The sequence below is a fragment of the Cibotium barometz genome, chromosome 27 (assembly GCF_041138505.1).
Source record: "Cibotium barometz isolate CiBa-2024 chromosome 27, ASM4113850v1, whole genome shotgun sequence".
Lineage (NCBI taxonomy): Eukaryota > Viridiplantae > Streptophyta > Polypodiopsida > Cyatheales > Cibotiaceae > Cibotium > Cibotium barometz.
In genome coordinates this window covers 28,985,074-29,129,252 of record NC_141072.1, presented here as the reverse complement: position 1 = coordinate 29,129,252, position 144,179 = coordinate 28,985,074, and the positions used below count along the sequence as shown (strand labels likewise).

The 144,179-nt window shown below is 38.8% G+C and overlaps 1 pseudogene; it reads left to right on the top strand.

The window, feature by feature from the left end:
• The first annotated feature begins 48,838 nt into the window (after positions 1-48,838).
• Positions 48,839-123,647, top strand: LOC147623262 (chlorophyll a-b binding protein of LHCII type 1-like; annotated as a pseudogene).
• Positions 123,648-144,179: the final 20,532 nt, after the last annotated feature.

The window sequence follows — 144,179 nt, the reverse complement described above, 5'->3', positions numbered from 1 at the left end:
CCCTTCATTCTTACCTAATATCTTAGAAGAGAAGGTTAAATTTCTATGTTCTTTCGGAGGAAGAGACCAAATCTCCATAGCTTTTCTTTTAGAGAAAGAATAGTATGCCGTAGACCTGCAAGAGCTATTTTGCCATAGACCTTCAAAAGAGAGAAAAGTCACAGTATGAGTAAGAGGAGATAAAGCTTGGGGATGATCGAATGATTTCAATCATAAGAGAAGGTATTAGAAGACTCTATTCTCATGTGTCAAGTTCTAAATCTCTTGTTATAACGAGCAAAGGCAACGATAAACGAAAAATTTCTAGAAGGTCTATACATATTTTGTTTTTCAATTATATATCATTCTTAGGGGTTGAGGTATGGCCCCGGCTTCTCTATTAATTGTGTTAATAGTGATCTATTTGATTGATTTACTAGTTAAAGTTTGTATTCTTTTAAACAACACCATATGCCTTAATAAAGAATGTCTTATCACAATCTCAAGTTGAAATGCTAAAATCTTTGTGAAAATGATTGTTTTCTTAAGAACGTAACATGGATTCTAGTCCTATGGTTTAGTTGAGTAAATGGTTTGTTATCTTAGTTAAATTAAGGTACAGGTACAACTTCTCCCTGCCTTGACGTTGCCCCGTTCTTGTGCTTGTGTAGCCGAACGGGGCGGAGACGTTAGGAAGGCCTGGAGTTGGCCCATGGTATCCCTCACACCATTGGGAGAATGAGGTTCGCTGATTGAGGCGAGTGATTGTGATGCTGCCTAGTTCTGAGAGCCCAGGCTAGTGCGGTGAATTAGCCCCCACCCTAGTGCGTAGACATCCCTTTGAGGGGCGGGAGGATCGAGTGATGGCGCCTGAGAGGGCGACAGGTCGGCTTGAGTCCTCACCAGTGGGGGCCGAGGATGAGGTGTATGGTCCCGTAGGGTTTTGCCCAGCATGTAGAGGCTGGAAGGCCGAATTCTAGATCATCGGCGGTATAAAGGAAAAGAATAAGAGAGCCGATTTGGCTTGTATGAAATTGATTCATGTATAAACTTTTTTTGTAAATCTTGTCTTGGCATTATTGTATTGTGTAAAAAGGCTGTTTTAACAAACCTTGTAAAAAGGGCCTTAATTAAGGAACATGTTTATTTATGTCAAACAATGTGGTAGGATTAATTAGAAAACAAATTGACGCATGAGTAGGGTGGAAAGTGGTAGGATGGAATCCCCGCCGGCCGCGCCGACGGCACCATCCTACGGACGGGTGGACCCGATTAGTCGGGTAGCTTTCCAACAGATTAAGTGAAAGACCTACGTTAGATAAATAGGTTCTTGAACAACTCTATTCTAGAAGACTAGGCCAGCATGCCTTGCATGGATGAGGAAAAAAGCATTGCCTCTAGAAATCAAGTCTAGTAGTTGCCCAATTTATGATCAATTACCCTATGGGTGATTTGATTTTTAGAAGATCATGCTCCCCTTGACTAGGTCTTACCTATGAATCATATCCTTGAATCTCTACATGGTCAAGGTGTCGATAAATAGGAAATTTTCTCCAAGTTAAGACTTAGTGGACTATCTTAAGTGTTTTCCCTATTTTTGGAAGGGGGGAACCTTACACCCTTCTCTTCTTTACATTCCAACCTTTCTTAATCCTAGAAAGATTAACTAAGTGATTAATTAAACTCTTCTTGTTGTTTACTCTCTAGAATTTAGAAAATTATGTAGATTAGAGTTCTATAATTCTAAATTGGGTTAGTTAAGTTAAGTGAAGATATAATTCTAGAGTTCTATAATTCTAAATTGGGTTAGTTAAGTTAAGTGAAGATATATAAAATGAGAAATGGTTAGCCATACAAAGGAGGTTATGGTAAAATTTTCCAGAATTTTGTGGAAAAGAAAGTTTGTTTTTATATTATTTCAAAAGAGTAATTCTCACCATTTTTTGCATCTAAAAGAAATATTCTAATTACTCCATGTACATATTCACCTATGAATATGCATGGATATCACTGATATTAATTATTAAATTTGATTTATATGCATAGAAATATGCATAAAGAAAATGTTTTTATTATAAAAGTGTTATTCTTATTAAATTTGATTTCTATGCATAGAAAGATGCATAAAGGATTTTTTTATTACAAAAGTGTTATTCTTATTAAATTTAATTTATATGCATAGAAAGATGCATTAAGGAAATTTTTTTATTATAAAAGTGTTATTCTTATTAAATTTAATTTCTATGCATAGAAAGATGCATAAAGGAATTTTTTATTACAAAAGTGTTATTCTTATTAAATTTGATTTATATGCATAGAAAGATGCATAAAGGAAATTTTTTGATTATAAAAGTGTTATTCTTTTTAAATTTAATTTCTATGCCTAGAAAGATGCATAAAGAAATTTTTTTTATTACAAAAGTATTATTCTTATTAAATTTGATTTATATGCATAGAAAGATGCATAAAGGAAATTTTTTTATTATAAAAGTGTGATTCTTATTAAATTTGATTTCTATGCATAGAAAGATGCATAAAGGAATTTTTTTAATTACAAAAGTGTTATTCTTATTAAATTTGATTTATATGCATAGAAAGATGCATAAAGGAAATTTTTTTAATAAAAGTGTTATTTTTACTAAATTTGATTTCTATGCATAGAAAGATGCATAAAGAAATTTTTTTAATTATAAAAGTGTTATTCTTATTAAATTTGATTTCTATGCATAGAAAGATGTTTAAAGGAAAATTTTTTATTATAAAAGTGTTATTCTTATTTAAATTGATGCATAGAAAGATGCATAAAGGAAAAAAAATTTATTACAAAGGTGTTATTCCTATTAAATTTGCTTTTATGCATAAATAGATGCATAAAAGGATGTTTTTTTTATAAAAGTGTTATTCCCATTGAAGTTGACTTTTATGCATAAATAGATGCATAAAGAATTTTTATATCAAAATTAGAATTCTCTTAAATTCTATGTTTAAATTCTATGAGTATTTGATAAATGAATAATTAAATACTCTAAGAGAGAAGTTTCTATCGTTTTATATTCACACGGATTGTAAAAAGAAAATTTAGGAAATCTATCGACATCAAAAGATTCAGATAAATGATTAATTTATTTCTCATTAGAATTCGTAATTTAGAAATAAGTTAAGTGAATATTCAAAGAAAGAAATTTAGTAAAATAGTAACTGAATTATCAAACCTTTTCGAGAAAGATAGTTCAGGAAAAATCTTATCCGACACTCGAACCTTGAATCAGACTATGACCAAGACCAAACTCTTTCGTCAGTTTCGAGAAAGAAGGTGTGACCAGTTTAGAAAAACACACTCCAAACTCCCGCCAAATCTAAAACTAAGTTTGAGACCCTTCAAATTGATCTGTGGATCAAGGTTATAGAATTCAAGAAATTCTAGTATGAAATTCAGAATTCCAATCAAGAAGTTTTGGGGATACTGATTCATGAAATACTCCTTGTATTCAAAAGAAAATCAAACTGAAAACTTGCATAGAAGCCCTGTTTTCTTAAAGGACTGTCTTACGCCAGAATGCTGGAGGGAGCATTTAGTATATGTTTTTCTAAGGAAAGTTTGGTTGCAATCAACTGGTGGGGAGTGTTCAAAGGACGGCTCACGCGGCAAAGCCTGCCCAGGTCTTGACCAACCTCGGTATGGTTGAAAAATGATGAGCTTCCGGTACGATGGTAGGCGAGGGTCGACGAAGCGAGTGAATAGATGTGATGTGAATCAGATAGATGTGATGTGAATCAGATAGATGTAAATGAATGGATGAGATGTAATGTGATGTGAATGAATGAGATGTAATGTGATGTGAATGAATGAGATGTGATGACATGTGAATCCGATAGATGTGAATGAATGGATGGATGGGATGTGATGTGAATGAATGAGACCTGAGGGTGATGACATGTGAATCCGATAGATGTGAATGAATGGATGGATGGGATGTGATGTGAATAGATGTGATAATATTTTATGTGAATACATGTGAATAGATGTGATAAGATTTGATGTGAAGTGATGAGATGTCATGTGAATTAGATAGATGTGAATGAATGGGTGGATGGGATGTGAATGAATGGGTGGATGGGATGTGATGTGAATAGATGTGATGAGATGTCATGTGAATCAGATAGATGTGAATGAATGGATGGATGGGATGTGATGCGAATAGATGTGATGAGATGTCATGTGAATCAGATAGATGTAAATGAATGGATGGATGGGATGTGATGTGAATCAGATAGATGTAAATGAATGGATGGATGGGATGTGATGTGAATAGATATGATGAGATGTGATGTGAATAGAATCAGATAGATGTGAATGAATGGATAAGATGTAATGTGATGTGAAGCGGGATGTGAATGAATGAGATGTGATGTCATGTGAATTGGGATGTAAATGAATGATATGGGATATGAATGGATGATATATGATGTGAATAATTATGATGTGATGTGAAACAGGATAGATGTGAATGAATGAGATGTGATGTGAATGGATGAGGTGTGATGAGATTCGAATATGGGTAGATGCGAGTGGATGAGATGTGAATATGGGTAGATGCGAGTGGATGAGATGTGATGAGGATAAATGAGGAAAGATGTGATGAGATGGGAAATGTTGTGTTAGATGAGAATGGGAAATTTTGTGATTAGATGAGAATGGGAAATGATGTGATTAGATGAGAATGGAAATACATATGAATTGGATGTGGATTGGGTAATGTGGATTGATGTGGAAAGACGAGAGTTTGTTATAGAAACTGTATTTATGACCTATTTTTTTTAAATGACTATTTATGTCAATAATTCTGGGGAAGCATTTTGAACGTCTTGTGAAGGAGGTCGTGAAGACCTATCTATTAAATTTGCAAGAGCTGACGGAGAGTCAACGGAGGACATCTCGCGTAGCAAGGTCAGTCCAAGTCTTCACCAGCCTCGGTTCGATTTAAATACCAAAACATGGTCAAACAAGATCAAGGAGTATCTTTTACTATTAGATTCTAGATATCCAATGTAGAGTTTTCAATTTATGTAAAGAATACAGATAGAGGGATCATAAGATTAGTCATCTATGTGGATGACTTGATTATAATCGGTGATAGTGATGTTGACATACATGATGTCAGGAGGCTTTTGAAGCAAACGTTTGAGAAGAAGGATTTGGGTGAGCTGCTGCGATATTTTTTGGGCATAGAGGTGGTGAGATCACCTCATGGCATTTTGTTATTTCAGAGGAAATATGGCTTGGACATGTTGTCCAAGTATGGTATGATAGGCTATAAGCCTATTTCAGTGCCATTGGTGCAGAACGCAAAGCTTTCTGCAAACATAGGTGAGCTTGATCTACATGACCATTACTAGGCCAGACTTGAGTTATGCTATTGGACTTGTGAGCCAGTTTATGTAGGCCCTTAGGAAGCCACACTTGGATGCAAAGCTAGACGGATTCTTAGGTACATAAAGTCCACAATTGATCATGGACTTTTCTATGAGGCTGTAGCTACATGGGTACATAGATGTTGATTGGGTTGGTAGTGTTGCAGATAGGAAATCTACCAGTGGTTTTATCTTCTCATTTGGGAGTATTGTTGTGAGTTGGAGTAGTAAGAAGCAACCAACTATTGCCATGTCGAGTACAGAGGTAGAGTACAAGGGTGCTGCTATGGCAGCTTGAGAGGTAGCTTGGTTTCATAAGCTACTTGGTGATATGGGTGAGCCTGTGGTGGATAGGGCATTTGTCATTTATTGTGACAACGTGAGTAGCATACAGTTGGCTAGTAACCTAGTATACCATGCTAGAATGAAGCACATTGAGGTGAACTATCACTTTGTGAGGGAGAAGGTTCTAGCGGTGATGTAGATCTAGTATATGTTAGCACAGAGGATCAGGTGGCTGACATCTTCACAAAGGCATTGGGCACAGAGAAGCTCCATAGGTTTAGGAGCTTACTTGGAGTGTAGTGTATGGAGTTGATCTTGAGGGGGAGTGTTGAGATATCGAGCTCAACTAGTGCTATGGCGGACATTGATGATCCGCCTGGGTGATAATCTCCGCACTTATGCCATTGGCATGGTTGGTGAGATTATGGTCGATATGCTGCCGGTGGATGACAGGCTATGTGACAACCACTTTTGAGTACTAGAATTATGGCATAGTTACAGCGCCAGCTCATATAGTCAGGTTCATACCATTTTGTATGTTGTTAGCCATAAAGGAAATGGTTCACAAGGAAAAGCTGGTAAAAGGAAAGGAGATGGTGTAGTCTCTGCAAAGACCACAGTGCTTGAAACTGCGGAAGATGAATACGTTTCTGGAAAGGGATCAAGAGGAAAGAAGAAGGGTGGAAAAGCTAAAGGTGGAAGTCATCCTTCAATTGCAAGAGTTGGATCTTCCAACAAAGGAGGCAAGGGAAATATAGAAAGACCAGTTTCACGCGAGAATGAACTGCTATCGGAAGAGTATATTGCAACCCGGGTTCTCGAACTTTTTCCAGAACTTGAAGGTGCTGGTACAGATGAGGAGGGTGTTGGCATGCTATCTAATTCCATTGCTACTCACTTAAAGCCTGCAGCAGTCATTTCCACCTGGGAAAAGGTTAAGCAAGCTTCCTTCACTGCAGCCGCCCGCTGAAGAGAGGCGTCATCGTGTAGACACTTTGCAGAGAAAAACCGATGAGTTGTATGCAAGCTTGCAGCTTTTACAAAAGCTCTGGATCTGTTTGATGATGATCATGTGACTTTGGCTGCCCTTCTTAGGCATTTGATGTGGACAACTGCATCTGAACTTGCTGACGCCTACCCACGGCGAACAGTGCCATCATCATCATGATCAACATCACAAGCCCAACACCAAGCTCAAGCCAAGCTTTCATCCATGGCGGGTACCACAGAGCAGCCCACAGCACAGCCACCGAATCAGGCAGCATAACCAGGGGCAGCAGTGCAGACGCAAGGTGGTGGCTTGCATGGCAAAATGCGAAGGATTTTTCTAAAAAGGAATATCCGAGTATTAAGCTGGAAAAAAAAAAGAGGAAGCGCAGCGTATTTTTTAAATTGGGAAATCTGATTTTTTGGCTGCAAAAAAGAATGGAGCCCGATTCTCTTGCGGGAAAGAAATGGGAAAAAACCAGAAAAACAGAGAAGAGGGGGAGAAATATGCAGAAACGGGAGAAAAGAGAGAACCAGTGTTGAATTCGACCAGAGATTCTGAAATTGTGAGGAAGGCTACTGTTTGGGGCATCCTGGGGTTTGAATTAAAGGGAAAATGAAGCGCTATCGAATGACATGAACTTCAAAAATCCCACAATACATGATGAATACTGATTTTGGCGCATACTGCAGTGAAGCAAAATATGGGAAAAGCAAAAATTCAAGAATTCGCTTCTTTTTTTAAACTCAGAGATAAGTATTTTTGTTGTTTTTGTTACTTACGATTTTCTAAAATCGTATAGCCTTTGGACAAATACACTACCCCTTTAAGGCTTTTGGGTAAGGCTTTTTGGGTAAGGCTTTGGGTAAGTTTTTTTTTGTTTTGGAGAGTCTTGGAATAAGAAAGCATCAAAAATACAAAGAGATTCCTGGGATTTGGATTTTATTTTCTACTTGGTTGGATTTTGGATTGCTAGACATGGAGTTTTCTAAAATCACATGAATATGTTGTACATATGCCATATGTCATCTTTTGCTTTGTGAGTTGTTGGATTCTGAAAGCAGGTTTTCACGAGATCAAGAGACATCTTGAAATGATGGAATTGGCAATATATGATATATGTGATGTGAATGGTCACATGTATATGGAAATCTTTTGTAGATTGTGTTATGCCTACATGTGATATGTTTGAAGCATTTGGAAATCTTTTGTAGATTGTGTTATGCCTACATGTGATATGTTTGAAGCATTTAGAAAAAGAATCAGGAGATCTATGCTTGAAACTGGTCATGCTCTTGACACAGAATTTATGTGCAATCATCAAGCTAAATTTGGGAATGTATTGAAGTGAATTGGCACATGTACATGTCAATAAAAAGGGAGATGTCTTATGCTCCTTGAAGAGTTATGTGTTTTTGTTTTCCTTGCTGGGATTTGAAGCTACTCTCATAGCCAAAAGTCTCGCACTTGCCCAGCAATACGGCCCACGTCACGATAGCTTATTTGGTTAACCCGACATGAAACTGCTGGGGTGAGAGTGTGGTGAAATACATAGGGAAGCTATGGCTGAGAATCCTGAGGGACAGGGGGTTCGTTTTGACCCTGGGGTTATGCAAATGTTTCAAATGTTTACTATGTATATGCAACAGCAGCAAGCAGCTGAGAGGGGACAAAGTTCCACAACTAAAGCACTGCAGTCAATCGTGAAGAAGGTGGATCAATTTGATGGTAAAGACATCACAAAGTACCTGCGCAATTACACAAAGGAAATGGAGCTAAACAGGGTGACTGAGGAGGATATGGTTCGAAGCTTTGAGCTGGTATGTGTTTCTGAAATAAGAGAGCGCATAAGAGGATTACAGGCAGTACATGGTGGCAGAAATTGGGAGGAGTTCAAGCTTGCTTTGAAGGATGATTATTTCATGGAGGATTCTGAGCGGGTGACCAAGCAAACTTTCTTGGAATGGGTCACAAAACCCAAAATGGGAATTTCTACCCCACAGAGTTGCTAAGAGAGTTTGAGAAGCGCTATGCCCAGCTATCAAGGATTGAGCGCACAACCTTGGATAGGGAAAAACAGAGCTCTTCTTACAAGCAGCTAGGAAATATCTCCAAGAAAAACTGGAAATTCTCCTTGAGGATAAGAATACAGAGCAGGGGCTAAAGAATGATTGGAATGATGTCGATCACCATGCTAGCAAAGCGACAGCGAAGGAGGGATAAAATGGTGATGAGCTTGGCAACTCCTATAACTGCTGTTACCCCTGAGAATCTACCAAAACCAGCTGCTGCAATCCCAAAGGTAGAAGGGCCGATGGATGAGCTTATTAAGGGCATGCGAGACCTAAAACTGAAGATGTCCAGGAATGAGGAAAAAGGGCTACCATTAGGGCAGGCTTCTATGCAAAGGCCTCAAAGCAAAGAAGGGTTTACATTCAGATGTATATGGTGTGATGACCCAGAACATGCAAAGAAAGACTGTGCTAGCTATAAAGAAGCCCTCAGAAATCAACTTGTGTTTTTCAAAGATGGAAAAATCCACCTTACAGAGACTAGTCTTCCATTAAGCATAAACTTTGGAAAAGGAGGGATGAAAAAGCTGGTTGAAGATATGGTTGCTGGACATGCCATCTCTATGGTTGAGGCAGCGACCTATGGGTTAAAGGTTGGTCAATCAAAGCAGGAATCTGAGAATGATGAAGATTATGAGAATGAAGATTTTTGGCCATCAACAATGGAGCTAATTGCGTCAAAGAAGGTGTCTAAACAGGCTTTGCATGAGGCAGGTGACTGTATATGTCTTGAGACTGCTGGGAAGAGCCTGTGGATTCTTTATCTGTTCATGCCTACATTGCAAAATGCCAGAATAATGAGGCACAGGTAGAGGAAAAGCGTAAAAGGGAAAATGAGGAAGGAGGGCCATCAAAAAGGGTTACCCGTGGTAGTGAAAAGAAGGATCCTGGGCCATCACATATGCCTCTGCCGCATAGCAGACCTCCATAGGAAGTATCAATGGAAGAAGTGCCAGCAAAAATGAAGCATGAGAAGGAGAAGGGTAAAGGGAAAAGTCCACTCTACAAGCTTCAATCTGATATTAAAGCCACAACAGACCTCGAAAAGGTGCTTGAAGAGAGGATTCTAAACAGTAGAGTGGAATTTACACTAGGGGAAGTCTTGGGAATTGCAAAGAAAGAATTCCATGATGAGATAATTGAAATTATACGAAGGAAAAGGCAGTCCATAATTGATATTATACGAAGGAAAAGGCAGTCCATAATTGAATCTATTCCATCACAAGGGGAGGCAAGCACTTCCAAGACTCATGGAGTACAGGTACAGCAAAAGGAAGAGAGAGAGAATGTGGTGGAATGTAATCACTCTGCTGAAGGGGCACGACAAGTGCGCTTTGTGGATGAGGATGATGAAAAAGAAGTTCTTACAAAGAGTCATTACTCCAGGAGCCATTGGGCAAGGGCCACCACTGAAACCCTTGTCAAGATAGGTGACTTGGAAGAGCCGTATGTCGCTCTAATTGATCATGGGTCTCAAATAAATCTTATGGCTAAAAATCTCTACAACAAGTGTAAGTAGCCAATGGATGTAGATCATGGGTGGATGATTAAAGCAGCTAATAACTCATCTGGAGAGCTCTATGTAGCCTGTCCAAATGTAAGGGTAACTATAGGGGATGTGAAAGATGATCAGAACTTCTTTGTTTAGGAGATGTCATCGTATCCCCTCATCCTTAGGCAACCCTACATTACAGCTGTGAGTATGGAAACAAAAGTTTTGGATGATGGCTCGGCATATGCGAGAATAAGGAGTAAAGATGGCAAGAAAGCTGTTCAATTCTTGACAGTTTGCATTAACCATGAAAGGAACCGTGAGTCTCTTCGAGCACAGTCACTCCCAAAGATAAACAGAGAATTCATGAACTACAGGGAGATGAGGGATTTTGGCCAGGTGCCATTGTAAGGCGGGATTCCAATGGTACAAGGGAAAATGAGTTCTCGCAGGACTCAATCAATGTAAATAACTTTTCAGCAAATTTTCAGGGATTTTCTAGCCATGGGTCACTGGTCTTTGTAAAAAGCAAGGATTTGAAGCGTGGCATGCGTCGACATGTACAAAATCAATGTAAATAACTTTTCAGCAAATTTTCAGGGATTTTCTAGCCATGGGTCACTGGTCTTTGTAAAAAGCAAGGATTTGAAGCGTGGCATGCGTCGACATGTACAAAATGCGTTGATTTTCTAGCCATGGGTCACTGGTCTTTGTAAAAAGCAAGGATTTGAAGCGTGGCATGCGTTGACATGTACAAAATGAACAAAAAAGTCTTGAGCAGTGTGGTCTTTTGGAGAAGAATGAGTTTATTTCAGGGGTGCTTGATGAGGTGTCATTTGTAGATACTATGGGTGTGCTTTTTGCTATGGAAAGAGCATGCTTACAGGGTGGGAATGAGATGATAGAGGTGTCATCTGTGGGGATGTATGATATAATCCGAGAATTTGAGGGGATGGAATGTAAAAATATGAATTGTGAGATGGATGCTCATGTTGATACAAAGTATAAAACGGTTGCAAAGAAGGTGAAACCAGTTGCCTTGCCCTTGCCACCAGGAAGCAAGGAGAAAATAGATGAAGCCTCTATGCAACCGAATCTCAGAGATCCAAAGAAAATTGGGCATAAGTTTACACAGGAAACCCTAAAAGAGCTGAAGATTGGTGAAAAGGATTTTCTGTTTTGCCAGTCAAAAAGGAATGCTTTGAGGAGATGCTTGTAAAACATGGAAAAGCCTTTGCTTTTCAGCCGTATGAGATAGGCTGTGTTGATCCAAGCGTAACAGCGCCAATGGTGATCTTCACTGTTCCACATGTGCCCTGGAACCTGTGGGCCGATTCCAGTACCAAAGGCTCTCTTGCCAAAGCTGATGGAATTACTAAAAGAAAAGATCAAGATGGGAATTTTGGAGCCATCATGCGCTCCATATTCCAACAGATGGTTTACCGTGCCAAAGAAAAATGGAACATTGCGCTTCATTCAAGACATGCAACCTGTAAACAAGGTCACAATTAGGAATGTGGGAGCAGGTGTGATTGTAGACGAGTTTGTAGAAGCATTTGCAGAGAAAGCTATATACTCTATGGGTGATTTGTATTCGGGATATGATTAGTTCCAGCTGGATATACAAAGCAGGGACTTAACCACAATGAGAACTCCTTTGGGATTGGTAAGGATGTGTACCTTACCACAGGGAGCCACCAACTCAGTGGCGCATATGATGAATAGAATGAATAAAGTCTTGCGAGACTTCATACCACAAATAACTATGCCTTTTCTGGATGATGTGCCAATAAAAGGTTGTGATGAGAAAGATAAAGATGGGGATTTGGATTCGAAGGGGTGCCGCAAGTTTGTGGCAAATCATATAAAAGATTGTGATATGATTCTATCCAAGCTTGAAGAGGTGAATCTTACTTTGTTTGGATTGAAATCACTGTTTGGGGTTGGTGAAGTGCTAATCGTGGGGTATCTTTGTAGTACTAATGGACGCTGACCTTGTCCAGCCAAGATAGATGCAATACAAAGAATGAAAGAGATATGCATTAATGTTACAGAGCTGAGGAGATTTCTTGGTGCATGTGTCTTTTATGTTATATGGATCCCACATTATGCACATGTAGCAGATCCTCTTTATCAACTTTTGAGGAAAAATCAAAAATTTTTGTGGAGTGCAGTACATATTAAAGCTATGCGAAAGCTGAAATGTCTGCTCCAATCATCACCTACTCTAAGGAAGGCAGATTATGAGTGTGGCAGGCCTGTGATTGTTACAGTTGATACTAGTCCTACTGGGATAGGATGGGCAATAGGGCAAGATGATGAGGATGATCATAGGTATGTAATCAGATTTGGAGCAAAGGTATTAAGCATTCGTCATCAGCGAAATTATCCGCAGATCAAGAGGGAGTTATGGGGAATAGTCACTACTCTAAAATGTGAAAAAGAATATCTTATTGGGGCATCTGTACTTGTGGAAACTGATTGCTTGCCACTCCTTGGGATGATTGTAAGCTGCACCACTCCAGATATCGCTATGCTTAGGTGGATTGCCTATATCAAGTCACTAAATCCTGAGTTTGAGCATATTGCAGGAAAAGATAACCCAGTTGAGCTAGGTATGAAGATGAAGAAGGGATGATTAGTGACATTGATGATGTAGGTACAAAGTTCTATACTACTGCATATGCAAAAGGGGACCATACTTGCCTATCAAATGCACTTGAGTCTTTTACTGAGGAAATGTATGAAGGAGATTGGTTGCTTATTGGTCAATACTTAAGTACTCTGACAAAACAGGAAAATTGGTCTGATTCAGAATTTAAGAGGATCCACAGAAAAGCATATGGGTATTTTCTAAAGGATGGGTACCTGTGGAAGCATCCTAAGCAAAGGAATGCTATCCGCACAGAGAGTCATATGTGATAAAGAGACTCAAGGGAAGCTCATGAAAGAATTCCATGAGAGTCTCTGGGCTGGACATCGAAGTGTGTGGGCCACCTTTACCAAAATAAAGGAAAGATATTGGTGGAAAGGAATGTACAAGGATATTTTCCCAATATGTGGAAACATGCATGGTATGTCAAATGTACTCAAATGTGCGACATCGTGATGGCTTGCAACCAACCTACCCACCTGCCATGCACTACAAATGGGTAGTGGATCTAGTTAAAATGCCTTTGGGAATTTGGCAGATGCGATACATAGCACTTGCAAGAGAAGATTTGACAAAGCAGGTGGAAGGGCGTGCTCTTAGAACAAAGAGTACGGAAACAGTATGCAAATTTCTCTTGGAAGATGTGATTTGCCAGTATGGTTGTGTTGGGAAAATAACAGCTGATAGGGGTGAGCTAGATGTTGAAGAAGCAAGGGAATTCTTCTCTAGGATTGGCATCAAATTGGTCCTAACATGTTCCTACAACCCTAAGGGCAATGTTGAAGAAGCAAGGGAATTCTTCTCTAGGATTGGCATCAAATTGGTCCTAACATGTGCCTACAACCCTGAGGGCAATGGTAAAAGTGAGCGAGGACATCCTCCAATCATTAAAGCTTTGGCTAAGGCATGCAGAGGAAGAATGCGAGAGTGGCCAAGGCTGCTACCATATGCTTTGTGGGCTGACCGTACAACTCATAGCTCAGTGATAGGATACATGCCTGCAGAATTAATGTATGGTCAGAAGCCAGTAATGCCAGTTGAAGAAGTAGTTCCAACTTGGAATGTATTACCCTGGGTGGAAGAATTGAATAGGGAAGACCTCCTTGCATTGCGAATAAGACAGCTGGAGAGGAGGCCTGAAGATGTAGAGCTTGCTAAAGCTCGTTTGAAAGATGCAAGGTTGAAAAATAAAGAAAGATTTGATAGAAGACACAGACTCCGGCCAAAATCTATTGAAGAAGGTGATTGGTTTCTAATGTATGATAGTAGTCTTGACAACCAGTTTACTGTTCAAAGAAAGTTTGCAAAAAGAAAGTTTGCCAAAATCTATTGAAGAAGGTGATTGGGTTCTAATGTATGATAGTAGTCTTGACAACGAGTTTACTGTTCAAAGAAAGTTTGCAAAAAGATGGTTTGGCCCTTACATTGTCAAGCATGTGCATGGAAATGCCACATATACCCTGTGTGAGCTTTGATGGAACAGAGATAAAGAATCTTGTAGCAGGCAAAAGGATCAAGATGTTTAAAAGAAGGCATGACAGTGATCCTTTTGATTCACAGGAGACTCAAGATGAGAGGCTTGACAGTGATAGTATGGATATGGTTGAGAGGATGATCTTCCTGGTAATGTGGAAGATGAAGACGACATCCAGATATATGTGGATCTTGATGATGATTTGGCACATACTAGAGGATGTGCAGGTTTAGAGGGGGTGGATGTCATGCCATGGCACGTCTATGGTGTGAAACCATGCATATGAGGCCATCAAATGCAGATCCAGATGCATGAGATTAAGTCACATGACTTGAGTCATTATATGATGCCTAAGTACATATGTCCATATTGTAAATAGGGTTCAATAAGACGAGCTGAGGCTGAGCCAGGTCTCAAAGCCTCTGTACATAAGTGTGGTGTGAATCATGGAATTTTTATGCTTATGGTAGACCTTATAGTAGGGAACACCCCTCTCAACATGTATGGGAAATGTGAGAGCATGTATGATGCAAGGATTGGTTTTGAAAGAATGCCTTTTCAAGATATCGTGTCTTGGAATGCCATGATTTTTGTTCTTACTCCGAATGAGCAGAACAAGGAGGCTCTGGGTTTGTATGATGAGATGCAGCTGTAGAGGAGGCGATTGATGGTGGTGAATGGATTGACTGTGTTTCAATTGTTCCCCCCATATTTTTGTCTGTCTCGACAGGGCTAAGTTGGTGTCCCTTTGTCCATGTGTTCAGAAAGCGGAAAAAGAATCTAAAGCTATAAGTCTGGCAGAGACGTGTGTGATCAGTGTTGATTTCCTCAAGGTTTTGTCAGAGAAACTGGAGACTGAAGTCAAAGAGCTAGCCAAGATATCCACAGTTGTAGATACAGTGACACGTGCGAGTCAGCTTGCTTCAAAGGGGAATAGTTCTGATCCTAGGAGTGGTATCTCCACTGCAGTAGCTTCTGTAGATGATAAGGAAGTAAGCCATAAAGGAAATGGTTCACAAGGAACAGCTAGTAAAAGGAAAGGAGATGGTGTAGTCTTTGCAAAGACCATAGTGCTTGAAACTGCGGAAGATGAATACGTTTCTGGAAAGGGATCAAGAGGAAAGAAGAAGGGTGGAAAAGCTAAAGGTGGAAGTCATCCTTCAATTGCAGGAGTTGGATCTTCCAACAAAGGAGGCAAGGGAAATATAGAAAGACCAGTTTCACGCGAGAATGAACTGCTATCGGAAGAGTATATTGCAACCCGGGTTCTCAAACTTTTTCCAGAACTTGAAGGTGCTGGTACAGATGAGGAGGGTGTTGGCGTGCTATCTAAAGCCATTGCTGCTCACTTAAAGCCTGCAGTCATTTCCACCTGGGAAAAGGTTAAGCAAGCTTCCTTCACTGCAGCCGCTGAAGAGAGGCGTCATCGTGCGTGCAAACACTTTGCAGAGGAAAATCGATGAGTTGTATGCAAGCTTGCAGCTTTTACAAAAGCTCTGGATCTGTTTTGATGATGATCATGTGACTTTGGCTGCCCTTCTTAGGCATTTGCTGCGGACAACTGCATCTAAACTTGCTGACGCCTACCCACGGCGAACAGTGCCATCATCATCATGATCAACATCACAAGCCCAACACCAAGCTCAAGCCAAGCTTTCATCCATGGCGGGTACCACAGAGCAGCCACAGCACAGCCACCGAATCGGGCAGCATAACTAGGGGCAGCAGCGCAGACGCAAGCCTAACACCAAGCTCAAGCCAAGCTTTCATCCATGGCGGGTACCACAGAGCAGCCACAGCACAGCCACCGAATCGGGCAGCATAACTAGGGGCAGCAGCGCAGACGCAAGGTGGTGGCTTGCGTGGCAAAATGTGAAGGATTTTTCTAAAAAGGAATATCCGAGTCTTAAGCTGGAAAAAAAAAAGAGGAAGCGCAGCGTATTTTTTAAATTAGGAAATCCGATTTTTTGGCTGCAAAAGTGAATGGAGCCCGATTCTCTTGCGGGAAAGAAATGGGAAAAAACCAGAAACGCAGAGAAGAGGGGGGGAAATATGTAGAAACGGGAGAAAAGAGAGAACCAGTGTTGAATTCGACCAGAGATTCTGAAATTGTGAGGAAGGCTACTGTTTAGGGCATCCTGGGGTTTGAATTAAAGGGGAAATGAAGCGCTATCGAATGACATGAACTTCAAAAATCCCACAATACATGATGAATACTGATTTGGCGCATACTGCAGTGAAGCAAAATATGGATAAAGCAAAAATTCAAGAATTCGCTTCTTTTTTTTGACTCAGAGATAAGTATTTTTGTTGTTTTTGTTACTTACGATTTTCTAAAATCGTATAGCCTTTGGACAAATACACTACCCCTTTAAGGCTTTTGGGTAAGGCTTTGGGTAAGTTTTTTTTTGTTTTGGAGAGTCTTGGAAGAAGAAAGCATCAAAAATACAAAGAGATTCCTGGGATTTGGATTTTATTTTCTACTTGGTTGGATTTTGGATTGCTAGACATGGAGTTTTCTAAAATCACATGAATATGTTGTACATATGCCATATGTCATCTTTTGCTTTGTGAGTTGTTGGAATCTGAAAGCAGGTTTTCATGAGATCAAGAGACATCTTGAAATGATGGAATTGGCGATATATGATATATGTGATGTGAATGGTCACATGTATATGGAAATCTTTTGTAGATTGTGTTATGCCTACATGTGATATGTTTGAAGCATTTGGAAAAAGAATCAGGAGATCTATGCTTGGAACTGGTCATGCTCTTGACACACAATTTATGTGCAATCATCAAGCTGAATTTGGGAATGTATTGAAGTGAACTGGCACATGTACATGTCAATACAAAGGGAGATGTCTTATGCTCCTTGAAGAGTTATGTGTTTTTGTTTTCCTTGCTGGGATTTGAAGGTACTCTCACAGCCAGAAGTCTCACACTTGCCCAGCAATACGGCCCATGTCACGACAACACACGATCAGGTCGCTGACATCTTCACGAAGGCCTTGGGAGCTGAGAAGCTCTGTAGATTTCACGATATGCTTTGAGTTCACAAGTTGGAGTTGACCTTGAGGGGGAGTGTTGAGATGTCAAGCTCAACATGATCTGACACTCATGAGGTGCTTGCATGACCGTTCGACATTTACATCACTGGTGGGTTTGGCAGCTAGCATCAATATATTTGCATCATAGATTCTATAGCTAGACTACACCGACTAGTCCACACCTATCCACTCCACTTGGCGTGTTCACAATATGGACCGCTTGTATATACTCTAGTATGTGTGTTCTCTTCTAGGGTTTGTGTGAGTGTGTGTATGTGTGCTTTGCAAGAGCTCAAGCTCTCTTCTCCCTTGAATCTTTTCACCTACATCATCTCAAACTGTGCAAAAGAAGTGCTAGCACCATGGTTCTACTCACATCATGAGCCCACTTGCATCTAGAAGAAGATGCAAGTGGGTGAGCTTAACTTGTAAGTCTAATATATGTTCTAGAGCAAGGTATTCGAGTCTAGGGTAGGCCCAACATGGAGGGGAAATGTGGCTACATCATCTCAACTATGAAAAAGAAGTGCAAGCACCATGGTTCTACTCATCAAGAACACATCATCAAGGGAGGGTTCACATCAGGTGGTGTGGACAATGTGCATTGAGGAGATGGAAGGGTAGAATGTATATGAACAATAAATGTCATTTTTTATGGTATCTCTACTACATGATAATGCATGCATCTACCATTGCATATAATAATTCATACATGATCATTTATGCATCGCCCTCTATATATAATAATTCATGCATTGACGATTGGCTTTTCTTATAATCTCTTTTTTGAGTTAAATTTTGAGTCAATGCTCTCTCTCTCTCTCTCTCTCTCTATATATATATATATATATATATAATTAAATACTAAAAGATATTATATATATATATATATATAATTAAATACTAAAAGATATTATTGGAGTGGATAACTATTCTATCACTCACACCTAGCTTATGATTGAGATGATATAGCAAGTACAAAGAATCTAGCTTACGCATGAAGAATGTAGATCACACAAACTAGCATGTGACTTCAACATATACATAGTAGCCATGATTAGCCATGATGCTTAATGTATTATGGCTAATGCAATAAATTACATATCCTTAATGCATATGTATTTTAATAGAGGAAAAATGAAATAAAATCCCTTGCAACACCAAGTTAAGCAAATACTATGTGGTATATGTATTAAAATGCATATGCTTAATGCTTATGTATTTTAGTACAAGGAAAATGAAATAGAAACCCTTATAAAATAGGTGCAACACCAAGTTAAGTAAATATTGTGTGACACTTTAATGTGCACTTGAAAAAAAAAGTTAAACAAGAAATGATTGCCATGTAGATGGGTTGGTGCAAAGTCAATACAATGACTCATCAATTTGAAATCCAAGAAATAGGTTATCATACCATGGAGTAGACTTCTTCCACCGACTTGGAAGATGTGAGGCTATAATGCTTATCAGTTTTGTAGTTCTTTCACTAATGGGTGACTAGCTTGTACTATTTACTCACATCATGAAGCAACCTGCTATAGTTATCCAATTGAAGAACAATGGCAAGCTGATTGGTGTTGAGAAATGTGGTGCCATGAAGCACAAATTAAGGTTCGGGAGTGAGTGAGAAAGCATAAATTGAAGGGGTTGCAAATCATCCTAGTAAAAGGGCATGTGAAAGTAAGAGTGGGTGAAGCCAAGAGCATATCTAAGAGATCACATGGATTGTCATAGGTGGGGTAGTCTTGTCTCCTTGGAATCATATAAGAACTAGAAATTTGGGAAACCATGTTCACACTGCCAAAGGTATTTTGAAGAAGCCTCCACTGAAAATGTTGAAACCCTTATCCTCTTAAAAGTGCGTTCACACCACAACCCCAAGGATTCATCGTTCTTTAAAATCCCAAGTCTAAAACTATTTCTTGTTTACACAAGAGCACTTGTCTTGCAAAATAATGTTCACATCAAGCTTCCAAACCATCACAAACCAAATTTCATTGTACTTTGTCATTGTGACCATGCAAAAAATAATGTGTATGTGTCAAAATGCCACAACACATGAGTATGCAAGCATGTGTGTTCAAAAGTTTTCAAATACATCAAAATGAGCACACAAAAATTCCCTCACTACCCAAGCCAACATTGTAATGGGGCCACCAAATGAGTAGGCCAAAAATCATTTGAAATGTTGTATGTACCGACCACTTGAGAGTAGCTAGTTGAGCACCCAACAGGTAATGATTGTTGTAACCCTAATCTTAGAAGAGACCTCTAGACCTCTAAGATAGGTCAAGTCTTTATCAAAGGGGGACCTCACTCTCAGAGAAGATGACCTCTAGGGCCTCAAAGATAGGTCAAGTCACCATCAAGGGGGGTGAAAATATGTTATAAAACTTCGCATCCGACCACCTTGAGTAGCCCAAAGATTTGGCACCAAGGGGGATTATTGATAAATGTGGTGCCATGAAGCACAAATTAAGGTTCGGGAGTGAGTGAGAGAAGCATAAATTGAAGGGTTACAAATCATCCTAGCAAAAGGACATGTGAAAGTAAGAGTGGGTGAAGCTAAGAGAATATCTAAGAGATCACATGGATTGTCATAGGTGGGGTAGTCTTGTCTCCTTGGAATCATATAGAAACTAGACATTTGGCAAACCATATTCACACTACCAAAGATTGTATGCACTTGCCTATATATAAGAGGCATGAATTGTTGTATTTCATGAAAACCTTTTTATGAATCAAGTTTCTACACTTTCTCATTTCTTATCTTGATTCCATTTTATCATATTAATATTTGATTTAGTTTAGTTGCCATTATGTTTGTCATTTACTTTGATCCACCATAGCCTAGTACGGTCCATGAATCTTATCAATTGGCTTGCCTAGTGATATGGCAGGCTCTACATGATTAAGAATCTTGGTAGATTATTTATATGAGTATTTGTTTTACTCCACGGACTCATGGTTTACGTGACTTATTCGCGTGGGCGTGAAAATCAAGATACTTTCACGGTGATATCACATGGTTAGATATTGATCTCATCACCTCAATGGGCATGTCATATGTGAAAAGATGCAGGGGAGAAGAGAGCTTGATCTCTTGCAAGCACACACACACTCACAAAACCCTAAAAGAGAAAACACAAGGTGAGAGGCTGAAAATCTTCTTCTTCTTCACCCAACACTTAACACACCATATACAAATATAAGAGTACACCAAATATAAAAAGGTACTCAACCAAATACATACTAGGGTTCTCTATAGTGTGAACCCAACTAAATGAGCTGGCGCTATAACTATGTCAGTCTCTAGAATGGCTCACACAGCATGTCATCCCACTGGCCGCATATCACCCATGATCTCACCAACCATGCCAGTGGTGTAAGTGTGGGGCCTATCCCCCAGGCGGGTCATCAATGTTCACCGCCTCACTAGATGAGCTCGATATCTCAACACTCCCCCTCGAGCTCAACTCCATCTCATGTACACCAAACGAAGCCCTGAATCTACGGAGCTTCACTGTACCCAATGCTTTGGTGAAGATGTCAGTGACTTGATCCTGTGTGGTGCTGACTTGATCTTGTGTGGTGCTGACATAAACAAGGTCAATGTCTCCTGCCAAAACCTTCTCTTTGACAAAATGATAGTGGACCTCTAAATGCTTCGTGCGAGCATGAAAAACTAGGTTCCTAGCCAACTATATACTGCTAATGTTGTCACAGAAAATGACAACTTGTCTATCCCATTGATAGACCCAAATCTGCAAGTAGCTTTCTCAACCAAGCTATTTCACATGCTGCCATAGTAGCACCTCTGTACTCGGCCTCTGTACTCGATAGAGCAATGATAGAGCAACCGTAGGCTGCTTCTAGCTACTCCAAGTCACAGTAGCACTCCCCAAAGAAAACATGAAGCCACTAGTAGATCTTCTATCTGAGATACTACCAGCCCAATCAGCATCTGTGTACCCAATCAGCATCTATGTACCCATGCACACATATCTCTATCCCAATTTCAAAAAATAGTCCACAATGCAAAGTAGACCTTACATACCTCACTATGCGTCTCAATGCATCCAAATGTGGCTTCCAAGGAACCTACATAAATTGACTCACCAACCCAACAGCATAGCTCAAATCTGGCCTGGTGATCGTCATGTAGATCAAGCTTCCTACTATGCGCCTATACATAGTAGGATCCTCCAAAATCTCTCTTGAATCTACACTCAACTTGCCATTCTGATCCAATGGCACTGAGATAGGCTTACAGCCTGTCATACCATACTTGGACAACATGTCCAAGCCATACTATCTCTACAGTAATCCAATACCATGTGGTGACCTAATCTCCTCAATGCCCAAGAAATATCTGAGCTCCCCTAGATCCTTCATCTCAAACTTCTGTCTAAGCAAGATCTTTACATTAAAGATCGCTGCATCATGGTCCCCCGTAATGATCAGGTCATCTACATAGATGACAACAAGCACAACCCTTCTATCAGTGTGTCTCACATACAACAAGAAATCTGCATTGGTTACATGAAAGCCAATAGTGACAAGATATTCAGAAATCTTGTCAGACCATGCTCTTGGTGCTTGTTTTAAGCCATACAAAGCCTTCTTCAACCTGCAAACATGCTCGGGGTGACTCACATCCTCATAACTAGGTGGCTGCAATATATACACCTCTTCTTGCAAATTCTCTTCTTGCAAATCCCCATGCAAGAATGCATTCTTAACATCCATCTGATGTAAAGACCATTGCTTTGACGCAGCCACTGCTATCACAACTCTCACTCTTGCCATCTTGGCAATTGGGCTGAAAGTTTCCTCATAATCAATCCCATATGTTTGCGCATATCCTTTGGCTACCAATCTAGCCTTGTACCTGCTTATGCTTCCATCACTGTTATGTTTTACTTTGTACACCCACTTGCATCCAATGGCTTTCTTGCCTTTAGGCAATTGTACTAAATCCCAAGTCTCATTTCCATATATAGTGCATCCATCTCCTCATCCATAGCTTTCTCCCAACACACATTTCCAAATGCCTCATCAATGCATGTGGGCTCTACAACTTGCACAACTTTTGCCATGTATGCATAATGATGTGCCACATAACCATCATAGGTAAACCTCTACATAGGATTCTTCACTCTTCCACATCTTCGTAGCTTTGCATTCATGGCTTCCATAGCCTTCTTTACACCAAGTGTTCTCATATAGCTGGTATCCCAAGATCCTCATAAAGGCTCATCTCTAGAGCCACTAGACTCTACATCAACATGAGAATGCCCTGTAGAAATGTCAAGCATACTAAGGGATTCAATCACTTTCTCTTTGCCTTTATGTGGTGATGTACTAATCACATTTGTAGGACTAGTATTATGACGCAGCCTACCACTCCATGCTCTATCAACTGGACCACTAGATGAGGACTCTCCTGGTCCACTCATCAAAGACTATGATTGCTGACTTGCATTCTGTGCAACCACATTTCCACTCACATCAGCCCCAACAGCTTCTTTTTCAGCACCATACCAGCTACTCATCTCATCAAAAACAACATCCCTACTTACTCTCAACTCACGTGTAGCAGGGTTATAACACTTGTATCCCTTTTGCTTAAGGGAATATCCAATAAACACACATTTTTTAGCTTTTGGATCCAACTTAGTTCTCTCAGCTCATCTGGCACATGCACATATGCAATGCATCCAAAGACTTTCAGATGAAACAAATTAGGTTTTCTGCCAGTAAACCTCTCCTCTGGAGTTGCATCATGTATGGCTGCAACAATTGGAGTCCTATTCATGATGTAAACTGCTGTAGAAACAATCTCGGCCCAATAACTATGCGGCATATTCTTCTCTCTCATCAATGCTTAGCAATGTGCCTGTTTTTCTACTCAGCAACTCCATTTTGCTGCGGAGTGTATCTGCATGTAAACTGTCTTCGAATACCATTCTTCTTCAAAAATTCAGAGAACTCATTAGAGAAGTGCTCTCCCCCTCCATCTGACCTTAGGCACTTACATATTTCCCTATTTGCTTTAACCACATTCTTTGTTATGTTTGGAACATGAAGTACATCTGCAAGGTACTTCACTTTGCCATCCTGCATAGACAATGGCACATCTCCAACATGGACAATTGGATGAGCAGTGTCATCCCCTGTTTCCACAAAACCTGGTCTTTCAAGGTTTTTCATCTCCTTGAACCACTCCCCATGACTTGTCATGTGGTTCAAAGCACCTGAATCAACGTACCATACATCATCTTTATGTGCTGGTTCAACATTTTCAGACATGGCATTAATGACATGCTGCGTAACAAACAACCTTTCATTATCCTCATTGTTTTTGCTCGAGGATGCATAGTTGTTTTGCTACAATTTCTCATTTTGCATGTCAGCCTGCTTCTTATAACAATCTGCCTGCACATGTCCAGGCTTACCACAATAAAAGCATCCACGTGTATCATTATACTACCTTTGCCAATTTTTGTGACCTCTTTGACTCTGTAAGATTCCTCCCCCAACCCCTTTTTGATGTCTAGTATCTTCCCCTGTAATCAACCCTCTTCAGAAATATAAAGACCCTGTTGCTAACTATTTTAGCCTAGAGAGAGGAAAATTATTCTAGAGAGAGAATATTCAGATTTTGAATATTTTTGGATAGAAAAATATCTCTTATAATTCAGATGAGTTCCCCTGAAACAGAAATTCAAAAAGAATTTTCCAATGTGCAATTGGAATTAATTGGAAATAGGTATAAAGAACCTTAGTCTAAGGGTCTAGATTTTCAGAAATCTTTAGACTATGGTCCAATTAAGGCTCCTATGGGCCAATAGCATCAATCCATGTGTAGGGAAGAGATAAATCCAAATTTGTAAAAAGAAGATACCCAAAAATGAGTAAATGCTCACATAAGGTGAAGAGTTGAAAATGTACAAGGTTTATTAGTAAAAAACTATGAGCAATATTAAAATGATTCCATTATGACACATATGTAAGGAAGGGGAATTCTTTGAAGGAGGTGCATATTTCACATAAGATGAAGAGTTGAAAATGTACAAGGTTTATTAGTAAAAAATCATGAGCAATATTAAAATGATTCCATTATGACACATATGTAAGGAAGGGGAATTCTTTAAAGGAGGTGCATATTTCACATAAGATGAAGAGTTGAAAATGTACAAGGTTTATTAGTAAAAAAAACTATGAGCAATATTAAAATGATTCCATTATGACACATATGTAAGGAAGGGGAGTTCTTTAAAGGAGGTGCATATTTCACATGCTTGAATGAGTTTTAAACTCATAAAAATTGAGATATTTCATCTCTCCTCTCTCCTCATTCAAGTCTAGTTCCAAAAAGTTAGCTTAACTGACCTAAAAATGGTCAAATATTGACCAAACTGATTTGGAAAATTCTAGAATCAGTTTGTTTGGTTAGGAGCTCAATTTTTCCTATAAATAGAAGCCTCCCCTTGTTGAAAAATAGATAGTGTTTATGCATCGTTACTCTACTCCACCTAAGCCAAGAACTGTGAATTCATTTAATAATTCACTAGTTTTTGGAGCTTCCCTCTTTCTTCAATCCCCATTAGTGGCTCCATCAACATACTTAACCAATTGATTGGTTGGGGGCCTCTACCATGAACAAAGAATCAAGCAAGTTGTAAGGTAATTAGTGAATATTGATCTTTCTATAATTTCTCAATGTTTCTCTCTTCTCAACCCCTCTCAAGCTTGAGAAGTTTAATTGGTATGGTTTTTTAAAATGCTATTGAAGTTTGAATAGTAGTGAAGAGTTACATAATTTAATAAATGCTATTGAAGTTAATTTTCATTTATGTTTAAATTCTAATGATTTTTATGTAAATTCTCTCTCTCACTCAAGAAATGGTCATACTCATGACCCGTTCTCAATCCAAATCAAGCTTTTCATAAAGCTTTTCCTTAACCCAAGATTAAGCTATGCTTCAGGTCAAATTAATGCCTTTTTTCTATGCTTTTAGTTTATGTATATTGATGATTCAATCCATTATGGACTAATAATCCAATTAGAGATCATTTTAATTATTTTCTTAATGATAAGCATTATCCCTTAGAAAAATTGAGATTTATCACTCATAGCAGCGGAGCTATGGCAAAATTTTTATAAAAATTATGCATAAAATAATTTCATTCAAAGCATAAAAAGAGGACTTCCTACCATATTCTAGGAATTATCATCCTAGATTAATTGAAAGAATTTCATTACAATCATGGAGAAATTGAATTTTAATATTATGCATAAAGAAAAATTTTTTATATCAAAAATGTTACTTTTATCATTTTTAATTTTCATGTATAGAAGTATGCATAAAAGAAAATTTTTTTTATATCAAAAGTGTTACTTTTATCATTTTTAATTTTCATGCATAAAAGTATGCATAAAAGTATGCATAAAAGAAAATTTTTATATCAAAAGTGTTACTTTTATCATTTTTAATTTTCATGCATAGAAGTATGCATAAAAGAAAATTTTTATATCAAAAGTGTTAAATTATCATTTTTAATTTTCATGCATAGAAGTATGTATAAAAGAAAATTTTTATATCAAAAGTGTTACTTTTATCATTTTTAATTTTCATGCATAGAAGTATGCATAAAGGAAAAATTTTTATATCAAAAGTGTTACTTTTATCATTTTTAATTTTCATGCATTGAAGTATGCATAAAGGAAAAATTTTTATATCAAAAGTGTTACTTTTATTATTTTTAATTTTCATGCATAGAAGTATGTATAAAAGAAAATTTTTTTTATATCAAAAGTGTTACTTTTATCATTTTTAATTTTCATGCATAAAAGAAAATTTTTATATCAAAAGTGTTACTTTTATCATTTTTAATTTTCATGCATAGAAGTATGCATAAAAGAAAATTTTTATATCAAAAGTGTTACTTTTATCATTTTTAATTTTCATGCATAGAAGTATGCATAAAGGAAAAAATTTTATATCAAAAGTGTTACTTTTATCATTTTTAATTTTCATGCATAGAAGTATGCATAAAGGAAAAATTTTTATATCAAAAGTGTTACTTTTATCATTTTTAATTTTCATGCATAGAAGTATGCATAAAGGAAAATTTTTTATATCAAAAGTGTTACTTTTATCATTTTTAATTTTCATGCATAGAAGTATGCATAAAGGAAAAATTTTTATATCAAAAGTGTTACTTTTATCATTTTTAATTTTCATGCATAGAAGTATGCATAAAAGAAAATTTTTATATCAAAAGTGTTACTTTTATCATTTTTAATTTTCATGCATAGAAGTATGCATGAAGGAAAAATTTTTATATCAAAAGTGTTACTTTTATCATTTTTAATTTTCATGCATAAAAGTATGCATAAAAGATATTCTTTTTATACTAAAAGTGTGATTTTCCTCATAAATGGATTTTATGCTTAACTTAGATGCATAAGAGAAATTCTTTTATTCTAAAAGTGTAATTCTCTACCAAATTGAAATTATGCATAAGAAGATGCATAAAAGATTGATTTTAATTTCGAAAGTGTTAGTCTCCTTAAATGGAATTTATGTATAAATAAATGTGTAGAGAAATCTTATATCAAATATAAGAATTCTCTTTTAAAAAAAAAGATATGAAATGTGATAAGATGTGATAAGAGGTGTATGAGATGTGATAAGAATTGATAAGATGCGTATGGAAAGTGATAGGATGTGATAAGAGGTGTATGAGATGTGATAAGAATTGATAAGATGCGTATGGAAAGTGATAGGATGTGATAAGAGGTGTATGAGATGTTGTAAGAATTGATAAGATGCGTATGGAAAGTGATAGGATGTGATAAGAGGTGTATGAGATGTAAAAAGATGTGATAAGATGTGTATGAGATGTGATAAGATTTGATAAGATGCGTATGGAAAGTGATAGGATGTGATAAGAGGTGTATGAGATGTAAAAAGATGTGATAAGATGTGTATGAGATGTGATAGAATGTGTTAAGATGAGTTAGGATGTGTTAAGATGTATATGGGATGTGTTAGGATGAGAATGGATGTAATATGGTTGTATGAATGTGATGTGGATGTATACATGTAGATGTATATGTATGAATGTGAATGTTGATGTGGATGTGGATGTATGGATGTAGATACGGATGTGTATGTATGTATGTGGATGTGTATGTATGAATGAGGATGTAAAAATGGACGTATGTATATAGATGTGGATGTATGGATGTATGTATGTAGATGTGGATGTATGGATGTGATTGTGAATGAAGAGGTGGATGTGAATGTATGGATGTAGATACAGATGTGGATGTATGTATGTAGATGTGGATGTATGGATGTGATTGTGAATGAAGAGATGGATGTGAATGTATGGATGTAGATACGGATGTGGATGTATGTATGTGAATGTGGATGTATGAATGAGGATGTGAAAATGGATGTATGCATGTGAATGTGGATGTATGAATATGAATGTGGATGTGTGGATGTGGAAATGGAGGTATGGATGTATGAATGTAGATGTGGATGTATGCATGTAGATGCGTATGTATGAATGTGAAATTGGATGTATGATGTGGACGTACGAACATGGATATGTATGTAGAATAATGAATATGAAGATGTATGTGAGATAATGTAGTCTATATGAGTGAATGGATGAGAACGAGTACACACTGAATGGAATGTGGAATAAGTAATGTGGTCCGAGAGTGGATAATATGGAAAGACAAGAGTTCGTTATAGAAACTGTATTTGTGACTGTTTGTAAATGACTGTTTTATGTCAAGAATGCTGGAGAAGCATTTTGACCGTCTTGAGGATTAAGGTCATGAAGACTGAACTGATAAAGTTGCAACTGCTGACGGAGAGTCAATGGAGGACGTCTCGCGTAGCAAGGTCAATCGAGGTCTTGACCAGCCTCGGCTCGATTTAAATGGTGAGCTTCCGGTACGGTGGATGAGGGACCAAGGAAGCGGCCTATGAGTGAAGCGCTAGGTCACCTGCGAAGGATCCTAGAGGGTGCTGACCATACGGTGCTCGGGCTCTGGGTCACCGAAGATACCCACACGTGCGTCGTGGAAGTATTGGAATAAGGAGTAAGAGTTGTTTTCTGAAACCGAGCATGGATCTGGTTGATTGACCTTGCTGGTCCTCAACAGATGAGTCCATGGCTCTTTTATATGCATCTGTGGGTTGATCTTGCTGATCTTCCACGGAGACTCCATTCTATTATATGAATATGTTGCCGGTTACTATGAGCTAGGAACCATGGAAAAGGCCCCTGAGAGAAAAGGTGGTGAGCGTTTTGGTTGCCAATGATGCCATAAGTATACCGATGAAAGAATGACTGGAAATAAGGATTCAACCAGAGACTTTGAGGATTGTCATCAGTGACATAATGGTTTTATTAAAGGATTGTTTTAAAGCTAGTTGATGTTAAGAAAAAGGCAATTTCATATTGGGTGTGTAAGTGGTATGACTAGTTTTATGTTTGCATGAACTTCCGGCTAGGGGGCCTTGGAACTCTTTTCCTTGGTACCCGGGACAAAACCTAACCAAATTCCAAATTGGATCCCATCACTACAGTGGTTGGGCGGTTGGCTAACCCATGGGATCGGATGGGGTTAGGCTGGACTGATGGATCCGTAAATCGAGATTTAATTTCTATTATTACGATAGATGAAGTAAATCCCGGATAGAAATTGTTCTATGGATAGGAATCAACGGCTGCGCCTCTTGATGGGGAAAAAAGCGTTGATCCCAATGATCCAAGTGCAAGTTTTTCCTTGATTTGACCAAGTACCGTTAAAGGTGCAGTCAGATCAGTTTGATCAGTAATGATCTTGACTACGTTAGAGTAAAGAGTTATCCTGGTGGAATCGCCCCGTGCTTTCCGGGTAAAGGAAGTTTTTCCGGTTTCGGTTTTGGACAAACCGACGGATTAGTCTCTTGTCCGGATATCCGTGGTGGGCGAGGCCCCGAGTGTGGGACCCCTGTCCCACGCGAGAAGTGCTACTTCCACTGCTAGTGCCCCGAATCCGTTGCTCGGTGGGAACAGGGATCCCACAGTTGGTATCAGAGCAGCTTTTGAAAGCTAATAAAGATAATTAAATTCTTATCTGAAATTGGTAATAAGAATTCAGAAATAGCATTTTCATAATGTATTTTCATTCCGTAAGCTTCTTTAATGAAGAAATTTTAATCAAAGAAATTGTTTTTATAGATGGAAGTTCCACATTTATCTGGTATTCCCGACCTCACCCAGTCTCAAGATATGATTGCATTTGCCTTCGAGCATCTCATCTCTTCCGCTTCAACTCAAACAAGCCGAGCAAGACTCACACGCCATTTTGCGGATCTATATTTTCCTACCCCAGCGGAGAGAATACAACATAAGTGGTTTGCAGGGCAATATGTCCACGCCCATTGCAACCGCCGTACAATGTTGTGGCAGAATCTCTCATTGACTATGATCCTGTTAAAGCTGAAAATGGTGCGTGGTGTCATTTTATATCATTCGACACCTCGAAATTTCAGAGTTTCATGTCAAATTTATAGACTCCTTAGTCGATTTATCCCTAAGGAGAAAATAATAACTCCCTTCGCAGTTAGAGAACTTATGTAACAGGGCATGACTATGGCCCAGTACCGTCGTCTTATGCGTCTCTCGAAGAGATTTTGAATTTTGGAGCCGAGCCACTCTATGTAATTATTACAACTTGTATATAAATATACAAATGTTTTTTTTTTAAACGGACGATCGGATAAAGAAAAATCTATTTATCAGACTTAAGTCATAGATCTCCAATAAGATCAACTGAGGAGCAAATTATGTCAAAAGTTTATCAAGACGCACAAAAAGGTTGTAATTGTTTGATATAATTCATACAAATTGTTAATTCAAATTGAAATTCGTAAATTAGTAATTGGGTCTTCAATTGGAAGTACCGCAATTGTATGGAACCCTGACTTGCTTGAGACCTAGACATGATGGTATTTACCTTATAGTTTCGAGTATCATGACTATCCGTATATACCGAGGATATAACTGCAGCTCTTTACCGACAGTATATACGAGTAAATCTAAGACTTGAAATTATAAGCGTTAATGCTATCCAGATGATGATTTTGAATGTGGTTGATATGATTTTTAATTCTGTTTGAACTGATGAATTGATTTGGATTCTGATTGAAAAATGATGATCCTTGAAAATGGGTTGAAATGTAATAAGCTGAGCGAAACCACAATGTGGATGATTGGGACGAGTCCCTGTAATGATAAATGATGAAAATGATTCAGCAAATCACTATGAGATTAGTGGATTATGTTGTCAAATTGCTACTGTTAATACTGAGATGGTAGATCAAGTTAAGGAATGACAAATTGAGAACTTGCTTAACTTAAATTCCGTGGAGGAATGTTCAGAAGGAAATTTTCGGTCTAATGGACCATTATCGTGTTAAAGATATGAATGATATGATTTGAATGAATTGTTATTTAATGATGAATTCTATATAAGGGATATTTATTCCCATATTCTGTTGGGTTGACCGGAATATAAGGAACCCCAGAATAAATTGGATCTTAAGCAAAAAAGTTGTCCTCTACTTGCGAGATGAGGACATCTTGCACCTTTTAAGTGGGGTAGAATGTAAGATTCCTCCCCCAGCCTTAGAGTTATACAGGAGTAAGAATCTCCCTTTCTGATCTTATAATTATTCTCTCTCTAAAATAAAAGAAAGATTCTGTTTAAAAAAAAGGAAGAACCTTTTTCCTGAATACTTCTCAAGAGTCCCACCTGTTTTAAGGATTCAGAACAACGAGTTCAGAAGTGAGAATCGATGTTTTGGATATCAAGGTTTTGGTCTCGAGTACGGCCCAAAAGAAGTTCTTTATCTCTTGGGAAGTATAAGAAGTTATCTCCCAGATATTGTGGACCAAAGAAAGTAGGTGATTTAGCTTACGAACTTCTTTTATCTCCTCATCTCAAAGTTATGAATGCCTTCTATAGAAAAATGTGCCAAATCCAAATCATGGAAAGACGGTAAAACTTCAGTGGTGGCAAGTTACCGTTGGCTTCTAAGTTACGCTAGCTCCTTCCTTTATATAAGTCGTAACTTTTACTTGTCGTTCACAGTAATCTTACTTCCATCGATCTCCTTTCTTTCTTAATCTCCTTCATGGCTTGGCAACAAGAATTAGTTTTATCCATAATGATTCCTCACCTTCAAGACGCAAGTGAGTCTGTGAAAAAGGATTTTATAGAACAGTATGAGCGCTCACTTTTTCCTCACCTAGGAACTTCTGTAGCACAGACCAAATGGCGGACCTATCAAGACATAACTAGGGTAACACCCTGGGATCAGCAGCACTTTCGTAACAATGTCCGCTTGGCCATGGTTATCGAAGCCTTGGGTTTGGGTCCTCGATACTACTGCGTTATGAGATCAAGACATCTTGGGTTTTCTGAGCGGGTCTTCTTACTTGCGTGTTTTCTTCCTCATGAGAAGATATGCCTTTACCCCGTTTTTGGCTTACCTCTCAGAGGTCCTTTTGTTAGAACACCTCATACCATTGAGATAGGCGCAGCAATAACCCACAGAATCATTCCCATAGATGAGTTACCTTACACTTGTGCAGCTTGTGAGGACTGCTTTTGTGACCATATGATGGACGGGCTTATGTAAAGAGTTCCTCTATCTTTACTGTATAAGTTCCGAGAATGAATAAAGTTTAAATCTTGTTCGTATTTTGAATCTTGCTCTCTTTAAGACTTATCTTGGTGGTTAATCTTGATTAAAATTTTTCTCTAAGTCTCATATTCGTGAATCTTGCGAAATTATCACAAGTTGCGAGATGAGGACATCTCGCGTTTTTTAAGTGGGGTAGAATGTAAGATTCCTCCCCCAACCCCTTTTTGATGTCTAGTATCTTCCCCTGTAATCAACCCTCTTCAGAAATATAAAGACCCTGTTGCTAACTATTTTAGCCTAGAGAGAGGAAAATTATTCTAGAGAGAGAATATTCAGATTTTGAATATTTTTGGATAGAAAAATATCTCTTATAATTCAGATGAGTTCCCCTGAAACAGAAATTCAAAAAGAATTTTCCAATGTGCAATTGAAATTAATTGGAAATAGGTATAAAGAACCTTAGTCTAAGAGTCTAGATTTTCAGAAATCTTTAGACTATGGTCCAATTAAGGTTCCTATGGGCCAATAGCATCAATCCATGTGTAGGGAAGAGATAAATCCAAATTTGTAAAAAGAAGATACCCAAAAATGAGTAAATGCTCACATAAGGTGAAGAGTTGAAAATGTACAAGGTTTATTAGTAAAAAACTATGAGCAATATTAAAATGATTCCATTATGACACATATGTAAGGAAGGGGAATTCTTAAAAGGAGGTGCATATTTCACATAAGATGAAGAGTTGAAAATGTACAAGGTTTATTAGTAAAAAACCATGAGCAATATTAAAATGATTCCATTATGACACATATGTAAGGAAGGGGAATTCTTTAAAGGAGGTGCATATTTCACATAAGATGAAGAGTTGAAAATGTACAAGGTTTATTAGTAAAAAAAACTATGAGCAATATTAAAATGATTCCATTATGACACATATGTAAGGAAGGGGAGTTCTTTAAAGGAGGTGCATATTTCACATGCTTGAATGAGTTTTAAACTCATAAAAATTGAGATATTTCATCTCTCCTCTCTCCTCTCTCCTCATTCAAGTCTAGTTCCAAAAAGTTAGCTTAACTGACCTAAAAATGGTCAAATATTGACCAAACTGATTTGGAAAATTCTAGAATCAGTTTGTTTGGTTAGGAGCTCAATTTTTCCTATAAATAGAAGCCTCCCCCTTGTTGAAAAATAGATAGTGTTTATGCATCGTTACTCTACTCCACCTAAGCCAAGAACTGTGAATTCATTTAATAATTCACTAGTTTTTGGAGCTTCCCTCTTTCTTCAATCCCCATTAGTGGCTCCATCAACATACTTAACCAATTGATTGGTTGGGGGCCTCTACCGTGAACAAAGAATCAAGCAAGTTGTAAGGTAATTAGTGAATATTGATTTTTCTATAATTTCTCAATGTTTCTCTCTTCTCAACCCCTCTCAAGCTTGAGAAGTTTAATTGGTATAGTTTTTTAAAATGCTATTGAAGTTTGAATAGTAGTGAAGAGTTACATAATTTAATAAATGCTATTGAAGTTAATTTTCATTTATGTTTAAATTCTAATGATTTTTATGTAAATTCTCTCTCTCACTCAAGAAATGGTCATACTCATGACCCGTTCTCAATCCAAATCAAGCTTTTCATAAAGCTTTTCCTTAACCCAAGATTAAGCTATGCTTGAGGTCAAATTAATGGCTTTTTTCTATGCTTTTAGTTTATGTATATTGATGATTCAATCCATTATGGATTAATAATCCAATTAGAGATAATTTTAATTATTTTCTTAATGATAAGCATTATCCCTTAGAAAAATTGAGATTTATCAGTCATAGCAACGGAGCTATGGCAAAATTTTTATAAAAATTATGCATAAAATAATTTCATTCAAAGCATAAAAAGAGGACTTCCTACCATATTCTAGGAATTATCATCCTAGATTAATTGAAAGAATTTCATTACAATCATGGAAAAATTGAATTTTAATATTATGCATAAAGGAAAATTTTTTATATCAAAAGTATTACTTTTATCATTTTTAATTTTCATGCATAGAAGTATGCATAAAAGAAAATTTTTTTTATATCAAAAGTGTTACTTTTATCATTTTTAATTTTCATGCATAAAAGTATGCATAAAAGAAAATTTTTATATCAAAAGTTTTACTTTTATCATTTTTAATTTTCATGCATAGAAGTATGCATAAAAGAAAATTTTTATATCAAAAGTGTTACTTTTATCATTTTTAATTTTCATGCATAGAAGTATGCATAAAAGAAAATTTTTATATCAAAAGTGTTACTTCTATCATTTTTAATTTTCATGCATAGAAGTATGCATAAAGGAAAAATTTTTATATCAAAAGTGTTACTTTTATCATTTTTAATTTTCATGCATTGAAGTATGCATAAAGGAAAAATTTTTATATCAAAAGTGTTACTTTTATCATTTTTAATTTTCATGCATAGAAGTATGCATAAAAGAAAATTTTTTTTATATCAAAAGTGTTACTTTTATCATTTTTAATTTTCATGCATAAAAGTATGCATAAAAGAAAATTTTTATATCAAAAGTGTTACTTTTATCATTTTTAATTTTCATGCATAGAAGTATGCATAAAAGAAAATTTTTATATCAAAAGTGTTACTTTTATCATTTTTAATTTTCATGCATAGAAGTATGCATAAAGGAAAAATTTTTATATCAAAAGTGTTACTTTTATCATTTTTAATTTTCATGCATAGAAGTATGCATAAAGGAAAAATTTTTATATCAAAAGTGTTACTTTTATCATTTTTAATTTTCATGCATAGAAGTATGCATAAAGGAAAATTTTTTATATCAAAAGTGTTACTTTTATCATTTTTAATTTTCATGCATAGAAGTATGCATAAAGGAAAAATTTTTATATCAAAAGTGTTACTTTTATCATTTTTAATTTTCATGCATAGAAGTATGCATAAAAGAAAATTTTTATATCAAAAGTGTTACTTTTATCATTTTTAATTTTCATGCATAGAAGTATGCATAAAGGAAAAATTTTTATATCAAAAGTGTTACTTTTATCATTTTTAATTTTCATGCATAAAAGTATGCATAAAAGATATTCTTTTTATACTAAAAGTGTGATTTTCCTCATAAATGGATTTTATGCTTAACTTAGATGCATAAGAGAAATTCTTTTATTCTAAAAGTGTAATTCTCTACCAAATTGAAATTATGCATAAGAAGATGCATAAAAGATTGATTTTAATTTCGAAAGTGTTAGTCTCCTTAAATGGAATTTATGTATAAATAAATGTGTAGAGAAATCTTATATCAAATATAAGAATTCTCTTTTTTTTTTTAAAAAGATAAGAAATGTGATAAGATGTGATAAGAGGTGTATGAGATGTGATAAGAGGTGTATGAGATGTGATAAGAATTGATAAGATGCGTATGGAAAGTGATAGGATGTGATAAGAGGTGTATGAGATGTGATAAGAATTGATAAGATGCATATGGAAAGTGATAGGATGTGATAAGAGGTGTATGAGATGTTGTAAGAATTGATAAGATGCGTATGGAAAGTGATAGGATGTGATAAGAGGTGTATGAGATGTAAAAAGATGTGATAAGATGTGTATGAGATGTGATAAGATTTGATAAGATGCGTATGGAAAGTGATAGGATGTGATAAGAGGTGTATGAGATGTAAAAAGATGTGATAAGATGTGTATGAGATGTGATAAAATGTGTTAAGATGAGTTAGGATGTGCTAAGATGTATATGGGATGTGTTAGGATGAGAATGGATGTAATATGGTTGTATGAATGTGATGTGGATGTATACATGTAGATGTATATGTATGAATGTGAATGTTGATGTGGATGTGGATGTATGGATGTAGATACGGATGTGTATGTATGTATGTGGATGTGTATGTATGAATGAGGATGTAAAAATGGACGTATGTATATAGATGTGGATGTATGGATGTATGTATGTAGATGTGGATGTATGTATGTAGATGTGGATGTATGGATGTGATTGTGAATGAAGAGGTGGATGTGAATGTATGGATGTAGATACAGATGTGGATGTATGTATGTAGATGTGGATGTATGGATGTGATTGTGAATGAAGAGGTGGATGTGAATGTATGGATGTAGATACGGATGTGGATGTATGTATGTGAATGTGGATGTATGAATGAGGATGTGAAAATGGATGTATGCATGTGAACGTGGATGTATGAATATGAATGTGGATGTGTGGATGTGGAAATGGAGGTATGGATGTACGAATGTAGATGTGGATGTATGCATGTAGATGCGTATGTATGAATGTGAAATTGGATGTATGATGTGGACGTACGAACATGGATATGTATGTAGAATAATGAATATGAAGATGTATGTGAGATAATGTAGTCTATATGAGTGAATGGATAATGTAGTCTATGTGAGATAATGTAGTCTATGTGAGATAATGTAGTCTATATGAGTGAATGGATGAGAACGAGTACACACTGAATGGAATGTGGAATAAGTAATGTGGTCCGAGAGTGGATAATATGGAAAGACAAGAGTTCGTTATAGAAACTGTATTTGTGACTGTTTGTAAATGACTGTTTTATGTCAAGAATGCTGGAGAAGCATTTTGACCGTCTTGAGGATTAAGGTCATGAAGACTGAACTGATAAAGTTGCAACTGCTGACAGAGAGTCAATGGAGGACGTCTCGCATAGCAAGGTCGATCGAGGTCTTGACCAGCCTCGGCTCGATTTAAATGGTGAGCTTCCGGTACGGTGGATGAGGGAGCAAGGAAGCGGCCTATGAGTGAAGCGCTAGGTCACCTGCGAAGGATCCTAGAGGGTGCTGACCATACGGTGCTCGGGCTCTGGGTCACCGAAGATACCCACACGTGCGTCGTGGAAGATATTGGAATAAGGAGTAAGAGTTGTTTTCTGAAACCGGGCATGGATCTGGTTGATTGACCTTGCTGGTCCTCAACAGATGAGTCCATGGCTCTTTTATATGCATCTGTGGGTTGATCTTGCTGATCTTCCACGGAGACTCCATTCTATTATATGAATATGTTGCCGGTTACTATGAGCTAGGAACCATGGAAAAGGTCCCTGAGAGAAAAGGTGGTGAGCGTTTTGGTTTCCAATGATGCCATAAGTATACCGATGAAAGAATGACTGGAAATAAGGATTCAACCAGAGACTTTGAGGATTGTCATCAGTGACATAATGGTTTTATTAAAGGATTGTTTTAAAGCTAGTTGATGTTAAGAAAAAGGCAATTTCATATTGGGTGTGTAAGTGGTATGACTAGTTTTATGTTTGCATGAACTTCCGGCTAGGGGGCCTTGGAACTCTTTTCCTTGGTACCCGGGACAAAACCTAACCAAATTCCAAATTGGATCCCATCACTACAGTGGTTGGGCGGTTGGCTAACCCATGGGATCGGATGGGGTTAGGCTGGACTGATGGATCCGTAAATCGAGATTTAATTTCTATTATTACGATAGATGAAGTAAATCCTGGATAGAAATTGTTCTATGGATAGGAATCAACGGCTGTGCCTCTTGATGGGGAAAAAAGCGTTGATCCCAATGATCCAAGTGCAAGTTCTTCCTTGATTTGACCAAGTACCGTTAAAGGTGCAGTCAGATCAGTTTGATCAGTAATGATCTTGACTACGTTAGAGTAAAGAGTTATCCTGGTGGAATCGCCCATGCTTTCCGGGTAAAGGAAGTTTTTCCGGTTTCGGTTTTGGACAAACCGACGGATTAGTCTCTTGTCCGGATATCCGTGGGCGAGGCCCCGAGTGTGGGACCCCTGTCCCGCGCGAGAAGTGCTACTTCCACTGCTATTACTCCGAATCAGTTGCTCGATGGGAACAGGGATCTTTTATGCATGAAAATTAAAAATGATAAAAGTAACACTTTTGATATAAAAAAAATTTTCTTTTATGCATACTTCTATGCATGAAAATTAAAAATGATAAAAGTAACACTTTTGATATAAAAATTTTTCCTTTATGCATACTTCAATGCATGAAAATTAAAAATGATAAAAGTAACACTTTTGATCTAAAAATTTTTCCTTTATGCATACTTCTATGCATGAAAATTAAAAATGATAAAAGTAACACTTTTGATATAAAAATTTTCTTTTATGCATACTTCTATGCATGAAAATTAAAAATGATAAAAGTAACACTTTTGATATAAAAATTTTCTTTTATGCATACTTCTATGCATGAAAATTAAAAATGATAAAAGTAACACTTTTGATATAAAAATTTTCTTTTATGCATACTTTTATGCATGAAAATTAAAAATTATAAAAGTAACACTTTTGATATAAAAAAAATTTTCTTTTATGCATACTTCTATGCATGAAAATTAAAAATGATAAAAGTAACACTTTTGATATAAAAAATTTTCCTTTATGCATAATATTAAAATTCAATTTCTCCATGATTGTAATGAAATTCTTTCAATTAATCTAGGATGATAATTCCTAGAATATGGTAGGAAGTCCTCTTTTTATGCTTTGAATGAAATTATTTTATGCATAATTTTTATAAAAATTTTGCCATAGCTCCGCTGCTATGACTGATAAATCTCAATTTTTCTAAGGGATAATGCTTATCATTAAGAAAATAATTAAAATTATCTCTAATTGGATTATTAATCCATAATGGATTGAATCATCAATATACATAAACTAAAAGCATAGAAAAAAGCCATTAATTTGACCTCAAGCATAGCTTAATCTTGGGTTAAGGAAAAGCTTTATGAAAAGCTTGATTTGGATTGAGAACGGATCATGAGTATGACCATTTCTTGAGTGAGAGAGAGAATTTACATAAAAATCATTAGAATTTAAACATAAATGAAAATTAACTTCAATAGCATTTATTAAATTATGTAACTCTTCACTACTATTCAAACTTCAATAGCATTTTAAAAAACCATACCAATTAAACTTCTCAAGCTTGAGAGGGGTTGAGAAGAGAGAAACATTGAGAAATTATAGAAAGATCAATATTCACTAATTACCTTACAACTTGCTTGATTCTTTGTTCACGGTAGAGGCCCCCAACCAATCAATTGGTTAAGTATGTTGATGGAGCCACTAATGGGGATTGAAGAAAGAGGGAAGCTCCAAAAACTAGTGAATTATTAAATGAATTCACAGTTCTTGGCTTAGGTGGAGTAGAGTAACGATGCATAAACACTATCTATTTTTCAACAAGGGGGAGGCTTCTATTTATAGGAAAAATTGAGCTCCTAACCAAACAAACTGATTCTAGAATTTTCTAAATCAGTTTGGTCAATATTTGACCATTTTTAGGTCAGTTAAGCTAACTTTTTGGAACTAGACTTGAATGAGGAGAGAGGAGAGATGAAATATCTCAATTTTTATGAGTTTAAAACTCATTCAAGCATGTGAAATATGCACCTCCTTTAAAGAACTCCCCTTCCTTACATATGTGTCATAATGGAATCATTTTAATATTGCTCATAGTTTTTTTTACTAATAAACCTTGTACATTTTCAACTCTTCATCTTATGTGAAATATGCACCTCCTTTAAAGAATTCCCCTTCCTTACATATGTGTCATAATGGAATCATTTTAATATTGCTCATGGTTTTTTACTAATAAGCCTTGTACATTTTCAACTCTTCATCTTATGTGAAATATGCACCTCCTTTAAAGAATTCCCCTTCCTTACATATGTGTCATAATGGAATCATTTTAATATTGCTCATAGTTTTTTACTAATAAACCTTGTACATTTTCAACTCTTCACCTTATGTGAGCATTTACTCATTTTTGGGTATCTTCTTTTTACAAATTTGGATTTATCTCTTCCCTACACATGGATTGATGCTATTGGCCCATAGGAACCTTAATTGGACCATAGTCTAAAGATTTCTGAAAATCTAGACCCTTAGACTAAGGTTCTTTATACCTATTTCCAATTAATTCCAATTGCACATTGAAAAATTCTTTTTGAATTTCTGTTTCAGGGGAACTCATCTGAATTATAAGAGATATTTTTCTATCCAAAAATATTCAAAATCTGAATATTCTCTCTCTACAATAATTTTCCTCTCTCTAGGTTAAAATAGTTAGCAACAGGGTCTTTATATTTCTGAAGAGGGTTGATTACAGGGGAAGATACTAGACATCAAAAAGGGGTTGGGGGAGGAATCTTACATTCTACCCCACTTAAAAAACGCGAGATGTCCTCATCTCGCAACTTGTGATAATTTCGCAAGATTCACGAATATGAGACTTAGAGAAAAATTTTAATCAAGATTAACCACCAAGATAAGTCTTGAAGAGAGCAAGATTCAAAATACGAACAAGATTTAAACTTTATTCATTCTCGGAACTTATACAGTAAAGATAGAGGAACTTATACAGTAAAGATAGAGGAACTCTTTACACTTCCATAAGCCCATCCATCATATGGTCACAAAAGCAGTCCTCACAAGCTGCACAAGTGTAAGGTAACTCATCTGTGGGAATGATTCTGTGGGTTATTGCTGCGCCTATCTCAGTGGTATGAGGTGTTCTAACAAAAGGACCTCTGAGAGGTAAGCCAAAAACGGGGTAAAGGCATATCTTCTCATGAGGAAGAAAACACGCAAGTAAGAAGACCCGCTCAGAAAACCCAAGATGTCTTGATCTCATGACGCAGTAGTATCGAGGACCCAAACCCAAGGCTTCGATAACCATGGCCAAGCGGACATTGTTACGAAAGTGCTGCTGACCCCAGGGTGTTACCCTAGTTATGTCTTGATAGGTCCGCCATTTGGTCTGTGCTACAGAAGTTCCTAGGTGAGGAAAAAGTGAGCGCTCATACTGTTCTATAAAATCCTTCTTCACAGACTCACTTGCATCTTGAAGGTGAGGAATCATTATGGATAAAACTAATTCTTGTTGCCAAGCCATGAAGGAGATTAAGAAAGAAAGGAGATCGATGGAAGTAAGATTACTGTGAACGACAAGTAAAAGTTACGACTTATATAAAGGAAGGAGCTAGCGTAACTTAGAAGCCAACGGTAACTTGCCACTGAAGTTTTACCGTCTTTTCATGATTTGGGTTTGGCACATTTTTCTATAGAAGGCATTCAGAACTTTGAGATGAGGAGATAAAAGAAGTTCGTAAGCTAAATCACCTACTTTCTTTGGTCCACAATATCTGGGAGATAACTTCTTATACTTCCCAAGAGATAAAGAACTTCTTTTGGGCCGTACTCGAGACCAAAACCTTGATATTCAAAACATCGATTCTCACTTCTAAACTCGTTGTTTTGAATCCTTAAAACAGGTGGGACTCTTGAGAAGTATTCAGGAAAAAGGTTCTTCCTTTTTTTTAAAACAGAATCTTTCTTTTATTTTAGAGAGAGAATAATTATAAGATCAGAAAGGGAGATTCTTACTCCTGTATAACTCTAAGGCTGGGGGAGGAATCTTACAGACTCCCCCTGCCTCTAAATTGGCCTCTTCCACCTGCGTGTTGTTGTTGTGAATTCTAGGACTATTGTTGTTGTTGCTTTCTGCTGGCCATAATTCTGATTACCTGTTCGGCCACCTCCTTGGCCACGTCCATGGCCTTCTCTACCTTGTCCTCTTCCTGAGAACTTGTGTAGTGGTTCCCCCTGCCTCTAGAACTGCCTCTAGACTGGCCTCTTCCACTTTTGTATGATTGTTTGCTGTTTGCGAATCATTGGATTTTTGTTGTCCAGAATTTTGATTTCCTTGTCGGCCCACCACCTTGGTCTCGACCATGACCTCTACCTCTTCCTCAACCTGAAGTAGAGTAAAAAGTCTGTTCCGATGTGTTCTTACATTACGAAGAAGAGTCCTCACCTAGCAACGTTTCTTCTATTATCAACATAGATACCAAGTCCCAAAAGTTGGGAATATTCTCCTTGACTGCAATGGAGGTCTTGAATGGCTTGTACTCTAATCCCATTCAAACAGACACTCACCAAATCATCATCTTCCACCGATACATTGATGGACCAAAGGGATTCAACAATGCCCTTAATCTTTAAAGCATACTCATTGATAGAAATGCTTTTCTTTTCCACAATACGCAGCTTTTGCGTTAGCTGCTTCCTTGCCTTTGTGTTGGTCTGGAACATCTGCACCAGATTCTACCACACAACTGCTGGAGTGTTGGCATCATGTATGTGTCCTATCATTGTGTCTGTGTGACACTAATTGAAATCCAATAATGACTTTCCTTGCACCTTGGTTCCAATCCTTGAATGCCTTTATGTCTGCTGGAGTGGCATTCTCTTCAAACAACCCAGGAGGCTCCTCATTTTCTCCTTCAACATAGTCCCAAAATCCTTTACCCACCATAAGGAAATTAGTCATTATAAACTTCCAAGAATGGAAGTTATTTTTGTCCAGCTTCTCGCACTAACAATCTGATTGATTCTGTCAGACATGTTTTCCTGCAACAATCAAAAAACTTCAACAGATAATTTATATATGCAACATGTAACACAGCAGTATCTTCTGTGACTACTGCAACAATGGTACTTCAGCACAACCTGTAGGTCACCAGATCTGACCAAAGTACATGTACATACACCCAATGTCAACAATACATGTGTTAACACTGTTTTCACTCCCAAAATGCACTATTGCACTGCAATAACCAGATTTTGACCAAAGACAGTTCTCAACCACAACTTCCTGAAACTATCGAAAAATACTATGTAGTGACATAACGGAGACCGAGACGCGCCCGAAATGTGATTTTGGCCATAAAACTTTAGTCTAAAGTAATATGTACCACACAGGCACCTCCAAGCCTGCAAAGATAGCTTCGACTTAGTAGCATCATCATATTCATGAATAAACCCTAATTTTTCAAAAAGCCCCAAATATTTTGAGAATTTGATAACTTTTGCCAAACATGATGAGATGGTGTATGGAAGCATTAGATGATGAGATGGTGTATAGAAGCAAGTATGTTGGCATAAGAGAAGCTTCAACTATGCATAAATTTTATCATGAAACCCTAAGAATAATTGGCACAACTTGTTTTGCATGCATTGCAAGAAAATCATAGCAAATTGTGCAAACGCAAGCATTGAGATCTGTGAACAAGTTGCAAATGGCTTACAACATGTGCATTGGCTATTGTGAGCTTCAATGCTTAAAGAAACACATTAGAATAAGGAGGCAGCCAGTAGGGCTGCAAGTCATCAATAGTCACATAGAGCAAATGGCCCTCAGTGTCAAATTGACATCCCCATGGCTACATAGACTTGCCAACAACCTCCCACTACCTCTTCAAGCTCCCATGGCATTGATTAGTTACTCCCAAGCCTCCATTTTCAAACCAAGATGTGAAGGAGAAGTTTGGGGTAGAAGATGTAGGTCCACATCTCTCAAACCTTGTCCATTGTCCATTGCACACCAAAATTTAGCCACACCTTGTTCGCCTATCAAAAATGGAACAAAATTGGTCTATTTTCTCCAAAATGAGACCAAAGCATGTCCTAATGCCATGGCAAAGTTTGGGGTAGAAGATGTAGGTCCACATCTCTCAAACCTTGTCCATTGTCCATTGCACACCAAAATTTAGCCACACCTTGTTCGCCTATAAAAAATGGAACAAAATTGGTCTATTTTCTCCAAAATGAGACCAAAGCATGTCCTAATGCCATGGCAACCACTCAAGATCACCATTGCCATGGCTCTTAGCATCAAGCTTGAAATATTTTCCATGGATGCACCAAAATTTCCAAGAAAATGTTGTTAAAGACTAAGAAAATCAAGAACCATACAAACTTGACTACCATTGATGGATCCTTTCATGCACAATAATGGATGGAAAGATTAGGGAATAGCTTGATTAACCTCATCACTCATCATGAAGAGTATCCTTGGTCCAATATAGAGCGACGCCACAATTAGCCTCATGAGCTTCTTCTTTGATATAATGGATTGCGGGCAGTTGGCTTCTTTGGAGGTGGTAACTTGGAGTAGTAATTTACTACAATGTGGTCTAGTTTTTGACAATGGTGACAAATAACACCACGTCTAGGGGTCGTTGGTGAAGCATTGTGAGTGCTATTGTGACTAGGCTTAGGGCTTGAATTTGCAAGATTTGGCTTTGAAATTGCCCCATTAAATACATTTTTAGGGGGAATTGTGGGCAGGGATTTAATATTCACATGCTCACAAGATTTTTTGTGATGATAACATATGTGAACAAGTTATTCACATGTTCTCATGTTACCGTTCACAAAATAACAGGTCACTTGCCATTTGGGAACCCCTTAAAATCTTGGCTACACATGGGAATAAGCTATTCGTATGTTCTCATGTTACCATCTTCACATAATAGCAGGTCAGTGGCCACCTAAGAAGATTTTTTATGCCCGACAAAGATATTTTTTTTAGGCCCTTGTGAAAGCTTTGTGAATATAACATGTGATCACAAGATTTTTTGTGTTACTAACATATGTTATTAACATGTTCACATGTTCTCGATTACGTCAGTGAAATCCCTGATTGTGGGTGCATGTGAATTTTAAAAATTACTAGTACGATTTGAAGTGAAAGGATTCGGTTGAAAAGATTTCTTGAATGGACGATTATTACCCACAAAAGATGATTGCTGATTGTATGGGAGAGGACCTTGCTTAGGCCGAACAAATTTACTGATAGAGTGAATCTTTTCCTCTGCATCATGAGCTAGAGAAATAGCTTCATAGAGAAAAGGAGGTTTGAACATATTCACCTCTTCTTATATACCTTTTTCGAGAATATCTTTGTCTTTTTGTTACAAAGTATCATTAGGAACATCCTCAAGCATGCAAAGATGTAGTAAAGTTTGCCAAAAACATTCAATATACTGAGATATAATGTCACAAATCATTCCAAGAAAATTTGCTACATGCATGACATGCTTGTAGGATGAAATTAGGGTGGCAAAAGCACTCCTTGACTTTGTCTTAAAAATCGTTGTCAGTAGTATGACGCAATATATTCCCCCATAAATATGCCTTATCCACTATGTGATTAGTAGCACATTTGATCTTATCATTTTCTTAGAAACTTTCATCTGCAAAATAATCATCAAACTAGGTTAACCATGAAAAAATAGAGTGGTCATATTTTTGCTATCAAAATTTGCAAAAGTGAAAGAGCAGACGACTTATCTTGGATTCCTTGTGTGCATGTTGAACATCAAGAGCTGTTTTATGAATTTTGGTGCTGCAGTCATCCTCCTAAGAATCCTCAGCCCAAATGCACTTCTCATGCTTCAAAAAGGATTCTACATGCATATGTGATTATTGCTCTTCTTCCAATTAAGCTTGGATTAAAGAAATCTTTTAATTGGGCGTCGGCTCAATTAGTGGGGAGTTGGTGAAGCCATGAGTGTTGTCGATATGCAAATCATCTTCACTTGAAGAAGGATTCATTGTGAAATTTGTCGATGAAATTGCAGATTTGTTACCTCGTTTGCACAATGCAAATCACAATCAAGTTGATAAAAATGATGTTGTGTGCCGAATGTAGGTAGAGGTTCACTTTGCTTTGTATAAGCCAAAGAAGAAAGATAATACTACCATGACCAAGTTGCTTCGGTGTGTTGACCACTATAAAATAAAGGTTTGTATGCATTGTAAAGGATCCACAAGGATGCCAAAATTGATAATGAAGAGGTTGGCACTCATCACTGATTATGAGCCTTGCAAATAACTTTAGACAATTTGGAGTCGCTTACAACCATTGATTGTTACAGAGGGTGAAATTGAAGCTTTTGATCATGTTTGAGCAGATTTAAAGCCTCTTACACTTGCAAACCACATATATGGTGCCCAATTAAGAAGAGGATTAGTGTAGAGAAAGATGTTCTTGGATTTTTGAGTGGATTCTAAAATCATAAATGGTATTCCACCTCCTATGGACCTTTGGACAATAACCAATGTATAAAATTACCTCTAGCTTTCAAGGCTTGATTTGGCCTTTTGCCCTTCAACCACTTCACCTCCTTGTCCACACTGGTTCTTCATCGCTTCAAGTTTTGGACTTATCCTCCTTGGCTCTGATTACCACTGTTGCAAGTTGGGGATGATCCTCTTACACAAAAATAATTAAAATAATTCCCATCTCTCTCTCTCTCTCTCTCTCTCTCTCTCTCTCTCTCATTGCTTGTTCAAAACCATAGCATAAAAATATCCAACTTGCTAATACATAAAGAAGAAGGATATACATGATACCAAAATGGGTTAAATCTCCCCCACTTACTTGATGGCTCATGCTTTCAAGCAAGTGTATTTAGATATCTTTTTGCATTACTTGTAAGCCAAAAACGGTTTTTACACTCCACTTTGGGCCTTTCTCTTAAAAATAGAAAAGTCTAAGCTTTTATGCATGAACCTTGCTATAACTTTAAATAAATTGGTCCATGAACCTACTAAGGGTAAATAACCCATATGCTTGGCCGTCATTTGGCTACAAAATCATGACGACCATAATAACAGCCATAAATTTTCTACAAAAATACAAAGTCGCATAAATATAGTGTTGCCAAAAATATGCACGCATGGGAAACCCTCAAGAGTCACATGTACTAGCCTTACTTCTCCTGATCTGCTATCAAAAACACATGCCAAATATTATATCTAATGACTATCTACCCAACACAATGCAACCAATACCATCATGTAGTAAGTCACTAACCATGTGGTAAATAATCAAATATAAATATCCATGATAAATAAAACACATCACAAAAATACCATTTCAATAGTTTCAATAATTTCCATTTTTATAATAGTATGTGAGGGAGCCATCATCTTAGCAGGGCAAGGTTTGTAACAATGGCTTGAAGGTTAGAGGGGGGGCTTACTTTTGGGCCCTTACATACCTTACCCCTTTGCTAACTTGATAACCTAATGGCCCCTTACATACCCTACCCCTTTGTTAAATTGATAAAGCCCCCTTACTTATCATGCTTGTTTCTTGCCAATTGGGCAATTCTTTCTCCTTGGTTGTTGAATAAAATCCCCCACCCAAGGGCCCTTGCTTTAGGATCTCTCTCTCTCTCTCTCTCTCTCTCTCTCTCTCACACACACACACACACACACACACACACACACACACACATGCATGCATGCACAATTACACGCATGCACAATTACACACATACACGCGCGTGCACACATACACACACACACACACATGCACATGCACTGTACACACATACATATGCACACACATACACATGCACACACATACACATGCATTGTACACACACACACACACACACACACACACACACACACACACACAAACACATGCACACACACATGCATGCATGCATTTGAACACACACACACACACACACACACACATTGAGGATTTTTACCCATGAGCCGAAACAAAAAAAAACCATCTGGAATTTTTTTTGTGAAGGTGATTGATGCTTGACAATACAAACTTACTAGTTGACTAATAGGATATTTTTGTTCATGTATGTTTTTTTTCCTTTGATGGTGGATCTAGCTCAAGATCAACATGGTCTTTTAGATTTACTAGCTGATTAATAGGATGTTTTTATTCATGCGATGCTACTCAATCTTGACGGTTCCGACAAAGCAAGGATCACACCTCCATTTAATAGTTTGTCTTTGTTTCTCTTCCAAAGAATATATATCATGTTGCTTGCCTTTTTTTCCTCCATTTAATAGTTTATTAGAAACTCCAAGTTACTAGCATACATATAGACATTTATACCTAGTCATACATTTTAGAGTGGTCTTCAAAGGAAGCATGGCAAAGCTGTTTTTTTTTAATGTTATCAATATTCTCTTGCATATTGAAGATTGTAACCATGGATTTTTTCCTTCCATGCATGTCAAATGAATCATCCAAGAGTTTAGTTTGTATAAACATATGAATAGCCATTCTTTGAGAACTGTAGGTGCAACTCCATTGGATTGAATCAAGCACAAAAGATGAAGCTGATGAGAGGTAGTGATTGCGGTTGTGCAATGCTACATTGATATGGGTGATGGGTGAGTTATGGAACACCTCGATTAAGAGGGGATATTGAGATATGTAATCGCAATGTTGTTTGTATGTGAGAAAGCATCCTAGAGGTGCAAGATATTGTGGTAAAATAAGAATGCCACATGTGATATTGTATGGTGTGTGAGTGTTGATGACCAAAAGAGTGGAAAAGAGAGTGCCACTTGGATGAGGCTAGAAGACCTATATCATTGTATAGTTAATTGTGAATGCAATAGAGAACTTGTGTTAAGTATACAATATCTCTCTCTCTAGTCATGGAGTTTTTAGAGTGGTATAACCCACCTTAATCTTGTGTCTATCACTATAATCAATCCCATATTAGGATTGATTATAGTTAATTGTGAATGCAATAGAGAACTTGTGTTAAGTATACAATATCTCTCTCTCTCTAGTCATGGAGTTTTTAGAGTGGTATAACCCACCTTAATCTTGTGTCTATCACTATAATCAATCCCATATTAGGATTGTTAACATGGTATTAGAGCTAGGTAGGCTTTTAGTCATGGTGAATATTTATGTATAGTTTTCTTGGTTATGTGTTCATTTGATTAAGAATTATTTTCATTTTTTTATGAAAAAAATAGCACACTCATTGTCATTAGTATTGAATTTGGAGAGAGATTATGCTCATGGAGATTTGGAGATTATGGTGCTGCCCATGGAAGTTGAAAAATGGAGACTTCAGCTTTGTGGAGATTTCAGCAAAGCTGAAGTCTTGGAAGCTGCCTCATCATCAAGGTACAAATTGTAGTTTTTTGCAACATGAAAGGTTGGTTTGTTGTGGATTTTGCCTCTCGTTATTGGTGTTGAGCATGGAATAAATGCTCATATGGTGAAGGGTTGCTATGGTGGGATTTGTGAATCCTACGGTCCTCGCAATGTAGTGAAGGATGTGAAGTTCTTGCTTAGCTACAATAAAAGCAAGTAATGGGCTACTATGGTAGTCCTTGTTGAACATATCAAAAGGGGTATGGCTTGTAGTTTGCTCAATGAAGGAGAACAAATAAGGGGATGGAAACCTTGGTAGTTTCCACATGTTTTGCACCTTGGTTTCATGGTAATGAAACCTCATAACAAGAAGAACCCTTGAAGATTTGGCATGCTAGGAAGTTGTAACGTACCCATCTTCACTAATAAAGAAATGTCCATGTAATTATGAGTTTTTAAGGTATAAATATCAATGATTTTATTATTTGAGTCATTTCTACTTAGAATCTTCAAATTCTGAGCCCAAATTTGGAATTTGCGCGCGATTTTACCCTAATATAGGATTTTACAGTATCCAAAACGGACACCAGATCAAGCCTATACGCTAATTTCAATCATTTTAGTTAAAAAACGGCGACCTTTAAACCTTAATAAATGCACGACCGCACATCCGATTTGACGAACGGTCTGAACCCCTGCGACCAAGAGAACCTCCCGGACAAAAAAAAAATTTCGCCCCCCGGGCGGTCAGGCACGCAAATCGAGACGCGCGTCCCAAATTTGGGTACCCCGCCCCAAACTTTGGTCCGTACACACTTACTAGGGTGCCCGTACAATGACCGCCCAAGAACCAAAGGATGGCCTCCCACTGTATGGTCCACGCATACCCTTACATGGACATCCATGCTGCCCCAGACCAGATAAGGTACATGCGTACCACTCCTTTCCCAGACAACCGACACCGTACCTTTCCCCTAGACCCATGCAGGCCACTGATCCATAGCCTTTGAAGGTACACCGTCCTTTCGTCCTTGCTTTACGCAGCGCCCGTACCCTCACCCCTCAGCTATATAAACCCCCGCCGGGGTGCCCCTCAGACGGCACGCATTTCTGTGTAGCGTACACCCTACTCGTACCGCCGTCCGTCCCTGTGTAGCGTACTTGCTGCAAGTACAGCCGCCCTTGCAGCCACCCCTCTCACACCCCCTCATTTGCCTTTTTTCAGATAAGCCAATTTTCCTCCATCCCCCTCTTGCTAGGAGCTAGTGTCCTTAACTCTTCTCCCCCCCCGTGTCCTTAACTCTTCTCCCCCCCGTGTGAATAGACTTACAGAGAGGCTTGCAGCCACTCCTCCCAGCCCTCTCCACGTTTTTGCCTTTGCCCTTAAGGACATCTCACAATCCCCCCCCCCCATTTGCGTAGACTTTAGTAAGGGTTTTTTGACTCAAGCGAGGGTTCGTGCGCCATATTCTTTTGCTCATACGGTGATCAAACGAGCTCAGAATTCAGATCCGACTGAAGCGTTTCGATCGCAGCAGCGAGCTCTACAAGGCGACGCCTAAGATGGCCTCATCTCGAAGGCGACAAAATATTGCCTCAAGAGGAGCACGTAACAACGAGATGGGGGAAGATGCGCCCAACGCGGCGGCTCTAGTCCTCCCTTTTCAAGCCCCTCAAGGAAACGGTGGCCAGGTTAGCTTGGTTAATTTTTAAAAAGAAGGGATTTTCCTTAAATTAGTGTTAATGAATGGTGTCTTTTCCTCTTAAAATGATGATATAAAATTATATGAAGTTATGAATTATGTGATGTTGTATTCGATAAATTGCATTGAAATTGTTATCTTCATGAATTATGAATATTTAGTAAATTGCATTGAAGATGTTATCTTTAGAATTCAAGGTTTTTTTTGGCTTCAACGCTAACTCCGTTCCGTGTGTGTGTAGTCGGGCGGCGTCGTTAGCAAAGCTCGGGAATGGCCCAAGGTATCCCTCATACCTTTGGGGGAATAAGGATCACCGATTGAGGCGAGAGATTATGAGGTTGCCTAGTTCTGAGGGCTCACGCTAGTGCGGTAAATAAGCCCACCCTAGTGTGCAGACATCCCTCTGAGGGACGGGAGGATCGAGCGATGGAGCCTGAGAGGGTGGGAGGATCGAGCGATGGAGCCTGAGAGGGCGACAGGCTAGCTTGAGTCCTCGCCAGCGGGGCCGACGATGAGGTGTATGATCCCGTAGGGTTTTGCCCAGCATGTAGAGGCTGGAAGGCCGAGTTTTAGATCATCGGCAGAATAAGAATAAGAGAGCCAGTTTGGCTTGTATTGAATTGGTTCATGTATAAACTTTTTATATAATTTCATCTTGTCTTTGGTATGATTGTATTGTGTAAGAAGGCTGTTTTAACAAACCTTGTGATGAAAAAGAACCTTAATTAAGGAATATGTTTATTTATGTCAAACAGTGTGGTAGGATTAATTAGAAAATAAATTGATGCGTGAGTAGGGTGGAAAGTGGGAGGATGGAATGCCCTGACGGCACCATCCTACGGACCCGATTAGTCAGGTAGCTTTCCAACAGATTAAGTGAAAGCCTACGCTAGATAGTTAGGTTCCTGGGCAACTCTATTCTAGAAGACTAGGTCAGCGGGCGGCTGTGCCTTGCATAAGATGAGGAAAAAAGCGTTGTCCCTAGAAATCAAGTCTAGTAGCTGTCCAATTTATGATCAATTGCCCTATGGGTGATTTGATGTTTAGAAAATCACGCTCTCCCTGCGAGATAGAGCTAAGTCATACCTATAAATCGTATCCTTGAATCTCTACAGGGTCAAGGTGTCGATGAATAGGAAATTTTTTTCCCAAGATAAGACTTAGCGGAATATCTTAAGTGTTCTCCCATTTTAGAAGGGGAGAACCTTACAATTGGTATCAGAGCTTGTTTAGCTCCTAGGAATTACAGTTTAAGGACTGTTTTGTAATAAATGTTTTACCTAACATAATGCTAAAGACATCCTACTAAAACAAATAAGTTAAATTGATGTTTGAATGATTGTAGAAAGAGGAAGATGCCTACTCCAAATTTCTAGTTTTCCAATGCATCTTCGAGACTGCTAGTCACTCCTTGAATTTCGAGTTCCGCGACACCATGGTGCAGATATTAGAGAAGATATCCCTCCCTCATTTCTCTCGTATTCAGAGAGGATGGGGTAGAGATTTCTCGAGTCGTGGGCTGAGATACTTCTTCATCCGAGCAGATCAGACTGGGAACCTCACCACCGACCTTAAGCGGATTCGTTGGATTGAGAAGCTGAAGATGATCCGCTTATTTTGGTTCGTCGGTACCCCCAGGGCCGACACCTCGGTGACTATAGATGGGGTTCGCATACCTCAGGATCGTTGGGTGTATGACAAAGTGATGTAGGTCTTACCTGTATAGCAGTGTTGGGATCTACCCCAATCCAGAGTTTACCACCCTTACCATCAGTTTTTAGAGTCTTAGAAACTACAGCGGAACCCCCATATTTCACCTATGTGGACCGCTCTACCCTTATGTCATAGTCAAGCCTAGGAATTCCCCTTGATGTCAAATAAGACTAATTATATTAGTCTCAGACCTTTGTAATAAAACTTGTCCTTGTAAATATTTGAAAATAAAATAATTTCAATGTTTTACTCTCCAAAAATTAAGCGTTGTGCAAATATGAATCTTGTAATCTTAAAATTGTTTTTACAATGATGGCCAAGACGACTACCCTCCACTTCCCAATGCGCTCTACACCGATACCCAGGAGAAGAAGCTCCTTCTCAAGCAAATGCAACCTCCCTCCTTTAAAGGAGAAGGTTCAAAGGTTGAGAAGGATGCTGAAGTCTGGATTGAGGCGATGGACGATTATTTCTCTGCTTCTGCCGCCGGTACTGGAGTAGCAAATCAGTCTATGCTCGCACAGTTTCGCCTCATTGGAGATGCTAAACGCTGGTGGAAACAGTGGTGCCGTGACAAGGAATTCACCGAGCATTCTCAAACGTGGGAAGACATCAAGCAGGCAGTGAAGGAAAGATATCTTCCTCCATCCCATGAATCCATAAAGACGAATGAGTTTTTTAGTCTTAGACAGTGCAGCTTAACTCTTGAGGACTACTATTCCAAATTTATTACCCTTCGGAAGTATGCCCCAGCTGTGACTACTTCCCAGCAAGTGGCTCGTTTCTGCCAAGGGCTAAATGAACCCCTAGATTCCCTCCTTGAAGCAATGAGGCCAAGCACATTATAGGATGCTCTCATACGAGCAAAGCCCCTTGTGAAAGAAATGAAGGCTAACAAACCGAAGAATCAAAAATGAAGGCTAACAAACCGAAGAATCAAAAGAGATCTTACCCTGAGGCAAACCTTAGAGATCAACCCTACAAGAAACCTCAACAGAATTTCCCCTACTACAACAGAGGGCGACAAGGCAACTCTTTTGCCCCCCGCTCGTATGCTGCTTCTTCCAGAGAAGGCCCTCTGTGTTTTGAATGCAATGAGCCGAGACACTTTAGAGCCAATTGTCCCAAGATGGCAACATCATTTCCCCAAGGTAACAGAGGAAATCAAGGTCGTGGAACCCCTACCCACCAAGGTGCAAGAGGCAGTGGCCGTGTGGCAGAGGCCGTGGAGGAGCAATTGCTAGAACTGCCTGTGTTATAAGTGAAGAACCGACCTTGGAAATGGCTGAGGAAGAGCGCGCCACCGTCCATGCGACAGTAGAACACCAAGGTCCGAATAAACAATTTGGTGTAATCCAAACCCTCGCCACTCATCACGGTAAGCCATTTCAGCTTTTGATTGATTGTGGCAGTACCCATTCATTCCTTTCTCCTAGGTGCTTGCAAAAATTAAACTTGAGTCAAAAATCAGCTAGAAAAATGATTGTAGAGTTAGCCAGTGGGAAAGAAGTAGTATCTCGCCACTCTATAGGGAACCTTGATTTTGAGCTGGGTAATGAGCAAACTCATGGCCACTTTAGAGTCCTGCCACTAGGAATTTATGATGGAATCCTTGGGATGGATTGGTTAATTGCAAACAAAGCTAGCATCCATTGTAACCAGGGGAGTATCACTTTTGAAAATAAGCATGGCCAAGTAATATCTGTTCAGGGGATCACAGGAAAACCTAAGTCTAGGGTAGTCAAGGCAAAACATCTTCTCAAGGGAACACGTAAGGGTCAGCAAGTTTTCTTAGTCAAACTCAACAAAGTCATTGAACCTAGTATGGAGACAGAACCCTCTTGGCTCCAAGAATTCTCTGACATCTTCCTTGACGAGCTTACAGGGTTACCGCCTCCTCGAGAAGTTGACCATGAAATCGAGGTGATCCCTGGAGCTCAACCCGTCTCAAAAACTCCCTATAAAATGTCCCTTCCTGAAGCCATTGAACTTAAGGAGCAACTTTCCCAACTCATTGAACAAGGAGCAACTTTCCCAACTCATTGAACAAGGATTTGTACGCCCCAGTAGCTCTCCTTGGGGAGCACCTGTTCTTTTCCAAAAAAAGAAGGACGGGACTCTCCGCCTCTGCATAGATTATCGAGGGCTCAATCAAGTCACTGTCAAGAATAAGTATCCTATCCCTCGCATTGATGAACTTCTTGACAGGCTTCATGGGGCCAAAGTCTTCTCAAAAATAGATTTAAGGTCTGGTTACTATCAGATCAAAGTCAAGGAAGTAGATATACCCAAAACAGCCTTCAATACCCGTTATGGCCACTATGAGTTTACTATGATGTCATTCGGGTTAACCAATGCTCCTGCAACCTTCAACCGCCTAATGCAAGATATATTCCATTCTTACCTAGATGAATTTGTGCTTGTTTTCTTTGATGACATCTTGATCTACTCCAAATCAATGGAAGAGCATGAGGAGCATGTGCGTAGAGTTCTGCAATTGCTGCGCAGACACAAACTCTATGCCAAGAAGAGCAAATGTACCTTCTTTACTCATCAAATTGAGTATCTTGGATTCATTGCCTCCAAAGATGGCATCTCAGTAGACCCTGCCAAGGTCAAGGATATCCTAGAATGGCCACCCCCTAAATCAGTTCGTGAAGTTCGTGAATTTTTGGGAATCACTGGTTGGTATAGGATTTTTATCAAAGATTATGCCTTGGTAGCTGCACCTTTGACAGACCTTCTTAAGAAGGATTGCAAAATAGTGTGGTTGCCAATCCATCAAAACAGCTTTGATCAGCTGAAAGCCATTATTACTTCTGCCCCAGTCTTAAAGCTTCCTGATTTCTCCAAGGAATTTGAAGTGGTTACCGATGCTAGTAGTCTAGCACTTGGTGGTGTCTTAGGCCAAGAAGGAAGACCAGTCGCTTATACTTCCCGCAAGCTGAAGCAATATGAAGCAAACTATGCCACCCATGATTTGGAGCTCTTAGCAGTTGTTCATTGCCTCAAATTATGGAGACATTATCTCTTGGGAGGCAAATTCCAGCTTGTAACTGACCACAAAAGTCTAAAGTGGATCTTCACCCAGCCTAACCTCAACATGCGGCAAAGGAGATGGATTGAAATTCTACAAGAATATGATTTCGACATCAAATTCTGCCCTGGGAAAGATAATGTGGTAGCAGATGCACTTAGCTGCAAATCTTTCTTGAATTCAATTTCAATGCCAAATAATCCCATATTGGTCAAGGTGAAAGAAGTCTCATCTCATGATCCAGATTATCAGAAAATGAAAAAATTAGTAGAAGATGGGGGACATTCAGAGAAAGAGAAGAATCTAATCAAGGGATACTCCACTCATGAAGAAAGCCTCTACTTCAATCACAGGCTATGTATCCCTAAGGATCCTGCTTTAAAGAAACTAATCCTCCATGAAGCTCATGATAGCCCTGCTCTGCAGGACACCCAGGTTATGCAAAAACATTAAATGCTGTAAGAAGGAGCTTTCATTGGGCAGGCTTGAAAAATGATGTGCTTCGGTACTTGAAGCAATGTCTCTCATGCCAAAGGATCAAAGCTGAAAGGGTCAAGATGCCTGGAAAACTTCAACCCTTAGATATTCCCCAAATGAAGTGGGAGTGCATTAGTATGGATTTTGTCACTCACAAGTCTCCCCACTGTTCAAGGAGGATATGACTCCATTCTAGTAGTAGTGGACTTACTTACCAAAGTAGCTCACCTTATACCAGCAAAGAAGACCTTCAAAGCTTCTGATGTTGCTCGAATATTCATCAAGGAAGTCCTCAAACTTCATGGTCTCCCAAAAAGGATAGTAAGTGATCGGGATTCTGACTTCACTTCAAAATTTTGGCAGTCTTTATTTCAAGCCCTAGGAACTCAACTTTGCTTTAGCACAGCTTACCATCCAGAGACCGATGGCCAGACTGAGAGAGTCAATCAAGTAATTGAAGACATTCTCAGAGCATATTGTGGACGGGAACCAAGAAGGTGGATTCAATACCTTCCTCTGGTAGAATTTGCCTACAATACATCTTATCATCAAAGCATAGGAATGTCACCATTCAAGGCACTCTATGGGCAAGAATGCCTGTCTCCTCTAAATTTCTCTGATCCAACCATAAGAGTTGAGGCATCTAGGAAAATGCTCGAAGAAATGGAGGAACAAACCAAGGCAATCCAAAAAGATATTAAAGCTGCCCAAGATCGACAAAAGCTTTATGCTGACAACAAGAGGTCTGAAAGGATCTTCAAGGAAGGAGACAGGGTTCTTCTATGAGTCCAACCCAAACGAAGTTCTCTATCACTCGGGAAATATAAGAAGCTCAGCCCTAGGTATTGTGGTCCTTATACAGTTATCAAGTGTCTAGGTAAAAGTGCCTATAAACTCCAACTCCCAGCCCATATCAAAGTCCATAATGTATTTCATGTAAGTTTGTTAAAACCATATGTCCCCAGTCTCGATCATATTCTTGATGATGAACAAGTTGTAATCCCTACTCAAGGAGTCCTTGAATTACAGCCTAGTAGCATCATAGATTCTAGGGAAAGGTAACTCCGAAATAGAACTCTTGTAGAACATCTAGTTCAGTGGAAAGATTACCCTGAAGAGGATGCAACTTGGGAAGATGAAGCTACACTCTTAAAGGACTATCCCCAATTCATGACGAGATGAGGACATCTCGATTTCTTTAAGGGAGGAAGGATGTAACATACCCATCTTCACTAATAAAGAAATGTCCATGTAATTATGAGTTTTTATGGTATAAATATCAATGATTTTATTATTTGAGTCATTTCTACTTAGAATCTTCAAATTCTGAGCCCAAATTTGGAATCTGTGTGCAATTTTACCCTGATATTGGATTTTACAGCATCCAAAACGGACACCGGATCAAGCCTATACGCTAATTTCAATCATTTTAGTTAAAAAACGGCGACCTTTAAACCTTAATAAATGCACGACCGCACATCCGATTGACGAACGGTCTGAACCCCTGCGACCAGGAGAACCTCTCGGACAAAAAAAAATTTCGCCCCCCGAGGCGGTCCGGCACGCAAATCAAGGCGGGCGTCCCAAATTTGGGTACCTCGCCCCAAAATTTGGTCCGTACACACTTACTAGGGTGCCCGTGCAATGAGCGCCCAAGAACCAAAGGACGGCCGCCCACTGTATGGTCCACGCGTACCCTTACATAGACACCCATGCTGCCCCAGACCAGATAAGGTACATGCGTACCACTCCTTTCCAAGACAATTGACACCGTACCTTTTCCCTAGACCCATGCAGGCCACTGATCCATAGCCTTTGAAGGTACACCGTCCTTTCGTCCTTGCTTTACGCAGCGCCCGTACCCTCACCCCTCAGCTATATAAACCCCCGGGGTGCCCCTCAGACGGCACGCATTTCTGTGTAGCGTACACCCTGTTCGTACCGCCGTCCGTTCCTGTGTAGCGTACTTGCTGCAAGTACGGCCGCCCTTGCAGCCACCCCTCTCACACCCCCTCATTTGGCTTTTTTCAGATAAGCCAATTTTCCTCCATCCCCCTCTTGCTCTAGGAGCCAGTGTCCTTAACTCTTCTCCCCCCCCCCCCCCTCGTGTGAATAGACTTACAGAGAGGCTTACAGCCACCCCTCCCAACCCTCTCCACATTTTTGCCTTTGCCCTTAAGGACATCTCACAATCCCCCCCCCATTTGCGTAGACTTTAGTAAGGGTTTTTTGACTCAAGCGAGGGTTCGTGCGCCATATTCTTTTGCTCATACGGTGATCAAACGAGCTCGGAATTCAGATCCGACTGAAGAGTTTCGATCGCAGCAGCGAGCTCTACAAGGCGACGCCTAAGATGGCCTCGTCTCAAAGGCGACAAAATATTGCCTCAAGAGGAGCACGTAACAACGAGATGGGGGAAGATGCGCCCAACGCGGCGGCTCTAGTCCTCCCTTTTCAAGCCCCTCAAGGAAACGGTGGCCAGGTTAGCTTGGTTAATTTTTAAAAAGAAGGGATTTTCCTTAAATTAGTGTTAATGAATGGTGTCTTTTCCTCTTAAAATGACGATATAAAATTATATGAAGTTATGAATTATGTGATGTATTCGATAAATTGCGTTGAAATTGTTATCTTCATGAATTATGAATATTTAGTAAATTGCATTGAAGATGTTATCTTTAGAATTCAAGGTTTTTTTTGGCTTCAACGCTAACTCCGTTCCGTGCTTGTGTAGTCGGGCGGCGTCGTTAGCAAAGCTCGGGAATGGCCCAAGGTATCCCTCATACCTTTGGGGGAATAAGGATCGCCGATTGAGGCGAGAGATTATGAGGTTGCCTAGTTCTGAGGGCCCACGCTAGTGCGGTAAATAAGCCCACCCTAGTGTGCAAACATCCCTCTGAGGGGCGGGAGGATCAAGCGATGGAGCCTGAGAGGGCGACAGGCCAGCTTGAGTCCTCGCCAGTGGCCGACGATGAGGTGTATGGTCCCGTAGGGTTTTGCCCAGCATGTAGAGGCTGGAAGACCGAATTCTAGATCATCAGCAGAATAAGAATAAGAGAGCCAGTTTGGCTTGTATTGAATTGGTTCATGTATAAACTTTTTATATAATTTCATCTTGTCTTTGGTATGATTGTATTGTGTAAGAAGGCTGTTTTAACGAACCTTGTAAAAAAGGACCTTAATTAAGGAATATGTCTATTTATGTCAAACAGTGTGGTAGGATTAATTAGAAAATAAATTGATGCGTGAGTAGGGTGGAAAGTGGGAGGATGGAATGCCCTGACGGCACCATCCTACGGACGGGTGGACCCGATTAGTCGGGTAGCTTTCCAACAGATTAAGTGAAAGCCTACGCTAGATAGTTAGGTTCCTGGGCAACTCTATTCTAGAAGACTAGGTCAGCGGGCTGTGCCTTGCATAAGATGAGGAAAAAAGCGTTGTCCCTAGAAATCAAGTCTAGTAGCTGCCCAATTTATGATCAATTGCCCTATGGGTGATTTGATGTTTAGAAAATCACGCTCCCCCTGCGGGATAGAGCTAAGTCATACCTATAAATCGTATCCTTGAATCTCTACAGGGTCAAGGTGTCGATGAATAGGAAATTTTTTTCCCAAGATAAGACTTAGCGGACTATCTTAAGTGTTCTCCCATTGTAGCATGCACATGTGGAGTTCAAATGGGAGCTCAAGGTAGCTGAGATGGAGGCTACATTTACAAGTTCAATGAGGCAAGTGTAGCAGCAAAGGAAGCTACACATGGATCTCATTAGGTAGTTTAAGAGACTCCCGCGTTTGATAGAAACTCCAATGTATCATTGAGGGGGAGTGTTGAGAGGTAGTGATTGTTGCGGTTGTGCAATGCTACATTGATATGGGTGATGGGGTGAGTTATGGAACACCTCGATTAAGAGAGGGTGTTGAGAGATGTAATCGCGATGTTGTGTGCACCCTAGAGGTGCAAGATATTGTGGTAAGATAAGAATGCCACATGTGATATTGTATGCTATGTGAGTGTTGACCAAAAGAGTGGAAAAGGGAGTGCCACATGGATGATGATGTGTAAAGTGGGATAAGGCTAGAAGGTCTATATCATTGTATGGTTCATTGTGAATGCAATAGAGAACTTGTGTTGAGTGTGCAATCTCTCTCTAGTCATCGAGTTTTAAGAGTGGTATAACCCACCTTACTCTTATGCTTAATCTTATGTCTATCACCATGATCAATCCCATATTAGGATTGTTAATAGAAGCATCTTAGGGTGAGTATTCAAGATAGGTGTTTTCTTTAAAGCTAAAGAAAAATTATGAGTTTATTCCAAAGATTATTTGAAAGGAGCATCCATTAACTAAACACCCAATGTATCTTAGAAAGAAGCCTTTCATGATGGAGAGGAAGATGATTTTATGTTTCCTATGGAAAGCTTTATGGGATGCCCTACTAGAGGCAAAGGGAAGGTCACGTTTTAAAAGATATATATTTGATGTACTAGTAATGGAGCATAATACCTATGCAAAATATGTTTTTGGTAATTGAGAGTACATAATGCTTGTGCAAAATATGTTTTTTCTAATTGAGAGTTGTGAGACCTCTGCCCCCCTCTGCACAACAAACTCTGGAGTGCTGGCAGTGGAAGTAGCAACCTTGCGTGCAGGGTAGAGCTTCCCATTCGGGACCTCATCCACGAATGTTCGAACAAGAGACTAATCCAGCGGTTCTTCCAAAACTTCCCTCACCCAGAAAGCATAGGCGATTCCTCTAGGAAAATCTTCTAATGTAGACAAGGGCCTTATCTATCCTTTGTATTCCGATCAAACCTATGGGTCACCTGGCCGAATCAAGGAGGAACTTGCACTTGGTTCATAGAAATCATCGCTTTTTTTCCCTTAAGCGTGGCACATCCGTTTGATTCTTTTCCATAGAATAAGAATCATCCTGGGACTTACTTTAACTACCGTAACTTAATCTTAACTGAATTTTGTTATAGAAATCCACAGAGAAATCCACACCAACCGGCCCATGGGTTAGCCAATCGCCCACCAACCACTGTATTGGTGGGATCCCTTTCTATAAAAATTAGGTTGTGTTTGTCCCGGGTACCACGGAAAAGATTTCCCAGGCTCCCTAGCTGGCACTCATGTAAAATATAAAATAGACACACCACTTATGCACCCAATATGAAATTGCCTTTTCTTAGATTCAACTATCTTCAAAACATATTTGGAATAAACCCACAGTGTTTCCATCATAATTCTCAATGTTCCAGATCCACTATGTAAGATCCCTGTTCCCACCGAGCAACGGATTCGGGGTACTGGCAGCGGAAGTAGCGCTTCTCGCGCGGGACAGGGGTCCCACACTCGGGGCCTCGCCCACGGATATCCGGATAAGAGACTAATCCGTCGGTTGTTCCAAAACCGAACCCGGAAAAACTTCCTTTACCGGAAAGCACGGGCGATTCCACCAGGATAACTTTTTACTCTAACGTAGTCAAGATCATTTCTGATCGAGATGATCCGATTACATCTATAAGATACTTAGTCAGTTCAAGGAAGAACTTGCACTTGGATCATTGGGATCAACGCTTTTTTCCCCATTCAAGAGGCACAGCCGTTGATTCCTATCCATAGAACAGTTTCTGTCCGGGATTTTTTTTTTTTTCTATCGTAAAAACAAAAGTTTGAGTCTCGATTTACGGATCCATCAGTCCAGCCTAACCCCATCCAATCCCATGGGTTAGCCAACCGCCTAACCACTGTAGTGATGGGATCCAATTAAAAATTTGGTTAGGTTTTGTCCCGGGTACCAAGGAAAAGAGTTCCAAGGCCCCCTAGCCGGATGTTCATGCAAAATAAAACTAGTCACACCACTCACACACCCAATATGAAATTGCCTTTTTCAACCAGATTCAACCAATTTAAAACAATCCTTTAATAAAACCATAGTATCATTGATCACCATCTTCCAATTTATCCAATTGATTCTTAATTTCCCATCATTCCTTCATCAGAGTATCTATGGCATCATTGGCAACTAGAACGCTCAGGAGCCGTTTCGATAGTTCCTAGCCCATAATACTTGGCAATATAATCACTTAACAAGATGGACTCTCGTTGAAGATCAGCAAGATCAACCAACAGATCCATATAAGGAGCCATGGACTCATCCATTGAAGACCAGCAAGGTCAATCAACCAGATCCATGCTCGATTTCAGAAAACAACTCCAACTCTGTTCCAATATCTTCCTCGACGCACGCGTGGGTATCCTAGGCAACCCAGAGCCCGAGCACCGTATGGTCAGCACCCTCTAGGATCCTTCGCAGGTAACCTAGCGCTTCACGCATAGGCCGCTTCCTTGGCCCCTCATCCACCGTACCGGAAGCTCACCATTTTAATCGCACCGAGGCTGGTCAAGACCTCGGCCGACCTTGCTACGCGAGACGTCCTTCATTGACTCCCCGTCAGCAGTTGCAACTTTCTCATCACGACCTTAATCACAAGACGGTCAAAATGCTCCCCCCAGCATTCTTGACATAAAACAATCATTTACAGACAGCATTTACAGACAGCATTTACAAACAGTTTACAATACAATTTCTATTTTAACTTTCATTTTTCCACATTATCCTTCATCAATCTACATTACTTATTCCATATTCCATTTATATGTATACTCATCCCATCACATCATTTCTATCTCATCACTTCAGATTCCCTCACATCGCATATCGTATATTCACATCCATACATCCACATCTATATGCGTACATTCACATCTACATGCATACATCTACATCTCTATGCATACATCCACATCCACATTCACATTCACCTCCATACATCTACATCTACATGCATACATCCACATCTCCATTCACATCTACATCTATACATCTACATCTACATGCATCCATCCACCTCCACATCCACATCTACATCTATACATCTACATCTACATGCATACATCCATATCTCCATTCCCATCTACATCTATACATCTACATCTACATGCATCCATCTACCTCCACATCCACATCTACATCTATACATCTACATCTACATGTATACATCCACCTCCACATCCACATCCGTATCTATACATCTACATCTACATGTATACATCCACATCCACATTTATACATCTACATCTACATGCATACATCCACATCTCCATTCACATCTACATCTATACATCTACATCTACATGCATCCATCTACCTCCACATCCACATCTACATCTATACATCTACATCTACATGTATACATCCACCTCCACATCCACATCCGTATCTATACATCTACATCTACATGTATACATCCACATCCACATCCACATCTATACATCTACATCTACATGTATACATCCACATCCACATCTATACATCTACATCTACATGCATACATCCACATCTCCATTCACATCTACATCTACATGCATCCATCCACCTCCACATCCACATCTACATCTATACATCTACATCTACATGCAAACATCCACATCTCCATGCATAATAAAATTCTTTTAATTAATCTAGGATGATAGTTCCTAGAATATGGTAGGAAGTCCTCTTTTTATGCTTTGAATGAATTTATTTTATGCGTAATTTCTATAAAAATTTTGCCATAGCTCCGCTACTATGACTGATAAATCTCAATTTTTTTCTAAGGGATAAAGTTCATTATTAAAGAAATAATTAGAATGGTCTCTAATTGGATCATCAATCCATAATGGTCTCTAATTGGATCATTAAGAAAACAATTAGAATGGTCTCTAATTGGATCATCGATCCATAATGGTCTCTAATTGGATCATTAAGAAAACAATTAGAATGGTCTCTAATTGGATCATCAATCCATAATGGTCTCTAATTGGATCATTAAGAAAACAATTAGAATGGTCTCTAATTGGGTCATCAATCCATAATCATCAATGTGCATAAACTAAAAGCATAGCAAAAGCCATTAATTTGGCCTCAAGCATAGCTTAATCTTGGATTAAGGAAAAGCTTTATGAAAAGCTTCATTTGGATTGAGAATGGGTCATGAGTATGACCATTTCTTGAGTGAGAGAGAGAAATTATAAAAACCATTAGAATTTAAATATAAGTGGAAATTAACTTCTATAGCATTTATTAAATTATGTAACTCTTCACTACTATTCACCAATTTACTTCAATAGCATTTAAAAAAAACCATACCAATTAAACTTCTCAAGCTTGAGAGGGGTTGAGAAGAGAGAATCATTGAGAAATCATAGAAAAGATCAAAATTCAATATACTTACCTTATGATTTGCTTGATTCTTTATTCACGGTAGAGGCCCCCAACCAATCAATTGGTTTAGTGTGTTGATGGAGCCACCAATGGGGATTGAAGAAAGAGAGAAGTATCAAAAACTAGTGAATTATTAAAGAATTCACAGTTCTTGGCTTAGGTAGAGTAGAGTAACAATGCCTAAGACACTCTATATTTTGGCTTAGGTGGAGTAGAGTAATAAAGCATAAGACTCTATCTAATTTGGCTTAGGTGGAGTAGAGTAACAAGCATAAGAGACTATATGTTTTGGCTTAGGTAGAGTAGAGTAACAAGGCATAAGAGACTATATGTTTTTTTTCAACAAGGGGAGGCTTCTATTTATAGGAAAATTTGAGCTCCTAACCAAACAAACTGATTCTAGAATTTTCCAAGTCAGTTTGGTCACTTTTTGACCATTTTTAGGTCAGTTAAGCTAACTTTTTGGAACTAGACTTGAATGAGGAGAGAGGAGAGATGAAATATCTCAATTTTTATGAGTTTAAAACTCATTCAAGCATGTGAAATATGCACCTCCTTTAAAGAATTCCCCTTCCTTACATATGTGTCAAAATTGTATTGCTCATAGTTTTTTACTAATAAACCTTGTACATTTTCAACTCTTCATCTTATGTGAAATATGCACCTCCTTTAAAGAACTCCTCTTCCTTACACATGTGTCATAGTTTTTTTACTAATAAGCCTTGTACATTTTCAACTCTTCATCTTATGTGAAATATGCACCTCCTTTAAAGAACTCCCCTTCCTTACATATGTGTTTATTTACTAATAAACCTTGTACATTTTCAACTCTTCATCTTATGTGAGCATTTACTAATTTTTGGGTATCTTCTTTTACAATTTGGATTTATCTCCTCCCTACACATGGATTGATGCTATTGGCCCATAGGAACCTTAATTGGACCATAGTCTAAAGATTTATGAAAATCCAGACCCTTATGCTAAGGTTCTTTATACCTATTTTCAATTAATTCCAATTGTACATTGGAAATTTTTTTTAAAATTTTTGTTTCAAGGAAACTCATCTGAATTATAAGAGATATTTTTCTATCCAAAAATATTCAAAATCTGAATATTCTCTCTCTAGAATATTTTCTCTCTCTAGGTTAAAACAACCACAAACAAGATCTCTTATATTTCAGAAAAGGGAATTGATTACAGGGGAATATACTAGACATCAAAAAGGGGGTTGGGGGAGGAATCTTACATTCTACCCCACTTAAAAAACGCGAGATGTCCTCATCTCGCAACTTGGAATAATTTCGCAAGATGCACGAATATGAGACTTAGAGAAAAATTTTAATCACGATTAACCACCAAGAAAAGTCTTAAAGAGAGCAAGATTCAAAATAAGAACAAGATTTAAACTTTATTCATTCACGGGACTTATACAGTAAAGATAGAAGAACTCTTTACACTTCCATAAGCCCGTCCATCATATGGTCACAAAAGCAGTCCTCACAAGCTGCACAAGTATAGGGTAACTCATCTATGGGAATGATTCTGCTGGTTATTGCCGCACCTATCTCAGTGGTATGAGGTGATCTAACAAAAGGACCTCTAAGAGACAAGCCAAAAACGGGGTAAAGGCATATCTTCTCATGAGGAAGAAAACATGCCAGTAAGAAGACCCGCTCAGAAAACCCAGGATGCCTTGATCTCATGACGCAGTAGTATCGGGGACCCAAACCCAAAGCTTCAATAACCATGGCCAAGCGGACATTGTTACGAAAGTGCTGCTGACCCCAGGGTGTTACCCTAGTTATGTTTTGATAGGTCCGCCATTTGGTCTGCGCTACAGAAGTTCCTAGGTGAGGAAAAAGTGAGCGCTCATACTGTTCTATAAAGTCTTTCTTCACAGACTCTCTTGCGTCTTGAAGGTGAGAAATCATCAGGGATAAAACTAATTCCTGTTGCCAGGCCGCCATGAAGGAGATTAAGAAAGAAAGGAGATTGATGGGAGTGAGATTACTGTGAGCGGCAAGTAAAAGTTACGACTTATATAAAGGAAGGAGCTAGCGTAACCTAGAAGCCAACGGTAACTTGCCACTGAAGTTTTACCGTCTTTCCATGATTTGGGTTTGGCACATTTTTCTATAGAAGGCATTAAGAATTTTGAGATGAGGAGATAAAAGAAACTTGTAGGCTAAGTCACCTACTTTCATTGAATTCAGATATAAGGATCACAATATCTGGGGGATAACTTCTTATACTCCCCAAGAGATAAAGAACTTCTTTTGGGCCGTACTCGAATGAAAACCAAAACCTTGGTATCCAAAACACCGATTCTCACTTCTAAACTCATTGTTCTAAATCCTTAAAATAGGCGTGACTCTTGAGAAGTATTTTAGGAAAAGGGTATTCCTTTTTTAAACAGAAACTTTCTTTTATTTTAGAGAGGGAATAATTATAAGATCCGAAAGGGAGATTCTTACTCCTATATACCTCGAAGGCTGGGGAAGAATCTTACATTCTACCCCACTTAAAAAGTGCGAGATGTCCTCATCTCGCAAGGTAGAGGACAGCTCTTTTTCTTAAGATCCAAATTTTATTCTGGGGTTCCTTATATTCTGGTCAACCCAACAGAACACTGGGATAATTATCCCTTATATAGAACTCATCATTAAATAACAATTTATTTAACATGATAATGGTCCATTAGACCGAAAAATTTCCTTCGGAACATTCCTCCACGGAAACTTCAGTCAAGCAAGTTCTCAATTTGACATCCCTTAACTTGATCTACCGGTCAAGTATTAATAGCAGCAATCTGACAACACAACCCACTAATCTCATAGTGATTTGCTGAATTCATTATCATCATTCTAGTTATGAATATCATCACAGGGACTCGTCCCATTCCCCCTCATTGTGGTTTCATTATAATTCAACTAATTTTTAAAAATCAACATTTTTCAATCAGCATTTTCAATCAGAATCCAAATCAATTCATTCATTCTCAAACAGAATTAAAAATCATATCAATCACATTCGAAATCATCATCTAGATAGCATTAACGCTTATAATTTCAAGTCTTAGATTTACTCGTATATACTGTCAGTAAAGAGCTGCAGTATACTCTCGGTATATACGGGTAGTCACGGCCCTTGGAATTATAAGGTAAATACTATCATGTCTAGGCCTCAAGCAAGTCAGGGATTCTATATAATTGCGGTTTTTCTAATTGAAGTCCTAATTACTAATTTACGAATTTCAGTTTGAATAACAATTTGTATGAATTATATCACACAATTACAACCTTTTGTGCGTCTTGATAAATTTTAGACATAATTGGCTCCTCAGTTGATCTTATTGGAGATTTATGACATATGTCTGATAAACAGATTTTTTTTTTCTTTTTCCGATCGTCCGTAAACAATCACTTAAATAACAGGAAGTCATTTGTATATTTATATACAAGTTGCAATAAGTACATAGAGTGGCTCGGCTCCAATATTCAAAATCTCCTCGGGAGACGCATAAGACGACGGTACTGGGCCATAGTCATGCCCTGTTACATAATTCTCTAATTGCGAAGGGAGCTCTTATTTTCTCCTTAGGGATAAATCGACTAAAGAGTCTATAAACTCGACAAGCAAGTCTGAAATTTTGAGGCGTTGAATGATATAGAATGATACCACGCACCATTTTCAGCTTTATCAAGATCATGGCCAATGAGAGGTTCTGCCTCAGCATTGCATGTTGGTTGCAAGGGGCGTGGATATATAGCCCTGCAAACCACTTATGCTGCTGTCTCTCCACTAGATTAGGAAAATATAATTCCTCGAAATGGCGTGCGAATCTCGCTCGGCTTGTTCGAGTTGAAGCGGAAGAGATGAGATGCTCGAAGGCAAATGCAATCATATCTTGAGACTGGGTGAGGTCGGGAATACCAGATAAATGGGGAACTTCCATCTATAAAAAAATAATTTCTTTGATTAAAATTTCTTCATTAAAGAAGCTTACGGACTGAAAATACATTATGAAAATGCTGTTTCTGAATTCTTATTACCAATTTCAGATAAGAATTTAATTATCCTTTTTAGCCTTCAATTTGGCTCTGATACCAACTGTAAGATCCCTGTTCCCACCGAGCAACGGATTCGGGGTACTGGCAGCGGAAGTAGCGCTTCTCGCGCGGGACAGGGGTCCCACACTCGGGGCCTCGCCCACGGATATCCGGATAAGAGACTAATCCGTCGGTTGTTCCAAAACCGAACCCGGAAAAACTTCCTTTACCGGAAAGCACGGGCGATTCCACCAGGATAACTTTTTACTCTAACGTAGTCAAGATCATTTCTGATCGAGATGATCCGATTACATCTATAAGATACTTAGTCAGTTCAAGGAAGAACTTGCACTTGGATCATTGGGATCAACGCTTTTTTTCCCCATTCAAGAGGCACAGCCGTTGATTCCTATCCATAGAACAGTTTCTGTCCGGGATTTTTTTTTTTTCTATCGTAAAAACAAAAGTTTGAGTCTCGATTTACGGATCCATCAGTCCAGCCTAACCCCATCCAATCCCATGGGTTAGCCAACCGCCTAACCACTGTAGTGATGGGATCCAATTAAAAATTTGGTTAGGTTTTGTCCCGGGTACCAAGGAAAAGAGTTCCAAGGCCCCCTAGCCGGATGTTCATGCAAAATAAAACTAGTCACACCACTCACACACCCAATATGAAATTGCCTTTTTCAACCAGATTCAACCAATTTAAAACAATCCTTTAATAAAACCATAGTATCATTGATCACCATCTTCCAATTTATCCAATTGATTCTTAATTTCCCATCATTCCTTCATCAGAGTATCTATGGCATCATTGGCAACTAGAACGCTCAGGAGCCGTTTCGATAGTTCCTAGCCCATAATACTTGGCAATATAATCACTTAACAAGATGGACTCTCGTTGAAGATCAGCAAGATCAACCAACAGATCCATATAAGGAGCCATGGACTCATCCATTGAAGACCAGCAAGGTCAATCAACCAGATCCATGCTCGATTTCAGAAAACAACTCCAACTCTGTTCCAATATCTTCCTCGACGCACGCGTGGGTATCCTAGGCAACCCAGAGCCCGAGCACCGTATGGTCAGCACCCTCTAGGATCCTTCGCAGGTAACCTAGCGCTTCACGCATAGGCCGCTTCCTTGGCCCCTCATCCACCGTACCGGAAGCTCACCATTTTAATCGCACCGAGGCTGGTCAAGACCTCGGCCGACCTTGCTACGCGAGACGTCCTTCATTGACTCCCCGTCAGCAGTTGCAACTTTCTCATCACGACCTTAATCACAAGACGGTCAAAATGCTCCCCCCAGCATTCTTGACATAAAACAATCATTTACAGACAGCATTTACAGACAGCATTTACAAACAGTTTACAATACAATTTCTATTTTAACTTTCATTTTTCCACATTATCCTTCATCAATCTACATTACTTATTCCATATTCCATTTATATGTATACTCATCCCATCACATCATTTCTATCTCATCACTTCAGATTCCCTCACATCGCATATCGTATATTCACATCCATACATCCACATCTATATGCGTACATTCACATCTACATGCATACATCTACATCTCTATGCATACATCCACATCCACATTCACATTCACCTCCATACATCTACATCTACATGCATACATCCACATCTCCATTCACATCTACATCTATACATCTACATCTACATGCATCCATCCACCTCCACATCCACATCTACATCTATACATCTACATCTACATGCATACATCCATATCTCCATTCCCATCTACATCTATACATCTACATCTACATGCATCCATCTACCTCCACATCCACATCTACATCTATACATCTACATCTACATGTATACATCCACCTCCACATCCACATCCGTATCTATACATCTACATCTACATGTATACATCCACATCCACATTTATACATCTACATCTACATGCATACATCCACATCTCCATTCACATCTACATCTATACATCTACATCTACATGCATCCATCTACCTCCACATCCACATCTACATCTATACATCTACATCTACATGTATACATCCACCTCCACATCCACATCCGTATCTATACATCTACATCTACATGTATACATCCACATCCACATCCACATCTATACATCTACATCTACATGTATACATCCACATCCACATCTATACATCTACATCTACATGCATACATCCACATCTCCATTCACATCTACATCTACATGCATCCATCCACCTCCACATCCACATCTACATCTATACATCTACATCTACATGCAAACATCCACATCTCCATGCATAATAAAATTCTTTTAATTAATCTAGGATGATAGTTCCTAGAATATGGTAGGAAGTCCTCTTTTTATGCTTTGAATGAATTTATTTTATGCGTAATTTCTATAAAAATTTTGCCATAGCTCCGCTACTATGACTGATAAATCTCAATTTTTTTCTAAGGGATAAAGTTCATTATTAAAGAAATAATTAGAATGGTCTCTAATTGGATCATCAATCCATAATGGTCTCTAATTGGATCATTAAGAAAACAATTAGAATGGTCTCTAATTGGATCATCGATCCATAATGGTCTCTAATTGGATCATTAAGAAAACAATTAGAATGGTCTCTAATTGGATCATCAATCCATAATGGTCTCTAATTGGATCATTAAGAAAACAATTAGAATGGTCTCTAATTGGGTCATCAATCCATAATCATCAATGTGCATAAACTAAAAGCATAGCAAAAGCCATTAATTTGGCCTCAAGCATAGCTTAATCTTGGATTAAGGAAAAGCTTTATGAAAAGCTTCATTTGGATTGAGAATGGGTCATGAGTATGACCATTTCTTGAGTGAGAGAGAGAAATTATAAAAACCATTAGAATTTAAATATAAGTGGAAATTAACTTCTATAGCATTTATTAAATTATGTAACTCTTCACTACTATTCACCAATTTACTTCAATAGCATTTAAAAAAAACCATACCAATTAAACTTCTCAAGCTTGAGAGGGGTTGAGAAGAGAGAATCATTGAGAAATCATAGAAAAGATCAAAATTCAATATACTTACCTTATGATTTGCTTGATTCTTTATTCACGGTAGAGGCCCCCAACCAATCAATTGGTTTAGTGTGTTGATGGAGCCACCAATGGGGATTGAAGAAAGAGAGAAGTATCAAAAACTAGTGAATTATTAAAGAATTCACAGTTCTTGGCTTAGGTAGAGTAGAGTAACAATGCCTAAGACACTCTATATTTTGGCTTAGGTGGAGTAGAGTAATAAAGCATAAGACTCTATCTAATTTGGCTTAGGTGGAGTAGAGTAACAAGCATAAGAGACTATATGTTTTGGCTTAGGTAGAGTAGAGTAACAAGGCATAAGAGACTATATGTTTTTTTTCAACAAGGGGAGGCTTCTATTTATAGGAAAATTTGAGCTCCTAACCAAACAAACTGATTCTAGAATTTTCCAAGTCAGTTTGGTCACTTTTTGACCATTTTTAGGTCAGTTAAGCTAACTTTTTGGAACTAGACTTGAATGAGGAGAGAGGAGAGATGAAATATCTCAATTTTTATGAGTTTAAAACTCATTCAAGCATGTGAAATATGCACCTCCTTTAAAGAATTCCCCTTCCTTACATATGTGTCAAAATTGTATTGCTCATAGTTTTTTACTAATAAACCTTGTACATTTTCAACTCTTCATCTTATGTGAAATATGCACCTCCTTTAAAGAACTCCTCTTCCTTACACATGTGTCATAGTTTTTTTACTAATAAGCCTTGTACATTTTCAACTCTTCATCTTATGTGAAATATGCACCTCCTTTAAAGAACTCCCCTTCCTTACATATGTGTTTATTTACTAATAAACCTTGTACATTTTCAACTCTTCATCTTATGTGAGCATTTACTAATTTTTGGGTATCTTCTTTTACAATTTGGATTTATCTCCTCCCTACACATGGATTGATGCTATTGGCCCATAGGAACCTTAATTGGACCATAGTCTAAAGATTTATGAAAATCCAGACCCTTATGCTAAGGTTCTTTATACCTATTTTCAATTAATTCCAATTGCACATTGGAAATTTTTTTTAAAATTTTTGTTTCAAGGAAACTCATCTGAATTATAAGAGATATTTTTCTATCCAAAAATATTCAAAATCTGAATATTCTCTCTCTAGAATATTTTCTCTCTCTAGGTTAAAACAACCACAAACAAGATCTCTTATATTTCAGAAAAGGGAATTGATTACAGGGGAATATACTAGACATCAAAAAGGGGGTTGGGGGAGGAATCTTACACACTATTTTACAATCAAACTGTCATCCGAACTTTTCTTAGATTCAACTATCTTCAAAACATATTTGGAATAAACCCACAGTGTTTCCATCATAATTCTCAATGTTCCAGATCCACTATTTTACAATCAAAATGTCATCCGAACTCTCCGTTTTGAAAACCAACTAGTCAACCAACGAGATCCAATTTCAATTCCAGTTCACTTAGATAATTTCTCACCAATCCATCAATATCTTTCTCGACATATGTATGGGTGTCCTAGTACATCACTCAAGGACCGCTTCGTCGGCCCTCGCCCATCGTACCGAAAGCGCACCATTTTAAACCAGGCCGAGGTTGGTCAAGACCTTGGCACGCTTTGACCGAGCCCATGCATCGCTTGGTCAGAACCCTCTAGGATCCTCCTTAGGTGTCCTAGTACTTCACTCAGGGACCGCTTCGTCGGCCCTCACCTATCATACCGGAAGTGTACCATTTTCAACCATACCAAGGTTGGTCAAGGCTTTGCCACGCAGGAGACATCCTTTGATGACTCCTCACTGCCAGCCTGTTGCAACATAACTCTCCTTAGATTAAACCATAAGCCAAATGCTTCCTCTAGCATTCTAGCGTAAGATAGTCCTTTAAAAAAAACAGAGTTTCTATACAAGTAAGAATTTCCCATTGAGTTTGGTTTCACGATATTGCCATATATATAGGCAGTGATGTGTGTGAACACACTTAGGACTACCGGGGTACTTTTTCCCTCTTTAGGAGGTTTTTTCCCCCGACTTGTATATATGCCCATCATTATAGGGCTAACTTATCTTTGTACATTGACACAATCTAATACACTGTGTGTTGTGTGCATTCTTGCTTCTTCTTCTCCAAGCTGTGTGCTTTCATACAACCCTAATTCCAATAATTGGTATAAGAGCAGGCATCGGCTCCCAGGGCTACACTGTTAGCACCCTCCGACTCACGTTCTCTGATTGAGGCCCGAGCTTTCACGAGCGCTTGCAGGTACCTATGGCTGAAAATGTATCCAATTGTACTGTGGGCACCCTCCGTTCTAATCGAGGGGGGGAGTACATGTCTAAAGAGTTTGATGCATTTCTGGCTAGTCGTGGGATAAAACACCAATGTACAGTGCCGTATACCCCTCAGCAAAATGGTCTTGCTGAGAGGAAAAATAGGTCACTTATGGAGATGGCACGATGTATGGTCAAGAGCCAAGCTTTGCCACATGCGTTTTGGCTTGAGGCTGTCATGTGTGCTGCATATGTACTCAACAGGTGTCCCACTAAGGCCTTGCAGTCTGTTACTCCATACGAAGCTTGGCATGGCAGGAAGCCTTCTATTGGTCACTTGCGTGTCTTTGGTTGCTTGGCCTATGCTTTAGTGCCTGTGCAACAACGTAGAAAATTGGATGATAAGGCTATTCAAATGCATTTTTGTTGGTTACAGTGCTGAGAGCAAGGGTTACAAATTGTATCATCCGCAGTCAAAGCATATCTTGATTAGTCCAGATGTTGTTTTTGTGGAAGATGCTGTGCATCCTTTGTTATCACATACCAAAGAGACAGGTGTGAGCTCATGGGATGTATTTGATACGTTGTTGCCTCTGTTTACATGTGGGAATTCAAATGTAAGTCCTAATGAGGTAAAATTCAGCCTATGTAGATTTCAAACGACATCATAGATCAGCCTATTTCTGCTGCAGATTTACAGGCTGTAATTTGAGGATAGGGCTGAAAATGAGCAGGCTAGAGGTATGCCTAAATGGCTAGTGCAAACCTTGTGTAATAGTAAAATTGATGCACCTATGTCTAGTCATACTTGTTCAGGTTTTCAGCATGCCTCTTATGCATCAGATTGTTATGCTTTGGCTGTGTCTAGTATGTGTGAAGAGGAAGAACCTCTTTCATTTGATGAGGCACAAAAATCAAAAATTGGTTGGCTGCAATGCAAAGTGAATATGATGCTATAATGAAGAATGTTAAATGGTCTTTGTGTGATTTGCCTATTGGTAAAAAGGTCATTGGATGTAAGTGGGTTTTTAAGTTGAAACAAAAGCCAGGTGGCAGTGTTGATCACTATAATGAAGAATGTTAAATGATCTTTGTGTGATTTGCCTATTGGTAAAAAGGTCATTGGATGTAAGTGGGTTTTTAAGTTGAAACAAAAGCCAGATGGCAGTGTTTGATCACTATAAGGCTAGACTTGTTGCCAAGGGTTATGCTCAAGAAAAGGGCATTGATTTTGATGAGACCTTTGCTCCCACTTGTCGTATGACTACCATTCGTAGCATTTGTGCATTGGTAGCTCATAATGGTTGGAATGTACATCAGTTGGACATAAAGACTGCATTCTTGAATGGAGATTTGCATGAGGAGGTGTATGTATCGCAGCCTCGTGGTTTTGTTCAAAGAGGGCAGGAAAACAAAGTGTGCAGGTTGAAAAAGGCTTTGTATGGTTTAAAGCAAGATCCACGAGCTTGGTATGAAAAGATACATGCATATTTGACTGCACATGGTTTTCAGAATAGTCCAACAGAAAGCACTTTGTATGTTAAATTTGTATGTTAAATGTGTGGATGATGTACATCTAATCATTGCTCTCTATGTCGATGACATGCTGCTCACAGGACCAAATGAGAGTCATATTGCTGATTTTAAGGCTGATTTGAATGCCTCTTTTGTTGAGATGTCGGATTTGGGACATTTACATCATTATTTGGGGATACAATTTAAGCAGTGTGATGGAGGTATTGCTTTGTGTCAGACAAAGTTTATTGAGACATTGTTGCGGAGATTTGGCCTTGAAGACTGCAAGCCTATTGCTACTCCAATGGAGACATGTTTGAAGTTGAGTCTTCATGATGCTGGAGATCACTTTGATGTCACACTCTATCAGACAGTTGTTGGTTGCCTCATTTATGTATGCATTACAAGGCCGAACATTCAATTTGCAGTCTCACAGGTGAGCAAGGTTATGCATAGCTAAGGGTCTCAGCATTGGAAGGTAGTTAAACGCATCTTTCGCTACTTGAGTGGCACCATACATCTTGGGTTGTTTTATCACAAGGGGGGATCGTTGCCGCCAGATTTACATGCTTTTTTGGATTCACATTGGGCTGGTTGCTATGACACAAGAGTTTTCACAAGTGGTTTTTGTTTCATGTTCATCAGGAGCTCATGCATATCTTCGTTGAGTAAGAAGCAACCTACTGTGGCCACTTCTAGTTGTGAAGCTGAGTACAGGAGGGCAGCTTTCAGAGCTACGGTTGAGTGTGTGGCTCAGACGGCTTATGGTGGCTGACTTGGGTGTTGGACACGAGTTTGCCACCTCTATCTATACTGACAGTTAGAGCGCATTGGCAGTTTGCGAGAAACCCAGTTTTTCATGCTCGCACAAAGCACATTGAGGTGCATTATCACTATGTTAGGGAGAGACTCTCAGTAGGAGAGATCAGCTTGGCATATGTGCCAACACAGGACAACCTCGCCAATCTTTTCACAAAGGCGCTTCCTCATGAGAAGTTTGAAGCTTTCCGCAAAGCTTTGGGCTTGCTCCCCTTTGTGGACTGATCTACTTCAGGCATGGCACTTCCCTATACATGAGTGCAAGCTCTCATTCACACCATCACTCCCAGGGGGGATTTGTTGCCATATATATAGGCAGTGATGTGTGTGAACACACTTAGGACCGCCGAGGCACTTTTTCCCTCTTTAGGAGGTTTTTTTCCCCGGCTTGTATATACGCCCATCATTCTAGGGCTAACTTATCTTTGTACATTGACACAATCTAATACACTATGTGTTGTATGCATTCTTACTTCTTCTTCTCCAAGCTTTGTGTGCTTTCTTGCAACCCTAATTCCAACACACGAGACTCTCTTATTTTCAACCTAGGCTTTCTCAATGAAAATCATGAATCATGTATCTCGGTGATCCATCCATCAATTACAATGAATTTCTAACCTATTTCTCGATGATTTTGGGTCTTAGTAGGGAAAACTTCTCTACGTCAGCCAGTTATCCATTCTTCAAAGAAATGGGAATGGTCACAAGACTTGGTTTAAATTCTGATTCAAGAGACGGGTAGGCATCTTACTGACCCACCTTTCTCATTGGTCATGGTCTAACCCTAAATTACTCGGATTTAATCCTAGATTTGTTTCCTAAAGATTTAATCCTAGATTTGTTTCCTAAAGATTTTTCTCCTCTTTACCTGTTAAAATAACTATGATTTCTAATTGTAATGGTAAAAATCCAAAATTATAAAAAATCATTCTTTCTTGGACATAATAGAATTATAAATAATTCTATTTGTAAATAATAGAATTTAACAAGAATATTTCTTTTTCCAATGATTCTTTTTGTATATGTAACATCATTTATTTAAAATGTTCACATAGAATTATACTAAAATTTTCTTTTCTCTATTTGAACCTCGGCATTGACTTGCCCTAAATTATCTACGTAAAATATGGTGAAACCTTCTCTTTTGTTACCAGTTTTAATTTATGCATTTTTCTAAATAGAAGTACGATAAAAAATTACTCTTTTTGATAAATAAATGAAAATACCCATGTATATACATACCATGAATATACTTATTTTGAAATATGACAATTATTCCACTTTTGATATTTAAAATGTTTGTACATAGACTATCGTGAAAATTCCTCTTTTTGCATCTAGATTTTTATTCATTCACATATAAAAATAAATATAACAAAAATTTCACTTTTCACCATTTAAACATTTATGCATAAATACTATAAATACTATAAAAGTATTTAAACATTTATGCATAAATACTATAAAAGTATTTTCAAAAAAATGTAACAAAATACTTCTTTTAGCATTAAAATGCTTATGCATAGAATATGATGAGAATTCCTCTTTTTGCATCTAAATTTTTATGCATAGAATTAAATTTTTTTTAAAATTTTTTTATCATAGCTTCGCTACACTTTCTAAGAATTCTAAGAATTCTACTTCTAAATATTTATATATAATTATGAAATATGGTGAGACTTCCTCTTTTTAAACTAAAAAATTATATATAATTATGAAATATGGTGAGACTTCCTCTTTTTAAACTAAAAATTTATTATGCATACATAAGCATAATTATGTTTAAACCTCTTGTTAATTTTTAAAAAAACATCCATTTGTCATTCCTATATGAAAATTACTTACGAAAATGTTAGCCTAACTCTCTTTCAACTTAAAATGAATTTTCTTAATAATAAACAAGCTTAAAGGAATTAAGCCTCATTTTAATTAGAATAAAAATCATGAAAATGCTTAATCTCTATATCTAGCTTGTTAAGCCTAGAGTTTTGATTAAGAAAAATGAGATTAATACTAAGATCCATCCCTCCAAGAAGGATTCAACCATAAAGATGAGTAATCTTTCTAAAAGAGAGATTTACTAATCAAAAAAATTATATTTATGCATAAAAGATTAGCATTAAACCATTTAAACAATATGAATCACTAGAGCTTGGTTTTAAGAAAAAACCATTGATTAAAATGCTTCCCAAGCATTAGAGAGGTTGGGAAGAAGATTACCATTGAAAAAGGTTGGGAAGAAGATTACCATTGAAAAAGATAGAAAAACACCATTGATTAAAATGCTTCCCAAGCATTAGAGAGGTTGGGAAGAAGATTACCATTGAAAAAGATAGAAAAACACCATTGATTTAGGCTTACCCTTGGTTTTTGGCTTGATTCTTTCTTTAGAGTGAAGTGAAGCCCCCAAGAGAAAGCTTGGCCACCAAGATAGATAGGGTAATCTCCAAGAGAGGATGAAGATTAGTGAAGCTCCAAAGCTTCCTAAGAAGAGGCAAAACAGAGGGATAATAAAATTACACTAATTTGAAAATTATATTGGCATGTAAATACAAAAAGATGAAAATACAAAGGAATAAGGGTCTATTTAAAGGTGAGGGAGGCCACCAATCAAGTCCAACTGGGATCTAGGGGCTTCCAGCTTCAATTTGATCCATTTTGGACCAGTTTAGCTCACTTTTTTGATCCAATTTAAAGGAGGAGAGGAGAGAGGAGAGAGGAGAGATAAAATATCTAATTTTTTGATCCAATTTAAAGGAGGAGAAAGGAGAGATAAAATATCTAATTTTTTGAATTAAAAATGTGGAGTAATGATGTGAAATAGGTGCCTCCTTCATGAGCCCCCTCCCTCCTTACGGAGGTGTCAAAAATTCATTTTTTACTAATAAACCCAGTACTTATTCAACTCTTCATCTTATGTGAGAATTTACTCATTTTTGGGGGATTTCCTTTTATTCTTTGCATTTTTCTTATTGAAATACTTGGATTAATCATATTGGCCCTTTAGAACACTCTTTGGACCTTAATAAAAAGTTTCTGAAAATGTGGACCGTTAGGCTAAGGTCTCTAATACACATATTCAATTAATTTCTAATGCACATTGGAAAATTCTTTTTGAACTTCTATTTCAGGGGAATTCATCTTAAATATAAGGAGAAACTTTGCATCTAAAAATATCTCAAAATTGAATTATCTCTCTCTAGAATATTTTCTCTCTCTCTCTAGGCCAAAAACAAGGGAAAACAATGTTTTCTTGCATTCTGAAATAGGGGATGATTACAGGGGACTAAGAGGAGAGCTTATACATCTTTTAGGGCTGAGGAGGAACCTTACAAGAGTGCATAATGAAGATCTCTCGAATAAGCCAAGAATCTATTCTTGGGAATTGACTATTTCACTAAGTTTTTTTTTTGCTCAAATCACATAAAGAAGTGATAATTTTGTGTGAAGGGAATGTAAAATGGGTATTTAGGAGTTTTTTCTCAAATGGCAAAAAGGGTAAAGACTATTGTTAGAAAAACATGTTCCATTATTCTAGGGGTAGCTTTGGGTTGTTAGGTAATTTGCTAAAAAAGAAAAAGGTTAGTGACAATTTGCATTGAGATTTAGAGTCTTTGTTGGAGATTGGTTTACTACCCTTGGATCAAGACTCATTTTCCACTATTAGATGAGTGCATATCAAACATGTGAAAGCACCTTTTTAGTTAGCTAAATTGATACACACACACATGTGCGCGCGCGTGCACACACACACACACAAACACACAAACACACAAGTACACAAGTACACAAGTACACACATACACACAAACACACAAACACACAAGTACACACACACATGCGCGCGCGTGCACACACACACAGACACACACAAACACACAAACACACAAGTACACAAGTACACACATACACACAAACACACAAACACACAAGTACACACATACACACAAGTACACACACACACACACACACACAAACACACAAGTACACACACACACACACACACACACACACACACACACATGTACACACACAAATACACATGTACACACACAAACACACAAGTACACGCACACACACACACACACACACACACACACACACAAACACATGTACACACCTATGCATGCACGCATGCGCACACACACATATTGAAGATTTTTGCCCACCGAGAGCCAAAACCCAAAAAAAAGAAAACAATCCGGAATAGTTTTTGTGAAGGTGATTGTAATTTATTCTTGACATTTACAGATTTACTAGTTGATTATCTACCCAACACGATGTGACCAGTACCTTACAGTAAGTCACTCACCATGTAGTAAACAATCAAAAACAAATATCCATAATAAATGAAACACATCACAAAAATACTATTTCAATAGTTTTAATAATTCCCATTTTCATAACAATATGTGAGGGGCTATCATCTTAATAGGCTCGAAGGTTAGAGAGGGGCTTGCTTTTAGGCCCTTACATACCTTACCCCTTTGCTGACTTGATAACCTAATCACCCCTTACATACCTTGCCCCTTTTGCTAATTTCCCCCTTACTTATCATGCTTGTTTTTTGCCAAATTCTTCCTCCTTGGTTGTTGAAAAAAATCCCCCACCCAAGGGACCTCGCTTTAGGATTTCTCTCTCCACACACACACCCCTGCACACACATGCATGCATGCTTGCATGCACACACACACACACACATGCATACACATACACACACGCACATGTACACACACACACACAAACACATACACACACATATGCTCACACATACACATGCACTGTACACATGCACTGTACACACACACACACACACACACACACACACACACACACACACACACACATGCACACACATTGTTAAAACCCTAAGATCTCTCTAGATAATTGTTATGCATAAAACATGCATAAATCAGGCATAAACTCAACCACCCAACCACCCCCGAGCCCAAGGGATGCACACATGAATAATGAATGAAATACATCATACCTCTACCTTGATGTCCCATACCATCAAGAGGTATAACACAATCCAATAGCATGTAGCTATAGTGTGAAATGGTAGGTGAGAGGACATGGACCTCTACACAAGAGACCATAGCATAAGCCCAAGCTCCCAAAGCTTCCAAGCCCCCTTGAGTGTGCCCCATGCCCCTATTATATAGGAGGGCCCTCAAGTGACTCTTGACTTTCCATTCCTCATGTGTGACCCTTGGATGCCTGACCCTAACCTTAAACCTTAAGGTTAGTCCTAACCCATGCTCCACTAGAGCTTGTTCCCATGCTCCCATGCTCACAAGCCTAATGTGGGTTAGCCTCCTAGTATATGCACACATAATGTGTATATAACATAGCACACATAGTGTACATATAACATACTTCCCCTCTCTCAAAACATTGCACTCTTGCAATGAAAAGAAGGAGAACTGCGCTGAATAAACTCAACCGACTCCCAAGTCGAATTCTCAATTTCCCTATCTTTCCACCTAAATTTAACCTCAGGGATTAGTCAACTACAAAGTTTCCTTTCCCTGAATTCAAGTACCTTATCAGGTTCATGTGGAACATAAGATAATTCATCGACTTCAACGAGTCCTTGAGGAGTAACTGTGTCATCCTCACCTCCAGTTTCCCTTTCAATCTATCGATATGAAAGACTGGATGAACCCTAACAATTGGAGGTAGTTTTAGTTCATACGCAACTGTGCCAATCCGATATATAACTCGAAATGGACCACAATATCTAGGAGATAAATTCGAGCATTTTCCCATTGCCAAAGTCTGAAAATCTTTAAGAACATTAAAATAAACCAACGCTCCTGGTTTAAAAGACCGAGATGAGCGTCCCCTATCAGCATAAAACCGTGCCCTATCATGAGCACTCCTGATAGAATCCCGAGCTTCGGTCAGAATTTCCTACATATCACGCAAGAAATCCCTCGATGCATCAAGCTCGATGTCCTTAAGACTGACATCAATAGGTGCCCTGAGTTGATACCCATACATAAGTATGCACGGACTAAAATAATAGCCGTAAATTTAGAACTGTCATAGGCAAATTCCATCATTGGAAGATATTTCCCAATATGATGATTTTCTAGAGACATGCACGAAGCATATCCTCTACAAACTGATTCATACACTCTATTTCAGACTACTGCGGATGATCAGAACAATTCACATTCAAAGTAACTTCCTCGTTGTAAACCTTTCGGAATAAAGTAGGAAAACATGGCATTATAACAGCAGAAACCAGGGATTCATCGGCGCCCCGACATACCCACATCTGCATATGGAATAATCGACGTCTCGAGTTACCCATATCAACATAGAAAGTCATCAACGTCTCGATGAGTTACATATGTCCATCCGTAAAGCTATCAGGTTGATTGTGTAAATCACCTAAAGTACGGAACTAAAGAAAGAAATGCCAACAAAGGAAGAATCCAAAATTCCTTATCCGAACACAACAAGATAAACTTGTTTGAACTCTAAAGAAAGTGATTTCAACAAGTGAAAATGCCGATGAGATTGCCCTCATCACAACATGCAGGCTATAGATAAAAGAAGTTTATCTAGATAATGCCCACACTATAACTTCTAGTGAATTTAGAAAATAAGATTGTCTTTGAATGTTGAGGTCAACATGCTAAGTGATGTAAGCAAAGCAACAATCTTGAGCCCAAATTATCCCATAAGATAATATATGTGAGGGATCCCTAGCGTCCCATACCACCATGATACCACCCATATATACCTTAACAATTTGAAACTCCCTAGTATGCCGTCTAGGAAATATGAATAAATCCTTGTATTTAAGGAATAAGATGGCCTTATCCAGACTTTCACATACTAAACCTGTCTCTGTATACTTGAGACTACATCAAGGAATAAATCCTTCTGAGTACATCATTAGAAAAGAAATTGAATTATTGGCGCCTTTCTAATGATAACTACCCAAAACACAATTAAGTTAGGGTAGACAAATAACTCACCTAGATATATAAACAACTAGGTATCCGAGTTGGAATATATATAAGAGTATAAGAAATATACTCCAAAATTACGTGCAAAAAATGAAGGCAAATGCTACCCTCAAAGCACATGTAAATATTCAAAAGATCAAAAGATCCTTATAAAACCATGGATGAAAGCATAGAAGCTCCTTAAATCCATAAATAACATAGTTGATCATAAAAAACAATGCACACCATCTAATGGACATTTAATCATGCCAAAAGAAGCATTAAAAATGGTGGTGGCCAACTCATCAATCCGGACTATATGAACATTGTGTTTGTTCAAATAAAACTCCAAAAGTAAGAAAGTGAAACACATGTGTGTAGCACTCAATAAGAAAAACCCTAGACATAAGTGATCTAGGCAGAACCTGATGAGTCCATATAAAACTTGGAAAACATCCAATAGAAGTCCACCAAAATAAACCGATCAACTAACCCATGATAGAGGCTTAAAAAATTAAGCACAAACCACACTTTAATAAGTGCAAAATAAATTATCATGGAAAAGTGTCAAAGATAAAACACACTTTGAACAAAAATTATAGCCATCAAAAGAAATTAAGGAACATGTCCAAAAAGAATGGCTAAACAATGGTAAAAAATCATGAATAGATCGTTTAGAATTAATCCAAACATAAATATCCATTAATACAAGGTATAATCGTATTAACAATATGCGAATAACCCGCATCTATCTAATGTCAGTACGAGAAAACGTACTTCAACATTAAATAACCCTCGAAAAGATTAAATTTTCGAGAAAAAGAATTATCATGAATTTTTTCTAATTTTTCCCTAATTTATAGGGCCTCAAAATATAATAATTTTGAATTCCACCAAACCTATCTTATGGCATTCCAAACCTATATTTTTCCAGAAAATTTTTAGCAATTTAATTTGCCAAAATACCATTGATATTTTAAAAATATCAATTTTTAGGATTTCTAAATATAATATCTAGAATATTCCTAATTTTCCCTGAGAATCCCATCGTTCACGAAATTTCCAATTCCGCCCGACAATTCTCAAATCCAATGAAAATTTTCAATTTAAATGGATTTTTCTAATTTTCTGTCAAAAAATATATTTTTAAAGGAATTTGAATGGTCACGGGCGCCCGAATGGACACACCACATGCCAAACACCAACCCCACATTTTTCCAAAATTTAAAATAACCTTTGTCTAATTTTCCACTAATTTTCAGGAATTTTTTGAAATTTTTAATCAACCCCGAACGCATTTAGAATACGAACGGTCAAAAAATTTCGGAATTCCAATGGTTTTCCCGGAATACGGAAAGCCAAAAGTTTTGGAAAAATGAAAAGACAAAAAAAATCGGAATGTGAAAGGTCAAAGGTTTCCGGAATACGGAAGGTCAAAAGTTTTTTCGGAATTCGGAAAGCCAAAAGGTTTTGGGAAAACGGAAAGCCAAAGGTTTTCCGGAAGATGAAAAGCCAAAATTTTTCAATAAGAAAATTCCAGGAATTTTTCAGAGATTTTTTTACTCAAATCCAGTAATTTTCAGAAATTTCCAGGCTTTTTTCCCAAGCTTTTTCCTTGAAAAAATATCAAAAAGCTTTTTTTTAATTAAAAAACTCATTTTTTTTAAAAAATGAAAAAAATAAGCTTTTTTTTTAGCTTATTGGGTTTTGATTTTTTAGGGGGGGGGGCGTTTTTTCGCCGGCGGCTGCTGCGCAGCCCCCCCTCCCCCCGTCGCCTGCGTGTAAGAGAGAGAGAGATGAACTTCTCTCTTCTCCCCTCTCTCCTCCCTTTCCTCCTCTCCTCCAATCTGTCCACTCCCATCTCTTCACTCTCTCTGTTAATTACAGAGATTAGCTTAATCTTTGATTAAGCTTTTTAATTAAACTTAATCATAATTATGATTAATTATGATTTATGCTTAAAAAATATCATTTTAAAGAGATTTTTCACAGAAAAATGAAGGAAATATCAGATTTGAGAGGCGGAGAGAACCCCACGCACACGGGAGAGCAATTCATGCATCAACACGCTGTCCCCTACTGAATTTCAGTAGCAAATTGACAGAAATTTGATCGCATTCCCGCGGAAAAATCCGCAAAAAATGTATAAAAATACATTTTTAATCATAAAAATGCTCAAAAAATTCCTAAAAAATTAGGAAAAATTTCTAAAAAATTCTAGAAATTCAGGGAATCCATCCTACAAAAATATCCACCATAAACTTTATGGTATTTTTGTAAAAAATTCCATTAATGCTCGATTTTAACCATAAAAAATAGGAAAAAATAGCATTAACTCACGGTATTCCCCCGCAACGTCGATTCGTCCATTGAATTGAAGTACCACACGTTCCAATCACCATAACGATGATCCATGTGCATTTCATCAACACAAATCAACAAAAGATAACATTTTATTAGTAAATATTAAAATTTACTAAAAAAAAATCAACAATTAAATAGAGATTGCTCTGATACCACTGTTAAAACCCTAAGATCTCTCTAGATAATTGTTATGCATAAAACATGCATAAATCAGGCATAAACTCAACCACCCAACCACCCCCGAGCCCAAGGGATGCACACATGAATAATGAATGAAATACATCATACCTCTACCTTGATGTCCCATACCATCAAGAGGTATAACACAATCCAATAGCATGTAGCTATAGTGTGAAATGGTAGGTGAGAGGACATGGACCTCTACACAAGAGACCATAGCATAAGCCCAAGCTCCCAAAGCTTCCAAGCCCCCTTGAGTGTGCCCCATGCCCCTATTATATAGGAGGGCCCTCAAGTGACTCTTGACTTTCCATTCCTCATGTGTGACCCTTGGATGCCTGACCCTAATCTTAAACCTTAAGGTTAGTCCTAACCCATGCTCCACTAGAGCTTGTTCCCATGCTCCCATGCTCACAAGCCTAATGTGGGTTAGCCTCCTAGTATATGCACACATAATGTGTATATAACATAGCACACATAGTGTACATATAACACACATACACACATACACACACACACAAGCACATGCACACACACACACACACACACACACACACACACACACATGTGCACACACACATTGAGGATTTTTGCCCAAGAGCCAAAACAAAAAACAAGAACAATCCACACTATTTTTTTGTGAGGTGATTGTAATTGATGCTTGACATTGTAGATTTACTAGTTGATTAGTAGGATATTTTTGTTTATGCATGTTTTTTTTCCCCTTGATGGTGGATTTAGCTCAAGATCAACATGATCTTTTAGATTTACTAGTTGATTAGCAGGATGTTTTTGTTCATGTATGTTTTTTCCCCCCCCATGGACCATGGATTCAACTAACATGGTCTTTTAGATTTACTAGTTGATTAGCAGGATGTTTTTTGTTCATGTATGCCTTTTGCCCCCCCATGGACCATGGATTCAATTGAAGATCAACATGGCCTTTTAGATTATGTATTGGGTCTCATAGGTCATTTTGACATCTTGCATAAGTAAATGCTTCTCTCTCTCTCTCTCTCTCTCTCTCTCTCTCTCTCTCTCTCTCTCAATGCCATTTTAAGTTGGGTCTCCATTTCCATTGAGGCAAGCAAGGATTACACCTTAGTTTCTCTTTGTTTCTCTTCCAAAGAATATCTCTCATGTTGCTTGCTTTATTTTCCTCTATTTAATAGTTTATTAGAAACTCTAAAATACTAGCATGCATATAGACATTTATACCTAGTCATACATTTTAGACTGGCCTTCAAAGGAAGCATGGCAAAGCTTCTTTGTTTATGTTATCGATATCTTGTTGCATATTTTTCCTATTGTTTTTAAGATTGTAACCATGGTTTTTTTCCTTCCATGCATGTCAAATGAATCATCTAAGAGTTTAGTTTGTATAAACATATGAATAGCCATTCTTTGAGAATTGTAGGTGCAACTCCATTGGATTGAATCAAGCACAAAAGATGAAGCATCTTAGGGTGACTATTGAAGATAGGTGTTTTCTTTAAAGGCAAAGAACAATTATGAGTTTATTCCAAAGATTGTTTAAAAGGAACATCCATTGACTAAACACCCACCACTAAACACCCAATGTAGCTTAGAAAGAAGCCTTTCATGATGGAGAGGAAGATGCTTTTATGTTGACTATTTCACTAAGTTTTTTTCCACTCAAATCACAATAAAGAAGTGATAATTTTGTGTGAAGGGAATGTAAAATGGGTATTTAGGAGTTTCTCAAATAGCAAAAAGGGTAAAGACTATTGTTAGAAAAACATGTTCCATTATTCTAGGGGTAGCTTTGGGTTGCTCCATTATTCTAGGGGTAGCTTCAGCTTATTACAGGTAATTTGCTAAAAAAGAAAAAGGTTAGTGACAATTCGCATTGAGGATTTAGAGAGCCTTTGTTGGAGATTGGTTTACTACCCTTGGATCAAGACTCATTTCCCACTATTAGATGAGTGTATATTGCCCATGTAAAAGCACCTTTCCAGTTAGCTAAATTCATACTAGCTATATTGTTTTTATTTGTTATTATTGGGTAACATATAGGCTTTTAGGTTAGTTTGTCAAAGAGAGAGAGAGAGAGAGAGAGAGAGAGAGTCACTTAACATTGACTTAGAGGGTTATACACCCAATCGATGGAGAGACTTGAACCCAGGTGGATTCATGTCATCCCAAGGGCAATTCCACTAGCCAATCTACCACACTTGGGTGATAGAAAGGGGAGAGAGAGAGAGAGAGAGAGAGAGAGAGAGAGAGAGAGAGAGAGAGATCCCCCCTTCCAAAAAACTTGAGCCAAGGCCGAAGGCTTTGACTAGAAACACACTTTTTTCTTTTCAAGCCTCTGATCCAAATATTAAAGCATTGTCATTAATTTGCAAATGACTTCTTGCCATAAGAGCAAAAGGGTGGTTCAAGCATGTTCTTCATAAAAAGGCTAACAATAAGTCTTTTAATGTTGTTAAGGACCAGAAATTTAAATATTGAAGAGGTTATGACTAACAAAAAAACTTAAACAAAGGTAACTACTAACCTTCTCCTAAAACAAGTAGATATGTTGTAATGTGAACACTTAGGTTAAAGATCCTTATGCAAAAAAGGCTTCTTGTTAGCCTTTTTGTGAAGAGGTTAGGTGCCACCCTGGACAAGAAAGCTAGAGCCGTGTGAAAAGGCCTTTGGGATCTTGCAAAGTTGGTGTTTGCTTTCTAGAATTTGGAAACAACCCTTGTATCCCCCTACTATTCGAAAAAAAGTATTGTGTATCATTATGCTGCTTTTGTTAATTACCACAACCTCATTGATTCCCTTGTCTCTAAACTGGTTTTTTTCACCTATATGCTGTTGTGAATTGTGGGACTGTTGTTACTGACCATAATTCTGATTACCTATTCGGCCACCACCTTGACCACATCCATGATCTCTACCTCGTCCCCTCTACCTGAACTTGTGTAGAAGGCTTGCTGCTCTGAACTGTTTTTATTTTGTGAAGACTGTTGATCTTCACCCAAGTTCTTCTCTTCAATGATCAGCATTGACACTAAATCTGTGAAGTTGAGAATGTTCTTCCAAGTTTGAATAGACATCTTGAATGAACGCCTTGTATTGTGGCCCGAGACCACGCAGATATACTTCCATCTTATCATCATCATCAATAGAAACACCAATTGATATGCAAGGGATTCCACAATGCCCTTGATCTTCAAAGCATAATCATTCACATACATATTCTTCTTTTCCACAGTATAAAGCTCATTCTTCAACTAAATTTTTTGTGCCTTGGTGTTGGTTTTATACAGCTTCACCAAGGTGTCACATGCCTCCTTAGGTGACTTCGCATCTTGTATATGCCCAATCATAGTGTCCTGTATGCTGATAGAAAGCCAATACATGACTTTCCTTTCTCCTTGATTTCAATCCTTGAACTCTTTTATATCTGCAGCAGCAGCTGGATTAATCTCTGGTATCTCCGGTGCCTCTTCATATCCACCTTCAATGTAGTCCCAGTAATCTTTTCCCATCAGGAAACTTGTCAATGTAAACTTCCAAGCATGGAAGTTGTTCTTGTCAAGCTTCTCTACAACAATCTAGTGTATTCCATCATTCGATATCTTTTCTGTAACAAAAATTTACCAATAACAACACTCTTGCTTGACTTGCACAAACTGTTGTATTCTTAGCGGTACTATGCTGCATCCAAACTGTCACAACCAGTGACCTTGCTTTGCATACATACACCTAATGGCAACTTTGAGACCTCTTTGTAGTATACACAGTGTCTGCACAACCAATCGCCCTTCTTGTAATTCCAAAAACAAAGTTCTACAGAGAATCAAAACTTACCCGCCCCGCAGTGCTGTGGTGAACGTTTTGCGAACTGAAAATTGAAGGTCCAACCGTCGCCTGAAATGCATTTTCGTCCCAAAAAACTTCATCCAATGGATAGTATAGTTGCACTGTAGCTTTGCTTCTACGAAGAAAGCTCCTCAATCGAAGTTTGTTTGTCGGTGCCTCTCGAAGGAAATTTTATATTAGGCATGAAATCATGAGTCTTGTCCTTGCATGCCCCTTCTTCTTCCCCCTTCTTCTTGCAAAAAGTACATTTTAAGTGGGATTTGGACGTACCATGTTTCGTCGCAAAGGCTTATTTTTTTTATGTAGATGTAGATTCATCATTTGCTTTGACCCTTATATCTTCTTTAAGAAGTGCTACAACAATAGGATCAAGGAGGTGCTTCAATGTGGTCACAACTTTATTAAATGACGTGGGCATGCTCTTCAAGAACAATAGGATCATCTTCTTCAAATTTGGCATCAATGCTTGTAAGTTGTCCCATGATGTTATTCATCTTGCTGATGAAATCTCTTTAAGATAAAAAAACTTGACCTTAAGTGCAATCTTTGGTGCTTTTCCTTGGCTCCTTAAAGCTTCTCAAGCTCATCCCATGATGTTATTCATCTTTGTGAGGATTATGTTGTTAATCCCTCATATTGTGTACTAATTACTACTTAAGTAATTAACTTAGAGAACAAGAACCTTCAGGAGAACACTTGAGAGAAGATTGAATTGACTTGAATTGCATTAAACTGATTACAATAGGTCTCTTATATAGGAGATGAAGAGGCATGTCCTTTGACGGAAGGACATGACCATAGACGAAAGGATACAACTTTAGGCTAATGGATGTGTCTATTCGATGTAGAGGCACAACCATTCATGAAGGGATACAACCATTCGTTGAAGGGATGTGGCCATTGAAGAGGTACATCCTTTGGCGAAGAGTCGCAACCAATCGAGGGTAGGGGTTCCCTTGGTTGGTTACTCTTGGCATCTGCAACAACAGGAATCAGCAACAATGAAGAGAGGATCTGATACATACATACGTCACAATTGTGACATTCCCTCCCATTTAAAATAAAACCCATGTGTCAAATGATAGACATCCATTTGTCAAAGAACTCCTAAAGAAGATTAGGGTACTGTTGCATTTCTTCATCTGTTTGCCAAGTGGAATCAGACTCATCCAAATCCATCCACTTCACAAGAAATTCTGTAGTCAACTTTCTTCTTGTTTCCTTCTCTCACACGTCAAGAATTACTTCTACTCGAACAAGGATAATATGGTCATCTTCAATTTTTGGTACATATGAAGATAAGTCTGGAATAGGCAAATCTCCTTGAACATACTGTTTGAGCCAAGAAATGTGAAAAGTCGGATGAACCTTCCCCCATGAAGGTGGAAGTTCCAACTTGTAACTGAGAACTGAATTTTTCTTAAGAATCTTGAAAGGCCCATAGAAGCGAGGTCACAACTTTGGAAAAATTGACTTCACTGTTTTGTAGCAGTGAGGTGCCACATATAACAAGACCAAATCTCCTTCTTGAAAATCTACATGTCGACGATGCTTGTTGGCTTGTTTTTGATATTTTTGTTGCACATGGACAATTTATCTCGAACTTGCACAAGCACATCTTGCATCTCCTGAACCAACTAATCCGCCAATGCCACTTTGTGTTGTAAAACAAAGTTTGTAGGCACAAGAGGAGTATGCCCATATGCTGCTTGAAATGGAGTTAATCCAATTGCTGAACCAAGCAACACTGATTTTTGAAGTCTTCCACAAGACATCCTTGAGGATTAAACCTCAGTTGTTGCAGACCCTATTCAACCATCTGTCCAACAAAAACCATGTTCTTTATAATATTTGGAACATGAATTACATCTACCAAGTACTTCATTTTGTCATCTTGCATAGACAATGGCACTTTACCAACATGCACAATGGGATGCACAGTATCATCACCTGTTTTTACATAACCTTTTTTTTCCATTTTTTGCATGTCTCTAAACCACTCAACATGACTGGTCTGTGGTTAGAGGTGTTGAAATTTGAGTAATGTGATGAGCTATGGTGGATCAAACACTAGAATCAACATCATTAACAAAGTGATTAGTAAATAATTAAGAGTAATTAGTGGATAATTAGCAAATAGATTAATGTAGGCATGGATACTCAAAAACCAGCAAATTCTCATTAGGGCTATGCCTCAATTTATAGAGTTTACATCAAGCATCAAATCCCACTGATTTCTCCATGATTCACTCCTAGATTATCTCCACCTCTTGCTTGATTCTCTCCACCTCTGCTCTTTTCCCTGAATATCTCCCAGAATATCTCCACACTTTCCAGAATATCTCCACACTTCCTGAATCTTCTCATGCTATCCTTTATTCTCTCCTAGTAGATTCTTCTCACCTTTTCATTGGTTCTTTCACATTTACACATCCTCTTTTACAGCCTCTAACCAAGGGCTTGTTCCTGCACACACCCTATTCACTTGTATTTTTCAACGCCTCCCCTCAAGTGAATAATCCTAGCACACCTGGGCCCTATACCAAGTTTCCCTCTTACTTGATAGCCCGCAACCAGTGCCTCAAGTCCCTAAACTCCATAGTCCTTGACACTCTCTCTCTCTATGTGTCCAAGGCTACTATAAGTGCTCGCAACCTTGACTAAAGTGCTCACACATACATCTACCACTTGGCCTACATCATCGGTGGCTCAGAGGTGGTTTTACTTTGTTGGGGCAGGTTACATTGGGTTGTGGGGTCTCTCTCTCTCTCTCTCTCTCTCTCTCTCTCTCTCTCTCTCTCTCTCTCTCTCTCTCTCAAAACAGATGATCCAACTCCACTTCCTTTGGAGCCTCCATGAAGTTTGCCGACGTCGTTCCTTCTCCACCACTGGGTTTGCTATAGCAGTCTCTCGCCATGTGTCCTGGCTTTCCACATTTGTGGCAAGTGAAGGTCCTTCCTCCTTCTCTGCCTCTTCCTCGTCCTCGTCCTCGAGAGAATCCTCCTCGGGTGAAGAATGCTTTTTCCTCTCCTGCAGTTGAGTCGAGCCCTTTCTTCTCTTTGCCTCTGCTCTTTTGCTCTAGTAGAGCTGCTTCTATCTCTTGCTCTAGTAGAGCTGCTTCTATCTCGTGTAGCTTCAATTCACGTACATTCTTTAGTGTTGCTACAATGTTTTCATAATCTCCTTTATCCACACTCTTCAGAAGTACAGCTAATGCTTCATCATCTTCTACCTTTTTGCCAGTAGAGCTGCCAGCTGTTGCTTAATGCTTTTATATTTGTTCAAGTGTGTGATTAAAGGTTCACTTTCCTTCATGTCCAATTTGTAGAATTGCATTAACAGATTTATCTTTGAATTTTTTGCTTGTGTACCAAATAATTTATTGAGTTCATCCCATGCATCTTTTTGCCCATTGTATCCCTGTGATGTGATGAATGATTTCATCATTTAAACTGAGTGCAATAAGTCCCAATGCTTTTTCATTCCTGCTCTTCCACTCATTTTCCCCTCTCTCTGGGCATTCATCCCTCCCTTCAACTAATCCCCACAGATTTTTCCTCATCAGCAACAAATACATGGTTTTTGTCTGCCATGTATAAAATTGTTCCCCATTAAATTTAGCTATTTCCTGTGCTGAACTCATGGTGATGTGAAGGGAGTCTTACCTCTTGATCCAATTTCAAGATTCAAGGGCAGTGTCTACCCTTTTACAACTCAATTTGGTGTTTCATAGATGATTACAACAAATTTATCAGCATAAAATCACCAAAAATTACACTAAATCAAGGGTAACCAATTTGTACGGGATGGTTGGAGTATCAAACCAACTCCGATTTGCAATCTGAAGCTATAGGGATCTGTATCAGATACCTAATGGTTAATTTGAACCCTCAATTGCACCAAAATACAGTGATTAGCACTGATTAATCATTGACTAGCAAATTAATGCTCTGTTTTGTGTGTAGAAAACAGAGTATGTGGAGAGTCCGGATTTGGTGCCTTACACTTTAAATGAGCTCAAATTCTTTCAAAGGCATCAATAGCAATGAGTCTAGTAGAGGATTAAGCCAAGAAACACAAGATTTGACCAAATATTGAAAGCTTAATCTCTGTTTTACCAAAGTCACCTCAAAATTTGATGAAGAGCTTGGATCTCACTATAGACTTGATGAAACTAAATTCTGTCTTCACCAGCTTGTAGAGCATGCTTGAAAACACCTTGGGCTAAGAGGAATTAGAGAGATTTGACTTGATGAAGCTGCAATGTTCATTTTCCTCAGAAAAAAATGTGCCTTCAAATTCGTCGATTTCTCCTCAACGCGTTGGCGGTTTTCGCTTCCGTTTCGATTGGCTGTAGCTCAAAGATGTTGGCTATGTTGGGCTAGAAGAAAAAGACCTAATTTAGAGTGTACAAGAAGCTAGAGCTCCTCCACTGGCTGGGCGTGAAGGGGTGAAGTGAAAAATAACTAAAAATTGGATTATTTCCTAATCTACTAATCTTGATTAATTAAATAATAGGCTCATAAACCTAATTGATTCTAGGCATGGCTCTGATACCATGTTGAAATTTGAGCAATGTGATGAGCTATGGTGGATCAAACACTAGAATCAACATCATTAACAAAGTGATTTAGCAAATAATTAAGACATAATTAGTGGATAATTAGCAAATAGATTAATGTAGGCATGGATACTCAAAAACTAGCAAATTCTCATTAGGGCTATGCCTCAATTTATAGAGTTTACATCAAGCATCAAATCCCACTAATTTTTCCATGATTCACTCCCAGATTATCTCCACCTCTTGCTTGATTCTCTCCACCTCTTCTCTTTTCCCTGAATATCTCCCAGAATATCTCCACACTTCCTAAATCTTCTCATGCTACCCTTTATTCTCTCCTAGTTGATTCTTCTCACCTTTTCACAGGTTCTTTCATATTTACACATCCTCTTTTACAGCCTCTAACCAAGGGCTTGTTCCCGCACACACCCTATTCACTTGTATTTTTCAACAAGAGGCACCAGAATCCATATACCATATATTTTGAGATCCTAACCCATCTCCTTTTATTAAACTAAGCATGTGCTACATCACAAACAAATGCTCACTTTTGTCTATCACCTCTCTGTTTACTAGATGATGCGTAGTTGTCTTGTTTTGTAACTTTCCACTTTTAATGTCATTTTGCTTTTTATAGCAATCCTTTGCCATGTGCCTTGGTTTTTCGCAATAATAGCACTCTATGCTATTTGCATTCTGATTTCTTTGCCAACTGCTTCAGCCTCTTTGGCTCCCCCCTGCCTCTAGACTGGCCTCATTCCACCTATGTATGATTGTTGTTGTGAATCATTGGACTATTGTCTAGAATTCTGATTTCCTTGTTGGCCACCACCTTGGCCTCAACCATAACCTCTACCTCTGCCTCTACTTGAATTGGAGTAGAAGGCCTATTCTGATATGTTCTTGCTTTATGAAGAAGAGTCCTCTTCCAAAGCCTTTTCTTCTATGATAAACATAAACACCAAGTCCCAAAAGTTGAGAATATTCTCCTTGAGTGCAATGGAGGTCTTGAATAGCTTTTATTCTTTGCCAAGCCCATTCAAACAGACACTCACCCAATTGGAGTAGAAGGCCTGTTCTGATATGTTCTTGCTTTGTGAAGAAGAGTCCTCTTCCAAAGCCTTTTCTTCTATGATCAACATAGACACCAAGTCCCAAAAGTTGGGAATATTCTCCTTGAGTGCAATGGAGGTCTTGAATAGCTTTTATTCTTTGCCAAGCCCATTCAAACAGACACTCACCAAATCATCATATTCCATCTACATTGATGAACCCAAGGGATACAACAATGCCCTTGATCTTTAAAACATACTCATTGATAGACATGCTTTTCTTTTCCACACTATGCAGCTCTTGCTTTAGCTGCAATTTCCTTGCCTTTATGTTGGTCTGGAACATCTGCACTAGGTTCTACCATGCAACTACTAGAGTGTTGGCATCCTCTACGTGTTCTATCATCGTGTCCTATGACATTAATTGAAAGCCAATACATGACTTTCCTTGTACCCTAGTTCAAATCCTTGAATGATTTTATGTCTGCTGGAGTGGCATTCTCTTCAAACAACTCAGGGGGCTCCTCATTATCTCCTTTCACATGGTCTAAAATCCTTTACCTACTATAAGAAAATTAGTCATTCTGAAATTCCAGGCATGGAAGTTTTTCTTATCCAAATTCTCACTAACAATCTGATTGATTCCATCTCACCAGACATGATTTCTTGCAACAGTCAGAAAATATGCAACAGATAATTTTTGTATGCAACCTATAACACAATAATATCTTCTATGTCTACTGTAGCGGTACTTCAGCACAACCTCTAGGTCACTAAATCTGACGAGTATATTTACATACACCCAATGTCAATAATACATGTGCAAACACCGTCTGTAGTCCCAAAATACACTGTTGCACTACAGTAACTAGATTTTGACCAGAGACAGTTCTCAACTAGAACTTCCCAAAACTACCAAAATGTAAGGTCCCTCGCTTTCCTAAATAGAGAAAACCTTTGAGATAGTCTACTAAGTCTAACTTAGGGTAGACCATGTAAGATACAAGGATACGATTAGTAAGTATGACCTAGTTCTATCTCGCAAGGGGAGCGTGGTCTTTTAAAGGGTTTCTAAAATCAAACCAATCATAGAGTGATTGACTTTAATTCGGGCAACCTCTATTCTTGACTTCTAGAAATAACGCTTTTTTCCTTATCTATGCAAGGCATAGCCCGCTGACCTAGTTCTCTAGAGTAGGGTTGCCTAGGGATTTATTTATCTAACGTAGCACTTTAATTAATTTATTGAAAAGTTACCCGACTAATCAGGTCCACCCATCCGTAGAATGTTGCCGTTAGGGTGTCCCATCCTCCCACTTTCCACCCAACTCACGTGTCAATTTATTTTCTAATTAATCCTACCACACTGTTTGACATAAATAAACAAGTTCCTTAATTAAAAGCCTTACACATGGTTTATTTAAACAGTCTTTAGCAATAATACCACAATGCTTACACATGGTTCGTTTAAACAGTCTTTAGCAATAATACACAATGTTTACAAAATAAAGTATTAAAAAATTAGGTACAATGTTTAAAATTATTCATAGCCAAATCGAGGCTCTTTACTTTATTCTGCCCCGATGATCTAGAATTCGGCCTTATAGCCTCTACAGAGACAGGGAAATCCCTATGGGACTATACACCTCATCGTCGCTCGAGTCGGCGTGTCGCCCTCTCAAGCTCCATCGCTTGATCCTCCCGCTCCTCATAGGGATGTTTACATGCTAGGAAGGGTTATTCACCGCACTAGCCTAGGCGCGAAGAACTAGGCAGCATCACAATATTCACCTCCATTGGCAAAATCTTATTCTCTCAATGGTATAAGAGATACCTTGGGTCGACTCCGAGTCTCGCTAACGTCGCTGCCCGGCTATACAAGCACGAAAATGGGATTAGCGTTGAGGAGGGAGAAGAATTTACATAAACTTCTTAAACCAATCAAGATAACACTTTACAAAGTTAATTCTAGAACATGACAGACTTTATCAATTTCCTTGAGAAAACAACAATTTCATGAAATTTTGGTATAAAGAAGAATAGCATCTCTTTCTTAATGTTTTTAAAGTTAACATTAAAGATTAATAATGAGCGATTCCTCCAGGATAATTTTACTCTAACGTAGTCAAAAGCCTTAACTAACTGAATTGATCTGACTAAACCCGTAAGTCCCATAGTCAGATCAAGGAAAAGATTGCACTTGGATCATAGAGACCAACGCTTTTTTCTTCATTGAGAGGCACAGTCGTTGATTCTTTTCCATAGAACAATTTTCTATCCGGGATTTACTTCATCTATCGTACCATAACAGAATTGAGTCTCATTTTAGGGACCCATCAATCCACCCCATCCAGTCCCGTGGGTTAGCCAACCGCCCAACCATTGTAGTGATGGGATCCATTTAAGAATTTGGTTAGGTTTTGTCCCGAGTACCAGGGAAAAGAGTTTCCAGCCCCCCTAGCCGGTTATCCATGCAAACTTAAAACTAGTCACACCACTTACACACCCAATATGAAATTGCTTTTTTCACAGAATCAGTTGTCTTTAAAACGATAATTTAATGAAACCATAGTGTCACTGATCATAATCTTCCAAAATATCCGATTGAATTCTAATTTCCAATTTTTCCTCATCGGTGTACCTATGGCATCATTGGCAAACCAGAACGCTCACCACCTTCCACTCAGGGGCCTTTTCGATAGTTCCTAGCTCATAGTAACTAGCAATATTTTCACTCATAAAAATCAAAATGGAATCTCCGTTAAAGATCAGCAAGATCAACCGACACATCCATATAAAAGAGCCATGGACTCATTTGTTGAGGACCAGCAAGGTCAATCAACCAGATCCATGCCCGAATTCAGAAAACAACTCTTACTCCTTGTTCCAATATCTTCCCTGACACACGTGTGGGTATCTTCGGTGACCCAGAGCTCGAGCATCGTATGGTTAGCACCCTCTAGGACCCTTCGCAGGTCATCGAACGCTTCACTCATAGGCCTCTCTCTTAGTTCCTCATCCACCGTACTGGAAGCTCATCATTTGAATCGAATCGAGGCTGGTCAAGACCTCGGCCAGCCTTGCTATGCGAGACGTCCTCCATTGACTCTCCGTCAGCTATTGCAACTTTATCAGATTAGGTCTCCACGACCTTATTCACAAGACGGTCAAAATGCTTCCCCAGTATTCTTGACATAAAATAGTCATTTAAAAACATGTCATAAATACAATTTCTTTAACGAGCTCTCGTCTTTCCATATTGTTTCACATCAATTCTCATTTATTTCATATGTATTCCCATTCTCATCACATTATTTTCCATCTCATCACATCTTTTCTCATTTATCCGCATCAGATCTCATTCAATCACATCTACCATATCACATCTACCATATCCACATCACATCTTTTCTCATTTATCCGCATCAGATCTCATTCAATCACATCTACCATATCCACATCTCATCACATCATATTCATTCACATCACACATCACATCTATCTCCATTTACATCACATCACATTCATTCATATCCATCACATTTATTCGTTCATATCCACCACACATACATTCTCATAACCATCCCATCACATACATTCTATCCACATTATATCACATCACTTCTATCCACATCATATCTCATTCAAACACATCTCATCTCATTCATCCACATCCATCCAATTGTTCACATGTATGACTTCTCACATCTATCTATACATTCATATCTATCACTTCACATCTATCTAAACATTCATATCTATCACTTCACATCCACATATATTCATGTCACATCACATCTCTTTACATCACATCACATTCTTTCACATACATATCTATATCCATTTTTTCATATACATCCACATCCATTCTTTCACATACACCCACATCCATTCTTTCACATACTCATTCACATCCATTCTTCACATACACATTCACATTCATTCTTCACATACACATCCATATCCATTCCTCACATCCATTCTTCACATACACATTCACATTCACTCTCATCACATACATTCACATCCATTCTTTCACATACTCATTCACATCCATTATTCACATACACATTCACATACATCCACTCACATCCCATATCATTCATTTACATCTTGATTCACATGACATCACATCTCATCCATTCATTCACATCTATCTGATTCACATCACATCCATTCATTCACATCTATCTGATTCACATCACATCTCATCCATTCATTCACATCTATCTGATTCACCTCACATCTCATCACCTCTATTCACATCACATCCATCTATCCATTCATTCACATCTATCTGATTCACATCACATCTCATCACATCTATTCACCACACATCTCATCACCTCTATTCAGATCACCTCCATCCATCCATTCATTCTCACATCTATCTGATTCACATCACATCTCATCACATCTATTCACCTCATAGCTCATCACCTCTATTCACATCACATCCATCCATCCATTCATTCACATCTATCTGATTCATATCACATCTATTCACCTCACATATTATCACCTCTATTGTGTCACATCCATTCATTCACATCTATCTGATTCACATCACATCTCATCACATATATTCACCTCACATCTCATCACCTCTATTTACATCACATCCATCCATCCATCCATTCACATCTATCTGATTCACATCACATCTCATCACCACACATCTATTCACCTCGCATCTCATCACCTCTATTCACATCACATCCACCATCCATTCATTCATTTACATCTATCTAATTCACATCACATCTCATCACATCTATTCACCTCACAGCTCATCACCTCTATTCACATCACATCTAATTCTCATCACATCTATTCACCTCACATCTCATCACCTCTATTCACAGCACATCCATCCATCTGTTCATTCACATCTATCATATTCACATCACATCTCATCACATCTATTCACCTCACATCTCATCACCTCTATTCACATCACATCCATCCATCCGTTCATTCACATCCATCTGATTCACATCACATCTCATCACATCTATTCATAGAATTTAAACATAGAACTTAAGAGAATTCTAATTTTGATATAAAAATTCTTTATGTATCTATTTATGCATAAAAATCAATTTTAATGGGAATAACACTTTTGAAATAAAAATAGTTCCTTTATGCATGTTTCTTTTCATAAAAATCAATTTTAATGAGAATAACACTTTTGAAATAAAAATAATTCCTTTATGAATCTTTCTATGCATAAAAATCAATTATAATGAGAATAACACTTTTGAAATAAAAATAATTCCTTTATGCATCTTTCTATGCATAAAAATGAATTTTAATAATTAACATCAGTGATATCCATGCATATTTATAGGTGAATATGTACATGGAGTAATCAAAATATTTCTTTTAGATACAAAAATGGTGGGAATCACTCTTTTGGAATAACATAAAAACAAACTTTCTTTTCCACAAAATTCTGGAAAATTTTGCCATAACCTCCTTTGTATGGATGACCATTTCTCATTTTTATCATTCTTTAATTGACTTAAATTAACCCAAATTAGATTCATAGAACTCTAATCTACACAATTTTCTAAATTGAAGAGAGTAAATAATAAGAAGAGTTTAACCCAAATTAGATTCATAGAACTCTAATCTACACAATTTTCTAAATTGAAGAGAGTAAATAATAAGAAGAGTTTAATTAATCCTTTAGTTAATCTTTCTAGGATTAAGAAAGGCTGGAATGTAAAGAAGAGAAGGGGGTGGCCTTTTTATCAAGGCATAGCATTTGAATTTCAATTTAGCAAAACATAAAAATCAAGAACACCACAAATTTCAAATTAAACAAGTAAGAAAATTAACTTACATAGAGCTTGTAATGTAAGATCCCTGTCCCCACTGCGCAACAATTTTAGGGGTGCTAGCAGTGGAAGTAGCACTTCTTGCACGGGGCAGGGTCCCACACTCGGGGCCTCGCCCCCACCACGGATATCCGAACAAGAGACTAATCCATCAGTTTTTCCAAAACCGAACCCGAAAAAACTTCCTTTGCCCAGAAATCATGGGCGATTCCACCAAGATAACTTTTCCCTAACGTAGTCAAAAGCCTTAACTAATTGAGCTCATCTGACCAAACCCGTAAGTCCCATAGTCAGATCAGGGAAAAAGACTGTACTTGGATCATAGAGACCAACGCTTTTTTCCTCTATGAGAGGCACAGCCGTTGATTCTTTTCCATTGAACAATTTTTGTCTGGGATTTACTTCATCTATCAAACTAAACAGAAATTGAGTCTCGATTTATGGATACATCAGTCCAGCCTAACCCCATCCAGTCCCATGGTGGGTTAGCCAACTGCCCAACCACTGTAGTGATGGGATCCAATTAGGAATTTGGTTAGGTTTTGTCTCGGGTACCAGGGAAAAGAGTTCCCAGGCCCCCTAGCCGGATGTTCATGCAAACATAAAACTAGTCACACCACTTACACACCCAATATGAAATTGCCTTTTTCTCAGCATCAGCTATCTTTAAAATAATCCTTTAATGAAACCATTGTGTCACTGATCACAATCCTCAAAATCTCTGGTTGAATCCTTATTTCCAATTATTCCTTCATCGGTATACTTATGGCATCATTGGCAACCAGAACACTCACCACCTGTTCACACAGGGGCCTTTTCGATAGTAACTGGCAATATATTCACATAACAAAATGGAATCTCCATGGAAGATCAGCAAGATCAACCAACAGATCCATATAAAAGAGTCATGGACTCATTTGTTGAGGACCAACAAGGTCAATCAACCAGATCCATGCCCGGTTTCAGAAAACAACTCTTACTCCTTGATTCAATATCTTTCACGTCACACGTGTGGGTATCTTCGGCGACCCAGAGCCCGAGCACCGTATGGTCAGCACCCTCTAGGATCCTTCGCAAGTCACCTAGCACTTCACTCATAGGCCGCTTCCTTGGTCCCTCATCCACCATACCGGAAGCTCACCATTTAAATCAAACTGAGGCTGGTCAAGACCTCGGCCGACCTTGCTATGCGAGGCATCCTCCATTGACTCTCCGTCACAACAGTTGCAACTTTATCGGTTAGGTCTCCACGACCTTAATCACACGACGGACAGAATGCTTCCCCAGCATTCTTGACATAAAATAGTCATTTACAAACAGGTCACAAATACAGTTTCTATAATGAACTCTCGTCTTTCCACATTATCCCTCATCAATCCACATTACTTATTCCACATTCCATTCATATGTGTACTCATTCTCATCCAATCACATCATTTTCCATCTCATCACATCAGATTCATTCACATCAGATATCATTTATTCACATCCCAATTCACATGTCATCACATCTCATCCATACACATTCGCATTCATTATTCCACATACACATCCACATTTGTGCATCCACATCCATACATCCATTTCCATTTCCACATCCACATCCATACATCCATTTTCACATCCACATCCACATCCATACATCCATTTTCACATCCACATCCACCTTCACATCCACATCCACATCCATATCCACATCCACATTTATACATCCACATCCTCATTCTCATTCATACATCCACATCCACATTCACATTCATACATCCACATCCACATCTACATTCATACATCCACACATCCATTTTCACATCCATACATCCACATCCACATTCGCATTCATACATACACATCCATATCCACATCCATACATCCACATCCACATCCGCATTCATACATACACATCCATATCCACATCCATACATTCACATCCACATTCACATCCACATTCATACATCCACATTCACATCCACATTCATACATCCACATCCACATCCACATTCATACATCCACATCCACATCCACATCAACATCTACATTCATACATCCACACATCCATTTCCATATCCACATTCATACATCCACTTCCACATCGACATTCATACATACACATCCATATCTACATCCATACATCCACATCCACATCCACATCTATATTCATACATCCATTTCATTTATCCAATCATCCATTTTCATTTATCTCATTCATATCACTTCCATCCATCCATCCATTTACATCTATCTGATTCCTATCACATCTATTTGTAGAAAGTAAGAGAATTCTAATTTTTTGATATAAAGATTCTTTACGCATCTAATTAGGCATGAAGACAACTTTAGTGTAGGAATAACACTTTTATTAAAATCCTTTTATGCATCTATTTAGGCATAAATTCAATTTTAATGAAAATAACACTTTCGAATTAAAAATAAACCTTTTATGCATTTTACTATGCATAAATTCCATTTTAATGAGAATAACACTTTCAAAATAAAAATAAATCTTTTATGCGTCTATCTATGCATAATTTTAATTTCAATGAAAATAATACTTTTGAAATAAAATAATTCTTTTATGCATCTTTCTATGCATAAAATCAAAATTGATAAGAATAACTCTTTTGGAGTAAAAGTAAAATTCTTTATGCATCTATTTATGTATAAAATCAAAATTGATGAAAATAACTCTTTTGAATTAAAAATAAAATTCTTTATGCATCTTTCTATGCATAAAATCAAAATTGATAAGAATAACTCTTTTGGAATAAAAATAAAATTCTTTATGTATCTATTTATGCATAAAATCAAAATTGACAAAAATAACTCTTTTGAATTAAAATTAAAATTCTTTATGCATCTCTTTATGCATAAAATCAAAATTGATAAAAATAACTCTTTTGAATTAAAAATAAAATTCTTTATGCATCTATTTATGCATAAAATCAAAATTGATGAGAATAACACTTTTGGATTAAAATAAATTCTTTATGCATCTTTCCATGCATAAATCCAATTTAATAGGAACTACACTTTTAGAATAAAAGATTTCTCTTATGCATCTAATTTATGCATAAAATCCATTTATAATGAAAATCACACTTTTAATATAAAAAAAATCTTTTATGCATATGTTTATGCATACAAATCATTTATAATGAAAATCACTCTTTTAATATAAGAGAATTTCTTTTATGCATCCATTTATGCATAAAAATCATTTATGATGAAAATCACACTTTTAATATAAAAATATATCTTTTATATATATGTTTATGCATACAAATCATTTATGATGAAAATAACTCTTTTAATATAAAAGAATTTCTTTTATGCATCCATTTATGCATAAAAATCATTTATGATGAAAATCACACTTTTAATATAAAAAAATATCTTTTATACATATGTTTATGCATACAAATCATTTATGATAAAAATCACTCTTTTAATATAAAAGAATTTCTTTTATGCATCCATTTATGCATAAAAATCATTTATGATGAAAATCACACTTTTAATATAAAAAATTATCTTTTATGCATATGTTCATGCATACAAATCATTTATGATGAAAATCATTTATGATGAAAATCACACTTTTAATATAAAAAATTATCTTTTATGCATATGTTCATGCATACAAATCATTTATGATGAAAATCACTCTTATAATATAAAAGAATTTCTTTTATGCATCCATTTATGCATAAAAATCATTTATGATTGAAATCACACTTTTAATATAAAAAAACATCTTTTATGCATGTGTTTATGCATACAAATCATTTATGATGGAAAAACACTTTTATAATCAAAATAACAATTTCAATATGCTTCCTTCTATGCATAGAATTTAATTCTAAAGAAAGTAACACTTTTTATTACAATATTTTTAGAATGCATTTTCTTATACCTAGGATGAAAAATAATACTTTAAGAATACATCTACCCTTGTTTGAAACAAGAGTGGCCACCAATCTTTAGAAGAGGGAAGGTCAAAAACTAATGAATTATGAGTAAATTCACAGTTTTTGACTCTTGGGAGAAGCAGGGTAAAAGTGCAAAAAACACTATTAAGCTTCAACAAAGGGGGAGGCTTCTATTTATAAGAAAAAGTGAGCCTCTAACCAAGCAAACTGATTCTAGAATTTTCCAGATCAGTTTGGTTAATTTTTGACCATTTTTAGGTCAGTTTAGTTCACTTTTTGGATCTAGTTGAAACACGAGAGAGGAGAGATAAAAATATCTCATTATTTGGGAGTTTAAAACTCTCTCACACATGTGAAATAGGCGCCTCCTTCATGAGGGGAATTCCCCCATACTGAGGTGTCAAAAATGCATCATTTCTTCTAAATATCTCTCTTTTTTAACTATTAACCTTGTCCTTAGTCAACTCTTCATCTTATGTGAGTATTTACTCATTTTTGGGGGATTTTCCTTTTATTTCTCCATTTATCTCCTCCCTACATTTGGATGAATCTTATTGGTCCATAGGAACCTTAATTTAAAATTTTGAAAAAATCTTGACCCCTAGGATAATACCTCTTGAACAGATTATACTTAATTTCTAATGCACCTTCTGAAAATCTTTTTGAACTTCTGTTTCAAGGGAACTTATTTTAATAAGATGATATATTTTTTCATCTAAAAATATTTAAAAATTGAATTACCATTCTCTACAAGATTTTCTCTCTCTAGGCCAAAACTGGTAGAAACAAGATCTTTTATATTTCAGAAGAGGGATTTGATTACAGGGAAAGATGCTGGACATCTTGAAAGGCTGGGGAGGAATCTTACATTCTACCCCACTTAAAAAATGCGAGATGTTCTCATCTCATAGAGGTGGAGTATGATCTCTTTCATCTTCTTCTTCTTCTTCAATCACTTCCAGCGTTACTGCCTTGGAAGTGGACGACCGATTTTGGAACAACTCTCTTTGACTTCCCCTATTCTGAGTTGGAGGTCTTACATTACTTTGGATTGAAACTGCATGTTGGATAGAGGGTCTACTTCTCGGATTTCCGTGATTTTGGTGGATAGAACCCTGATTACTCTGGAAGGAAGGGACGGGAGTCTGGAATCTTGATCCCTGATTTCCTTGCCGCCCTGAATACCTTGATCCAAAAGGAGTTGGGCAATCCATATTGCGATGTCCAATTCCTTGACAGTTATAGCATTTCACTCTCTTGTTCAAGGGTGGAGCTTCTTAAGTTGAAATCCAGGGGATTGAGTTTTGGGAAAAGGACGTTTCTTCCATTCTGGAACTTCCCATATCCTGGGTTTGACCCAGATGTCTCTTAGTAGGCGGAGGAAGGTTGGAATCATCTTTTGGGAATAAAAACACTTTGAAAGGTGATGGTGCTTGGCGGGACTTTGACATCAAAGGCTTTGGCGAAATCCTTCGCCATCTGAATTGCTTTGGCCATGGAAACTGGCTTGGCATTCTTCACCAAGATATTCAAAGGTTCGTTCAGTCCCCGAATGAACTTGGCCCATCAGTTGTTCTTCATCTAGCGGAGGCGAGTATCTGAGGAGGAGGGCGAATGCTTGGTGATATGCTTCAATAGATCTACTCCCCTGGGTTAACTCTAAGAATTTGTTTATCTTTGTTTCTAAAAAGTCAAGAGGACAGAACCTCGTCCTTAGGTAAATTTTGAGATCAATCTAGGTTTGGGTATCTCAGTCGAGACAGTTTGTCTCGCAGTGGTTTCTCCATGCCACTCTAGCTATCTCTACTTTTTCAGCCTTACAAGAGCCATTTTGCTCTTCTCATTGTACCCGGTGACATCAAAGTATTCTTCCATTGATTCGATCCACTTCTCCACAACCTTGTCCAAGTTTTCCTCTTCACCGTTGAAAGGTCCAGGCTGCGAACTATGAAGAGTTTTACAAACATCCAGGTCGAGCTCTTCTTCATCGAGTTGGGGGTTAACGTTTCTACCACGACGACCTCGATCCATGTTCCTTTCAATACGAAAATTCTTGTTAAGTCTCTTTATTTATGATTCAATCCGATTTTTGATTCAACTGATTTTGGGGTTCTCTAAATAGGTCAGCTCCCCACAGAATCAAGGGATAAAGATACTCATATAGAACGCATTATCAGTTAACAATTAATTCAGAATATCTCATTCATATCTTTAACACAATAATGGTCCATTAGACTAATTTTTTCCATTTGAACAATCCTCCATGGGGACTTCAAATTTTCAGATTTTTAATTTATCATCCCTTAACTTGATCCACTAGACAAAAGTTAACAGTAGCAATCTGCCCACCACCAGCAAAAACCACTAATCTCATAGTGATTTGGCTGAAGTCATTAATCTCATAGTGATTTGGCTGAAGTCATTAACGTCATTCCAGTTAAGAACATTATCACAGGGACTCGTCCCATTCATCCTCATTGCGGTTTCGCTCAGCTTATTACATTTCAACTAGATTTCAAGAATCATCATTTTTCAATCAGAAACCAAATCAACTCATCAGTTCTCAACCAGAATTTAAAAATCATATCAACCACATTCGAATTCATCATCTGGATAGCAGCATTAATGCTTATAATTTCAAGTCTTAGATTTACTCGTATATACTGCCAGTAAAGAGCTGCAGTTATACCCTCGGTATATACGTATAAGTCATGGTTCTTGGAACTATAAGGTAAATACCATCATGTCTAGGCCTCAAGCAAGTCAGGGATTCCATACAATTGAAGTACTTCCATCTGAAGACCCAATTACCAATTTACGAATTTCAGTCGGAATATCAATTTGTATGAATTTCATCACACAATTCCAACCTTTTTTTTTGTTATTTCATAAATTTTTGACATTTTTGGCTTCTCGGTTGATCCTCATTAGCCAAATAGGTCGGCTCCCCACAGAATCAAGGGATAAAGATACTCATATAGAACGCATTATCGGTTAACAATTCATTCAGAATATCTCATTCATATCTTTAACACAATAATGGTCCATCAGACTAATTTTTTCCATCTAAACAGTCCTCCATGGAGATTTCAATTTTTTAGATTTTTAATTTATCATCCCTTAACTTGATCCACTGGACAAAAGCTAATAGTAGCAATCTGCTAGCACAATCCACTAATCTCATAGTGATTGGCTGAAGTCATTAACATCATTCCAGTTAAGAACATCATCACAGGGACTCCTCCCATAGTGATTGGCTGAAGTCATTAACATCATTCCAGTTAAGAACATCATCACAGGGACTCCTCCCATTCATCCTCATTGCAGTTTTGCTCAGCATATTACATTTCAACCAAATTTCAGGGATCATCATTTTTCAATCAGAATCCAAATCAACTCATCAGTTCTCAACCAGAATTTAAAAATCATATCAACCACATTTGAATTCATCATCTGGATAGCATTAATGCTTATAATTTCAAGTCTTAGATTTACTCGTATATACTACCAATAAAGAGCTACAGTTATACCCTCAGTAAATACGGGTAGTCATGGTTCTTGAAACTATAAAGTAAATACCATCATGTCTAGGCCTCAAACAAGTCAAGGATTCCATACAATTGCGGTACTTCCATCTGAAGACCCAATTACCAATTTACGAATTTCAGTTTGAACATCAAATTGTCTGAATTATATCACACAGTTACAACCTTTTCATGCTTCTTGATAAATTTTTGACATATTTGGCTTCTCGGTTAATCCTCATTAGCCAAATGGTTCTGATACCAACTATAAGATCCCTGTCCCCATCGCGTAACAATTTTAGGGGTGCTAGCAGCGGATAGCACTTCTTGCACGAGGCAGGGTCCCACACTTGTGGCCTCGCCCACACCACACGGATATCCAGACAAGAGACTAATCCATCGGTTTTTCCAAAACCGAACCTGAAAAAACTTTCTTTGCCCGGAAAGCATGGGCGATTCCACTAGGATAACTTTTCCCTAATGTAGTCAAAAGCATTAACTAACTGAGCTCATCTGACCGAACCCGTAAGTCCCATAGTAAGATTAGGGAAAAAGACTGTACTTGGATCATAGAGACCAATGCTTTTTTCCTCTATGAGAGGAACAGTTGTTGATTCTTTTCAATAGAAAAATTTTTGTCTCTGGGATTTACTTCATCTATTGAACTAAACAGAAATTGAGTCTCGATTTACGAACCCATCAGTCTAGCCTAACCCCATCCAGTCCCATGGTGGGTTAGCCAACCGCCCAACCACTGTAGTGATGGGATCCAATTAGAAATTTGGTTAGGTTTTGTCCCGGGTACCAGGGAAAAGAGTTCCCACGCCCCCTAGCCGAATGTTCATGCAAACATAAAACTAGTCCCACCACTTACACACCCAATATGAAATTGCCTTTTTCTCAGCATCAACTATCTTTAAAACAATCCTTTAATGAAACCATTGTGTCACTGATCACAATCCTCAAAATCTCTGGTCGAATCCTTATTTCCAATTATTCCTTCATCGGTGTACTTATGGCATCATTGGCAACCAGAATGCTCACCACACAGGGGCCTTTTCGATAGTTCCTAGCTCATAGTAACCGGCAATATATTCAAATAACAAAATGGAATCTCCGTGGAAGATCAGTAAGATCAACCAACAGATCTATTTAAAAGAGTCATGGACTCATCCGTTTGAGGACCATCAAGGTCAATCAACCAGATCCATGCCCGATTTCAAAAAAAAACTCTTACTCCTTGATTCAATATCTTCCACGTCGCACGTGTGGGTATCTTCGGCGACCCAGAGCTTGAGCACTGTATGGTTAGCACCCTCTAGGATCCTTCGCAGGTCACCTAGCACTTCACTCATAGGCCGCTTCCTTAGTCCCTCATCCACCATACCGGAAGCTCACCATTTAAATCAAACCGAGGCTGGTCACCTCGGTCAACCTTGCTACGTGAGACGTCCTCCATTGACTCTCCGTCACAGCAGTTGCAACTTTATCACTTAGGTCTCCACGACCTTAATCACAAGACGGTCAATGGAAAGACCCTGATCTCCCTACGATGCAATATAGGCAAATAGAGGTTATGCCTTACTCCAATGGAATGCAAGCACTCCTTTCGCGCTAGGGACTCAACCCGGTTAGGTGCACGAAAGCTTATCCTCTAAAGGAGAGATGCCTATGGCTACCATCACAAGACACTAGATTAAGCACACACACAAGCTCAACTTGCCTTCATTCCTACACACCCATTTATTCACAAATACAAGCAAGAGGGACATAATCACTATGCACACAAGCAAAGAGAAAAACCTCACTCCACTCCTATCTTCCTACAAGCATTTACAAGCTTCAAATCAGCCCACAAACACAAACACAAAATACTAAAAGCATGCATAAGAGTAAAATGATTAGACAAGAGGATGAGAAAGACTCATGACATTGCTATTGATTCAATGAAGAGATTTATCTCATACAAAGATGTAAATGGGGTGAGAGAAGAGTCTTCACCTCTATGGAGAAGAGGGACAGTAGTTCTCTCAAAGGAGCTCTTGCATGAACTTAGCCCAAAGTGTGTGTGAGCTCTCAAATGAGCCACTATTTATACTAAAACTCCTAAAACCTCCAAAAACTCCCATGTGGGATTATTCTCAATCCCACTCCCACACTCACCTACAACTTAGAACTCTCTACAAGAGCCCTAAATAAGAATATCAAGTCTCTTGTTTTCCTGGTTCCATCTTTGTGTTGCATCTTTGCCTTGATCACCACTCGTCGTCACGCAACATTCCTCCCTTCCTATTTTGCGCACGTCCTCGAGCGTGTAGATGCCAAGGAAGAATCGCATCTCCAGTGTTGTGTACCTCTGCAAGCAAAACGATAGGTGGTTTGTGTGAAAGTAAAAGTATTGACAGACAATAACAAAACAAGTAATTTTACTTAATAAGACATGGCAATAAACGTCCAATTAGCTAGAGCAAGGAAACATTGAAGCAGTGTAGAGATTGACTAGGTTAGTTCAAGCCTTAATAATTACTACCTGGCAGGCAGCAACAAGCAGCAGGCAGCTAACTAAAGTAAAGAATGTTTTATGCCAAATGTATTTTTCTTTTCCTAGAAGGCAAAAGACAACAGTTAATCGAGGGACTATCAAGTAGTATACTAAGCCTATGCTAAGTCAAAGATGTCGGTTCAACATTAATAAATCTAACATAATTATGTAGTGGCAGACTCTTGATATTGCTTAGTGTTCGGTTTAATATTTTAAGCACAACGCTGACCATCCTGGATTAGACAAGCATTTCTCTTGGTGCCTTTCTGTCCTTTCTTTCTTTCTTTCTTTCTTTCTTTCTTTTTTTTGAATAGGGCTCTCTTCAAGAGTATGTTTGCGCACCCGCGGTATGGCTATTCCTTACTACACAAGGCATTGGTTTGGGAAAGGTATAGACCTCCCCTACCATGAATAACAAGGCAATAGGCCACAAACATATACACTTTTCTTTTATTTTTGTCATGCCAATTTTTGTTATCAAAGGTTTATTAGATTGTCCCTAAGCAATGTCCTAGTAAGGGCAAGATATCCACTGACGGTCCTATGATTAATTTAGTCTCTTTGTCCTAGGTCTGGAACTATACCTTTAGCACAAAACACTAATTACTTTGTATTGCTAAACGGGTAAAAACAATTACGGTCAAACTTACACTATCAAGTCGTCTAAAGCCACTAAAATGCTATCCCTACTCTAGACCAAAGGAGATGCATATTGCCATGCTTAGTAAAGTGAAATTTATAAACAATCAAGCAATAAGAAAAATACAAAAAACATTAGAGATTGGCATGAGTTCACCTGTTTCTGTTAAAGCGCTGGTTGGTGAAGAATTGTTTGTACTTGATTATATGACTGTTAGTTGCGGTACTGAAGCAAAAGATGTAGTTTGGTGCTTGTATCTGTTTTATTCCGACAAAACAAACTAAAGAGAAAGAAAATTAAAAAGACAAAAAATAAGAAACATAAGGAAGTGTTCTCCATTTGGTTATTCTACACAACACATAAGGAAGTGTTCAGATTTTTTTATTTAATGCAAGTCGAACGAAGAATGCTAGTATGTATAGGCATGATGGAAATAGAGCTAATAGATTCCATAGATGAATTGCCAAAAAGTAGCTTTTGTAGCATGATAGCTCTTTCAAGAATGAGTTTGCTTTTGGATGTAACATTATGCAAATTGTTTGTGGGGTGTTGATGTATGGCACAGGTTCCTTTTTGTTGGACTCTTTTTGGTACCCATTTTAGAGTACGTGTAAGAGATTGAAGTTTTGTCGGAGGTGAGATTTTAGCGATAGGCATAGGAAATGCATTGGGACAAATAGAAGGAGGTGTGAATGGAGATGTTTGAACACTTTTGAGCTTTGGCAACCATATGGCAGCTGTGTTCTTGCCATCCCATTAGGCTTTCAAAATTTTCTTGGGTCTTCAGAGTGCCCAACTCTAACACCTATGCCTGTAGACTTATGGCTGGTAATGTAATTTGATTAGGGAAAGAGTAGAATACCGACGACATTCCAAATAGTTGGAGTTGTAGGAAGAACACTCTTTCCTTGATAGTCAGGGAGTCTACTTATGTAGGAGCGTGATTGAAAGTTATCGGCTTTGTAAGACAAACTTTGACATTGCTTGTGTTTTGAGGAATAGACTTTGAACTTGATTTGGTTACAATATCCTCCTTCTGATGTGTTGCCTCTGAGATAGAAGTGAGTAAATGTACCCACTTGCCTTTTTCTTCCCACGTCAGTTTGGAGTATCCCTTCCTGTTCGAGACCTTCTGATGATGTCCAATTGACGCGTCAGCTTGTATTTCCACTTGGACTCTTTCAGGCTTGGTAAGGCGTGGTTTCTAGTATTGATTTGGTTTTTGTAAGTGAGGTGGTATTGACTGCTTTTGTTCTTGAGTAGATTCAGGAACATAATTATGTTTTGCTACAGTAGTCCCTGCATTCTTCTTTGGTAGCCAAAAGGTAGTAGCACCCTCGTAGTAGCCTTGTGCTTGCAGAACCTTCTTTGGGATCCACCGTTGTTGAGTGGTCTTGTTGGAGGTGAAACTGTTGGCTCTAGTGAACCTCCTCTTTAGCTTTGTATTTCTTGGATGTTCCTTCGCAGCATTGGGTCTTGCCTTGCAAGCTGCTTTAGGTAACCAGATTTAAATTCTAAGTGCTTCCCCCCTTCCGTAGCCTTGTGCATATAAGAGAGATGTTGGCACATGCCATCCCTGAGTATTGTCATTGTCATTATTCACCCAAATCATTGGATCTTTTGAGGTTGTCTCTATCACAGTAGTGATGGTTTCCACCTTTTGAAAAGATGGGAGTGCCGAAGCACTTGATCCTGTAAGGTGAGTAGAATTTACCAACAAGGTGTATTATCATGAGTTCAAGTCCATACCGCATCTGGTGGTTCTAATCCATGATTTGCCTAAAATAACATCCACCCCACTACTTGGCTCTTATTTTAGCAACATAAAAAGTCACGTGCATAGATTGATCCTGAATGGACATATTAATACAGCACTTGCCTAGGGCTAGGGTTTCATCACCAGAGAAACTCTGGAAGTTCAATGATGCATTGGTGAGCAAAGGTTGGTCTAATGATGTCCACGCTTCATAAGACAAAACATTGCAGTCAGCTCCCGAATCTATAAGTGCAGACGCTACAAAGATTTCTCTTTGAGTAGGGATCCTTACTTCAATATGAAAGGGATCTACAAAGTCTTCATCATCATTCAAGTGGATGGCCATGATAGCTGCCTTGCGGCGCTCTCGTGCTAGTGCTACTCTAGCCTTAGCTTCTTCTTTTGCTTGACTTTGTAACAAAGCTTGAGCTTTTTTACGTGTCTGACTAGCATGTATGCGTATCAGCATATCATCTGTTAGAGGTTCTTCATAGCACTTCAAGCGGCTACCATTGATGAAGTTAGTCATTGGCTCTCCGTCTAAGGTTTCCAACCTTACTGCACCACTCGCACTAAGCTTATTGATCACAAATGGACCAAGTCCTCGCATTTTTAGCTTGCGTTTTTGTTTCTTAAATGTGTAAAGCAACACTACATCACCTCTCCTGAAGCGACCTTTCTTCACATGCATATCATGCCAATGCTTTTGGCGTCGTTTTTCAGCATACATGCCAATGACTGCCAATAGCCTGTCTTCATCTAGCCTCTCCAATTCATCGATCCGTGTAGAGAATTAATGATCCGTCCACTCAAGTTGTTTTGCAACTCGAAGTGTAGGTACAATAAATTCTATCGGAAGGATAGTGTCCAATCCAAAAACTAGATTGAAAGGTGTCGTGCCTATGGATGTTTTGTAAGCAATTCGGTAAGCCCATAGAACTGAGTGAAGTTTCTGTTCCCAATCTGTTCTATGTCCCTCAACAATCTTTGTAAGCGCAGTGCAAAGAGTCTTGTTTGTGCTCTCAGCTTGACCATTTGCTTGCGGGTGATAAGGCGCTGACCTCTTATGGATGACCATAAAGTCTTCCAAAAGAAGGTAATGACTTCATTGATAAAATGCACACCTTGGTCACTCACAATCTCAATAGGTAAACCGTAGCATGTAAACACGTTCGTATAAAAACTTTGTAGTGGTCCTAGCATCGTTTTTTACTGTGCTTTTTGCTTCTACCCACTTCGTAAGATAATTTGTGGCTACAATGATATACTCAGCATGTGTATGGCATGCTGGTGGTTTAATTGGTCCCACAAAATCAATTCCCCATTTGGCAAAAGCTCTGACCCCCATAATTGGTCAATGGCATGTCCTCATACTTGGTAGGAGTTTTGGCTCTTTGACATTGATCACATCATTTGACATACTCTGTTGCATCATGAAAAAGCATAGGCCATCATAGTCCTGACCATAGTATTGTTTCTCCACAGAAATGTCCACCCCCAACTCCTGAATGTGCATGAGTCAATACGCTAAGGTAGTCACTCTTACAAACACAAGTCCGTAGGTTTCCATCTTTGCCCCTTTTGTACAGCTTGCCTTCAATGATCTAAAAACTCACTGCTTCTACCTCTATGGCTCTCTTTCTATGCCTAGGCATCTTATCGTCCGTATGACCCTGCGTCAAATACTTCACAATGTACGAACTCCAATTGGATGTTGTTGAAATATAAAATAGAGTCACATGAGGAATGGGTTTCCTTTGTTGACAAATTTTACAATTCTGTACGTACTCTTCTGTATCAGCATGAAGTGTTGGTCACCAATATCCTTCCCATAAAACTTTTTTAACCGTATCCTTTCCAGAGACATGTCTGCCTCCTAAGCTCACGTAGACATATGAGATAATCTCATCATATTGATTAGGGTCAGGGCATAGATGGAGTATTCCATCTTTTTCCAATTTATACAATCGTCCAGAAAGAAGCTTATATAAGGAGCACAATGCTCTATGGTCATTATCTTTTCATTCGTGGGACTAATGGAGTTAACAAATCCTGTCGTTGTTAAAACTTGAATGATGGGTTCTGCCCATCTTGGTGCTGTCTCAACCAAGAATAGAGTAGCGTCAGGAATATCATCATCTACACTAACGAGTGCTTCTCCTGAAGTTATCCTGGAAAGATGATCAGATCGCTGATGCATTTTTCCCTTCTTTACTCCTACTTCAAATTCAAATTCAAGTAGAATAATAAACCAGCGTACAATCCTTCCGGTTGCACATGGCTTGTTCACAAGGTAAAGCAAAGCTTGATGATCTACGAAGAATGTAAATTTGTTGGCCAAAAGGTAATGCCAAAACTTCTTCACAGCATAGATCATAGCTAAGCCTTCTCTTTCCGTGGTGGTGTAATTCTTTTCAGCACTATTCAACTGGCAGCTAGCATATGAGACTGGAAAGTCCATTTTGTTCTCGCCTGGTTGAGCTAAAATACAGCCAATTGCAAAAGCCGAAGCATCTATATGTACATGGAATAAATTATCCCAATCCGGCGACCTGAGAATAGGTGCCGTCACTAATGCTTTCTTCAGCTTTTCAAAGGCTTCCTCACAATCCTCTGTCCATTCAAATACAACAAAGGAGTGCGTATAATGGCCGTGCTATTTCAACGTACATGTAGATAAATCTACAATAGTAGCCGCAACAATGACCCATGAAAACTTGTACCCCTTTCGCATTCTAAGGTCTAGGTAGCTCAACAATAACAGCTATCTTTTCTGCATCCGTGGATATACCATTCCTAGACACAATGTGGCCTAGAATCTTCCCTTGCCTAACCGTAAACTTGCATTTATCAGGGTTAAGGCATATGCGATACACTCTGCATTTCTCAAAGATTTTTTTGAGATGCTCTATGTGTTCTTCTCTGTCGATGGAATGCACAGACAAGTCATCCATGAATATTTCAAGAAATAATCGCAGGTATTCTTTGAACGCATGGCTCATCAACCCGCTGAAAGGTGGCTGGAGTGTTAGTCAAACCAAAAGGCATGAATCTATATGCAAACACTCCCCATTCTGTAGCAAATGCGGTTTTGTGTTGATCCTTGGGATCAATAAATACCTGGTTGTAGCCCGAAAATCCATCAAGAAAACTATATGCCTTCTTACCAGCTACCCTCTCCAATACATGATCAGTGAGGAAGCGGATAGTGGTCCCGGACAGTAGCAGCATTTACTTTCTTTAGATTGACACATACTCGTAGTTTTCCATTCTTCTTAGGTACTACCACAATCGATGAAACCCATTCTGTATGTTCAATCTCATAAATAAATTCAGCCGCTGCTAACAGCTTGTCAATCTCTTCTTTGATCTTTTTGGCAAAATTATTGTTATACGTATAAGGATGCTGCTTGGACGGCTTGGCATCTTCTCGCATGGGAATCGTATGCTGGCAAATCTTTGGATCTACCCCCTTAAGGTCTTTGTAACTCCAAGAAAATATATCTTGATACTCTCTCAGAGTAGAGATTAGCAATTCTTCCTCCGCTTGGGTTAAGTCTGTGGCAATCCACACGTTACGTGGCTCTTCGCTTGGTTCTGCCAGGTCTATTTTCTTGGCATCCTAAGGGCCATCATAGGAAACTCCCGGATCCTCAGGTTTAGGTTGTTGCAAGACTATTTTCCGATCTTGTATGGTGAATTTCTTGAAGTTTGAGGGGATATTTGTGGTATCCTCTTCTTCCTCTGAGTCATCACTCATGGAAGACCATGCTGCTTTTAGCATTCTCTTCCGTTCTTGCACTAGAGCTTTATGCTCCACTCTCGTCATGGTGCTTTGTTCAGTCTTGACTGAATGCACTAAAGCCTCAAATTTTAGCCTCGATTTCTGTTTCCTCTTCTTCTTTGGGTTGTCACTCTCCTTCTCATTTAGCTTTTGCACTAATTGAAAGCCGTATCTCCATTTCATCTCGTTTTTTATTTTATCATCAGCTCCCAAAGTAGTACAAGTACTCGTTCTTCCCTACAAAGTTGGAGGTGGAATAAAGTCCTCTTTATCCATATCTTCTCTTTCTTTTTGTTGTTGTTGTCTCTTTTCCTTGACTTCCGGTTTGCGAAACTTCCGGTAACACTTGCAAAACTTACGTTTCGGTTTGTCACTAGGAATACTCAGCAAGACCTCTCTGCCCTTTAACAACAATCTTATCTTCTCTAACTCTGATTCAGGGGCTATGGCATCATCATCAGAATCCTTTCCATTAAAGGATTCTAAGCATCTATCCTCATCTCCTTCGTCAGCTGAGTTGTACTCAAGAGGGGATACTTCCTCTACAGATACCATATCTCCTAGCAATAATGATTTGTTTGCTTCATACCTAGGGGCTTCTTGAGGTTCCTCTGCATAGATCGGTCTTAGCATTCTTACAGGAATAATGTCATACCCATGTGGATCACAGAACTGTGTTTGCCTTGGCAATGCACAAGTGTCTATGGTAGCTAAAACATGGTTCCATTCTAAGGGATCTATCAAGTTCTCAAGAAAAGGTATAGGGATATACGCCTCATCCGTCACACTTCTGTCTATGGTAACATTTCTAGGTTGCAAGTCTTGACAAGATGCTCCACAGATCCATAGATCAGCTCTTCCTTCAGACATAGTTGCTCCCAATGCTTCTGAAGAAGCAGAATCAAACACATCCACAGGAGAGTGTGTCACATCCACATAAGCATGGTTTTTCAGATTCACCCTCGTGGTTGGTTACATTCTCATGTCTGAGGTACAAGTAATTGTAACCCCAGTCTTGAATCATTTTGAATTGGCGCATGAATGGCCTTTCTAGGATCACTTCGTAATTTGTGTTCTTGCCAAAGTATACGATAGCAAAGGTATGTCCGTACTCAATGCCACATGACTTGACTATAACGTTCTCAAGCAATCCTATGGGACTCTCTAGATTTTCGTCTGCCAATTGCAAACTCATCCTTGTACTTATAATTGCAGGTTTTTCTCGCATTTCTCATACAGTTTTTGTTGCTATACTCACTCCTGGTCTGCTATCTAGAATAGCTATAGATTCAATCTTGTTGATCTCCACAGGAAGCATAGTATTTCCTTCATCGTCTTCACAATGCTTGCCAACTTTTTTCACACGAACCGGAATTGTTTGCTTAAGCATTAGCTCAGAAGCCTTTGCCTTTAACCTGGATGTTTTGGTTCCACAATCCTAGCTCAGTTAATTGTGTAGCCACTTCTCCCCACAATCATGGCCTAAGCTTAAGAACTCTGCAAGTGGAATGGTACACAGAACTGGTGCCAACATTAAAGCTTGCAAACTCCCTATGTCTCGTTTTCCTGATGAGATTGTCGTGTCATTGATGGTACTCGCATGATTTGGCTATATGTGCTTCGTACAGTCCTAAATATGAGGGCAGTGTCTTGCATGTGAGCTTGTTGCTCCGAGCTGAGACAACAGTCTGGGCATCATCTAGTAGAGATAAAGCATCTAATTCTTGAACCCTTTGATTCGAGAATTCTACTATAGAGAACGGTGGTGACTTGTCAAAAGATGCTAGATCCTCAACCTTGCTCTACTGCTTCCTCTATTTCAAGAATTTCATCTCCAAAATCCGCAAAATCCACGATAATCAATGGTTTTGACTCGTCTGCATTGGTATGAGGTAAATCATCTCCTTCAGGCATTTTTGGGAAATGTAGAGATACAACTTCACTTCCCTTTTCCATGCTTGGCGTGGCTTCTGGTATCGTCTCTAAGTTAGGCTTCAGAGAAGCAGGTCCTCTTGCGTACATAGGTGGTGGGCCATCTATTAGAGATTGAGTATCCCTAATCAACTGCTTATGGATAGCCAAGTTGATTGTCTCTTCACGAGGGTTGGGATATTCTTGTAGCTTCTTAGGCAGCTCGGTCAGAGCTGTGATCCTACTATTATACGCTTGAAGCGCTGCATCTAAAGGCTCGTACACCTTGTCCACAAGGACTGATCCTCCTGAGCTTTCCTCGGACTCAGATGCTTTTCCCTTTTGCTCATTTTGTGTTTTCTCTTTCGTTTTCAACATTCCTTCTAGCTCTTTTGGGATAGCATTTCCTCCACCAGAGCTCTTGTGCTCCTTCGACTTCTTACTCCCCTTGCTGCGTGGTTTACGTCGAGTTGATTTCTTTCTCTCTTTTCCATCTTTGGATAGAACTTCTCAACAACCTCTTTGACATTCTTTTGTGCTTGGGCTCTAGTCACTACTCTTAGTGACACTAGTTCGTTCTCCTCCTCAAATGTCGTGGGTGATGGAATCACTTCAACATAGTTGAGGGACGCTTTAGCTTTTTGTGCTGTCAGATCTGCAGGCTTCAACAAGCAATCCTTTGGTAGATGGTCAATGCTACACCCTTGGCAAAACCTCTCTATAGGTGGATACGTAGATGTTGTGCCTATGTTAGCTAAGAGGGGTTGTTTCTTGTTTGGACATTCTCTCGCCCAATGTGGTCCACCACACTCGTAGCATGGTCTTGTTTGTTGTGTAGGGTATAGTCTCTTTGTAGGATATGGTCCTGGATAACCTTGAGTCTTGGTTGGCTGAGATCCTATAAGCATCAAAGAGCTTGGGTCTCCATTAAAGTCATGAACTACGCTTGGTCCGGTTGGGTTCTCAAAGTAGGGTTCGACAAGAGAATGCTCCACTTCAATGTAGTATGGTTGAGAGCTAACCATCTCCATACCTAATTCAGGATTCTCATATTCCACATATCTAAAGGAAGCTGTGCTAGGTGGAGGAGGTTGAGCTCCTAGCACCGGCCGTGCTTGCTCTTGAGCAACTAAGGTTCTCTCATGGTTCGCAACTTGCTGTCTAGGTGCAGAGTTGGCTGCTTGTTCCCTTTGTATCCTTGCAATGTGATTGCAGTCCGAAGTCACATGTGTGTAGTTCCATTTACAAAGCTGGCACCACTTCTTTGTTGGTTGACTGCCAACCAATGGTGAGAAGGCTGGGCACTGCTCGGTTTTATGGTGGCTACCTCCACATCCTCCACATACGTAGGGGCCTGTATAGGTGGATACGTAGATGTTGTGCCTATGTTAGCTAAGAGGGGTCGTTTCTTGTTTGGACATTCTCTCGCCCAATGTGGTCCACCACACTTGTAGCATGGTCTTGTTTGTTGCGTAGGGTATAGTCTCTTTGTAGGATATGGTCCTGGATAACCTTGAGTCTTGGTTGGCTGAGATCCTATAAGCATCAAAGAGCTTGGGTCTCCATTAAAGTCATGAACTACGCTTGGTCCGGTTGGGTTCTCAAAGTAGGGTTCGACAAGAGAATGCTCCACTTCGATGTAGTATGGTTGAGAGCTAACCATCTCCATACCTAATTTAGGATTCTCATATTCCACATATCTAAAGGAAGTTGTGCCAGGTGGAGGAGGTTGAGCTCCTAGCACCGGCCGTGCTTGCTCTTGAGCAACTAAGGTTCTCTCATGGTTCGCAACTTGCTATCTAGGTGCAGAGTTGGCTGCTTGTTCCCTTTGTATCCTTGCAATGTGATTGCAGTCCGAAGTCACATGTGTGTAGTTCCATTTACAAAGTTGGCACCACTTCTTTGTTGGTTGATTGCCAACCAATGGTGAGAAGGCTGGGCACTGCTCGATTTTATGGTGGCTACCTCCACATCCTCCATAGACGTAGGGGCCTGTAGGTACAGTATGCATGTATGATGGTTGGGGTCGGTAGGAAGGTCTGTAGTATTGCCCCATCTTTTTTAATACTATCTCAGCAATCTGATCTGGATTAACTAATGACACACTAGAGTCAGAGCTCTTCCCAGAGCTACGTTTATCGTCTAGATGACTATCTTGGTTTTCCATGCCAATCATATCAAAGTTGTCATCGTAATCCATGGCATCAATGCAACACTCATTGAAGATGACATGCTTCTTTGCGTACAAGTGAGCGTGAAGTGTCTTGTTTCGTAAGCCTTCTAGGAAGATAGAAATTAATCTTCCTTGGCTTGGCTTCTCATCGTCAGGGCATCGATTGATGTACTGCTTTAGCCTATTTACGCAATCTCGCACAGATTCTTGATCTTTTTGCTTAAAAGCGTAAATTTGAGCTACCGCATTGTGCTTAATTCCCATTTTTGAAAACGCAACTATAAAGCTCTTTTCCAGCCCATCAAAAGATCGCTTTGCCTCAGGCTCTAAAGTCTAAAACCATGATAAATACTTACTCTCTAGCGTCAAGCCAAATCCTTCGATTTGCGTGTGCGTATCCGTGACTTGCTCTGCATGTATAGCTTGCTTAAAAGCTGCTATATGGTCATATGGGTCACCGGATCCGTCATACTTCTTGACAAGCTTTTGCAGCGCAGATGGTCTCACTTTTCTAGAATATTCATTGTCATGTCTCCTATATGAGTCTCGGCCTCTAACTCTAGGCTCTTCAAATGTCAGTTCTCTTGGTCTATGGGGTTCTCTTGGAGGTACATATCCACTTGCTTGTGGTCTTTCTTCTCCCCTAGATTCTCTAATAGCCCCGGGTCTCCTCGTAGGATCAATCGTTGGAAAGACTGGTCCTTTAGCAGTTGTTCGCATGGAAGGTGCTGGTCGAGCCACACTTGAGGTTCTAGCCCATGGTGGTGGTAGTGTTTCTCCTCGAAAGGCAGACTCATCTGGACGTGCCGTGTCTAAGGTAGACACCTCAGTGAAAAGGGGCCTTCCTTTCCATGTCATTTCCCTAACCTCTGGCCATTCAAGGGTTCTAAAGTCGTTCCCCCATCTATCATGAACACGCTTAGTGAAACCTTCTAGATGCTTTATAGTTATTATATGCATGACTGGAAGCTCTAAGCTCCGGTGCTCACAGTGGTTGCATAGTGGGTTTCTACCACATCCCTATACACCTCTTTAATTGGGTCGTCTTGATAGATTTTAACTACTGGAATTTCTTTTACTATGTCCCATGGGTTTTTCTTGGTCTCTTTTTCTTTTCCCGTTCTTTCTCTATCCTCCCAATTCCTGTCAGAAAACAATTCTTCAAGTAAAGAAATGGGCGTACCAGGTCTGCGCGATGTTCCTGGCACATTTGGGTCCAATGGAAGCTCCTTCTTCTGCTTTGCTTGTGCGCTAGGTTGAAGTACACCCAAAGCATCCACTTGTTCAGAATTTTTGGTGACCTCGTAGGGTACCCATGTACATATCATCTTGGTAGTTTACCCATGGTGTTGGTTCAAACGCAGAATGAATGTCTGCAATTTTAACAACAAACCAGCTCATTGGATCTTTGTAGATCTCACCGCCATGTGCATTTGTATACAAGAAATGGAGTCTCATGTTGTCAATCAACTCCCCATCTGGGATTTCAAATGGATTAGCAGAATCTGCCATACTAATGGGTGTGGATGGTCTATTCATGCCAAATGACTCGTTTACGTCCATTGAAATATCACTCGCGGTTCTTGAGAGGCTCTCTGTTTGAGACTCCGAGAAGATGTCTCGAGAATACTCTCCAAGTTGCCAACAACCGATTGAGTGCCGCTCCCTTGAGTAGATGGTGCACTAGTGTTACGTCTCCCTAGTATTGTTCCCGAGCGTAGATGCATACGCTATTTTTAGCACGTTGCAGTCCAGTTTTAAAATTCTTTTACTTTTTATTATTATTATTATTTATTTATTTATTTATTTATTTAACCCTACCTAACCACTAAATGCAACTAACATGAATATGTGTGTAAATACATTTTTTTCTTTTTTTATATTTACACAAAAATACGAATTATGCTAATTATACTAATTATGTAAAAAATTACAAAAATTTAAAATATGCAAAAAATGTGGACTCTAAAGAAAACACATAATTTATAGAATTTTTTTATTTTTATTTATTTTTTTAAAAAATGCAAAAAACATGAAAATTGCCTAGTATGCGGAAAACATTGAAAAAATTAAAGAAAAAAATATATAAAATACTAACCTTGATTTAATCACACGGCACCTTATCGCCTCCGTTTTTTGCGCCAGCACCTTATCGCCCCTCCGCTCTCTCTGCTGCGGCCACCTTATCACCTCCTTCTCCACTGTCTTCAGTGGGGCCAGCTGCTCTGCTATCCAAGCCCGCCAATGAGCTCTCCAAGAAGGTGAGAGCCAGGGAGGCGCGCGTTCAAATGATGGCCATGGCGAGTATGGCTGGGACACCAGCGGACTCTTAGCGAACCCTGAGACCTTCGCCAAGAACCGTGAGCTAGAGGTAATCCACTCCCGCTGGGCAATGCTGGGTGTCCTGGGCTGCGTAACCTCGGAGCTCTTGGCTAAGAACGGCGTCAAGTTTGGTGAGGCAGTGTGGTTTAAGGCGGGATCGCAGATCTTCAGCGATGGGGCAGGTTGGACTATCTGGGCAACCCGAGCTTGGTCCATGCGGCGCAAAGCATATTGGCCATCTGGGCATGCCAGGTGATCTTGATGGGCGCCGTGGAGGGCTACAGGGTGGCGGGCCAGCCGTTAGGTGAGGTGTCAGATCCCATCTACCCAGGCGGCCAGTTCAACCCTTTGGGCTTCGCTTATGACCCTGAGGTGTTTGCTGAGCTGAAGGTGAAGGAGATTAAGAACAGCACTCTTCGCCTGCTAGCGCTTCCCTGTGCAATAGCTTAGAGTCTAATTATCCTACTCCTAATGATGTACGATGTAATACAGGCGAATAGAGGTTATGCCTAGCTCCAATGGAATGCAAGCACTCCTTTCACGCTAGGGACTCAACCCGGTTAGGTGCACGAAAGCTTATCCTCTAAAGGAGAGATGCCTATGGCTACCATCACAAGACACTAGATTAAGCACACACACAAGCTCAACTTGCCTTCATTCCTACACACCCATTCATTCACAAATACAAGCAAGAGGGACACAATCACTATGCACACAAGCAAAGAGAAAGACCTCACTCCACTCCTATCTTCCTACAAGCATGCACACACTCAAGCATCAAGCTTCCATGAAAGCTTCAAATCAGCCCACATACACAAACACGAAATACTAAAAGCATGCATAAGAGTAAAATGATTAGAGAAGAGGATGAGAAAGACTCATGACATTGCTATTGATTCAATGAAGAGATTTATCTCATACAAAGATGTAAATGGGGTGAGAGAAGAGTCTTCACCTCTATGGAGAAGAGGGAAAGTAGTTCTCTCAAAGGAGCTCTTGCATGAACTTAGCCCAAAGTGTGTGTGAGCTCTCAAATGAGCCACTATTTATACTAAAACTCCTAAAACCCCCAAAACCTCCCATGTGGGATTATTCTCAAGCCCACTCCCACACTCACCTACAACTTGGAACTCTTTACAAGAGCCCTAAATAAGAATATCAAGTCTCTTGTTTTCTTGCTTCTATCTTTGTGTTGCATCCTTGCCTTGATCACCACTCGTCATGAAACAATCAAAATGCTTCCCTAGCATTCTTGACATAAAACAGTCATTTACAAACAGGTCACAAATACAGTTTCTATAATGAACTCTCGTCTTTCCACATTATCCCTCATCAATCCACATTCCATTCATATGTGTACTCATTCTCATCCAATCACATCATTTTCCATCTCATCACATCAGATTCATTCACATCACCTATCATTTATTCACATGTCAGCACTCACTCATATCGACGTCACATCATACACATTCGCATTCATTATTCCACATACACATCCACATTTGTACATCCACATCCACATGCACATCCATACATCTATTTCCACATCCACATCCACATCCATACATCCATTTTCACATCCACATCCACATCCATACATCCATTTTCACATCCACATCCATATCCACATCCACCTTCACATCCACATCCATATCCACATCCACATTTATACATCCACATCCCCATTCTCATTCATACATCCACATCCACATCTACATTCATACATCCACACATCCATTTCCATATCCACATTCATACATCCACTTCCACATCCACATTCATACATACACATCCATATCCACATCCACATCCGCATTCATACATACACATCCATATCCACATCCATACATCCACATCCACATTTATACATCCACATCCACATCTACATTTATACATCCACACATTCATTTCCATATCCACATTCATACATCCACTTCCACATCCGCATTCATACATACACATCCATACATCCACATCCACATTCATAGAGTGCACCTCCCAGGGCAAAACCACTTGCATCAGTTACTTTACCTCAAAGGGTAAAGAGAAACCTGGCAGCTTCAGAATGGGACTGGTTACCAAGGCGGTCTTCAGCTTATCAAAAGCACTTTGGCACCTGGCAGACCATTGAAACGGGGTATTCTTCTTGGGAAGATTAGTCAGGGGGAAAGCTATGAGAGCATACTTTGGTATAAAAATTCTATACCAACCAGTCAATCCCAAGAATCCTCTGACTTCTTTCACTATCTTTGGTTCCGGCCAATCTACTGCTTGGACTTTTACGGAATCTAGAGAAATTCCATCTTTGGACACCAGGAAGCCCAAGTATTCAATGTGGTCGGCAGAGAAAGTGCATTTGCTCTTTTTGGCAAAGAGTTGATGCTTCCTTAGAATCTTAAGAACTTTTCGGACATGAGTCTCATGGTCAGCTGCATTCCTTGAGTAAATCAGAATGTCATCAAAGAAAACTAGAACAAAATCATTCAAGTATTCTCTGAGGATGTCCTGCATTAGGCGATTGAATGTAGCTGGGGCATTACTTAATCCAAATGGCATGACAGTAAATTCATAATGCCCATGGCGAGTATTGATGGTTGTTTTCGGTATAACTTTATTATTGATCCTGATCTGGTAATATCTGAATTTGAGATCTATCTTTGTGAAGATCTCGGCTCCATTTAGCCTATCCGAAAGCTCATCAATTCTTAGGATAGGATACTTATTCTTAACTGTCAGCTGATTTAGACCTGTGTAGTCCACAGAGAGTCTAAGCGTTCCATCTTTCTTTTTTTGAAAGAGAACTGGCGCACCCCAAGGTGAAACACTGGGTCTTACAAACCCTTGTTCTAACAGCTGCCTAAGTTGTTCCTTGAGTTTGATGGCTTTAGGAACTGGCATTTTGTATGTGCACAGGGCTACTACGGGGGTCAATTCAATCACATGATCTACTTCCTGAATTGGAGGCATTTTAGTTAGGTCTGCTGGGAATAGATCATCAAATTCTCTTAACCATTCTAGTTCTTTAGCCTTAAGCTTTGAGTCTACTGGGTTCATTTTGACAACATAAATTTGCTGCTTCTTCCTAAGTCCTTTTAGTAACCTAGAAGCTTTTACTAACTGAAGGTCTGGGGTGTTACCATATTATAGTAGTGATGTGTGTGAACACACTTAGGACCGCCGGGGCACTTTTTCCCTCACTAGGAGGTTTTTTCCCCCGTGCATTGTATATACGCCCATTATCTTCTAGGGCTCGCTATCTTTCATTTTTGGCACTCATAATACACTACTGTGTTGTGCTCAAGCTTCCTCATCTTCTTGAAGTTGTGTGTGCATTCCTGCAACCCTAATTCCAACAATTGGTATCAGAGCAGGCTTCCTCCTCCCGGGCAGCATCACCGGCACCTGCCGCTTCATCTCCTCCGATTGCGACGAGGTTTCACGAGCGTCTGCAGGTTAGTATATGCCGTGGGCAAGCCCATAGGGCTTGTTCGTTTCAGAATTTTGATCTGAAGTCATTTCGCCCTCCGTTTTTGCATTCCAAGTACTGCGCAGGCAAAATCGTCCTACTGTGCAGATTTTCTGTCAAGATTAAAATCTGCAGGACAGGTGCCCATTCGTCTGTTTTGGGCTGTGCTACATAGCACAGGTCGATTTTATACAGGTTTACCTCTTACAGACAGCATTTACATCTAGTAGTACAGTCATTGGCCATGGCTGACAACAATGATGTATTCCGCATGTTGGCTACTGAGGATAAGTTGGATGGCACCAACTATCCATTGTGGGCATATATGATGCGACATGTATTGGTAGCAAAGGGGTTATGGAACATTGTGCAGGGTATTGATGCACGTCCTATTGTGGCTGGGAATGCTGCAAACACATCAGAAACAGGTACTGTAGATGATGGTGCAGGCACAAGTGCTGTAGCAGCTGTTCGAGAACCACCACTTTCAGCAGAGCAGATTCGTTGGGATGGTAGAGATGCGCAGGCTCATGCCTTGATTGCGCTGTCTGTCAAACGTACCATTATCCCACATATTCACTCCTGCAGGACTTCTAAGGATGCTTGGGATGTACTTGCCACATTGTATCAGGCAAGAAATGAGGCTCGTGTTGCTTACCTCCGAAAACAGTTGGAGAGTGAGCATATGAACGAAGGTGATTCTATGGATAGCTTTTTGACAAAGATCAAGGATTTCAAAGAGCAGCTCATTTCTGCAGATGAAATCCTGTCAGACAGTTCACTTGTGCAGACTGTTTTGAATGGTCTACCAGATTCTTATCAGGGTTTTGCTTCCACTCTTCGCTTGATGATGAAAGGCAATCCCAATGCCTTATCATTTGAGGAGTTAGTTTCTGTTTTGCTGCAAGAAGACCAGTCAAGGCAAAACAGGAATATTATGCGTGTCGCAGATCAAGCTTTCGTTGCTAGTCAGAGAAGCGGGAAAGGTAAAGCTGGCTTTTCTTCTAGCAAGCAGAAATCTGCAAATGCTGCGCAACCAAAGAAGGAAGACAAAGATGAGAAGAAGGGTGACAAACAGAAGACATTTTGCAAGTACTATAAGGGAAATGATCATGTCATCAAAGCGTGTCCTAAGCTGGCTGCGAAAGAGGCTAAGAAGAAAGAGGCTGGTATGGCTGTTGTTGCAGATGCCTCTCCTTCTAACAATGAATCTGCTAATGTTGTTCAAGATACAGAATGGGCATTCAATGCGCAGTGCAGTTATGACCCATCTTTGCATGACACATGTATGTCTGCAGTAGATTCAGATGTATGGTACTTTGACAGTGGTGCCACTAAGCATATCACCTCGCAGCGCAGTTTATTCACTTTCCTTGAGTCTGCTCCCACAGGGAATACTGTCACTTGTGCCAATAACTCCTCTTATCCCGTTAAAGGAGTTGGACAGATTGTGCTGAATGTTGCAAATTGCAACACCTTTACACTTTTTGATGCATTGTATGTGCCAGGGATCAAAAAGAATCTGCTGTCAGTCTCCGCATTTGCCAAAACAGGTTTGGTTGTAAAATTTGTGGATGACAGATGTACTGTTCATGATCTCTCTTGTGGTGACATCATTGTAGCATCTGGTTCACTATGTCGAGGGCTGTATAAGCTCAATATGGATGGCAAATGTGTATAGGATTCAGCATGTGCTATTATGGATACGCAGGCTATTTCAAATGCAAAACTGTGGCATGCACGTTTTGGTCATCTGAATTTTGCAAGTTTGCTGCGCCTGCAGAAATCTGAAATGGTGTCTTCTTTGCCTAAGCTTGAGGCACCTGTCAAGCATGTTTGTGAGGGCTGCATATTGGGTAAAATGCAGCGTGCTTCCTTTCCCAAAGATGGATCAGTGAGAGCTGAACGCAGATTGCAGCTTGTTCACAGTGATGTTTGTGGTCCCATGCAAACTCCATCATTTGGAAACTACCTTTACTTCGTGACTTTCATTGATGATTTTACCAGGCATGCATGGGTATATCCTTTGAAGGCAAAGTCCAAAGTGTTTTTGTGCTTCAAACAGTTTTTGGTTATGGCTGAAAATGTGTCAGAAAGTAAGATGGGCACCCTCCGTTCAGATCGAGGGGGGGAGTATATGTCTTCAGAATTTAATGCATTTCTGGCTGAGCGTGGGATAAAACACCAATGTACAGTGCCGTATACACCACAGCAAAATGGTGTGGCTGAGAGAAAAAACAGGTCTCTCATGGAAATGGCAAGATGTATGGTTAAGAGTCAAAGTCTACCACATGGTTTTTGGCTTGAGGCTGTCATGTGTGCCACTTATGTACTAAACAGGTGTCCCACCAAAGCATTACAGGTTGTCACTCCATATGAGGCTTGGCATAGCCGCAAGCCATCTGTTGGCCATTTACGTGTTTTTGGTTGCCTGGCATATGCATTAGTGCCTGTGCAACATCGCAGAAAATTGGATGATAAAGCTATCAAATGTATTTTTGTTGGATATAGTGCTGAGAGCAAAGGCTATCGTTTGTATCATCCACAGACAAAGCGCATTTTGGTTAGCCGTGATGTTGTATTTGTGGAAGATGCAGTTCAGCCCTTGGTTTCATGTACTAAGGAGACAGATATCAGCTCACGTGATGTCTATGATACATTGTTGCCTCTTTTCAGTGGTGCACAGTCAAGTGCAATACCTCATGAGGCAGTTTTTCAGCCTATGCAGGTTTTAAATGATGGCACAGATCAGCCTATATCTGATGCAGATGTGCATGATGCACTTGAGGATGAGAGACAAGAGATTGAGGGCTCTAGGAACATGCCTAGATGGCTGGTGCAGACTTTGCGTGACAGCAAGTTGGATGCCCCTTTGTCTAGTCGCACTCGTTCTGGCTCTCATGGTGCCTCTTATGCGTCAGATTGTTATGCATTGGCTGTTTCTAGTATGTGCGATGAAAGTGAGCCTGTTTCATTTGATGAGGCACAAAGTTCAGAAAATTGGATGGCTGCTATGCAAGCAGAATACGATGCTATTATGAAGAATAGTACATGGTCTTTATGTGACTTGCCCCCTGGCAAGAAGGCCATTGGCACTAAGTGGGTATACAAATTGAAGCGTAAGCCTGATGGCACAGTGGATCGCCATAAGGCTAGGCTTGTTGCAAAAGGTTATGCTCAAGAGAAGGGCATTGATTTTGATGAGACTTTTGCTCCCACATGTCGTATGACCACTGTTCGTAGCATCTGTGCATTAGCAGCTCATAATGGTTGGAATGTACATCAGCTGGACATAAAGACTGCGTTCTTAAATGGAGATTTGCATGAGGAGGTGTATGTATCGCAGCCTCGTGGTTTTGTTCAAAGAGGGCAGGAAAACAAAGTGTGCAGGTTAAAAAAGGCTTTATATGGTTTAAAGCAAGCTCCACGAGCTTGGTATGAAAAAATACATGCATATTTGACTGCACACGGGTTTCAGAATAGTCCAACAGAAAGCACTCTGTATGTTAAACGTGTGGATGGTGTACATCTAATCATTGCTCTCTATGTCGATGACATGCTGCTCACAGGACCAAATGAGAGTCATATTGCTGATTTTAAGGCTGATTTGAATGCCTCTTTTGAAATGTCAGATTTAGGGCATTTGCATCATTATTTGGGGATACAATTTAAGCAGTGTGATGGAGGTATTGCTTTGTGTCAAACAAAGTATATTGAAACATTGTTGCGGAGATTTGGCCTTGAAGACTGCAAGCCTATTGCTACTCCAATGGAGACAGGTTTGAAGTTGAGTCTTCATGATGCTGGAGATCACTTTGATGTCACACTCTATCAGACAGCTGTTGGTTGCCTCATTTATGTATGCATTACGAGGCCAGACATTCAGTTTGCAGTCTCACAGGTGAGCAGATTTATGCATAGCCCAGGCATTAAGCATTGGCAGGCAGTGAAGCGTATCTTTCGCTATTTGAGTGGTACTCGGCATCTTGGGTTGTTTTATCCCAAGGGGGGATCATTGTTGAGATATTCAAGCTCGATGTTAGTGTGAGCCAGCTATGCTATGTGCTGGCAGATTAGGTAGGAACATGTGTGAGACATAAATGACCGCGTGTCCAGCTGGTCATAGTGTGTGGACATTAGCTAGGGTTAGTTTAGTGTGGACACAACTCATTGTGTGTTGTGTGGATTATGGAGTAGTGCATTATGCTTTGTGTGAGAGTGGACATGGCTTCCCTCTATGGTTAGGGTTTGCAATATACATTAGGGTTTGCTCCTGTGTGTGTGTCTCCTCCTCCTCTACCGTTCTTTCAACTTGGTATCAGAGCCTTGTGCTGTTTATTAGGGTTTATGAGTGAGTGAGTGAAGAGGGAGAAGAAGAAGCTGTGAAAAGAAGCTGTGAAGCTGCCATTGGAGCTGTGAAGCTTGGAGCACACCAAATACTATCAGATCTGAGAGCTTGGCCTACCGGGTAAGGTCCTCTAAACATCCTTGAGCGGATTGCAGGTGAAGCAGGCAAAAGCAAAGCATTTTAGAGCAAATCAAAGCAAGGCAAAATTCTGGTTTTTGAAGCTTTCCATTAAAGCTTGGGGAACATTGATGTATGGTGGAAATATGTGTGATTCTGGCAAAGCAAACATGTATCTGACAATGAGGGATGTATTGGCAACTCTTATGCAAGCCCTACTGTGATTATGGAGCAATTTACATGCATTTAATTGAGTGGAAAACTCTGGTTTTTGAGCTCTCACAAAACAGTGAAAAAGAAGCTCAAATTTGAAGCATTTGGAGTGAGGTTTTTGCAAAAATCCAACCATTGGTGGGTTGCACAGGTACCTAGGTGTGTTGGGCACCTATATCCATCTTCAATTGACATTATAAACACTCCCAAAGAGCCCTATTGCAGGCGGCGCAGCCAGAACAGAGAAAACAGGGTATTTTTCTGGTTTTTTCATCACGAGGAGGTCAATTACTCACTCGGTACTTGATATCTTCCACAATCTTCTTAGCAATTGGATGCTTTACATCTTGGAGAAGAGGGCTATGTGATTTGTTTGACAAATGATGCTTAATTGAGCTGGGAATGAGCTGATTAAAACAGGCTGTCCACTGGTTGCAGAGAAACAGAGCATTTTAATCGAGCAATTAATCTTTGGTGTTTTACAATTGGAAAAATTCCTCTTACATGGAGTTGAAGGACACTATTGCTAAGCCAATGAATGCCTGGTTGCTCAATTTGGTGGAATATTGAAGGAATTAGAGCCAAATCATTACTGGTTTTTCTGGTTTTTCTGGTTTTTTCAAAAACAGAAAAAGGGGTTTTCAAAAATTGATGATTACACATGTCAGATGGAGTTGATACTCAACATTGAGGTTCATTAGGTGTCAATGCAAGTTGCCTAGACTTGATTGCACCATTACATTGCGATTTGGAGCCTTGGAAGGCGTGTCAGTTCAGGGTATTCCGCACTGCGTGAGTCAGTTCATCTCAGATGATTACAGGTTGATTTTCTACATCAAATTTGGAGTTTGTTGGCTATCTTGGAGTATCTGAAACATTCATTGGAGTGTGGTTGAGCTGAGGAAGGCTCACTTACAGATTTGAAGTGTACGGAAGGTGTATGCATTGAGCGAACATGTCTGACAATCCAGTTCAGATTGTTGGTGAGAAGCTGGATAGGAAGAACTTCCAGGCATGGAAGTACAGGATAAAGAGTTTCTTGAAAGGGAAAGGATTCTGGAATCTCATTACAGGTGCTGAGCCAGAGCCTGAGCTACCTCGGCAACCTACACAGCAGCAGCTTATTGCTCATAAGCAGTGGTCAGAGAGAGCATTCAAAGTGCTGCATTATTTGTCTATATGTATATCTGATGCTATGCTCATACACATTCAGGATGCTGAGAATCCCAAAGATGCATGGGATACTTTGGTCAAAATGTTTGATACAGATACGAGTGCTCGCAAGTCTCAATTGCGACAGCAGATACACAATGTGAAAAGGAATAAAAGGAGCATACATGATTATGTGCAAGAAATCAAGAAGTTTGCAGATGCATTAGCCACAATAAATGCCCCCATGCCTGATGATGATTTGGTGGATATTACCTTGCGTGGTCTTGGCAAGGAATACAAATCCTTTGATACATCTATCTCAGTGAGGAGTACAGGTCTACCCGACTTCGATGAGTTGGTTTCCCTCTTGTTGGTTGAGGAAATCAAGCTCAGTGATTCATTTCTGGATGCATCTACTAGCCATGATGATGGCAGAAATCAGGCATTTTACTCGCAGAGAGGTTTTAGAGGCAGGGGGAGATTTGCATCACGTGGACGTGGTGGTAATGGTCGTGGATGGCAGGATAGACCTCCACAACAGAATTTTCAGCCTTCTTACGGTGCTCGAGGTGGTCGTGGTTATGCACCTCAGCGAGGCAGAGGTACCCCCCGTGGTCGAGGACGTTGGCAAGGCCAACAAAATTCTATGCAAGATGTGGAATGCCATTATTGTGGCAAATATGGTCATATGGCGAGAGATTGCTTTCGCAAACAGAATGATTTGAGAGGGGGAAGAGCACAGCGTGGTGGTCATTATGGTGGGAACTATGCACAACATGGTGGCAACTATGCATCAAGTAGCAATGATGGAGCTGCAAATCATTTGTTTGCCATGAAGCATGTCGTGGGTTCTATGACAACAAATGCTGAGAATGATGATACATGGTATATGGACTCAGGAGCATCAAATCATATGACATGCCATGGTGAATGGTTTGAGCACATGAAGCCAATGGATGTCAAAGGTTATGTGGAAACAGGTGATGATACCCAGCATGTCATTACACATGTTGGAAGTGTACCATTGGTCATGCATAATGGTCAGACAAAGTCTATGTCAGATGTGCTGTATGTGCCTTCAATCACTAAAAGCTTGGCCTCAGTTGGTCAAATGGTGGAACAGGGATTACAGGTTAGATTCAACGAGCATGGATGCTTTGTTGAAGACTTTAAACATGGATGTAGAGTGATTGCTAAAGGCAAGAAAGAAGGAAGACTGTTTAAGCTGGATGCTGGAATTCCTGAGCTAAAATCAGCCATGTTCTCAAAGAGCAGGAATGTGGTACAGGATATTGATATGTGGCACAAGAGGATTGGCCATGTAAATATACAGAGATTAAAGAACATGCAAACAAGAGGCATTGTGAATGGATTGCCTAGGTTCAAATATGATGGACATATGCATGTTTGTGAAGCCTGTCAGTTTGGGAAGCAGGCAAGATTGAGATTTCCTAGAGAAGGAAATATGAGTAACAGGCCACTTGAGATCGTGCACAGTGATGTATGGGGTCCTGCACAAAACCCGTCTATCAAAGGCAGCTTATACTATGTTACATTCATTGATGACTTTAGCAGGATGACATGGATATATTTTCTCAGGGAGAAGAGTGAAGTATTGGAAAAATTCATGGATTTCAAAGCTTTTGCAGAAAAGCAGTATGGCTGTTGGATTAAATGTCTAAGGACAGATGGAGGTGGTGAATACACCTCAAAGGCTTTTGAGCATTTTCTGAGGAAGCATGGTATAAGAAGACAGTTGACATGCAGGTATACACCTCAGCAGAATGGTGTGGCTGAGAGAAAGAATCGTGTCATATGTGAAGTGGCAAGGGCAATGCTTAATGAAAAGAGCATGCCAGATTATTATTGGGCAGAAGCTTGTGCTACTGCAGTATACATATTGAACAAAACACCTACAGCAGCCATTCATGGAAGCACGCCTGAGATGCGGCTCACAGGTTACAGGCCAGATATTGGACATTTGAAAGTTTTTGGATGTGTAGCATATGTTCATGTGCCTGATGAAAGAAGAAGGAAGTTGGATCCTAAAGCTGAGAAATGTGTATTTGTGGGATATGCACAGGATCGAAAGGCCTACAAGTGTTATAATCCACAAACTAGACAAGTGGTCATCTCACGTGATGTGGTGTTTGATGAGCTTGCTAGTTGGTATAAGGCAAAAGATGAGGGTGTTATTGAGACACTTGAGGCTGATGTACATGTGAACTTGCCATCACAAGCAAGTTCAAGTTCTACTACTATGTCTGGGCCAGCAGCAGAAGCTGAGAGTAGCAGTGTTCGTCCATGGTCAGGACGTCTGAGGCATGAGAGTGTAAGCACTGGGAGTAGTGCTTTGGACAAAGGCAAAAAGAAAGTTGAAGGGATTGGAATCACAGGATATGAGTCATCCAGTTCTGAAAGTTTGGATGAGGAGCTTGGCATACCTGTTTTACGCACACCTGGTGCGAGGCAGGACAGATATGTGCCACCACATGCTAGAGTCACAGGTGTACAGAGTGACCCGCATGCATTGCGGAGATCCCAGAGGGTCAGATATCCTGTTGACAGGTTGACATACAGAGATTTTGCTATGCACTATGCATACATGACATCTATGGTAAAGCATGTGGAACCTACATGCTACACAGAGGCTATTGGAGAGCATGTATGGGAGAAAGCAATGGACATAGAGATGGACGCACTGGTCCATAATGATACATGGGATTTGGTTGCCCTACCAAAGGACAAGAATGTTATTGGATGTAAATGGGTCTACAAAGTGAAGTGCAAATCTGATGGTTCTATTGAAAGACATAAGGCAAGATTGGTAGCAAAGGGATATGCACAGACTCATGGATTGGATTATGATGAGACGTTTAGCCCAGTGGCTAAGATGGGCACAGTGAGAGCAGTCATTGCTATGGCTGCAGCTAATGGCTGGGAAATGCATCAGATGGATGTAAAGAATGCATTTCTTAATGGAGATCTACAAGAGGAAGTATACATGGCACAGCCAGAAGGGTATGTACACCCTAGATATCCTACTCACGTATGCAGGTTGAAAAAGGCATTATATGGTCTAAAGCAAGCACCACGTGCCTGGAGTGATAAGATGAGCAGATATCTTATCTCACTTGGTTTCCAGATTTCTACAGCAGACTCTTCACTGTATGTGAAGAAGACACAGCATGGGATTGTGTTACTAGTCATCTATGTGGATGACTTGATTATTACAGGTGATCATGGTGCAGATGTGATGCATGTCAAGCAAGCTTTAAGTGGGAAATTTGATATGAAAGATCTTGGTGAGTTGAGATATTTCCTTGGCATTGAAGTGGTGAAAGATCATGCAGGTACTTGGTTAGTACAGCGCCAATATGCCTTGGATATGTTGGCAAAGTATGGCATGACAGGATGTAAACCTATGAGTACGCCATTGGAGCAAAATATGAAGTTAAGGGCTGATTATGGCGAGGAATTGGATGATCCTTCCATGTACAGGAAGATGGTTGGTAGTCTCATATACATGACTATCACACGCCCAGATTTGAGTTATGCAGTGGGGCTAGTCAGTCAGTTTATGCAGAGCCCCAGGAAGCCACATTTGGATGCAGTGAGACGCATCATGAGATATGTGAAGACCACAGCACATTATGGTCTATTTTATGAGAGTGGTAAAAGCTTGGACATACATGGCTACACAGATGCTGATTGGGCAGGTAGCGCATATGACAGGAGGTCTACTAGTGGATATGCTTTTACACTTGGAAGTGCTGTGGTGAGTTGGAGTAGCAAAAAGCAACCTACAGTTGCTTTATCCAGTACAAAGGCTGAGTACAGGGGTGCAGCCATCGCTACTTGTGAGGCTGTTTGGTTAAAGAGTCTCTTGGCAGATTTATGTGAGCCTCTTGATGGGAAAGTTGTTCTACATTGTGACAACATGAGCAGTATACAGCTGGCAAAGAATCCAGTGTTTCATGCGAGGACCAAACACATAGAGGTCCATTATCACTTTGTCAGAGAAAAGGTGCTGGATGGTACAGTTGATCTTCACTATGTGAAGACTGATGAGCAGGTGGCTGATATCTTCACGAAGCCACTTAGCAGGGAGAAGTTCGAGTACTTCCGGACTATGTTGGGAGTACATGGGATGAGCTTGAGGGGGAGTGTTGAGAGTCTTGATATCCCAAGCTCATCTACATCTTCATCGGCAGTACATCATGAGCTTGAGAGGGGCTGTTGAGATATTCAAGCTCGATGTTAGTGTGAGCCAGCTATGCTATGTGCTGGCAGATTAGGTAGGAACATGTGTGAGACATAAATGACCGCGTGTCCAGCTGGTCATAGTGTGTGGACATTAGCTAGGGTTAGTTTAGTGTGGACACAACTCATTGTGTGTTGTGTGGATTATGGAGTAGTGCATTATGCTTTGTGTGAGAGTGGACATGGCTTCCCTCTATGGTTAGGGTTTGCAATATACATTAGGGTTTGCTCCTGTGTGTGTGTCTCCTCCTCCTCTACCGTTCTTTCAACAATCATTGCCGCCAGATTTACATGTTTTTTCAGATTCTGACTAGGCTGGTTGTTATGACACACGCGTGTCCACGAGTGGTTTTTGCTTCATGCTTGGAAGCTCATGCATATCATGGTTGAGCAAGAAGCAGCCTACTGTGGCCACTTCTAGTTGTGAAGCTGAGTACAGGGCAGCTTTCACAGCTACGGTTGAGTGTGTGTGGCTCAGACGCCTTATGGCTAATTTGGGTGTTGGGCAGCCATCTGCCACCACCATCTTCACTGACAGTCAGAGCGCATTGGCAGTTGCGCGGAACCCAGTGTTCCATGCTCGTACGAAGCACATTGAGGTGCACTACCATTATGTCAGGGAGAGACTCTCTGCAGGAGAGATCAGTTTGGCTTATGTGCCAACACAGGATAACCTTGCAGACCTTTTCACAAAGGCTCTGCCTCGTGAGAAGTTCGAAGCTTTTCGCAAAGCTTTGGGCTTACTCCCTTTTGTGGATTCGTCCACATAGCTAGACACTTCCCTATACATGAGTGCTAGCTCTTGTTCACCGCATCACTCCAGGGGGGATTTGTTACCATATTATAGTAGTGATGTGTGTGAACACACTTAGGACCGCCGGGGCACTTTTTCCCTCACTAGGAGGTTTTTTCCCCCGTGCATTGTATATACGCCCATTATCTTCTAGGGCTCGCTATCTTTCATTTTTGGCACTCATAATACACTACTGTGTTGTGCTCAAGCTTCCTCATCTTCTTGAAGTTGTGTGTGCATTCCTGCAACCCTAATTCCAACATGGGGATCCGGAAACTCCAGTTCCTTGAACTTTGTTCCCATGAAGGTCATGGAAGGAAATGGTTCCATTGTGACAATGTATGTCAGCTTGATTTTTGTGGAGCCAATCCATTCCAAGGATCCCTTCAAAAACTCCCAGAGGTAAGACTTTGAACTGACAGTTGGTTACATTACCATCTAGATTGAACTGAATAAGATCTGTCTCATGGTGAGTGAAAAGAGTCTTCCCACCACCACTGGCCAATTCAACTTGCATAGGTTTCCGTGATTTCTGTTCTAAGACTAGCTTACGCAAGCATCCAGGGAAAATGAATGAATGTGTAAGATTCCTCCCCCAACCCCTTTTTGATGTCTAGTATCTTCCCCTGTAATCAATCCCTCTTCAGAAATATAAAAGACTTATTTCTAACTGTTTTAACCTAGAGAGAGAAAATATTCTAGAGAGAGAATATTCCGATTTTGAATATTTTTGGATAGAAAAATATCTCTTCTAATTCAGATGAGTTTCCCTGAAACAGAAATTCAAAAAGAATTTTCAATGTGCAATTGGAATTAATTGAAAATAGCTATAAAGAACCTTAGCCTAAGGGTCTAGATTTTCAGAAATCTTTAGACTATGGTCCAATTAAGGTTCCTATGGACCAATAGCATCAATCCATGTGTAGGGAGGAGATAAATCCAACTTGTAAAAAGAAAATACCCAAAAATGAGTAAATGCTCACATGAGGTGAAGAGTTGAAAATGTACAAGGTTTATTAGTAAAAAAACTATGTGCAATATTAAAAATATGAGATATTTTGGGTATAATGATTTTATTATGACACATATGTAAGGAAGGGGAGTCCCTTAAATGCTCACATAAGATGAAGAGTTGAAAATGTACAAGGTTTATTAGTAAAAAAATATGAGCAATATTAAAAATATGACATATGTAAGGAAGGGGAATTCTTTAAAGGAGGTGCATATTTCACATAAGATGAAGAGTTGAAAATGTACAAGGATTATTAGTAAAAAAACTATGAGCAATATTAAAATGATTCCATTATGACACATATGTAAGGAAGAGGAGTTCTTTAAAGGAGGTGCATATTTCACATGCTTGAATGAGTTTTAAACTCATAAAAATTGAGATATTTCATCTCTCCTCTCTCCTCATTCAAGTCTAGTTCCAAAAAGTTAGTTTAACTTACCTAAAAATGGTCAAATATTGACCAAACTGATTTAGAAAATTCTAGAATCAGTTTGTTTGGTTAGGAGCTCAATTTTTCCTATAAATAGAAGCCTCCCCCTTGTTGAAAAATATATAGTGTTTATGCATCGTTACTCTACTCCACCTAAGCCAAGAACTGTGAATTCATTTAATAATTCACTAGTTTTTGGAGCTTCCCTCTTTCTTCAATCCCAATTAGTGGCTCCATCAACATACTTAACCAATTGATTGGTTGGGGGCCTCTACCGTGAACAAAGAATCAAGCAAGTTGTAAGGTAATTAGTGAATATTGATCTTTCTATAATTTCTCAATGTTTCTCTCTTCTCAACCCCTCTCAAGCTTGAGAAGTTTAATTGGTATGGTTTTTTTTAATGCTATTGAAGTTTGAATAGTAGTGAAGAGTTACATAATGCTATTGAAGTTAATTTTCATTTATGTTTAAATTCTAATGATTTTTATGTAAATTCTCTCTCTCACTCAAGAAATGGTCATACTCATGAACCGTTCTCAATCCAAATCAAGCTTTTCATAAAGCTTTTCCTTAACCCAAGATTAAGCTATGCTTGAGGCCAAACTAATGGCTTTTTTCTATGCTTTTAGTTTATGTATATTAATGATTCAATCCATTATGGATTGATAATCCAATTAGAGATTATTTTAATTATTTTCTTAATGATAAGCATTATCCCTTAGAAAAATTGAGATTTATCAGTCATAGCAGCGGAGCTATGGCAAAATTTTTATAAAAATTATGCATAAAATAATTTCATTCAAAGCATAAAAAGAGGACTTCCTACCATATTCTAAGAATTATCATCCTAGATTAATTGAAAGAATTTCATTATAATCATGGAGAAATTAAATTTTAATATCATGCATAAAGGATAAGTTTTTATATCAAAAGTGTTATTTTTACCATTTTTATTTCATGCATAGAAGTATGCATAATGGATAAATTTTTATATCAAAAGTATTATTTTTACCATTTTTAATTTCTTGCATAGAAGTATACATAATGGTTAAATTTTTATATCAAAAGTGTTACTTTTACCATTTTTATTTTCATGCATAGAAGTATGCATAATGGGTAAATTTTTATATCAAAAGTGTTATTTTTATCCATTTTATTTTCATGCATAGAAGTATGCATAAAGGATAAATTTTTTATATCAAAAGTGTTACTTTTATCATTTTTAATTTTCATGCATAGAAGTGTGCATAAAGGATAATTTTTTTATATTAAAAGTGTTACTTTTATCATTTTTAATTTTCATGCATAGAAGTATGCATAAAGGATAATTTTTTTATATCAAAAGTGTTACTTTTATCATATTGGATTTCATGCATAAAGGTATGCATAAAAGTCGATTATTTTATTATAAAAGTGTGACTTTTATCATAATTGAATTTCATGCATAGAGGTATGCATAAAAGTTGATTATTTTATTGTAAGAGTGTTACTCTTATCATATTGGATTTCATGCATATAGGTATGCATAAAAGATATTCTTTTTATACTAAAAGTGTGATTTTCCTCATAAATGGATTTTATGCATAAATTACATGCATAAGAGAAATTCTTTTATTCTAAAAGTGTAATTCCTACCAAATTGAATTTATGCATAGGAAGATGCATAAAAGATTGATTCAAAAGTGTCATTCTCATCTAAATTGAATTTATGCATAGGAAGATGCATAAAAGATTGAATTTTAATTCAAAAGTATCATTTTCATTTAAAATGAATTTATGCATAGGAAGATGCAAAAAAAGATTGATTTTTACTTCGAAAGTATTAATCTCCTTAAATGGAATTTATGCATAAATAAATGTGTAAAGAAATCTTATATCAAATATAAGAGTTCTCTTGTATTCTATAAATAGATATGAGATGTGATAGGATGTGATAAGAGGTGTATAAGATGTGATAAGAGGTAATAAGATGAATTAAGATGTGATAAGATGTGTATGAGATGAGGTAAGAAGTGTATGTGATAGGATAAGATGTATATGGGTTGTGATGATAGGGCAAGAATGGATGTGATGTAAAAGATTAGATGTGAAGGCATATGGGGTTATATGAATGGGAATGTGGAAATGGATGTATGTATGTGGATGTGTGGATGTGGAGATGGGAGTGTGGATGTATGAATGTGAAAATGGATGTATGCATGAAGATGTATATGCATAGATGTGAATGTGGATGTAGATGTGGTTGTATAGATGTGAATGTGGAATGTGGAAATGGGAATGTGGAAATGGATGTATGTATGTGGATGTGTGGATGTGGAGATGGGAGTGTGGATGTATGAATGTGAAAATGGATGTATGCATGAAGATGTATATGCATAGATGTGAATGTGGATGTAGATGTGGTTGTATAGATGTGAATGTGGATGTAGATGTGGTTGTATAGATGTGAATGTGGAATGTGGATATGGATGTATGTATGTATGTGGATGTAGAGGTGGATGTATAGATGTGAATGAAAATGTGGATGTGGATGTATGTGAATGTGGATGTAGATGTGGATGTATAGATGTGAATGTGAAAAGTGGATGTGGATGTATGTATGTATGTGGATGTGGATGTGGATGTATGTATGTATGTGGATGTAGATGTGGATGTATAGATGTGAATGGAAATGTGGATGTGGATGTATGTGAATGTGGATGTAGATGTGGATGTGGATGTATGTGAATGTGGATGTAGATGTGGATGTATAGATGTGAATGAAAATGTGGATGTGGATGTATGTGAATGTGGATGTAGATGTGGATGTATAGATGTGAATGTGGAAAGTGGATGTGGATGTATGTATGTATGTGGATGTGGATGTGGATGTATGTATGTATGTGGATGTAGATGTGGATGTATAGATGTGAATGGAAATGTGGATGTGGATGTATGTGAATGTGGATGTAGATGTGGATGTGGATGTATGTGAATGTGGATGTAGATGTGGATGTATAGATGTGAATGTGGAATGTGGATGTGGATGTATGTATGTATGTGGATGTAGATGTGGATGTATAGATGTGAATGAGAATGTGGATGTGGATGTATGTATGTATATGGATGTGGATGTGGATGTGGATGTATGAATGAGGACGTGATAGTGGATGTATGCATGTGGATGTGGATTTATGGATGTGGATATGGATGTGTATGTATGAATGTGGATATGGGATGTGGATGTATAAATGAGGATGTGAAAATGGAGGTAAGCATGTAGATGTGAAAATGGAGGTAAGCATGTAGATGTGAATGTGGATGTGGATGTGGATGTATGGATGTGGATATGGATGTGAATATATGATATGTGATGTGAAGGAATCTGAAGTGAAGAGATGAAAAATGATGTGATTGGATGAGTACACATATAAATGGAATGTGGAATAAGTAATGTGGATTAATGAGGGATAATGTGGAAAAATGAGAGTTAATATAGAAATTGTATTTGTAAACTGTTTGTAAATGCTGTTTGTAAATGGCTGTTTTATGTCAAGAATGCTGGGGAAGCATTTTGACCGTCTTGTGTTTAAGGTCGTGGAGACCTAACTGATAAAGTTGCAACTGCTGACGGAGAGTCAATGGAGGACGTCTCGCGTAGCAAGGTCGACCGAGGTCTTGACCAGCCTCGGTTCGATTTAAATGGTGAGCTTCCGGTACGGTGGATGAGGGACCAAGGAAGCAGCCTATGAGTGAAGCGCTAGGTCACCTGCAAAGGATCCTAGAGGGTGCTGACCATACGGTGCTCGGGCTCTGGGTCGCCGAAGATACCCACACGTGCGTCGTGGAAGATATTGGAACAAGGAGTAAGAGTTGTTTTGTGAAACCGGGCATGGATCTGGTTGATTGACCTTGCTGGTCTTCAATGGATGAGTCCATGGCTCTTTATATGGATCTGTTGGTTGATCTTGCTGATCTTCAACGAGAGTCCATCTTGATTTTTATAAGTGATTATATTGCCGAGTATTATGGGCTAGGAACTATTGAAAAGGCCCCTGTGTGGACAGGTGGTGAGCGTTCTAGTTGCCAATGATGCCATAGATACTCTGATGAAGGAATGATGGGAAATTATGAATCAACTGAATAAATTGGAAGATTGTGATCAGTGGTACTATGGTTTCCTTAAAGGATTGTTTTAAAGTTAGCTGATGCTAAGAAAAAGGCAATTTCATATTGGGTGTGTAAGTGGTGTGGCTAGTTTTATGTTTGCATGAACTTCCGGCTAGGGGGCCTTGGAACTCTTTTCCTTGTACCCGGGACAAAACCTAACCAAATTCCAAATTGGATCCCATCACTACAGTGGTTGGGCGGTTGGCTAACCCATGGGATCGAGGCTGGACTGATGGATCCGTAAATCGAGATTTAAATTCTATTATTACGATAGATGAAGTAAATCCCGGATAGAAATTGTTCTATGGATAGGAATCAACGGCTGTGCCTCTTGATGGGGAAAAAAGCGTTGATCCCAATGATCCAAGTGCAAGTTCTTCCTTGATTTGACCAAGTACCGTTAAAGGTGCAGTCAGATCAGTTTGATCAGTAATGATCTTGACTACGTTAGAGTAAAGAGTTATCCTGGTGGAATCGCCCGTGCTTTCCGGGTAAAGGAAGTTTTTCCGGTTTCGGTTTTGGACAAACCGACGGATTAGTCTCTTGTCCGGATATCCGTGGGCGAGGCCCCGAGTGTGGGACCCTGTCCCGCGCGAGAAGTGCTACTTCCGCTGCTAGTACCCCGAATCCCTTGCTCGGTGGGAACAGGGATCTCACAGTTGGTATCAGAGCATTTGGCTAATAAAGATCAACTGAGAAACCAAATATGTCAAAAATTTATCAAGAAGCACAAAAAAAAGGTTGTAATTGTGTGATATAATTCATACAATTTGATATTCAAACTGAAATTCGTAAATTGGTAATTGGGTCTTCAGATGGAAGTACCGCAATTATATAGAATCCCTGACTTGCTTGAGGCCTAGACATGATGGTATTTACCTTATAATTCCAAGGGCCGTGACTACCGTATATACCGAGAGTATAACTGCAGCTCTTTACTGACAGTATATACGAGTAAATCTAAGACTTGAAATTATAAGCGTTAATGCTATCCAGATGATGATTTCGAATGTGGTTGATATGATTTTTAGTTCT